Source organism: Symphodus melops, assembly GCF_947650265.1.
Source record: "Symphodus melops genome assembly, chromosome: 1".
Taxonomy (NCBI): Eukaryota; Metazoa; Chordata; class Actinopteri; order Labriformes; family Labridae; genus Symphodus; species Symphodus melops.
In genome coordinates, this window is record NC_136691.1 from 7738708 (window position 1) to 7879551 (window position 140844).

Here is a 140844-nt window from a genome sequence, read left to right on the forward strand (position 1 = left end):
CCCTGAGCAACAGGGACACTAATAGGGCTCCATTAGAAACACAGCTACATGGACACAGTAAAATAGGTTAGGCGATAGTGGAGACGATGAAGACATTACAGGGAAGAGCGGTTTAAGGGAGGGAGAAGAGGGCAAAATGCTGGATCAATGTCACTAAATGTCTGGAAGAAGAATGAAAAAGATTGATGTTTCTCCTTCGGGGAGGCCAAGGTTAAATTAGTTGTTAAGCAAAAGTGTACATTAGGATTATTTATGTTCATTCAGCTATAAAACTTTAAACTGTTTCTGGTCTTGACCTGTGAGGCTGCAGGTCAACGTCATTCCTGCAGTAAGTACACTGAAAGTTCCATGTTCTTAAAAACAATTCAACATGAGAAGACAGTTTGGGTTATTATTGCTGAATTTAAGATCTGGAGTGTTTAAAATTCATGCTTGGGTATTGATCAATTTTCAGCACTGTTACATTAAAACATTTAAAAAAATTCAGGACATAAGCAACCCACAGTGAGCCACAAATTGAGGAACAAAGAAGTGTTTTAAAATCATGAGGGAAAGTTGTTAATAAAAGTATCTGCAGAAGCAAAAGACATGACTGAACTTTTTTTTTTGCTATTTGCACACCAACTTGTGAAAAAGGTTCATAATGTGTCGTTACTATAATTATTAGATTAGATTTATTGATCTTCATATTTCTTTAGGGTATGGTATTTATTATCCGTTTATATTAAACTCAAATGTTTAACCTTATAATGCCTTTTTTAAACTGGAGCCAAATAAAGTGAATCAAATGTAGCTATATATATGCAATTGAATTGGCTGTGGAGTCCTGCACAAAACTGTGGTGTAGCCAACATACATTGACGTCTTATCTCTTAGCACTAGAACTGTAACAGCACATAGGGTGAATGCAAACAGTCAGGGACAGTTGGTCAAAACAAAAAAACTTAATAGGCTTTTTGTATTTCTGAAAATCCTTAAAATCTCCCAAGTTCTGTTTTTGAACTGGAAAAGCTTCTTTTTCACTGTATTCTGGAATAAAACGATTTCTCTGAAACATCTTAAGAAGACATCCTGCTGTATGTAACTCACACGCTCCTTGCAGTATTGCTTACATCCAGCTGTCCTTGGTGCTGAAGCTAAATTGTGTCATGTAATGACTATGGCGGCCATATAACTGACAAACCACTCAGCTCCATCTCAATGTGTGGCCATCGGCCTTGAGGGATTTAATTTGCCGCCTCTGACCTCTTGACCTGTGACACTTTTTGCTTCGATTGGTCCGTCATTTTTATCTACAGCTCTCCTGCGTTTTACAGTCAGGACGACAAAAAGAGCCCTCTGCTACTGCAGCCGTTCACAGTCACTCACATAATGGAATTAAATCCTGCCAGTATTTCAGCTGCAGTCAGCAGGATGGCTCTATCAAAGTTATGCAAATGGAACTCGACGGCGGTCCATTCATCTCCAGTGCAGCAAGGTTTTCATGCCTTAGAGACACGTGAGCTGCTGCCGCTGCTGACTGACACTGCCATGCTCCGTGAGATCTGCATCACAGCTACTCTTAATGGAACATATAGATCTTAGCCTCAATCTGCAGCTTGAAGTGTTGTCTCCTTTTTCTGTCATCCAAAGCAAGAAAAAATGATCACCTGTCCAGGCAGTCAATGAATTCCTCACCAAGGGACGATTTTGAATTCCAGCACTTAATGGAACTGGCAGGTATCATCAGACTTATGCTTTTCTATTGCGTGTTAGCAGAATGAGTGGATCAATGTCGCTTCAATACCTCGACTGTAAGTAACGCCAGCAGCCAATGACAATTCACTTAAGATTAAGACTGGTAACAGTGAATTAGATCACTCACAAGCTGTCCTAATGTACAACAAAAGGCCTATCAGCATCTCTAAATCAGTTATTCACTTCTTTAATGAAGCATTTTGTTTCCTGATTATAACACTCACAGCACAGAGAATGTTACTGTTTGTGTTTCGAAGAAAATGTAAAAAAAAAAAAATATATCGGATTCTTTCTTTGGTAAATATGTGACCAAAAGCTCCTTGAGAAACTTACAGATTGGTTCAATTTTGGTGCCACCTGTGGACAAAAAGGTACCTCTTCTCTTTTTGGAGATATTTTCCTGTATTGGTGTTTTTCAAACAACAAAACTCTCCTCCTGCTTGTTGAACATGAAAGGTTCAACTCTTTGTCAAAAAAAAGTATTTGTTGTGGGAAATGGAAAAGAAGGCATTGATTATGAACTTAGTAATGAAACTACCAGGTGTGGAGGCATGAGAGCCTTATCTACTGTGAAAGCTGACACAGAGACAGAAGTATTTAAATCACTGCAGCAGCTACGCATATCCATGAGAAACTCACTCGTGTGCCAATTTCTCCTCCCATCCAATGAAGTCACTTTTTGTTTATTAGATGACTCCATCCATTGTTATGACTCAGCAAAAAGCAGTTGGTGGAGGCACCTTGCTGATATCTGTAATGGTCTGATTGTGAAAGAGACAGTAGCTAAGAGCTGCCAAATGCTTTTGTACACTGTAAGTGCTCTCAATTCTGTCTTCATTTCCTGACTCCTGCCAATCTTCCCATGAGAGAACAGAGAAGTTGGCCAATCCTAACGGCTCACTGAGTCACCACTCTATCGAAGACAGTCAACATGCAAGGACATTATAGTGCTTACACTGCAATAAAACAAGCCGGCTTCGCCACAAATTGGAAGGCCATAACAAATATTTTACTTTTTTTATAACTATTAAATATCCCATATTATCCCATATCCCATACTAATTTTCACATTTGAAACCATAGGCCGCCCTTCTTCTGATAGGACAGCCTTTACGAAAGCCTTCCAAGAGGGCAGGGCTGTCAGGAAGGACTGTTTGTGTACTGGTAGAAGAGCCAATGAAAACAGCCCCACCTGCCTACAAAGAGACTTGAAGCCGTCTTGTAAAAAGTTGTGAATATCATGAAAGTATGATATTCACATGATTTATCAGGCGAGTGTGTCATGTTGTGGTTAAATATGTTTAATCTGGATTGCTTTGTTCATTTTTGGGCTATTAAGACTCTCTTGTTAAGAAGCAGCCAGAGTATATGCTTCTGCTCACATTGATAATTAAAGAGGACATTAAAATGCCTTTACACCCAAATACATCTTTTTAACAGCACTTTAAATATATTCTAAAACAAACATTTGACAATCATCCTAACAACAACAGGCAAGGTTTAGGAAAGCATAAATGTGTCTCTTTAAAGCCTAACAGGACTTTTTTAGTTTCACGTGTAAATGTGTTGAATAAGGAGTAAATCTTAGCAAATTTAAGTGTTGGTTTAGCAGACGACTTCACCTTCTTTGACTGGTTGTGATATGTAAAGCAGCTGGTTAAACTGGTGGTTAAACAACTCTCACCATCCACCTCGCCTCATTTTAAAGATATTAGTTGACAAGAAAACAAACGCTCCACTGAGCCTTTATATATGTATGATCAGCATGTTTCTTTAAGCATGCCCATGGGGACGTTTTCCTCAAATCCCTGAGCAAACAGTTTTTAGCATAGCCAATGTCCTGTTCCATCTCGCTATGGTCCAACAGCACATCTTATGGATCCTGAATCAGTCATCCATCATAAAGTCATCAACATGCAGCCTTCTCCTCTCAGAGGGGATGAAATGGAGTACGGGAGACTTTGATTTATCTCTGTGATTCACTGTTTCCTGTCTTTGCCCTGCATTCAGCCTCCTCTGTTAGTCTCACCTGCACCACCTCCACCAGTGTGATTAAGCACTCCCTCGTGCAACCCAACGTGATGGACTGTCAGCCTACATCAGCCTTGGCCTAAACTGCATGATGGCTGTTATTTGTTGAAATAAGGAGATTCTGCAACGTTAGTGGCCCAGTGATCGATCCAGGCACACATCCAGAGCTCCATTAGTGAATAAGCTGGGAGCAGCATGATGAGGGACTAGAGCTGCTTACAGGGGCTTTCCTCAATTTTTAACATTATACATTACAGTATAAGCACAGTTTCCAGCATTAGGTTAGACATTTATGAGTTCATATATAGTGTATATATATATAGGGGCCATTCTATCTTATTTATTATAGAGGAACATTACTTGTTAAGGAGCATGTCTTTCTATTTTAATCTTAGCCATATGTTTCAGGATTCATTATCAACCCATTTCAAAGCTCCTGTGAGAAGCTTGTAGATGGTTATGAAACAGACTAATACTGATACCTTATTATCTCCTAAAAAAAAGCAAACAAGACTGTCAGCAACAAGATAGACTAATTCTCTATGTATTTTATAATTCTCTATCCTTGTTAAGTGTTAAATGAATTGAGGAGGAAACATCCTTGTCCACATTTTCCACTGCAAGTATTAAGAATGAGTTATACATTTGACAGCAGCAATACACAGCTTATGTGTACAAGACACAATCAGGAAAAAGATAAGTAATGCCGCTTTTGTCCACTAGGGCATAAAAAAAAGACCATTGGTGAGGGTTGGAATAAAGATAGACACGTGTATTGAAAGCTTTGCTTTCAGGCTCAGCTCCCGCTTCTTTCCTCTCTTCCTCTGCCGACACTTCACCAATCCACCTGTCAATCTCATGGCCCATTTCACCCTTACTTGTGAACAAGACATATTCCTTCACTCAGGGCAAAGACTCTCTCCCCACCAAGAGGAAACCATCGACCGTACTGGCTAGAAAGCTTTTAGTCAGCAATTTGGAGTAAATTGCCTTAAACAAGCAGATAAACAAGTTTAGTCCTTCAAATCATCCAATGAATTCAACAGAGTCTGGCCTCTTTTTCTTATCTGGATTTCTAAATCTTGTTCACCAGTGAGACATCCTTCCTGCTTGTCTTAGGGTTTTATGTTTCACACTACATCTTTGTTTTGACTGGAGTGCCTCGATACATCAAGGATTACACACCTCCAACAGAGCATCAAGACATGCAGAATGGACCTCTCTCTTCCTTTTCAACACAAACAGCATCAGTATTTCAAGGCAAACTCAAACATAATTGGGATTCATGAAGTTAACAACTTCTGAGCAAATGTTTGTTTATTTGCACCGCAGTTTGTGTTTTTATTGTACTTCCCGAGAATCAATTAATTGTACTTTCTCGTAAATTGCAGTTTTAAAAGCAGACCGCCTTTTGAAAGCAGTGATTCACTGATAAACAAAGCTCCTCACGGCACTTGCTCGTTTCTCTGTTTTGACACATTTACACGCAGAATCAAAGAGGACACCTCATAAATCTTCTTTTAGTTGCACATTGTTATACCTTTAATCAATAAAAAGCATTTTCTCTGGTAGCTGGGAATGATCTGAATCAGACTTATTGTTATCTAATGACTGCACAGAAAGTTTTTTTTTTATTTTTTTTATCTCAGACTGTATTTTGCAACTGGTGTGATATAAGACAAGACAATTTCTCAGTCCACGAGTGCCTTCTCCGTTTACATGTTCAGATTAATATACTGTAGCAGTTCTTTATTTACCACTCCAGTTCAACTCTTATTTAAATCAAACAGACTTTTTTATTTACACATCTGGGCTCCAACATTAGTGCTCATTCTTTATAGCTACAAAGATTTTGTGTAAGGAGAAGTGTATGGATTTTTGATTTTCTTCAGAATAAGCAGCTGCATCTTAAAGCCTCTGCCAACACAACCCACATTACCCTTCCTGCTATATAATATTATGTACATGATGGTTAGCATTAGAAAAGGATCAGTTTCAGAAAACTTCCCTGATCTTTGCTTTGTATTTAATTGGTATGTGAGTTTTATAATATAATCCACCTTGCAAAACAAAAGAAGGTGAAAATAACAAATTCTTGAGAAATGGTCCTTACAGCACAATAAGCAGTTTAAGAATGGGATCTTCTTTTAATCTATAGTTTTCATGTAGTTTCTTTTTGATTGCACCAAACCCTAACTGAGTTGTCTTGTTGATTAAATGCATGATAAAGCGAACTAAATGAAAACATTGTACAGTCGGTTGGTACAAGCAAAGAAACAAGAAAAGTATTCTCAAAGCAAATGCCTGAGATTCTGGGTTATACAGGGTCACATGTGTACTTGGGCATTTTCTGGTTTTCATTGACTTTGTTAAACAACATTTTATTAGCCGCTTACAAAAATTGATCACATTAATCAAGAAAATGTAAATCAATAGTCCTGTGACTGCAGTGCAGGAGATCATAGATTCAGGCTATATCTAAAGAAAATGCCGTATTCCCCAAATTACCTGATAAATCATTTTGGCAAGATCTCCCCGAAATAATTTAATGGCTCATCAGACCTGAACAGCAGTTCAGGGAGGCTGTACTTTACGACATAGTTTTTAAAAAACTTGTATCAAAAGACAAAATTAACTCAAATGAGAGCAAGAACAAGTACTTTTAAAAGTGCTCAAATATGAGCCGAATTACAGTAATAAAGAAAAAATAAGAAATTAGCGGTACTAATGATCAGAGTCCTACAGTACTGGATGAAAGAGATATAAAAAAAAATTAATTATCCTAAAGGTTATCTCAGGTTAATAACTCTAATGCGGTGAATTACTCACTAAAATGTCTGTGGAGCTTTGTTGAGTGCTTCATTGATTTCCATTTTATGCAAAATCCGCAGTGCAAAGCCACACTGATACAGACACGCTGAAATCTGATATGGGTGATGTGCCTTTCTGAGCAACTTTGTCATAGAAGTCAGAGAAGAAGATAAAGACAAAAGTGAATTCATGGAGACAGTATTACTCAATTAGACATTAAAACTGCAGTAGTGGCACCAGATGTACCTGATAGTTTGTCACCATTAAAGTCGTCGGGTTCACTCATTTTCATATTGAACTCTGTGATTTGTAGATTCTCTTAATAGGGTCACATTTATCACGTTTAATATCAGCTTTTCATCAGAGAATTTATATTTTTCTGTAGTGGTTGGTTAACATGGATGGATGGATGGATGGACATGTATTGATGCCCTGAGAGGCTGAGTGGACACAGTTATGCAGCCCATGCGTTACACGGCTGAGGCGGTCAACATCAGAAGAAATCTGCAGTCATGCTAACAAAAAAAAAATCTGCCGATGGGTTTTATGGATGCATGGTTGGACTTCATTCTGTGCTGGAAGTGAAAAATCATACACCTAAGCATCTGCTGACAATGTACAGGCAGATTCTTGACTCATGCATGTACTCTTCCATGAAGAGTTGCCACAATGATCACTGCGGTGGCTTAAAGTTCTCTTGGTTGAACTATCTGAGTTGATTTAGTAATGTTAGTAATGTTAACCAAATAAACATCCTAAACAGGATTAACCAACTGAGGGGTGCTGGAAAGATTAGCAGTTATGTTGTGCACCTCATTTACAGAGGATGTCGTCCTCATCACAGTGGTCAAAGGGCTCAAATCTGACCTCATCCCACTTCCTCTCCTCCCAACATTTTCTATCTTCAACTGACCTATCAAATAAAGGCCATCAAAACAAAACAAAAAGCCAACCAATGGATGAATCTAAAACATTTACAGATGGTTAGAAGTGTTTGCTTCATCAATAAAAATAATATTTATACCATGAGAAAAAGGGACAACTCCAGGCTGTGTTCTTCATCTACACATTAAAAGATGCTGCTCGATACAGAACAACACAATAATGGGAACTACTTATAGATAGTAATTGCTACTCAACTGGCAAAAGACATACTGCTTCATGGGTCATTGCTGAAAGTTTGATGGTCTTAATCCAATACTATCTAGAACATTGCAAACTCTGCCCTCAGTCTTTATTAAGTCATATCGTGCCGAAATATGGAAGAACATCAGATTTGTGAGTCCCTATCAGGTGGGAGCTTTGCAGAACGTGCAATATTTCTTTTGCTTCATCCCCTCCTTTGCTCAGTCCCCTTCTCCCTCTCTCCTCCTCTTTCCTTCCTTTGATTCATTAGCAGCCCTCCTGCCCTCTTTTACTGCCTCCATTAAATCCTTGCTCTGTATTGCAACTCTCCATGGATAGCGTCCGTTCATCATTCGGGCAAAGAGCTCCAGTCATGTACTCCACATTTCTCATCCTCTATCTTTACAATGGCCCAGCCAAGCCCTCAGCTCTTTGTCCTTTTCAAGCTCATTAATGACATGTACATTTAATTGATTTAATTCATCTAGATTTAGATTGATTTAATAGATAGATTTAATTGATATAATGCTGATGAGCCCCTGATTGACAGTAGAAGAGATCAAGTATGTTTGAAGCTGTTATAAGAAGTGTGTCGTTCCTTTGACCTGCTGCAGAGACACATAGAACTGAGAATATAAACAATGCACTTTTATCGAGCAACTCGTCAGCTCTTTTGAATCTATTACGAACCAGAATAAGACCCAAATGCACAACCAGGGAACAACAATAATTTATTATAACAGGGGGTAGTGACACTAGTGAGAACAATGAGCGAGAGTCCAAGCTCCGTGGCGAGTAGTACAGACAACAATCCAGGTGACGATCCAAAAACCCAAATCCAGCACGCGTGAGGTGAATCCAAAGTGACAACGAGGAGACGACAGGGCACGAGAGGGCAGGTAAGTCTGGACGGGGAGCTGACGAGGAGAGAACACGGAGAGGGTAAGTACGAGGAAATCACAAGGAACATCAAAATACTAGGGAGCCTGATTTAGAGGTACGATACAATGGTGAGTTGACAATAATCTGGCGCCGGCTGCATGTAGAGAGCCGGCTTAAGAGCAGGAGTTGATTAGCAGTTGAGATGAGCCACACCTGGGTGCGCAGCTGAAACCAATAACAATCAAGGGGGAAGGGAGCACACAGGAGGAGAAGACAGACAGGGAAACTAACAACACAAGTGGACAACTCTAAAACAACCCAAATCATAACAGAATCTATTTCAAGGAAAGATGCATTTTATAATTTTGAATGAGTTCCCTTTTACCTTTGAATAAAGAATGAAAATACAATCATTTCTATATAATATCTCAAAGTTTCCAAACAGATTCAAACATGTCAGTCTGAATTTGGCTGAACAGCTCCTATGAGGAGTTTTAATCTGAATTAATTAAAGAAACAAATACCTATTATTACTGCAAAAACATGCTCATCAGGAGTTATTGACTATTTATGATATATTTTTGATGTTATTGCCTTTCTGCTACTGGCTTGAAACTTGGAATTACCAAACAACAAAAACCTTAATAATATGAAATAAAATGGAAAACACTGAGGACCAGTTAAGAGCCACTATAGCAGTATTTGCATAATGCGTGATGTTTATAGATCTGAAACAACCTTGCACTGTTTAGGTTGTAACCTCACGTAACCTGTCCAATCTCAGGATTTCAATTCATCTGTGGGGGTAAATCGTAAATACCCAGAAGAGCTTGTGTAGCTGTGAGATGTTAACTGGACTGCAGAGGCTCCACGGGGGGCCTGAACCCTCCTCTGAGTCCGATACCAGAATCCACACATGGGACCCTGGATTATCTGCTTATCTCTGCCTTCATGATTGCTGAGGGTTCCCTCAGCACGACTTTCAATGGACAATAGGCATGTCCAAAGAGGTTAATTGAAATTCTGCAGTCTGCTCTTGCTCTTAATGGGATACGTCACACTGCAGTGTCCAAGGTGAGGTGAAGGGGAGTTTGGTGCAAGGTGATTATTTTTTGTCAGACTGGGAAATTTTTTTTTTTTTTTTTGCTGAGACTGATAATGCTTTCCTTTATCTGTCTTTGTATAGCACTTTACATTAAGATAATAAGTGGGTTAATATGCTTTCCATCCGGGGGGCTGCCCCAGCTTTGAAGCCATTAAATTGAAGGTGAATGGACAATGATTTAAACTGTTCTCAAGTGGGGGAACAGTTGTTTGACTCATGAATGTGAAGGTAGAAGGTTTTTTTTAAGACTGAAACATGGCAGATTTATTTTTTTTCCGCAGCAAACTATACTGTCAGAGTAATAAATGATTATGGACACAAACAATAAACATGTCCTTTCAGCTTCTACTGTAATAAACCTGCATGAAAAAAAGAAGGCTACTTTGTTATTTCTGATCCTGAGCTGAAACCACACAGCTGCTGGTAATGGCTGAGTGAAAGTGAGCTGACTGTAAGCTGCTCTGTGGTGAGCTATACGATGTAAGGACTGTGAAGAGAACATTTCTCATTAGCAACACAGCTGAAATATATTAAAAAAAACATGTTCCAAGGCAGTATATCTACACATCAAATCAGACCCCAATTTATTTTCTGCATCTCCTTACCACATCCAAGATCTACAGCATGTTACAGGTCATTTACACTTTCAAAAAAGTAAACGCGTTTGATTTGTTGACAAAGTTGATGATCAGTTAGCCAGCTCTTAGTGTTGAACACTATCTCATCTTGAGACGCCAGTAATGTAGTGGTTAGTGCGCTCACCTCATGTACAGAGGACAGAGTCCTTCAAATGGACGGCCAGAGTTTGGATCTGATCTGGGGCTCCTTTCCCGCATGTCATTCCCCACTCTCTCTTTTCCCAATTTCTCACCCAACCCCCCATTCTATTTCTAAATAAGGGCATAAAAAACACTATCTCTTCATTATGAAACATAATGTGGATATTTGTTTTTCTTTATGTCAATAGAACTTAAATGATAAAAGGTTAGTTACCAAACTAACAAACTATAGATGTACCGATGATATATGTATTTTGGCCGTTAAAATGTTGATGATTACGTTTTAGCAGGTTGCATTTGACCTTTCTTTTTCCAAAAAAAAGGGTTTATGCACCCATTTTTTATAAACTTAATCTGTTTAAATTAAACTTAATTCAGACTAAGTTTTATGAATGTATTGAGTTAGTTCCATTACACTCACATACACTTAAAAAAAACCACTCCTTTACCCTGTACACATTAATCACTGCATTGACCTTTTCCTTTGTGTGAGGTACATGGACAAATGCCTCTATGGACCCTGAGGCTTAATGTAATACAGCCAGGTTCATACGCCATACCTGAAAACAAATGTCAGCGTTTCAAAGAAAGATTTATGTTCTGTCTTCAGGAACTTGAAGTAGGCTCTACCAGAACAGTACGTATGGATTAGTGTAAAGCCCACCATGTTTGAGCTCCCTCCATTGTCTGCTACGGTGACTTTGAGTTATAGCCATCAAACGCCAGAAGTAGCTTTTCACTTTCTGACAACACTAAACTGAGAAACATCACAGTCTTTATTCTGAACCCAAACCACTTATTTCATCCTAAAAACATATGGACAGGCAGCAATGACGTAGTAAATCCGAAAGAGACTAAAAATCTATAGATTTTTTTCTTAAACTTACCACAGTGTTTCTGACAGAAACTCGATTGTTCAGTGACACCTTTTATCTTTGTGGTTTCACGCTCCACTACATCCAATCAGCTTGGATTAAGACTTTTTTGACCAGCAGTAGAAGTATCGTAGCAAGCAAGTTCACCTCAGCCGTAATGCAATGAAGGTTGTTCCTTAATCAAAGGGAAAAATTGCCTACGGGGGGAGTTTGAAGAACAACTCTCACTATTTCTGCCAACACGTCCACCTTGACCTTTACAGGTAATTGGCTTTTTTTTCTCTCGATACAATAAAAACCACCTGACCAATGTCATTTATTTCATGTATAATGGCCACTTTATGATCGGCTATATCAATGTTGTTGCTTTTAAGGAAAAGGTTAGATTTTGTTTCTAAAACCCTCTCTTCTGAGATAGACATGCAGCAATATATTGCTAACTCAGTAGCAGTTGCTAACTCAACTGAAGCGACTAAACGTACTTTTTTAAAACACTTAACTTTTCACAAGTCATATGAGAGACACCGGCTGTGGCAGTTTATGTTGAAAATAAAACATCCTGACAAAAGGTCAATCATGTCGATGTCTTCTTGCTGGCAGCAAGTGATAAATATTGATATCAAAATACTTCAGTGGAACTCAGGCCTGAACCCGTAAGGCTCAAAGTAATGTTCAGGAACGTAAAACTATCTCTATCTGTTGCTGACAGAAAGCTGTTCACAAACATCGAATAAAGATGCAAGATTTGCCCCAAGCAAATCAATTGAAGTTTTAAACCAATCATACCTCACACATTGTAAAAAAAAATATTTTTGACAGCATTTATTAAATGATGTTTTTATTGGTTTAAAGTTATTTAGATGTCCTATTACAACAGCATAAATCAAAGTGTCAGTACAGCAGCACTTACGATCATCATGAACATCTAGTATTATTTCATGGCACATAGACATCACTTTTTCCTGTTTTTTTTTTCCACTCATATTTCAGCTCAGCCTCACCTTCCCTTAAAAAACGTTTTGTCTCTTTAGCCCTTAAAGAGTGAACAAACTCTTGACCCCTTATTAGCAATTAAACAAATGAGTGATTTTTCCCTTTTTAGGTGACCTCACTTGATTAATGTCCCAATGAATTATGCAGTATTTTTGGGACAGGCATTGGGCCAAATAGACATTGACCTTTGAGATGCACTTCTCAAATGCACTTCTTCTGCAAACCCACCCTAACATATCTATGCATGGTTTGCATTTTTATACATTATCGATTTCATTATTTATTGAAAATCATTGCATGCCAATACTGAGAATTTGTCATGACATTAAATAGCAGCTGACAAAAACAAAAAAATAAAGTGTGGACTAAGCACTATGTTAATATATCCTGAGTGATTCAAACCTCAAACAAGAAGCCAAGAAATTGAAACTCATTTCGAACAATTAGCTAATTATCAGGAAGCAATGCTCTTATCTGTTAACATTAGGTAGAAATTCAACCAGTTGAAAACCTAAACTACAAATCCAATGTGAGAAAAATTGTCTTCAAGTAACATTTTGGAGGGCTTATTGTGATTGTAGATGTTTCTAGTCAACTGCTTTTGGTCAACACCTTTGAGTCCCCTGCAGAGAAAAGATCTTTTACATCTCTTGCTCCGGTAGAGAACAGCAGCTAATCCAAGCGCATGTTATAATAGCTGACAGGAAATCAATACTTTCTGGAACAGACAAGAGTGAGGAAAGTTACTGCCACAATTTCACAACGTTAGATTTTTTGAAGTCACATTAGGGGGGGAAGTGTTGAAAATTTGCATTGCCACGGCACGAGACAACGAAATAAAAGGAATGAACCTCAACTGGATGGTTCTTTGAATGAGCTGTTAAAACAACCTTCCGTATGCCTTGTCACAAATGGGAGGCATGTTTCTTCTGATTCGCTGAGTTTTATTTCATGTCCACATGAATTACCCCACAGGAGTCCCCCAGCATGCCAAAACAACCGTCTGAACGAACAACAATAACCTGGCAAACCAGCGATTTCAAAAGTGTTCTGAGAGAGTTTGTCGTCTCTCTCCATCAACATCAATAAAACTGCATAATTTTACAGAACAATTGCATCCATTTTTGTTCATGCAGCCTGTGTGAAATCAACCAGCTCAGAGATATATAATGCAATATTTCAGTATCAAACTGTCGATAACTGTTGTTATCATTGAAGACATTTGCATCTGTCGAACTGTTGGTCTGAACTTTCAGCAAGCAGGCAAATCAATAGAGGACATTACTTTGAAAAACATTAACATTATGGCCTACATGCATCATCGCTGTTTGCTCAAGCAGAAAATGGGCTTTCGAAACCTCTAAGCAAGGTTCAGATAAATCTTGTAATTTTTCCAGGTTTAAGCGATGGGGGTATGTTTCGCAAGCTATTCCCAAATAGATTAAAAAAAAGAAATTCATAGCCATGGTTTCTCTGTCATGTTACAGGAGGAAGACAGTGCAGGGAGGCAGAGTCAGTTATGGAGCACTCTGCCCTGAGAGGCACCAAGTGACCTACAGTCATAAAGGGGTAGCTCATTTTGCAGCCCCATTTTCACAAGTGTCATTATCATACACTTCTACGTCCTGGAGACTGGAGGCATCTGTGTCGTCTCCTGCGCTGCTCTCACTGTTCCTGAAGGCGATTCCTCCAATGAACGGGTACACGCTTCCTGTGAACAGTTCTCTGATGTTATAATAAGGGAGTTCAGGGTCTTTTCTCTCAGGTTTAGCAATACACTTTTCCTCCATAGCTTTATTCCTTTGATAATACTTTGAGAACTTATTGAAAATGATAGAAATGGGTAGAGCTACCACTAATAGTCCACAGACGATACACAAAGTGGCCACAATCTTCCCCGCTAGCGTCACCGGGCATGTGTCACCATAGCCGACTGTGGTCATGGTTATTGTCGCCCACCACCAGCCTGAAGGGATGGTCCCCAAATCTGTGCTTTCCTCTTCCTTCTCAGCAAAGTAGATCAGGGCAGAAAAGATTGAAATCCCCACCGAGAGGAAAAGCAGGAGCAGACCCACCTCCTGGTAACTGTGGCGCACAGTTGCACCCAGTGCTCGCAGTCCAATGGAGTGGCGAGCCAGTTTGAGGATTCGAAGAACCCTCATAAGGCGCAGAACCTGTACCACCTTCCCCACATTTTGTAAGTCCTCGTTCTCTTCAGCGGCCTCCTCGTCGGCTGTTTCTAGAGCTAAAGTGACGTAAAATGGCAAAATGGAAGCCACATCAATGACGTTTAAGGGGTTTCCCAGGAACTTTCTCCGAGAGGGAGCAACAATTAGCCTGATGATGAACTCTGCAGAGAAACAAGCGATACAGATTTCCTCAAGAATGACAAGGACTGGATCCTCGATGGGTCTCTCGTTTTCATCCAAGCGTTGGAACTCAGGCATGCTGTGGACACACATAGCAATGATAGAGGTCAACACCACGCTGAGGGAGGCCACAGCAATGATCTTTGAAGATGTCGAGTGGCCTGGATCCTCCAGTCGGAGCCAAATGTAGCTCCTCACGTCAGCACACCAGGCACCTTTGAACTTAACCAGGTCTTTATCTAGAGCAGAGAGCTCCTCAAATGAAGAGCCCAAACTCGGTGGCTGCTGGTCGTCACTTTGGATCTCCCAGTCTTTGTCCTCGATGTACTCTTTCCTTTCGTGGTACCAGTTGCTACAGCAGGAGCTCAAGTGCAGCTCATGGATACCCCAGTACTCAATCTCTTGGCTGAAGGAGAAGACGCACAGCTCCTCCATCATGTGGATTTGACCCGTGTAGTAGAAGTTGAGCACACAGAGGAAAACTCGTGGATTGCGGTCAAAGTAGTACTCCTTCTCTGCCGGGCTGTAGTCGTCACACAGCTCGAGGATCGCCGCCTCGCTTCGACAGTGCAGCAGACGAGCCAAGCGTGTGTGGGGGAAACGGAGCAGCATGTCTTGATCCACTTCATGTCGTACCCCTCCCACATTTAGGTGGACCTGGTCTTCCTCGTTGCCCCGCCGGTGGAGGAATTGCCCATACCCCATGGTCCTAATGATACAGAGACATCACAACTACAAATGAAGGCCGACAATTTTATCGACTTTATGACAAAAAAAATTAATCACACATTTTTATCGAGGACTATAATTGGTATATTTATTCCCAGAGATAAAGACACATTTGACTGCATTGTTTGTAGAACACATTAGTCCTCTGAAGGAAAGCAAAATCAATAAAGCACACACAGGAAATGGCTTGAGCTGGAGTGAGTGAAGAAGCGTGAGATACTGTCACTTCTTTGAGGGCTCCAGTGCAGGATTATTAGCAGAGGAATCAAATTACAGAAGGGACTACACAAACACTAAAGGAAATCAAAGGCAACAAGTTGAAACTGAACCCTTACATCATTTCAAGCAATCTTTAGAAATTGTTTTCCATCATGTGCAGATTTCAGTTTTGTTTTTGTTGTTACTCACACTCCTAGAAATACAATACAATGTGCTGTTTTGCAAGCACTCTGACTGACTTTTCTTGATTTCATCTGATTACTTCTTAAACCAAACCATATTTAAAAACTAGTCATTTACTTTTAAGTCATGTCACTTACCTTTACTTGGAGCTTTTCTTCCCATTAAACTAACTTTTATCCGGCTGGTTTATTTCTAACATTGTGAGTAAACCTCTCACAGAGCAGGTCGGTGGTGGAGGGAGGGAGAGCAGTGCTGCAGCCTCACAGATGGGACAAGAGGAGCTAGAGGAGGGAGCGCGGAGCTCTGGCAGTTTGTTTCCTTTTACAGGGGAAGGGAGGGGCGAGTGAGGAGGGTGGAGAGCAGAGGGAGGGGAGAGACTGTTGGAAAAACCTGCAAGGATTTACTGTTTAATTATTATCAAGAGGTTTTATAATGGTAATATCCTGAGAGAAAGCTGTATTTATTTTGTTTAACTTAAGTTCAGCGAATTATTTACAGGCAGCCTACTTTACTTAAGTAAGAAGTGCACCTGCAATAATGTAATTCCTTTTAAATATTTAAAGCAAAATTGCACCAGGTTTTTATATACATTTAAGTGGTGCAACGAAAGCAGTGAACCACAGCGCGTCTGCACGCCGGAAGGAAGTAAGTAAAAATCACACTCCGACATTTCAATCTGTTAAAGAGAGAGAGCACTGCTGGAAGGCTGACTGCCAAGTCAGGCATTAACACTGTATTTAGCAGCAGAGGGAAATGTACATCATACCTTTATAGTGGGAATCTAAGAGACTGTTATAGGTCTCAGTTCGTAGTGCATCAAACATGTCCTTTTGTACCATCCATTGTTTTATTTTTCCAATAGAAACATTTTCAGTATCTTCCAGATGTGTGGTTTACAGCATTTAGCTCTCTAACAGTGCGGAGGATTTGTATTCCCCCTTTGATGTAGGTGTCTTCTTTTCTTTTATGTGGCAGCATAAACACACCTTGATGCTTCCTTTCAACACAGAATATAAATGTAATAAATTACAATGAAATGTTTTGCACTTCAGCATGCAAGGTTCACAGACAAAGTTAACAACTGACTCAAGGAAGGACCTTTAACTTCACAGCTTGTTGACATGGTTTTCGTCATTTTGTGAATTACAAATTTGTGTTAAATTTGCACTTACTGCATAAACTACAAGCTGGTCATGATCGTGTGTCATTGTAATGCAGTAAAGCTTTGTAAAAACATTTTGATGTTAAATTGCTCCACACTAAAAGTCATTATCAAGAAAAATAATCAAAAACAGGGTGTCATTTTTCACACAAGGAATTTGAACTGGTATCGATGGGAGCAATAAGAGACAGATATCATGTAAAGAGTTATGAATTTTGTTCAACAAATTGAATAGAATTAGCAAAATATTATCCAAAGAGTGTGCACTTATTTCCAGGTTTTCATTTGACAAGAATTGCTGATTTTCTTTAAATGGTGTGAAAAATACCTGCAGTATCTTAAATCCAAACAGGCTCACATAGCCACAGTTCAGAGACTTACAATCTTCATAATAGGTGAAGGTGGTGATGTCATTTGATGGCAGGGCAGGAGGATTATTTGTATTGATCTACATATATTTTGTATCACGCTCTCAACTCTCCAGATATACACCTTTCTGTTTTTTTAGCTCTTCCATGTGACATTATCAATTTTGTTTTTCAGTTTTGACCATTTTAGGGATTTTCAGGAACAAAACAAAAACCCCATGTTGAAAATGATTGATTTTTATTTAAACATGTTTTATTCCACCACCTATTTCAAGAGATTATTATCCGCTCAGAATGTTTCAGGTCTGATTACAAGACACAAGTCTGCACAATGATCCTGATCAGGCTCTAATGTGATCCACCTGTGTGTGCTCCCTCAGCCTGCCTGAAGGGTTGGCCTACAGAGTTAATTGCCACTTCAAACTACAAATAAAAGTGAAAAAGCAAAGGACTTTGAGGCGGAAGTGTTCCACCTTGTGAGCCATGGGTCGATTTGTTGGATTGGGGTTTGTAGTTGTTGTCCTTTGCTTACACTGAAATTATTTATTTAATGTTTTATGCTATCTCTAAACTGATTCTTTTTCAGGTTGTTTGTTCTCCTGATTGCAGTGGTAATTGTCAATGCTCAAAAAGGGCTGTCGAGAAGTAAGGTTTTGACCAATTGATTACAGAGTTGTATAGATTGTTAGCCACCTCTAAACTACTATAAACTTTTAATCCCAGATGTCCGCTCACAATGCTTGGGAAATGTCATGCGTGTGGATATTGGTCCACTTCAAGGAAATGCTCTCGACGTTGCAGCTGTCATTAGTAAGCTAACAATTCTAAATTCAATGTTTCCTTCACGTTTACATTTTCTTAACTTTCCTCTTCTGTTCTTCAGATGACACTGTCACCTTTCTTGACCCAAGTTTAGCCACTGTGTGTGGCTTCAGTATGACAGTAAACCGGCTCGGAACCACCAGGATTTATGCCTCCCTTCTGAACTGTTTTGCTGAAAAATCGGTAACAAAAACTAGATATTTCATAGTGGTGGAAGTGATTTTTATTTTATATTTTTTTAAATGTAGTAGTAATTTCTCTACTCTTGTGTGCTTGTAGGAAGACAGAACTTACACAATAAAATTACTCCTTCATGTACATGGGAACCAGATGGCTGAAGATGAGGTGTACCATGTGTCTGAAACCTGTGTCTATACTACCTGGGCCTCCAGGGAAATTTTCTGTGACTCTAACTATATGCAGGCAAGTGAAGACAGCAGGCCTCTCAAGGGTCATGTTCTAGTCTATATGATAAGTTGTTTTATGTCCCTTTTGAGCGTCAAGGCTGGTGTATTTGCTGTCAGTGCAGAGAAGATGGTGGGAGATTGACTATTACTTACAGTGCGGCCTCCTTTCTAGGTGTCTGTGAAAAGGGCAGCTCCAAATGATTATGTCCTACCTAAACATCCCGCCAACAAGGACAAGTCAAAGTTTGGTGATCCTCGACAAGCTACTGAGGTTGGATGACTCATTTTAGCCTCTTTATATTTTTGAGTCATTTTATTTTCTGTATATGATAGCATACTCTACTTTCCCAGAAGACGAGACCAAATGTCGTGTCAGTTATGTTCTTCACTCCTGAGGAGAGGATCATGAAAGTGGGTGATGCACAAAGACAGGGTTACTGGGCAGAAAACACCCCTACAAGGTTGTTCTTCAGAAGTCCAAAGACTACCCCTGAAACGTATACCCAGAATGTAAGTGCACTGTGGTAACATTTCAAACTTCCTCTTAGGCTGACTCTGGGGGAACTATTTATTTTTTATCAACTTTTATTTGTAAAGGGACAATGTACAATATTAAACATAAATGTTGCCATTTGATGTAGTGCACCAGAGTTAGCTCAGAGCTAGTTTACATCTGCAGTCCATTACATAACTCACTACTTGCTTACGCTTGCAGCCAGTAAAATATTTGATTTAGATCAAACTAACTTTTTTTAGATTGAATTATTTGTCTGAAATCCAGTTGGATGCGTTGCATACATCGGGAGGCAACCCTTAAATATTTGATCAAACCTACGAACGTATTGTTCCCACAGTATGCTACTTTTTTTTTTCTTTAACTTAAAAACAGACGTGTAACTTTTGCCACACAGGTTGCAGGCGTGCCCATGACTGTTCTCAAAGCGTCAACCACGTCTAAAAATAAGGGGCTGCTGACTCAACTCCCCGTCACGGCTGCTTGTCCAATACTGGAGGGTAATGAGCATTTTTAGCAACACTGAATATGCTATTGCGTTTGCTGTCCCTAAATCTACTCATTTTAATATGCTGACTCAAGTATCTTTGAACTGTTATTTGCCTCAAAAGAGGAAGATTCACATTGCGTCTTTGCAAGAAATGTACCTTGAAATGGTAGCTTGTTGTATTTACTCAGAAGACTCATGTGGTGGCCCAAGCGGGTTGATGGCTAAGCAAAAAAAAATGCTAACTTGGTAGTAGCCCAGATCCAGGGTAGGGCAACCCTACACTTGCTCAAAAAAAATGATGCTAACTTTATAGCAAATAGTTTGTTGCTCACTGCTGACAGTCATAGCTCCTATTAAATGCCTGTAAGCAAGAACGAAAACTAACATGAATCATTTGTGTGTAGGAAGTGTGTCCTATTCCCCAAACACGATCAGCTGGTTCCTGCCGAAGCACATTGACCCTTTGCTTTCCTCGAGTCCGTTTCTGTTGGAGGTCCACATGGGTGTTAATGGTCAACGGCTGGACGCTGCTGAGATGGCTGCCAGACATTACACTCTGACAGTCAATGACATTTACGTCATTGTTGAAATCCCAATTGGTGCTGTAGGTGGCTACTTTCAGGTTGGTGGCACAAAGAAATACTTGTTGAATTACCCGACTGTCAAAGGTTAAAAATAAATTAAAATTGTCTTTAAAGCTTTAGTAGACTAACAGTTGAGAACAAATCTGCACCGCGACTGCTTCAGGACGCTTAATTATATTTACAATACAAAATCGGTAGTTTACTAAATATGAATAAAAAAACTATAGTGAAGAATTAAAAGGAAATTAGCCCTGACCGTTGGTTTGTAAATGTGTTTTTAACATGAGATCCTTCAGTTAAACCCACTTACATAGGCTCTTTAATTTTGCAGAGTCGTGTTGAGGATGACCGGTGCCTCACATCCTACACGATTGAGCCGATGATAGAGATGCTTTGGACCGAAGGCTCCACTCATGAGGACACTCGTTACAAAGTCCTTCTTCCCATAACAACACAACTACCGTATCGCCCTCCACAAGTCATCGACAGTGAGTCTTAATTTCTTTTGTTTCTGATATTTAAACGCAAGCTGCCTTAATTTCTCTTGTCCTTCTTCCCCACAGACACTGTCCCTGAGGAGCGGCTTTTTAAAGTGGTGCTCGGGCCCTTTTCCCCTGATGTGGCTTTAATGAACATTACCTTCCCCTCTGAGGTTCTCTCTGTGGCCGACTGCCATGCCAGAAGCATTAAGGTGTTGGAGATGTCTCCCAACAGCAGCTCCAAGGTCTTTATTCTAGAGGTGCCTTTCACAGACCGTGTTGTGCTTCAAAAGGTAGGTATCATTCCAAATCTTGAAAATGAAATTAATTTATTTTTTAACTTGAATCTAAACCTGTCCATTTCCACCAGAGAGAAATGGGGACAACTTTGTACAATCTACACATGACCTTAGGCCTGGTGTGCCTGCCACAGTATACACCCTTTTCTCACACTGCTCATCTGGAGGCCAAATTAGTGGACAACGGTTTGTGCTTTTGCTGTTTTATTCATGACCAAATGGTCCCCAGCAGGTCAAGGAATAATATTTGCAACAATAGACTTGAATTTAGGCTTCTTCACAATCCTGACTGTCCATAAATTGTATGTATTCCTCTGCAGTTGCTCCTTCCATTTCTGGTGCCTGTGACTATCAGAGCTTCTACATCTTGGTTAAATATGGGACCTCCAGCTTTCAGACCATTGTGGGAAACCAGATTTTAACCCCTCAACTGGCTCAGCAGTATAACTTCACACGGAATGAGACTCACTTCAGCTTTGCTGTGCCCTTCTTCTCCCCTAATGTTGTGTTTGAGGTGCTCGCATTCTGTCTTGATGGGCAAGCATTTCTTTAGTTTTAATTTTGTAGATGAATGTAATTCCCTTATCTTGTGTTTTCCGTACCCCTTTAGTCTCTTCAGTCATCGACCCTCGGGAACAGACTTGATGTGGTTTTGAGTAACCCAGAAACCGGCCAAAACATCGGAGAATTCTCAATGGCTTGCAATAGCATTTCCCCGCTAACAGGTTTGTTAGTCAGTAGAGAACGCTTATTCTGGGTTAACAAACGCTTGATAATGACACTTGTCTTGTTGTCTTTCAGAGTGTTTTCCTAATGGAACAATTGCAGCCTGGGCTGTCAAACTGGAGTCTGTTCCCAGTCTGAACCCTAGTCTGCTCACACTCAACGACCCCACCTGTGGTCCTGTCTTCAGCGACGACCGCTACGCTTATTTTGTCTTCACTGCAAACTCTTGTGGGACAACCAGAAAGGTAAAGTGTATTTATAAATGTTTTTGATGCCGCTTGATCTCACGAGACTTTCACATTTAACTAGTTTTTGGGTTTTTTTGGTAGTTTTTGCCCAATAAGATGCTGTATGAGAATGAAATCTCTCTGCCAGATGAACTTTCGAAGACTGAAGACCTGGAGTTTCTGTATGTATTCTTTAATTCTAAGATGAACTGTTTTCAGAAGGTTTTTTTTTTTTTTTTTAAAGATTCTCTTTTTGTCCTTTCATGGATAGCAAAGCTGGAGATGGACTAACTTTTCAGTTTGTAAGGTTTTGCTAGATTCTTTAGGATCTTGGGAGGGTACACTCATAGAACAAAAGTGATCTTTAAAAACTTGCACTCGCTTTAAAACGCAACGCTGTTTAAGTTGCAAAAGCAACTCCAAATTTAAACCAGATGAATGTAATTAACAAAGTTGGAGTACATTGGGTTCAACAAAATAAGTAATTCTGCCCTGATTGTCTGATCCTTGTGAAACGGGTCTGTGTTCAATGTTGCTGCTACATCACATGGAATCTAAGTCAAATATGTTTCTCAGATTGAAGGTTTCTTGTTACTATGACATCAACAAAACCCACGCTGTGGCCTTGAATCCCAGACCTCGCAGGAGTGAGCAGTTCACTGAAAATGCAAAAGGAGAGCTAAAGCTGGAAATGAGACTTGCTTCGGGTAAGGGAAGGTTTTATTTGATAAAATGTTTCTTACTCCACCTAAACTTTGAAGACGTAAACAAAAACTTGGACATTATTGAAAATGGGCATAGATAAGCATCTATTATTTATCTCATGGTGACTGTTTTTGGAGGGCTCCATGTGTCAAAAGCAAGCCACCATTAAAAATGGTGACCATATTCTTAAAAGTGAGGAGGCAATTCCACAAATTTGATCGTAATATGACTTGTAAAAATCGGTGTCACTTGTTACTTAAGAGAATTGAATGTACTTCTGATTATTTTACAGGTCTGTCCAAACCCTTGACAGTTATTCAGATTAACATGCACTTTTTACTCAGACAACTCATACAGCAGGTTTCACAGCATGGAGGATTATCCTGTAGCAAAGTATCTGCAGCAACCGCTGTATTTTGAGGTGCAACTAATGAGGTCAACAAACTCCAAAGTATCTGTGGAGCTTGAGAACTGCTGGGCTACGCTAGATGAAGACAGGATGTCCCAACCAAGATGGAACCTCATCATAAACGGGTAACTATGACAGGATGTTGCACCTTGACAAAATACTTTATATTTAATCTAAGATTAGGACGAGGTTACGTTTCACACTTGCAGAAGCTGGAGTGCAATGAATTCTGGTGCAGGTGTGCACGACTGTGGGCACAAGAGACTGTAGCTTTATTTAAAGAATACTTCTAGAGAATAACTTACTTTAAAAAGTACATTTTCTGTCAGTTTGGTTAATAAAATTATACATCGTCATAAAGCAAAAAGGCAGGATGTTTACTTTTTTTTTTTTTTTTTTTTTTTTTTATCAAAGTGCCTAACGTTGACTTTTATGTCCCCCTTCAGCTGTCCAAACCCAGCAGATCCATACCAGTTTATCTTCCATCCTGTTTTCCCTGATGACAGAGTTCAGTATCCCTCTCACTTTAAGCGGTTTGAGGTCAGCATGTTTGCGTTCTCTGAAGACACAGAAACTCTGAGCCCCCTGGTAATTTGATATAAACTGTTCAATGCTGCAGAAATGGGACACATGGCTCTAAAACGGTTAACGGTTTGAATATCTCTTACTTGCCCTTTAAGGTTTTTGTCCACTGTGACGTGGTGATCTGTGATGCCACAAATCCTCAGGGTGGAGTTTGTGCTGGACTGTGTTCAAACCAGGAAAACAAAATTAAAGGTAGGAAATGGTGTTCTGTGATTGAAGTGGGGGAAAAACTTATTTGGCAAGTGGCTAAAAATGTTTTGTTTTTCTTTTGCTTCACAGGCCAAAGGCGTTCAGTTTCTGAAGACGTGCACCATGTGTCATCAGGACCCATAACTCTGACTTAACAAATGCCAATAAATGATTTTTAACAGAATTCAATCTTGCATTGTTTACTTGAAAATACCATGGGAAGTCTTTAATTAATAAATGCAATAGATGTATGTAATTGTTTATTTTAGAGCTGGGACAATGGATTGCCAGAAACAAGAGTGGGGAAGGGTCAGATTTAGAGGGTGACATCTTACAGTATCTACATGGGGCTTAGTCAATGAAAATGTTATAAATGCAGAACAAAGCCAAGTCTACTGATGCTGTAAGAAGTTCAAAATGCTATACTTCACCTTGAACCTTAAATGTTGATACTGAAGCATCGGGTCAATGAGTAGCTTTTCTAAGGAGAGAAACTTTACGTCTGAGATGGTCCTGCTGGGTGGTGCAGGGAGGTTGGGGAGGCAAGCTCCTGAAACATTAAACCAAAATACTTGACCTACATGAAGATGTGTGCAAAGACTTCAAATCTGACAAGTACTTTGTTAAAAAAAAAAGTCAGTTTTTTTGCCACTTTTTAAATTAACGGTTGCACTTAAACAGTAATCTTGATGTTGGGATTCTTTTGACATGTTGACAGAAAAGACAACCCCTCACAGGGGAGAACACAGATTTACCAGCAATACCTTGGTACCAACTTGCACTAACATTAAACATGTGCTTCTCACACACAGGCTTGAATCATGCACAAACGGGACCTGTGGACATGCATCAGTGGGGCTGCGTAGTAGGGCGGTTGGGGGTTCACTGCCTTGGCAGTGCTCGCATGGGGTTATAAAAAGCTGATAGTCAGTAAATCATTCCCAGTTCATCATTCAAGCAGCCATGAACACATGACGTCACTTAACAGACCTGGCCTGCAGGTCAGTAGCAGGCAGTCAGATGTTGCTCAGGAACTTGGTGTCATCAGCAGACTTGCAGTAAGACACCGAAGTACTGTCAGTGTTTGTGACAGACCCAGGAGTGGAGCCCCACGAGTGATGGATCGTAATGATGACCAGTACTATGCACTCAGACACTGTTATCCTACTGCCACACAGCTGCAGGCTTGTTTACGAGAAGTGAGGGGTACAAGGGCTTCCAGACCAAACCATTCACAACTGACTCCACCACTTTGGCTTAACTGCCAGACGACCGTTGCAGGTGACTCCACTGACACCAAGACACCGCTGTCATTGTGGAAACACCCACTACTGACTTTGTCAATTGTGGTTATTTGGGGCTATCTTTGTTGTCTAAACTGGTGGGGTAATAAATATTGCACTGATGAAAATAGTGCTTCTTCTCATTCATTCATAGTAATATCAAAAGGAACTATTACTTATTTCAATAAAATTAGATCCCATGACTGAATTATCCAGTTTTCTTAAGTTATTCTTTTCAAAGATTGCAGGGAGACGAGGTTGGGGGATGAGATGCCGAAAACTAAGGGTTAGACTCAAACTTTTGAATAAAGCCTCTACACATGGGGATGAATCCTCTCACAAAGAGGCCAAACCTGCACCCTATTGGAGACTACTTTGGTCAAACTCCAAGGTGGAGAGTATCCTGGACAGTCTTAATGCTACAGAAAACAGCAGATACAGCATCAGCCTGAATCAATGAAATTCCCTTAAATTGGTTTTCAGTTAGGGGCAGATATTTCACATGGCAATAAATTTTCACTTAACCGACCACAATGTATCATTTGAGCGCTTTGAGCTCATGAAACTGATGCACATTAAGTAAAGGCTCTTTTAAGGAACTCAAGTTACAAGCCCAATATTGTCAAGGTTTAAAAGCACATACTCTATACACTATATAGTCAAGCTTCTTAAGGAGGGAAATGTTACTCTGACCTATTCTTTTTAGATTTGTTGTCTGTTTAGAAACTGCTCTCAAAAGAGCGGAACAGAATAATTCAAAATCTCAGATCATATAAAGACATTCACTACAGCTACTCACCTTCAACCTTTGTACATATTGTAAATGACTTAACCATTGATCTTGCATGCATGTAGAGCCGATCCCTTAAAGGTAATCAATCATTACTGACAGACCCAATGCAATTACTTATCAATAAGTAAAAATACCCATTTTCCTGAAAATGTCAAGCAAATGTAATTTTTACAAATTAATTTATTCCAGTTTAAAAGGACTCTGGATGCAGATGTGTGCCAGTTCTCATGAATGATAAATTACTTTTCTTTGAATGTCATTTGGAACCATATAAACATCTCATATAGGTATCTCTCTAAATATTAGAATATAGTGAAAAAGTTCAAGTTTTTTTGTCTATCATTTCAGAAAGTAAAAACCATACATTTACAGTAGATTCATTACACATACCTGTTGAGTGAATAATTCAATCATTTTATTTCTTTCAATTTGATGATTGTGGATAATGAAAACCCCAAATTCAGTGTCTAGGAAAATTAGAATATTGCATATCAATAAATAAAAGTATATTTTAAACAGAAATTACAGATTTCTGAAAAGTATGTTAATTTCTATGCACTAAATATTTTTTTTTGGGCTTCTATTTGCATGACTTACTGCATTAATGCAGCGTGGCAATGCTCAGGTGTTATGGAAGCCCAGGTTAATTTGATAGCAGCCTTCAGGTCATCTGCAGGGTCTGGTGTTGAGACCCTCCGCTCTGCTAAGAGACTGCGGTCTATCAGGACCAAAACCACTCGCCACTAGAGCAGGTTCTTCCCCTCAGCTGATCAGCCTCATGAACAATGTCCCAGCCCTCCCCCTCTTCCTACATGACAGACTCATGAGCCCCCCAGTCTGAAAACATCACAATAATTTGAAGGCTGATTGGCTGATTAACATTCACTGGACTTTACATTTATTTTCTCTCATGCAGCCTTTGTACATTTAGTGTTTTTTCTTTATAATTTATTTCTTGTTGTATATATTGCCAATTGCTTCTCATATTGATATTTAAGAACTTTAGCCTCATTTTCTTTGGAACCAAGACAAATTCCTTATGTAGATTAACTTGCCAATAAATGATTCATCCCAGTGGCTCAGGTCAAGCACATTTGCTGGCCAATGAATCACCGTAACACCATGGTCATTGAACTAGCTTTTGGTACATTTGGCAAGTCTTGCTTGAAAAATTAAATAAGCATCTCCACAGTACTTGTCAAGCAGAAGGAAGCACAAAGTGCTCTAATATTTCCTGGTAGATTGCCGTGTTGACTCTGGACTTCAGAAAACACAGTAGACCAACAGATGTTGCTGAATGGTTCAAAGTCCTCTTTCCATATGAAAGTACATTTTGGCATGTCATTTGGAAATAAAAGGTCCCAGAGTCTGGAGGACAAGTGGAGAGGCACAGAATCCACGTTGCTTGAAGTTTAGTGTCAAGTTCCCACATTCAGTGACGCTTTGGGTAGATATATCTGGTGTTGGTCCATCGTGTCTCCTGAAGTCCACAGTCAATGCAGCCATCTACCAAGATGCTAGTTCAATGACCATGGTGTCATGCCTTTGATTGGCCAGCAAACATGCCTCACTCATGAGAAAGAATCTTTAGGGAATTTTCAAGAAGAGACACGAGACTAAACAATGCAAATGACTTAAAGCAGCCAGCAAAGGAACCCAAGCTTCCACAACACAGGCTGATTACCTCCATGCTGCAGTGATGGGCCTAACAAAGTGTTTAGTGCATTGAAGGGAGCATTTTGCAAGATGACCATTTAAATATCCTTTACTCATCTTAAGCAGTGCTCCAATTTTCTGAGAGGCTGACTTTAAAGGTTTACTCTGTAATGAAGTTACAGAATTGGTTTTCACCTTCTGAAATGTTTGCTCTAGTTTGAGTTGTACCTGTATTAACTTCAATATTTGTTTTCCACCAGGTCAGCGTGTAGACAATTTGCATGTTGCCGTTCATGACCCTGATGAAGGCCACAAGCAGACAGTCTTATTTGATAAAGTTGTAAGTTCGAGCTACCCCAGAAAACTCTTGCTTCTTCAGTTGCTGAAATGTGCTAGAAGTCCGTCCTTTTATGCAGGGATCATAAGGAATGAAAAGTAGACAGAAGTTAAGAAAACCGTTTATTTTCAGAGTATTGAGCCATTATCCAATAGCAGAATAGGTCCAGAGGAAAGCTGGTGACGTTTGGAGTCAGTACTTCTTCGTGCTGTGGTGGTGGTGGGGGGGAGAGGGAGTGAGCGTCAGCCTCTGCACATTGACTTTAAAAACATGTCAAAAGCTATGTATGATTGAAACTCACCTCTTCTCAGTCCTTTAATCCCCTGATGCCTGGAAGTACTCGCGCTTCCAGTTTGTACACACTGTCCTCCGCAGACACCGTCAGCTTGGCTGTTTAAGTCACAAATCACTGCATCACAGTGGACATAAATCTGTGGGCCGAGATGGGTTTATTAAGCAGGGCTACATGCAGGTGACCAAAAGCTGTCTCATTTTCACTCCATTTATACCTCGTCTTTCAGAACCTCGTCATCTTGAGTGAAGGTGAACATCTTAATGGAGAAGCGTTTGACATGGGACGGGATTGTAATCCTGGAGTTGCTCACAACAGCGTGGAAGACTGTCGCATAGCTGTCATCACGATTCTCACAGCTAGAAATAGAATTAGGGGGTTTAATTTGCCAACACTGCAATGTTTGGTTAATGAGAATAAAATGAGTTGAGATGGCTCAAAGAGTTTAGACAGGAGCGCTGTAATAAATACTATACTTAAATTGTTCAAGTCTAGGTACTGACATGGAACATTAACAATGTGACATTGTAAATTAGTGTGCCAATTTTGTAAGGCTACTTTGTTTTACCGGCTGCCACATTGCGTCTTTTTATGCCCGCGGTATACAAAACACCCCTGGAGCATAACTTGGGAAGACAATATAAGGTGTTGTGCAGTACATTACCCGTTCACAATGATGTCCCAGCTAGGCAGAGACATCCGGTCTTCATGCAGAGTTGCCCAGCAGTTCTCCAGGGTCAGCTCCAACTGTGGGTCAGTTGAGTGCATCAGCGCCACCTCAAAATACAGAGGCTGTCTCAGATAGCCGACCACAGGAAAATCTTCTGCTTGGTAGAAGAGCTCGTATGAAGAATCTGGAGGGGAAGGCATCGACAAGACATTGAGGGTTAAGGCATCTAGTAGAACATGATAGATTTAAATCTGTTTAATTCCACATTACCATGAGCAAGTGTCATTTGCACCATCAGCTGTCCTGAACCGATCTCTGCTGCAGGCTCATTGCTTCTGGGTTCGTAGGTGAATGCAACGCTCCGAGTGTCATTGACAACATAGTAGCAGGAAATTGTTTGCCTAGAGAATCAGTTAAAGTGTGATTAAGCTCAAGAAACAGGTACATGAGGATAAAAGATAAGAGTAAAACTACTTGTAATCAGGATCAATCGGTGATGTGCGGGCTGCTCGTTTGTTGTAGTTTTGCTTCGTGTTGTAGTGGAGGCTAATCTCATTTTCATACAGCATGTAGTTGTCAAAGAACTGAAAAGAGAGTTTTTATCAACACATGTCTGAAAAAAAAAAAAAAGTCCTCAAAGGTCTAGATATACTTTTTTTTTTTAAATATTGAATTTACTGTTCTGGTGGTCCCACAGGAATCTACGCTGAATGAGAAATAAGCAAAGCGATCGTCGCTAAACTCCGGTGTGCATGACGGATCCCTGAGAGATAGCCTACTGGGGATTAGATTGGGAACCGATTCCACCTTCACAGCCAGAGCAGCCATGGTTCCATTTGAGTAGCATGCTAGAGAAAAACAAAAAAATAGATAAGAGGTTCTTTAATCCATTGGGGAGCAGAAGCAAAGAAGTTTAAACATCTTACCGGTAGTCGTCAAGGGGAAGTTGCAGGCCATGTAGAGATCGGCAAGAACCCAGTTGTTGATTGGATCGAAAAGCAGCACATCAAGTCTGACTCTGACCGAGTCGGATTTCAGTAGCTGGGAGACAAAATAAGTTAGCCAAAGTAGAGGTTTATTAGACACATTTTCCAGTTTGTAGTCATACCTCAAATGCCGTGACCTTGGCGGTGTATGGCACCACGAGGCTGAAGTGTGTGCTGTTCTCGTCGAATCTGTAGCCCTCAGCCAGATCAGGAGTAAGCTGTTGAGCTCCAACCATGGTCTCAAAGTTGCCTCCTTGATTTCCATATTTCACACTGACGTAAAACAAGTTGTCGTTGCAGTTGGCACTGATTGTTGGTAGCACTAAAAATGGATGCAAATTTATTTTTCTCTCAGATTGCTTCAGTTTGGTAAAAGCCTCAATGAGCAATATTTAAAAAAAAAAAAAACATCTCACCAACATCCTGTAGAGAAGCCTGGAGGTCCACTTGATAGGCAAAGGGAGTGTCTTCAGGCAGAATGATAAATCCAAAGGCCAGAGGGAGGAAGTAGGTAGTTACCAGGGGCTCAGGATTCTGCAGCAAGCAAGAAAAAAAAGCTCAGCTATGCCACTGAAAGAAGGCCAAAAAAAATAGACCAAAGACATGCTTAAGAGTTAGCATACATGTTTGAGGACAACAGCAGCATCAAAGGGCACTGTGAGGGAGTAGCTCTTTGTTCCATTGGGGAAGCTGTGCTCCTGGACAGTACATCCTATTGCAATGCTTTCTTCAACAGTCAGAACCCCAGTGGAGAATGTGATGTTCCTCAACGCCACGTCATAAAAGAAGGTTCCTATTTGTACACTGAACATGCGGCTCTCTGGGACAGTACCTGCACGAGAAAAGGGATGGTCAACTACTTCTTAGAGCTTTAAATTAAAGTAGAAGCCAAAAAAAAAAAAAAAAAAAACTCACTGTCTTGGTAATGTGGCTGTTGGGGCATCAAAGGGGTGGTAATGGGGAACAAAACCTTGTATCTGGTGTCATCTTGGGTGTTGTCGGCCCTCCACAGCACCTCCAGCATGGGCTCCACAGAGTATGTGATGTGGTACTGGTAATCTGGGGCATGGCTCTGCAATTATTCATGGCATTTCAATAAAACATGCAAATGGACAAGACTGAAGCCTCACATCAGATCTAGAGACTTCCTCAAACCTTGTAGTAACCGTCAGGCGAGCCCACTGGGATCTCAATGATGATGTGGAAGTCTGTGGCACTTAGGCTGTACCCCATTGTTGCCATCCGAGATTTATCCAGTCGCTTTCCATTGATGCCCATGTGCATTTCTATGATTTTAAAGGCCCCATCTATCAGAGGAGTCACTCGGCGAGGCACGTGCCAAGAGATTGTAGACTCAGTGAAAAGGACGCCACCTGTTAACGATGGGAAAACTAGAAGGTAAGTTGACTGTCCAACAAGCAATTCGTTACATTTATGTTAAGACTCACCTGTGGGACAAGCAGCTGCCAAGTTCATCACGTTCAGACCATGGGGTGCTTTGTAGTATGCGCTCACCCTGAAGACTTCCATTGGGACTCCGGCCACCTTGGTGGAGAGAACAAAACTGCATTTACAAGGAGGAAATGTATATAAACAAAAAAAGTCAAGTTGGTTTGCTTACATCCTCTGAATAAGTCTCAGCTGTGTTGTATGGGCTTCGCATAACCAGGCGAGTTGAAGTCATCATGGCACCATAGCCAGCTTGCTCAGCCTCCTTCAGCACCATTGACACTGGCTCTGTTGTGTAAAAAGTCATCTTCCAGATACCATGAGTTGCACCAGAGGCCTGTCATGGGGAGGGGGGAGGTTAATTCTCATTTCAAGTGACGCAGTGCAAGAAGGGGAATGTATCGAATGTTTTTACTTCAGGGATGGAGTTCATCTTGGAGTTGTCTTCTTGAGTTTGCCCCTTAGCTTCAGCATCAGGTGCAGCGATGTAGTTCGACACCTTTAAAATAAAAAAGGAAATTTAATTGTCGCCACAGTTGAGAGGGTTGCAAGTTTTAATTTGAAGTGACATACTTCCATGTAGTTCCTGTCGCAGAGAATCTCTCTAGAGGCCCAGCGAGTGTAGCTGCAGGTCTGGGTCACGTCATGACTGATCACATTTGAAGAACTCCGGCTGTACATTTTGAGTCTCGCGCCAATGGTAAATGTTTCATCGTCCTTAGAAGTACACAGAAATGAGTGATATGAGAAATTAAACCAGCACATTTTTAGAGCAATTTGTTACAGTCCAGCTACTTCTCTCTAGTCTATACAAATAATTTTAACATGCCGATAGTTTCTAGATTTAATAAGGAACTGGACAACTACGAGATGCAAACATCTTTTAACTGGTCTCTGCACAAGGAAATCTGAAATGAAGACCGCTCACTGAAGATTTGTCTTCAAGTGGCAACTTTTCAGCAATAAACGAAGATATGAACCAAATAAGCATTTATTACAGAGAAACGCTCAGTGAAAGACTTCAACAGGGCATACTTTGTTGTCCATGTAGCAGGCCATCAGAGAGGCATAGAGTCTGGTGTTACCCCATGGGTCAGACTCCATGCTGTAGCCACACTGAGCAGCCAAACTGGGTGTCAACACGATTTGCTTGGTGCCATCTGGAAAAGAAAGAAAGCAGCCTGGCAGATATCGTTTTCAAGTGATTAACCAATCAGCTCATCGTCAGCTGATTTTACACTCACTGAAAACTTCCACCTCAAGCTGGTTTCCCACTGCGAGAGCTTGATCCAACGACAGAATCATGAGATTCCCCGCACAGTCATACTGTAATCCACTGTCTGTTAGAAAGAAACGCTTGTGAAGAGATTACAAACAAATTGTGATTTATACAAATTTACTTCATGAATGAAGCCTTACTTGACTGCAATTGTTGCTTCGCATCCGGCCTTGCTTGCCCCAGGATGGTAACAGCAGCCAGCAAGTTCCATAACAAACTTCAACAAATAACTTTTAGTAACACTAAACATTCAAACAAGTCAACAAGAACCATTTAGATAAACTCACATGTTCTCAAGCCTCCTCATGTTGCAGTCTCTACGCAGCCAAAGAAAACAGCGACAGGAATTCAGTCACTATCAGAAATTGGCACTGAACCTCCAGCACACCCAACCAAACCAACTCTGAAGTGACTGCTTAACTCAAAGTTCCCCAGGTGTCTTTTATGTCCCACTAACAACACTGCACAGGTGAAGCTCATCAGTGATGTTGCACCCGCCTCACATGCAGTTTAATGAGACTGAAGGATCTGTGTAAGTGTAGAAAAAAAAGCACACTCACCACTATTACACAAATAATCTATTGCTTGCGACAAATATACATACATAAACTTTAGATTTTTCTAAAAGAAAAAAACGTGCAGGGGTCAAGTACACCGTTTCAGAAGCTGTCATAAAAAAAACTACTATAATATTTTATGTATTTATGCAAATCAAACTCAAAAAATGGTACAAAAACACACACGTCATGAGGATGAGGATGATTAAGTCAGAGAGGGTTTTGAGGGGAAAATTATTAAGTCAAGCATTGTGTTGATCTAAGCAGGTACGGCCACATTTCAAACTAAAATAAAATATTCTGTTATCTTGATAAATTACTGGACATTTGTGTAGTTTATAAGGACAAAATAAGGATGTGAATAATGTAATGTGTTCAACAAATATTTCAATGATGAATCGTTCACTGTTCTATCATACATCTATCATCTTAAAAGAGGATTAGAGATTTATTGAGCCAGATTTTTCAGTAGCTGTTCGCCGTCCTGTTTACAGAAAAACCTTTTGATGAAACGAAGGCTTAAATTAAACAATGTCTGAAATGATTATGGCAGACTGTATAAGGTGTAGTGTTTGAAAGACACTCTTCAGTAAACTGAACAAAGGACAAAGGAGATAGGTTTAATAGGTTTCACAGATGGATTGAAAATAACAGTGATTGTCTCTGCAGTTTCCTCCAGCTCAAATCTACGCGGTGTTTCCGCTCAATCAGACAAAGAGGTACCTCTTACATTTTCCTGATCGTATACTGCCCTTATGTACAGTGTTTACTGATGAAAAAATCTCTCTAATCAGATTTGAGTCACTCACTGTGAATCTTTGTCAACAAAGGCTGTTTCTGAAGTGTGCTGTAACTCACCTGTCTGACAAGATATATATATATATATATAAACTCCTCACAGGAGCTTTAATATGAGACAGAAAAGATGTTCCACTGCAGCTGATAGTCTCCTGTATCATCGCTGTGTGAACACATAATGAGGGTTTGTTTTATATCCACAAACCTACTCCAGTGTTTTTATTGCACACAGTAAAACACAAGCTCATCATTTTTCCTGCTAAACTGGGGTCTCTCAGTCTGCGCCGTGTAGTCGCAGACCTATAAAATCACAACACTCCAGATAAATGTCTCACCTGTTTCAGTTAGATGTCTATTTTCTGCGTTGCTTTTGTTTTTCCACATTATGCAAACTATCACATGGTTTTAAAAGTCGTGATTGCACACCCCTTTAATTTAGTTTACGCCTCACTTTAGAGGATTTTCCATGATGATATCGTTATATTTTAAAAAAATAATAATGACAAATAACATCATACTTATGTGACACAACTGGACAGTCATCAACGTTAACTGACAATTAGCATCTTCTCACATTTCAGGATATATAAACAAGCCCTCTGCAGTGTATGCGTTTCTCAGTATCCTCTGTTTATCTTGTGCTGCTGGTCCAGACGTGTCTGTTGCAGGCTCACTTTCGCATCTTCAAAATCTGGATTCAGCTTTAGTGCTTGCTGGAAGTCACTCTTAGCATCATCAAAGAAACCTGTAAGATTAAAATAGAGAGTAAAAAACATAGTAAGCGTTATTGTGATGTGCAATAGTGTGCCAAAACAGTTTGACTTGAGTCAGCAGTTCTGTTCTCACAGGCTGCGTAAGTGCAAGTGAACACACAGCTCCATCTAGTGTAGTCAGAAGGAACACGCAGAGGATCGTCACACATAATCTCATGACAGTCCCAGAGGAGAGGAACAAGATTTCAAAATTGAGCATAATCGCAAATACACTGAAATCAGGATTCATTTTAACTAGATGCACCTTGATTGTGTTGTGCCATCATATTACTAGAGGGATTTTTTTGAGGAACTTTTTCTTGCTGACATATATTTCTGTGTTTTTGCTCTGTGGTAATGGAACTTTGAACCGTCCAAATTTGTATTTCATAGCCATGACTTGACAAAACGGTACCAACATGAAACAAATTTACAGCTTGGGGACATTTTATAAAGGTGTCCATGAAGTGCCAATAAGGTCTTGGGCAGTAATGGGGGCAATAAAAAGCTACAATGCATCGACCAGAGGATTTGCTTAATCTATAATCACTCTACTGTAGAGATGAGGGGCTCTTTTGAAGTACAATAAAAACATACTCCCTCATTGATGTGATAGTGGCTGGCCTGTCTGATACAGGTCTGCTGTCTTTTCCCCAGAGTCAGAAGCAATCATGGAGAAGCAGCCTTCAGCGTCTATGCTCCATATATCTGGAACAAACTCCCAGAAAACTGCATTTCTGCTGAAACTCTCAGCTCTTTTAAATCCAAGTTAAAGACAAATCTGTTTACAGCTGCCTTTAACTAAACTACTTTAATAAAGATTTTAATCTTTCACTCTGCACTGTAACTTTTAATTCTTTTATATATTCTTACTTCAATTCATTTTATTCAAATTATTTTTACTTGAACATATTTGAAGGTTCAATAATTTCAGTGATTTCTGAATTTTCTATTTTAATGTTTCTTGTCATGATGCTTTTGATGTCTCCTGTAAAGCACTTTGAATTACCTTGTTGTTGAAATGTTATTTATAAATAAACTTGCCTTGCCTAGAGTTCACCTCAATTTGTCTTTCAGACTAACACTTGATGACTAAAAGGTCATTAAAAATGTAAACAATGATGTTCGACTGTGTGTGTGTTTCATGTTGAAATTGAATAAACAATGAGAAAAAATATCGCAACAGAGCTTGAGTTTAGAATTTATTTTAACAAGTGTCCTGTGAGAAAGTCAATCATTTCGCCCATCTTACCGACTGTGAAAGACAGATGTCTCAGTTGTGTTTTTGCAGGATCCTTACCTAATCTATAGTGGATGAGCCCTCTGTTGTAGAAAGGCGTTTCAAACCCGCTGTCAACTTTTATTGCAGAAGTGTAGTCCTCTACTGCTTCATGAAAATCCACACGGAAATACTTTATTTGTCCGCGATTGTTAAAGGCAGTGGACAGATTACTAGCTTTACATTCCCTGTGGAGACATGACAACATTGAATTAAACAAATTGGTAAAGGTTGGTGACGCGAAAAAAGAAGAAAGGTGTGCTACGTTTAGGACGAGGCGAGTCACGGGTATTTGACAGGTTACAATAAAATGTTTTGTAACACAAGTTTTACTCCTCCAGAGAGGAAACACGGTACCTGTCCTGCAGGCAAGAAGAGATAAACTTCGTGTACAGTTCCTCCGCATGTTTGTAGTTTTGTTGTTTGAACTCGGACTGAGCATGTTCAAATATTTCGGTGAAACTGTCCTCCATGGTTCAAATTCTGTTAGGTTTGTTGTTGTTTTCCTACCTGCGGATGTGACGTCAGTGACGTGACGCCCAATCATGTTTGAGTGCGTCACTAGTGGGCATGGCTTATCAGCGTTACAATAGATTAATGCTTGATTTTTAAAATATTATGAAGTGAATATTTTTCACGTTGCACATCAAATAACGAAAAACTTTATAAAAATAATAATAAAAAAAAGTAGGCAGTATTACAATCTGCCTACTGTTCAGTAATTGGGAGTGTAACAATAGTTGTTTAATATTGTTGATTTTAGTTTTTAATCCTTGTCATTTCTCTTTATGTGTTGAATTGTAACGCAAATACAAATTTCTGTTTGTTATTCAAGTTATTCAAATATTTAAAGATTATTCGTTATTATTTCAACTGCAGATGGTAGACATGAAACTGATATTAAAACAAGGTAGACATTAATGCAAATAATGATTAAAAATAGTTTGAGTTACACACATTTGATTAGCATAAAGCTTTTTTAAGTGAACAATGGCTTTGCATTCTGTGTATTTTAGTGAAAGTATGTGCCCATTTACAAAATAAAACATACTGCAGTTCAAGGACAATATTGACACTTGCTGCAGTAAATGCATAACAAGAAGGAAACTCGTAACCAAACTGGTGAGACATTCTCAAACAGTCTCCAAGGTGAAATCATCAACAGCCATGGTAAAAAAAAAAAAAAAACACTTTGAGGAAGTAGAGGTCACGAAAGCTATGCACAACCTTCCCTTTTGTGGCCCATTTACCTCCAGACTGTGTGGACCAGTGGAAATAGATCAAACAGAAACCAGTTTGACCCCGAGAAAGAGTATTTAGAACACTGGCTTTTGACACTGCTGAGAAAATGGCAATAACATACGACCTAAGGATATATTTACAATACATTGATCAAGCAGTGGCTTAATTCCAAAACTTCAGTGAGTTGTATCTAGGTTAAGGACACAGTCAGCTTAAAAACTCCAAAGTTTAAAAAGATTTATTTAGGCATGTCAACATCTAACCCCAAAACAATGAATCCTACCTTCAGCAGCTCCAGCAGAGCAAACAAAAGGCATTGGTCCACGTCGGCTGAACAGAACCAGGCTAGACATCCACCACAGACCCGAATCCAAAGGCATCCTGTCCTCTACCTGGAATGTTTTTTTTCTTCTGTTTTTTGGCCTTTAAATCAAACGTAATCAGTCTAACATCCAACCTTTCTCATCTTATGGCACAACTTTTCAAGTAATATACTAAACCACCTCTTTCTCTAATCAGAAATGTTGATGTGTTTTGTGAAAAGTTGTGTAGTTTTCCCTGAATGTATTGTTTTTTTATGTAATGCAATTTACCAAATGTTGTTCTTCAGTGTTGTTTATGGCCACATTTGGGCAACCACATATGTTTACGTTAACCTTCCTTTGCAAGGAAAAAGTATGTAGTGAGTTTTATGGGGGGGGGGGGGGGGGGGGGGGGGGGGGGGACGTCTGCCCCATGTACAAAAATAAATTTATGAATGACACACTAGACTGTGACACTGTTCTGACATATTGTTGAAAGTTTGCAGACTGTGTGCATTAAAGTTTATCTGTCTTTTTTCACTTCTCAGAGGAGTGCCAGTCTCGTTCATCTTTGCTTGAAACACTGGTGGGCTCACCTTTCTGACCGGCTGTGTGTGTGGTAACCATGAAAGCCCATGAAATAGTAAACAAACATAAAACAGCTGTCTGGGTAAAGGAAGAAGGACCAGACTCGGGGTAAACGTTGGCGTGTTGACTCTCTGCCTCACACAGACGGAGCAGACAGTGGAGCTCTGTTGTCGCTGCTGCTTCGGGCAAATATGCCAGAGAGGTTACACCGTGACCCCGTCTATAGATTCCTTTTTCCACATTGGAGTAATGAAAGTGTCAAATAGACATGAAGGTGATAACAGCGTTAAGACGCACATAGTGGTGTTGTTGGGTTTTTTCTATTTGACATTAATCCAGCTCTAACCCTGAATGATATCAGAAGGATTTGATTTTTTTTTTCAGAAGCAGGAGTAAATCATAGCACACTGTTAATAGAAATGTCAGAGCCCGACTATCATATTTACCTTTCTATATTGACACAGAAATACATACCCGACAACTTACAGTTACATAAGAAAGATGGACATAATGCCTCTTTGTATCTACGGAAAGACATTTTAGAAGGTATGTTGAACCTCCCATCTTCATGCCAGTGCCCACCAATACTCACTGTTCTCTCAGTGGAACCTCTCAATGCTACTTGCTTCAAATTATTTCATAAGAATAACCTGGGAAAATGTATTTGACTTTTTAAGGGGTCTACTTGAATGATCAGAAATAGTAGGCGTATCAAAAGTAGGTTTACTTCTTCACATGTAAATACATTTGAACATCATTTATTCATGTGTTTCTGTTAGCAGTAAAAAGCTATTAAGATTAGATTGAACCTTTATCGTTGGCTTTTCTAAAGCGATAGACTGCCAGTGAATTCACTTAACTATCAAAGTGCTCATCCTGTAAGTAGCTGGTTCTAATTGTTTTTCACAATTAATTCACAGAGCATGACATGCATGTTTCATACAGAGTGATGTATTTCTACTGATGTTAGCTACTCTTTGTCCAGGTTGTGGCCTGGGTGGTTCTCCCTCCCTCCTCTAATCCCGGCCCCGGCAAAAACCCTCAACTGTAATAGGTAGAAGGGGGGAAATAAATTCAAATTCATCCATGTACGACTGTGTTCCAACAGACAGCTAGTCATCTTCTGATGAATTTTTAATTAACTCTTCTTTTTTTTTAGAGATTTGAATGAATAACATGTTGAAGAATGATTTATTGCACTTCTGTTGTGTTACTTTGTTTAATCAAAACAACTTTACAAAGGAATGTAAAAGTATATAATACTGTTCCGTTGGTAGTTCAACATATGGTTATTTAAGACAGACATATTTGGTCTGTACACATATGATCAGTTTACCCTGGTAGAATAAAACAATGAAAAACAAATATTTTCTTTGTTTTATTGTTCAATTTCTGTGGCAATATGTTCTTAACAAGGATGTATAGACAGAAGTTTGACAGTCATCATCCACTACAACTTGTAACAATATAAATCTTGATAGTTAAAACTACAACAGAGATTATATGATAAAGAACAGGTGCAAAAAGATGATATACAGTTAATTGGTTAAATGCTCAGAGCAAAAGGTCATTTTTTCAATGATATGGTTACTGGCTATAGCTTATATGACGTTTGCACAAAAACGACTATCTACAAAATAGAACAAATAGTACAAAACATATACATACAGTGGTACAAAAGAAATATAAAAATGTAATATGCTCACTGTTTTGGTTTTATTACATTACACTGTACTCAAATAGTGTAGGTTGCTTTTACAGCAATTAATCAACAGTCAAAAAGTCGAGGCTGGCTGTTAATCACAGCTTCACACCATCTGAGATTGATATCTATCCAGTCGTGATGGGAGAGTTGATAACAGGAAGCGAACCATCTTAGCTGTCCCTGCAGAGAGTAAACAAACAAAAGGTCAAAGTGCAAGGTTGATAGAAGGTTGTTTATCTACAAAACATGTCAGAGAGAAAGCTGTCGACACCCACCGTCATGTCCAGCTTTAAGCACGGCCCACCATGTTCTCCAGACGCTCAATTCTACCAGACACATCGGCCAGTGAGATGAGTCAAGGAAACACAATTTACAGGAACACTGGAATGACAAATGGGTGGTATATGTCTTTCCTTAAACATATACACGACATGCTGGTAATTCATAGTACAAAAACAAAACCAACAGGTTGGAATAAGTGACCTCAGTAAAATGTGCTACAGAAAATGTCTGCAATAAAACGTCTTCCATCTGAAACAACAGGAAGGATATGCTTGGCTGTGAGCTGCTCAATGGCAGCCTGCGTCTTCTTCTGGAAAACCAGCCTGGCTTCACATTTACAGGGATCCTCCACCACCTCCACCTTCACCTCTTTCCCCCAGGAGAAAGACATTTCACATCAGAGTGGCAGATCATGTAGAGAGTACACACAGAAAAACACCCACTTTTTCCAACTAGGATGTAAAATATGCAATTTCATCTGTGCTGTATGTTTAACATGTGGCATATTTGACAAATAAAGAACCTTGAACCTTGAAAAAAAAAAAAAAGAAGTAAAGCTGGGAAAAAAGTAATGCATTTGAAAACACATTTTTTTCAAATGTATTTCAAAATTTTAACTCAACAAAAAAGCAGATGTAGAGAATCAATTCTACAATAATACCTGATAATTGTCCCCAAAAATTCTACGTTCTTCAGTGAATATTAACACATTCATGCATCAAGTAGTTGTGATGTTGTGAGGCCAAACACACACTGTTCATTTCATTTTGAGCATTCAAACAAATGATTAAAGCATCAATTTCACACACAAAAAAACCATCCATACAGTACTTACGTTTCGGGGAACATGTTTTCTTGTCCGCATTCAAGATAAAACCCTCCCGGCACTGGCAGTAATAGGAGGCATTGCTGTTGATACAAATGTGTTGGCAGTCGTTTCCCATGGCACAGGGGTCCACACCTGCAATAAGGCGGGGATTAAGGGATGTTGATGTCAAGATGCTGGTATTTAAACAGTTTCATGTGCTATACAGTAAAGGTAGCTAGTTGAAGGTAAGGTATGCTCTACAAATTGCAAACATCTACTAAACTTGTACTTCTTCTGGAGGATAAATGCTTAAATTCAATCCGCTTTTCAATGCTTCAGCCAGTTTTGATTCCAATTCTAATACATTTGATGCCTGTGCAAGTTCTATAAATGATACTTGCGAGCTTTTCTTCTGCGTTTGTACTTGACCACACGTTATTTGCAGTGGAAAACTTCATCCTTCACCACATCTCAGCCAGGGTCATTTTGCAAACTGCTGAGGTTCACCGTGTGTTGGACGACACAAATAGAATCTTTAGAAGCCTGAAGTACAACAGCAATCACAGTAACATGGACAAATTGGTTTTCACGTACAAGATGGACAAGACAAACAGACAGATTCTGAAACATTGGAGGCATGTTACAAATATGGTATGATGCATTAGAACTGATTGCATAACAAATGAACAGTCATCAAAAGGCCTTTAAATCTTTGCTTTAAAAAGTAAAGGTGAAAGTTCAGGGCTGTGTGGCCCCAAGACTTTACCCTAGTTTAGTTTGGCAAATATACAAGCAGGTTCTAGTGCCGACATCTGCAGTCCATGTGGGGGTTGAGAACATCTGCTATTTCCCTCATGTTTCAAAGTTTATAATCACCAATAGCATAGTAACTGATCCGAACTCTGCAGCAAAACCCCCTGTAGACTGTAGGTGCCCCTTACTGAGGAACTAGAACCAGGGTTAATGGTGAGAAAAAGGTCTCATGGGTGTCTTTGTCCTACCGCACAGCGTCTCCCTGAACTTGGAGGTGAGTTTCTCGATAACGCCGTAGGTCTCCACGTAGAAGACATGGTCGTCCAGAGGGATGCTCGCCATCAACTTTAGGGAGCGCATGTCAGCACGGTCAACACCCACAGCATAGATCTCGATGCTTGAAGCCCGAGCTGCTGCAGACACTTCCTCCACCTGGTCCTGTGGTCTCCCGTCTGTCACGATGATTGCCACCTTGGAGATGTTCCTGGAGCGAGGCCGGGCTCCGGACTGCTCTGTGAAGGCTTCATTCACTGCAGTCTTAATGGCGAGGCCGGTCATGGTGCCGGCTGACAGGGGCTCAATGCGGGAGATGGCTTTCTTCATGTCGGGTTTATTGGCATAGTCTTTGAGCAGGAACTCGATCTTGACCGTGCTGGCATAGTTGATCACAGCCACCCTGGTGGCTTCTGCGCCCACGTCCAAGGTATCAACCATGTCAGCCAGAAATATCTTCACCTTCTCAAACTCAACAGGGCGCACACTGCGAGAGCTGTCTATGATGAAGACGAGGTCCAGGGGACGGCTCCTGCACTGAGAATCTGTCTCTGATGATCAACCAAACCATGGCAGAGTAAGTCCATTTGATACTGAAAATCCAGTTAATTATTCAAGCTTGTTAAACAGTCACAGTCAAAAGGGCAAAGTTAACATTCGGGAACAAAACACAGGACACTTAGGGATGCACAATATATGCTCCAATGGTGACTCAAGGACAGTATGGTGCATCACTGCAGTGGTAAAATGAAAGTTTGTAATTCTACTGAAATTATACAGTAGGCCATGATTTGTACTGTATTGTTTCAGTGTCATTACATGTTTTCCATTTTTATCACTTATATCCTTTTTTCCCATTATCTCGAAAGAAAAGGATGCTCGAGGGCCACACATAAAGAGTGACATCACACCTGAAGTTGGAGACAGTGGTAGGACCCCACCCCACAAATCACAAAAACATGCTACACTACTAAACTACATTTCTGCAGTTTAGTTAAAAATGGAGACTCAAATGTTGTACAAATAGATCAGTTGAAGCTTGAAACTCACACTTCAAAGTTATTTCAAGTTTTTTTTTTCTCAAGTTCTTGAGACATAGACAGACTTTTGGATGGATTCAAAAAAGCACCTAACACCTCACAGTTTTACCAAGCCGCCATACAACCACTATGTGGCCTATTTACACTTCAGCTGGTGTGGGCCAAAACACAAACCTGACAGGTTTTATTGTTTTGTTTCATCAAAATGTCTCTTGATAACAGCTGTTTCACATAACCCCACACAGCTACATATACTCATCTAAATCTGTCACTTATTACCAAGTACAATAGACAATAGAGTTGCAAGAAACTTAAATTTCCACTATTTCCATTACTCAAACACTATTTAAAATAATTTAATTGTTCATTAAAAAATCATTGAAGTGAGGCTTGGCTTTTATATATGAATACATCCACATTTAATTTCTCTAAAAGAAATCTAACATGTGGAGTTGGATGTTAAAGTGGCTCTATCTGGATGAAAGGCTAGCTGTTTCCCCTTGCAAATATAGAGCATTTGCTTATTTCATGAAATGGTTGACTTATTTCTCATAAAACAATGATAGGATTTGGTGGTGTTTCCTCTTTTGATCATCTTGTTGATGCTAAAACAAACAGATCTACTGTGGTAAGCATTGAGGAGCAGTGTTTGGGTTGGAAAGCAAACCTAACTGGTGGTATTTTCTACCTGTCTCCACAGGACTGATGGTGGTGATGAAGCCGCTTTGGGTACTGACCGGTTGCGTCACAGGAGCGGTGGTCTCCACAGTAGTCACCAACACCGGCATGACGGTTGTCAGCGGTGCCTCTGTAGTTTCTGGCTGAGTTGGCAGCACAGTTGGCTCTGGTAGAGTTGGAGGGACTGTGGGGGGGAGTAGCACAGGTGGTGCTGGGACTGTTGGGTCTGACTTTTCTGGGCAGGGACCCTTTACTTTGTAGGGGAAATGGCCTTTGAGCCATTGATGAGGATGGTGTGATACAGGTGGAGATAAACCTTTGTATATGTGGTGCATGTGTGGTAACACTGGCCCTTTAAATCTGTGATGATAGGGGAGTATGGGGACTGAAGGTCTGTGGTAAGTCACTGGAGGAGATAGAGGAAGGGGTTGGAACAATACCGGTGGAGGGATCCTGGGTGGCTGGTAGTGGTAGTGATACCCTCCTCTATACGTGTAGTCACTTCTGTGAACTACAGAAGTGATAGAGAACATTAGTACGATGAAAGCAGGTAAACTGGAAAGTTGTGTTGCAATAAACAACTTTTGCTTTCTTGAGACACAGACACATTATTAGTTGAAGCATGAGTGTAAGTTCAGCCACCTGGTGTGTTTGCAACAAGCTGGATTATCCTGTTTAGTGCTTGTGAAACATCCAGTAAAGATTGACATTTTTCATGAATTTTTTTTTCTCTCACAGAGCTGACTAACATTCTGGCATTACACTGCTGGATAAATAACAATTAATAAATCAACTATTTTCAAACAGCAATTTCGTTTTAAATTCTATCTTTGAATTGTTGGAGCTTGTTGAAGCTGAATTGTCTGAAATATATTCTGCAAATCCTTGTTGTAGAAAACGATCTCGACTGTCTTAACGGAAAGCAGCTTTGTCAAGTCAAATGTCAAATTTGTATAGCACATTTTAAACAATATTCTGTTATGAAATGACATACAATCAATCACACGATTGAAATTATTCAAGTTTAACACTTGATTCCATCCCTTTAACCTCACTTTAATCTTAAACTTGGTTACATTTCACAGGGACAGGTTCTACTTTCTTCTTGAGTGCACAAATGCACAATGGCAAGCTCAGATGATTCCCCCTATATCGAATAAACTTATGACTATGCTTATGCTGAACCTAAATTTGAAAAGTCACCAGAGACCATGGCGGTCATGTGAAATAAGTAAGTAATTTCTCGGTAGTGACGCATAAATATAAATTGACTTCTTCTTGAGAAAATGTTTTCTTTCATATCTAAATTAAAAATATAGTTGTTTTCATTGACACTTACTTGCTGGATTGAGGGTCCTGAATGGTGGTCGACCATTAACTCTGCTCTGTGCGTGGCTCTGTGCGGCCAACAGGTGAGGGTCTCCCGCACTCAGGTGGTACGTGGCCCGCACGTCACCAAGCAACAGTGAAGCGCAGTACAAGAGGCTCCATAGGAAAGACTTCATCATATCTGCTCTCAGGGTCTTCCTGGTGGGTCTGCTCTCCGAGGCTATAGGCTACTGTCAGTCTCACAGGGTCCTTTACAACTCAGCGGGGGTCTTACCACATCCACATATGAGGGGCTCCCAGTCAAACACGTCAAAAGGTCCGTCCAATCCAGAGCCGGGACATGACCTGCAGGAGGACGATATAGAAAACCATACCGCGAAGTGCAAAGGACACTATAGAATTTATTAGTCAGTTATGTTTCTTTCTACGTCCTGTTTTGATATCTCTCAGGCTACTTACACAGCTGTACACTATAATGGTCCCACAAACGCACCACTAATGGCAAAAAAAAAAATCGGCTAAATTAGGCGTTTAAATGTTAATACAAATCGTCATCATCTGTTACCTTCGATCGTTCAAAAAGACCAGCAATCAGTCAGTTCTACTTCTATTTACATGTAATACACCCTCATTGGCTAATTATTCATAGTTTGAGAATAACTGTTCTGAATTCAGAATTTTACTTTACATGTTTTTCCAATACAACACCCAAAAAACAGTTCAGGCGAAGATTAAGTCTTTAAGTTGAGAAGAATTTAATTATGTTTAACATTCCAATGATCTTCATCTGCAGCTAAGTAACAATCTGTCAAAGTGACAGGCCTTTGCTGATCTTTGAATTTGATTTAAATCAACTTGAAAAAAAGAGTCATGATGGTGTCCATTTTTTTAAACGTTTATTGAAGTCAAATGTTTTTTCCACTACAGTAAGATCAAATCATATAACCAGTAAAATAATGTTGAGGGAGAGTGATGATCGGCATGCAACTACTAATGTTCACAAGACCAGCCGTTTGCTCCAGATGTGGCATGAGAAAGAAGCAGAGACTATGATCCATCATCAGCTCCCTCTGCTGCCAGTGTCTCCTTTTCAGCTGGGAAACTCGTCACGAGCTTTGCTAATGCATCGGGGCAGTAGAAAGTGGTGAACCCGTCAGGGGCTGGTGAAAGTGAACTGGACCACATCAAAACTAAATAAATAACAGACAAAAAAGTGCTACAGACTCCATTCAGTACTGAGATGGAATAGCCTAGATCTCCATAATATGTGGGGTAAAGTAACACAACTCAACAGTAAGATCTATAATAAGTGGATTGTCATAATAGATTCTTTTTACACTTCATATATCAATCTATAGATAGGGTGGTGCTGGATCTATGAAAGCATTTCAAGCTAGTTAGTTTCACATGAATCCCTTTTACTAAGACATAAAAAAGGCCAAAGAGTGGAAGGGGTAGCAGCTTCTGTTGCTTTTCAAACATCACATTCATTCATTTATTTCACACAGACTTCAGTCTCTCCCACCTTTTCGCCTCTCACACCTCCAGAAGGCTCTTTAAAAATACACATGGAGGGGTTGAACTAAATGCTTAAGTGGCTCTACACATACACAGAGGGGAGTTTGGCTGGGGTGGGGGTGGTGGTGGTGGTGGGGGGGGGGTGGGGGTGTAAGGGCTTAGTGGTGCTCAGAAAGGGTTAGTGAGGGAAAGTAGGAATGCATATGATTGTGTGTGCATGTGTGTGTGTTTTGGCAACAGGGCTGGTGCTTAAGCAGGCATGTAAGGAGGAGGTGGCTCCTTCTCTGGCATCTTCATCGCCATCTCATAAGTGGGCAGGATGTACTGAAGGAGAGCAAAAAAAAGAAAAAAAAAAAAGAAAGATTGTTTTTACTGCAAAAGGCAAATGCCAACAAGATCATTTACAGAAAATAAGTAATCATTTGCAGCTGCACATCTGAAATAGAATAAATGTAGCATCATCATTTTGAACGGTTCAAATCTGAAACTGCCTGACCAGCAGTGGCAACCCAAATGACTGAGTTTATCATGATAGAGAGGACTCAAAGATAGCAGAGTATCAGAAAATATTCACATTTTAGGAGCTGGACATAGTCACTCTATTTTCTTTAGTTAAAATACCACTAAAGGCTTCATGTAAAATGTCACATATTGAGCTTATAAATATTAATTACTCTTGATTTTCACAGCACATGCTTACAGAGCTAAACGAATAGGTTGATTAATAAATCTACTCAATGATAATCTTTTTTCGGCGTTATCTTGCAAATACATAGAAATATGTCAACCAGAGTTTACAGGAATTAAGAAAGACGTTTTACACAACATGCATTCAATGATTATTCGACACGATAAAGTGCAGCTCATTTGAAGTGTAGTTTTCTCTGCTGCTTCGGTTAAACTATCCTTTTTAGATATGAAAATATTAACTTATCCTAGTGGTTTAATGGTTGAGGGTTTTTTTATGGAAACTGTTCATCATAAATATATCTAAATGTTAATGCTAATAAACAGTTATCATGGTAGAATCCTGTTAACAGATGCATTTTGTAGGGACCTTTTTGACAATTTCTGACTGTCTATGTGTGAATGTGGCGCCATCTGTTGGTGAATCTTCAGCACCACAAAACCTTTGTTTTTTTTTTGTTGTTTTTTAAGACTGTAGATAATACTAAATCAAAGAAATCATACAGATGATTCAGACAGAATCTGGGGCATCTTAAACAAAGTTCTCTCTTTTCTTATACCTGGGGAGGGGTCTCGAAGGCAGGGTACACAGCGATCTCTGGCATGTTCCTGTTGTTGATGTACTTGTAACAGTTCCACACGCAGTTGATCAAGTAGGCCTGGGAAACAAAGACAAGACAGAGTTCAGACTTCTATACTTTCATGAGGTTAACGACACTATCTTACCTGGAGCTCTCCTCTTCCACTTCAGAACACCAGGAGCTATTTAAGTAGTACAGTACAAACAGCAGCTCTGCTCGCTCGATCATGACATTAAGTCTACTTAAGATGGATGTAAATAAAAGGTGTAAGCATAATGTCAGCTATTTCAGGCTTTACACCAATATTTATAGACACAATCTAAAGCTAGATGAGCCTGGCTTTAGACTGTGAGCAGGGAGAGGGATTATCAAACTCATGTTCTTGTATAATACAAATGACATAAAATATCCCTTCGATACACTTCTTCATGTAGCTACAGGTAAGGACTTTAAAATCACAGCAACAGTCCCCTTGCTGAGTAAAAGAGTGTTACTCTCTATTCAGTTCAGGCTAGCGCTGAGACGCCAACAGGTTTCGATTAGTTTTAAAGTCTCTCCAACTATTTAACCAAGGAAAAAACTGACATACACCACGAAGCCAAAGCAATGTCACTCAACATAACTGCTACATAAGAATCACACAAGATGTCTTTTTCTCCTTTTTCCCCCTTCATGTTCTTATTTGATTCATGTTGTTCCTTGGTTGTGTCTTTGTTTTGTTTTTTTTTCTTTTATGTGAGCACCTTGTATAAAAATCAAAGTGATCAAATGAAACAAAGAAAGACAATGACAACGAGACAAAAGAGAAAGCAGGTTCAGGTTCAGTGAATGACGGATCGTTTCACCTTCAGGATGATGAGAAAGGCAAAGAAGACGAGCACAAAGAGCAGCAGGCAGCTGGAGTCCATAGAGAGGAGGTTGTCCTTATACGGGAAGTCCGGCTGAGGAAGAAAAGAACCGGGTCAGATAAGCAAAAAAAAAAAAACATTAATAGAACACTAAAACATTGCTCGATGATCGAAGGATTGTTCTTTATTTCCATTTGAGGCAGTTTTCAGAATTTTAGCTTAAACCTCAATTTAGAACACAAAGGAGCTGCGATCCCCCACTGTCTATACGATCACGTGTTTAACAACAGTTAAGGGGCGGCTCGGGCCCAGTTGGTAGAGTGCATCGTCTACCAACTGGAAGGTCGAGGGTTCGATCCCCAGCTCCTGCAGCAACATGTCCGATGTGTCCTTGTGCATGAATGGTGTAGTTATTTCTTTACAGAGCAGCCTCTACCATCAGTGTGTGAACGTGTAGATGTGACCTGCCAGGTAAACGTGTTTTGAGCAGTCAGAAGACTAGAGAATACAGCACTAACACAGCAGCTATAAACAGAATAAGAACACATTGAACACGAAAGTGAAGTTTTGTTGGAATCGTAAAAATACATTAAACTCTAATGAATACCATGAGTCAGTTTGTGTAAGGCTTTGGCTCTAGCAGTTCCAGGTGTCAATTAAATTTTGGCCACTAGATGTCCCTGTTTTTTTTTTTTTTTCTGAGTGTAAAGCAGAAGAGCTTCAAATCCTTTTTCAGCACGAACAGATAAAAGCTCCATAAAGCTTCCTCTGCTCAGAGCTACTTCACTGCTGCAATAATTTGTTTGAGGGGCTCTGACACGAAAGCAGCCTCGTCAGCCGTTTATTTGCTTAGCCGCCATTCTGGCCCCAGTCCCTCTGAATGTGGAATCATATTATTCAAATGCAAACGGTGTCCTCTAATAGGAGGAAATAATGTAATAATGTGTGCTGATGTAAGACTGACATATTCTCCTCTACTCCTTGTCTTTGGGACACACTGGGTTTAAAAGGCGTATTTGTAAATGCTGCATTGTGTGGTTTGTGTTGGCAGGCCTCTGTGGTAAAGCAAACACGGGAGAGGTGAAGTGACAGATTCACAGGATCAGGATTCTTGAGCCACATCAGACGGTTGGGCACTGACCAGCTGGTCCAGGTAGTCCTTGATCCTGGGCAGGTAGGTGAGAGAGCTAATGGCCACCAGGCAGCTCAGCGCAAAGTCAAAGAGCTGGTAGCAGAAGAACGGGATGAGCCAGCCGTCACGATGCTGAGGGAAAGGACCACAGAGCTCATGTTAAAAGCAAACTCTGGTTCAGAGGACCATGTTTTATTTACTTTAACCTCATCTCCACACATCTACTATATCTTTATCTAATGGGCTGATTCTACTGCCTACAATCTGAACACTGGAGGAGAGATTTTACAATCTGAGATAGAGCGGCCTGAAACACTTCAGCTTTCATGTTTTTGTGCTCTAAGAATCAAACTGTTGAGAAGGCATTTTCTTTTTGTCGAGTTTTTGGATTCAAAACATCTGTAGCCCTCAGACTGCGACTGAATCATCACATGTGGTTTGGGGTAAGACGCTGCATACAGAAACAGGAAGTGTGTCATAACTTTGTTGGGGTTTTTTTTTGCACTGTTACAAACCTCAGTCCAGGTTTACAGATCGACCTTTTAACTTGGAAACTTAAAGATATCTACAGGCATTCTGGTCTTTCTACCAAACACAGAGTCTACTACGGTCCTGGTATAGAAAACAGAAAATCCATTTCACGGACTACATTCCAACATTATCATACAACAAAATATGCCAAATCTAGTTTGTATACTACGATCGGGATCAACATGTTCAGGGTGGGTTTTCCTGGGAGACTACAGCAGCAGTGACTCTGAACCAGCACACTGTAAAGGAAAAAGGGGAGCCTACTGAAGTAGCCTGGGAGGATGTACTTCCACAGCTAAAGCAATAAGTCTCACTCAGACAGCCACGGTGGGGCAGCCGGTAGTCAACTGAGCAGTCATCTACACTTGCAGCCTACAGCTGGGGCTATCGAACCTGTCAGTCCTGATGCCATCAGGCAGGCCTGTGAGGTGAAGATGACAAACACACGTCAGTGTTTGCTACACTCCCACCGCCTCACAAGTCTTTGGAACAGCCGACTTCCCCTCGTCTTCTTGCCTCTTCACTCCGCGTGCGCTCATTAAACCACTTTGAAGCAATGCACATTCTGGGATTACATATTTGCATAAGGGCCATGACACAGGCCTTTAATACAGTGCTTCCTGTCAACACAGAAACGGAAATAGACACATCCCCTGTGTGGACTTACTGTGATCGCTCCATACACCATCATGGCACTGATAGTTAGCATCAGCAGAGAGATGGCAAATCCAACACAGGCATTCTCTGTGGGAGAATAAAGAAGAGAGGGATTAATTTGTGTTCATCTGTAGTGTGAATGGATCATGTCTTGCTGATGTGTATGGATGCATACGTCTGACTGCTCTCTTTGAAGCAGGCTGCAGTGATTTGCATACAGTGAGAGTTAATCGTCTCCAGGGCTTCTCTCTTTAGAGCCAACTCTTGTTTTGAAAGGCCGACTCTGGGGAGCAGTAAGCCTCTCCCTCTCAGCTATGTAGCGTCTGCAAAGATGCAATGAAACTTGGTATGGGATAATTAATAGGTCTGCCTTTCATATACTCTTTCCGCCCCCATCGCTCACTCTCTCGTTCTTTTCACTTCCTGGAAGCGTCTCGCCTGTTGCACTGGAAAGAGGGTGCTGGTGAGAGCGGCTGTGCTATGTGGCTTCTCTTCGGTTTGTCCGTCGCTCGAGCAGAACAACTTCGATGGAACTGTGAGAGGACCGTCTGGAGCCGAACTCTCAATAGTTTAAAACAAACCAAAGCTTGAAAATATTGAACGTTTAGAACAAACAAATAGCCCCACAATACAGTCCTCATACATCCTCCTATTCTTATGTGTAATGTGTTCTTTAACAACGTTATGTTTGACTTATTATATGCAACTAAATTGTGTGCGTGTGTGGGGGGACGGGACAGCCTTGCAACTTTTGTTGTACGCCCCATGTACAGAGAGGGAGAGAGGGACAGAGAGCAAAAGAGAGAGAGAGATCAAGAGACGGAGAAGAGAGAGAGAGAGAGAGAGAGAGAGATCGAGAGAGAGGGAAGGAAGAAAGAGAGATCGAGAGAGAGGGAAGAAAGAGAGGGAAGAGAGAGAGATCGAGAGAGAGAGAGAGAGAAAGAGAGAGAGAGATCAAGAGAGGGAAGAGAGAGAGAGATCGAGAGAGAGAGAGAGAGATCAAGAGAGGGAAGAGAGAGAGAGATCGAGAGAGAGAGAGATCAAGAGAGGGAAGAGAGAGAGAGATCAAGAGAAAGAGAGAAAGACCTCATCGCAGCAGATGTTGGTTTGAATCCAGCCCTTTTCTGCATGTCATCCCCCGTTAACTCTTTTCCCTTTTTTTTTACAGGATCCAAATCCCACAAGAATACACAATTACTAAACAACTATAAGAGACCGACGTTGACTGAGGCTGATCCTTTAAACTCTGTAGTGCTCTACAAATAAAATGTATTATTATTATTCATTATTATTAAATGTTTCCTCAATCAGTCGATTAGCTTTTATGCTTTTAGTTCATGCCCCTCATATGTGGAACAAACGAGTTCAGCCTGATGAAGCTTCACTAATACACAAACATCGGCTCTGTGGGCTGTGGACAACCTCCGCTGCACTGTGTGCTGGCATTAGCATGCTGCGGGAAGGTCAACCCACCCCAGTCGGTTCCCTTCCTCTCCTGCTGAGTCACTGTTTCTGTGAATGATCAAGTGGCCACAAAACTACCAACAGCTCGAAAGAAAAAGGCGCTCAGCTCGTCTTGCCAACCCTGCCATGCAAATAAAAACAGCTAGCCAGCATTGACACACAAGGAAGTACAAAAGGGAAACAGCACCAGTGAGAGCGCACTGATAACATGTACACAGGCCAGCAGGCTCCTGTTGACTTCATGAGTTGGTTTGTTGTCAGGGGGGAATTGTGCTCCCTGTGGAAAGTCAGTCACATGACAACTTCAGCACAAGAGACCAGTTCTCCACACTTCTAAATGTTTCTAACTGTGACGTGTGGTGCCTGACCTTCTTCATCTGGACACAGCTGAATTAACAACCCCCGCTAACAAAATGAGTAAAGGTGAGTCCAGCCTGTTAGACCATATAATAACTCTCTCTACTTACCAGACATCCTGTCTGAGGCAAAGTAGTGGTCGATGACCTCATACTGCAGGTCAATAGTGGGCACGTTCTCTGGGTGAGTCACAGCTACAGTCAGCAGGATGCCCATCAACAGGTTGACTACCTGCAGAGCGGAAGAATGAGTTTTAAAAAGAAGTTAAAAAATATATAAATCTTTCACATAAAAAACATGAATAGGGTTCTGAAGTCCCACAAACGGAGAGACAGAGGTTTGTCCTGTGAATAATGTGGGAAATCCACTTGCTAAGACAACGTTGAAACAGGAAAGATGACAGTAAACTTTTTTTTTAACGTTATGTTATCATCATGTGAGAGAACGCAGCCATGAGGAGAAAAATACGATCGAAGAAGTCAAAGTCTCTCCGATGGCACAAACGCTGCATTGACAAGCTGTTGAGAAATTAACTCGACATGACAAACAAGCTACTGCAGCAATTCTGCAGAGAATGATGCTACACGCACTGTCTCTGGAATGAACTGACACTAATGTTCAACGGTGAGGAAGGAAATGGAAGATCATTCATGATTTGGAATAAAAGAGTCTGGAGTTTGTATCAAAGCTGAAGTTAAAGTGAAAAAGGAGAAATCACAGGGACTTTTGTTTTGAAGAGAAATGTGAGTATAAAAAGGGAACTGAAAGTGAACAGAGTCATCAAACAGACAAAACACTATTAATGCCAGGACTTTTAAACAAACAATTTTTAAAAATACTTTATTTATCAACAGGATTTGACTTTACGTGTACTCAGACAACTTCAAGAAGAGCCTTTATAACCTTAAGTACAGGCCGGCTTACTGGGAGTGAGCGTCACCAATCAATCACATCAACACTTTCTGTCAATAAGAAAGACTTACTGTTCAAAGAAAAATAAGTCCCGCAAAGCAGCATGTGGGAGGGACACTTTGTGAACTCAGTGAATGTCATCGAGTGATGACCCATTGTTAGTTTTTCAGCTCTATTTTGTGTTCAGTTTACAGAAGTCAACAAAGCTGAGCGGCTCAAGATCACACTGGACTTGTAGTAAATCAAGTTCATAAAAAAGATGTAAACTTCTGGTAGTAATGCCACAATTTCAGGTGAGTTTTTACCTTGCTCTACGAAATGTAAAGATCTGTGGCTTTAAACAAGTTTAAAAAGCAAATGAAAATGATTTTCTTTTCTTTTTTCCCCAAATGATGACTAAAAAGACCCCTAGCAAGATATACAAAATGAACTGGCCTCTCATACTCCTTATTTAAAGATAATAAAACAAAAACAAACATAAACAAATCCCTCACCTGCACAGCCTTTACCAGCAAACTAGAAATTAAAATGAGTGAGTTTAGTATCAGATTTGGATAGCCACCCTTTATTTAATAATTGTAAACTTTCTCATAGCCGTTTTTTAAAAACTTTTTTTTTGCTATTGATGCTGTTTATATTTCTTGTTTTTTTAGCTGCTGTAAAAACCAAATTTCCCCACTGAGAGATCAATAAATTGTATCCTTAACCTTAAAGACTCCTCTGTCGGCGAGGCAGTAAAAAAACAAACACATGAACGTGGCTCACGTGTTTAGTGAGTCAAATATTGTCCAGCTGGCAAAATCTTCACAGAGGATTTTCTGAGGAAACGCAGCCAAAAACAGGATCATCTGTTATGTGATGTGAAACGAAAAAGGATTAACTCAGCTGTGAGCTGCAGAAGCGAGCTTAAACAGGCAGAGGGCAGCTAACGTTAGCAAAGATTTCAAAACTACTTCGGCATACCTGTGGAAATCAAGCCACAGTTCTGTGATGGAAACAGGATCATCACATCAGGATACATGTTTTAACTGGACGTAAATGAAGCGTGTTGTGATTCGACAGTTACCTTAGCAACTCGTTAGCGACGTGTCGGCTAAGCTAACTCGAGCTAACGTCCTACACAGCGTCTTTCATTTTAAACATTAACATTTCCCTCCTAGTTCTTTTTTTTATTACATGAAGTCTTTCTTTATGCGTTTTAGTAAGCATCTTCGAGGATACGCGAGTTTCGACGCTTGGCTGAAAACGAAGCTACGTGTTAGCAGCTCGTCTGTTCAAAAGGAGGAGACGGTTAATCGACACAGGAGTAAAATCACAATGTGTCAGCTTTTATTCTGTCCTCTGGTTGTAAACACAGTAGGGTTGGTGTGTATTATATAATTCGATACTTGGGCTGACTTCGTGCAGTTGATGGACAGCTCTCGCCAACATTATTAGCTGTGCACGCTGACTCCCATATCAACCATTTTACGTACCATGTACCACGTCCCCAGGATGATGGTCCCTGTCCGGACATGGCAACATCCACAACACCTGGTGATGTACAGTCTGTCTCGACTGGGTTTAAAATGATGCATGTCCTCCACGAGCGTCGGAAGAAACATCGGTAGGACTGTTCGTGAAGGTGAAAATATATCGCCTCACCATCGACAGTCAGCGAACGATCACGGAGACACGCCCACCACTTCCTTCACGACCTGCGCGCATGAAAACAAACGCTTTGACGGGCCGGAAGAGGCGGGGACTAGACGAACAGGGATTTGACTGACAGGGATTTGTTCCAATGGTAGTGAATACATTTTGATAACAGGTTTTTAAACCGCTTTCAAGAATGTTGATGAAGTTTGATCAACACATGGATTAGCATAATATAATATGACTACAAAGTGGGATCAGGTCCACTCGGGCAAAATAAAAACATTTTTAAAAAATTGTTATATCCCATTCCGCAGAACATCTTTTGCTCAAACTACTTTTTCAATAAAAGGAACACAATTATGAAACCCACTGCCAGACTACTTGAAATTCATCCCTTCATTCGTCACATAAAAAAAGCACACAATTATGGCTAATTCAGCAACAATCTTGCTTGCATATTTACCTTTTACACTGTGCTCTCTTTGTATTTTATATTGTGCTCGTTTCTTACTTCAATTTTATAAGTGTTAATATGTATTATTATTTTAAACTATTTTTAAATAATCTTAATGTGTATTGTGTTTCTTAACGAAAAGCCCATACTAGGGACAAGTGTCGTAAACCAGCCGTGGCTAAAAAGCTTTTTTGGTATACTAATTTGAATTTTGCAGATTCATAATCGTGTATCTTTATTGCTGTACATCCATTACTGACGCACTTTTGTAAAATACAAGTCAATACTTGTAAATGATCTTGAGGTGCCATTTTATAGATTACCCCACTTATATATCCTATGTGTTAATATATTGTGCATTATTATGGCATTTTTTCAGATAACTTTGTACTAACTCAAGTTTCAATTTATTATCACTTCCATAATACTCTCAGCATACGTAGAAGCGAAATGCCACTCAGCACAAATAAGGCAGACTAAAAACAAAGATACATAGGACTACATAAATGAAAAGAGAAGATGCATTACTGGGATCTAATTCTAGATGATTAAAGACAGCAAGATAAACACAAACATGTTAACACATTACTTCAAACTGTTCACTAATAAATGCGGTGTGAATATAGAAATCACTGCAATTTCTATATCACTTTACAATACTGATCTTTTATTGGATATCAGGTGTATTAATATGTACATAATAATCTGTCACTTTCATAAATTTAATCAGACAATATTTATAAAATATACCCAGAATGCCCCTTCAAAATAACAATAGCTTGAGGATTTAAATAGTACTTTGAATCTTGTATTAACAATTAAAGAATATAAAAATAGGGAACATTTCATGACACATATAGATGAAATAACATGTTACATTGTAGCAGCCCTTTTTTTCCTTAAATCTTCATATATATTTAATTTACAATTTGATTTCTTCATTCATATATCACATGGGTCACTAAGCCACACATTTAGGGGTAAACACTGAGGTTTTCTGAACACAATGGATCCAACACATTCAAATGTACAGGAGCTGTTGGTAGTTAAGGTGTGGTGTCACTACTAACATTAACAGTTCTCTGTTCCATTTAATTGTCTTATTATCTGTGACGTGTGACAGTGCCTACAGCAGCTCAATGGAATGCAGCCATCCTTCATTTGATTATCTGAACCTGTGTTTACAGGACAATGATGTACTTTTTTTGTACACTTCCATATTGTCTGTAAGAGGTCTCACAAGGTAGAGGCTTCACATGTAAGCTTTGTAAAAGAAAAGTTATATCAAATAATCTTTAACAGTCTGTAAATACAAATAAATTATTAAAGAGCAGCAGCATATACATTGAATTAAGTGCTACAACAACTGCTATTCCCAAGGCAACCAACTCCCACAGTAGCTTCCGGTGTACGAGATGATGGCAGCATCACAGAGGCATCAGAAAATTGATGGGAATGTTTTTTAAACATTTAAACAACAACTCCATCAATGTGCTGTTTGTGGTAATCTTCATCTCAAGCTTTCTGCTGGCCAAGAAAGTATCCTTCATCATTTTTCTTCTGCCATTTGTAGATCAATATGGCGGCCACTGAAGCTGCAAGTATCGCTCCTGCTACTCCTCCTGCAATTATTCCTGTAAACATATATTAAAGAGTTAGATATACAGTGCATATAGTTTTACTCAGATCATGTTTAATTCAGATCATCATAATGGATGTACCAGCAAGGACATCTTTGTTCTCCAAATAACTCTTTCTGTTGGCCAAAATAACATAGCCGTCTTTTATGGGCCACTGTCCTTTGTCAAAGGTCATGAAAGAAGAACCCTGAAGACAAAAGATGGAACAGACACATGGCATTACAGTACATCCTGTTGTGTCATCAGTTTGAGATAAACAATAGGTAAAATAAGTCACGTAGCTTACATGTGAAGGATCCTTGAGTGCATCGTCCGTGTTTTCTGTTAAAGTTTGGACTTCGTTTTTTTCATCTTCCCCTGATGAGATTGCAAACGGAGAGAATTAATAAATAAAAATACTCTATTAGCAAAAATGGATACAATGTAAATTGGATGATGAATCATTTCTTATGGTACTCAGCATTACAATTTTTTGACCAATCCCCTGAACCAGACGCAGAACTTTCCAGGTCATATCCTGATCCCTCCAGGTCTTCAGGAGTGCCAGAGACCTAATGTCATGGAAGAAAAAGGGGATGAGGATCACTGCCGACTAAGAGCCCAAAAATGTTATTTCCTGTATTATTATTAGCAATGTGAAAACACACAAGAGGTTAAGGGAGCGTTTGAGGTACTTTCCAGAAGAAGGCAATAACAACATGAATCACAGCCCTGAATACAAAGTCCCACAACCCGAATAGAACACTGTGGCTGCCAAACCCACAGTGGTGCAAATGTCATCACAAATAAAGTTAATGAGATGAGAATATAGCTTGAATTTAAGTAGAATTACCACACCCTTTGGTTAAAGCAGTAATGGGAAACTAACACAGTCTGTTAAATTTGTGTTTGCTCAGCATCAAGTTAAAAAGCTCTTAAAAGTAAATGGTTCTCAGTTTTCTCATCAGTTTGAATTTTAAGTCTCATGCTCTTGTAATACTGTAATAATACATCCTAATGACACACTTAAATGGAGCATTATACTGGGCCAAATAACTCAGACTTCATAGGCTGTGTTCATTGTAACCATTGCATAGTACTTCAGACTGATTTTGGTCCTCAAAGAAAAACTGAAGGTTTTCTAAGCCTGCAGAGAATGAAGATATAATGCTCCAAAGACTGGGTGTGGATAGGTGGAGGACATTTTTTATTTCGGAATATCCCAACTGTCATTGGGCAAGAGGCGGGATACACCTTGGATGTTTCACAGGACTGACACATATACCTTGTTCACATTGCACCCTCAAATATGATTTTTAGCATGTATGTATGTATGTATGTATGTAGTTTGTTTTTTTGCCAGTCTGGACACAAAAAGCCACATAAGGTCTGATTTTTCCAAATCTGATTCAAACCACATACACAAGTGGTTTCGCGATTCAAATCTGAATCCTACAGATCCGTTCTGAACGTCTCGGTCATAGATCAATATGTCTTCTGTTCACTTGCAACGCGACACCATCGACAATAACAACAACAACGTAGACTCGGCAAGCCGGAAGTTAACTTTGGTCAGTGGAAGAAAACTGACAAGAATAAAATCAAACATGGAGCAAAACAACATACTGCTCTCCAAGATTTTTTTTTGTCAGAAATAGACACACCTCTCTGTCATTTATTTTGCTGTTGTATTTCCTGGGCGTAACCTGCTAACAGATTAATCAATGTGGGTCAGACCACGTCAATACGGACAGGCAGATCAGATCTGGTCACTTGCAATTTGTAATGTGGACAGTCAGTCAGTTAGGTCGGATTCTGATCAGATTTGGGTGGCAGTCTGAACAAAGCGATAGAGACAGACAGCCAGTCACTCTTACATTCACTCTACAGGCAATTTTAGAGTCACCAATCGACCTTACAAGCATGCCTTTAGACAGACGCTGGAAGCTGGAGTACCCTGAGAGAATCCATGCAAACTCCACACAGAGAGACTACTATTTGTCAGGGATTTGAACCAGGCACTTCCTCGCTGTGAGGCAACAGTTTTTATGTATGTAAATCTTTGGCGTTTATGTAACAGTTACATTCATGTTGGTACAAAAAGGTATGTAACTAAATTGTGGTTGCATGGAACCTACAGTTGGCCAAATTACAGGAGCTTTACGTCAATGTTTACATTTATCCATTATGCTAAAGGATTACAAAGTTTAGTTTCACATACTACTTTGTTTACTTAGTATTTGAACGCATTTGATTTGTATAGCTTATTTATTAGTGTTGATTAATACTAACACACAATACGTCTGCTTGTATGCCTACATACATAAAAGCTTCAGGAATGTTTAAACAATGGAATAAAATAATATCTCTCACAGTTACAGGGCCGTTCAACATCACTGGAAATTCAACATCAAACCTTTGAGCACTTTAATGATTAATGTACTTCTGAAAGGGTCAACAACAGGCATCAGGCAAATAGGACTATGTTAAAACATTTTATGGCGGAACTTTTAAATATTTTTTTAGTATACATAAAAAAATAATGTATAGTTTTCAACACTAATAATGAAAACAACTTCAGTGGAATTACAAAGCTATATGTAATTTTAGTCCACACAATGAGAAGTGAGATGTCCTGTGGTTAAAAACACTGCCTTTGATTGTTAACATCGAGACTTCGAACACTTGATTTTTCCTGACATTTTATTCCGAAGACGGAAATAATCACAATGACACCAACTAATGAGTGCGTAATGACTTTACATTTAACCATTCCGGAATTTAAATACACACGAGAATTAACTAATTAAAGTGCTGTAAATAAATTAAACTTTAAAAAAACAAAACAAAAAAACAGGGGCTTCGAACATTTACCACAACTAAAACTAAACCTGCCCTCAAGCCCGTGAAGATAAACACACCTTGATATTGTTTTCAGGAACAAGCCATGGTAACTTCAGGAAGTAAGAAAGGTAAGCACGAGATTGAAGCAGCTGATAAAAATGTTTGTTTAACTTAAATAGGATGTAAATGACTTACCGACGTATGAGCTGGGTATATATACACTAAAGCTATACACAAACAGGCAGTTAGAGGTGTCATGTTTCAGTTGATTCGGCGTCAGGTTTGTCTTGTTCTCCGTCTCATCTCAAGACCTCGGCAGGTGACCCTCGAGCGCAGCGTCGGCAGGGCTGATAAACCACGCCCACCAATAAACCACACGCGCCATATGCCCTTTAGTTATAGTGCTCACAGAGAACTACAAAAAATAAATATGTTTAGTTGTTTTTAATACTTAACTTAATCGGGAAACCACTTAAATCGATTTCATTCGCACTGTAAATCCTGAAATAAAAATAGTTGCATTGATGGAGAAAGTGCTCCAACCATTAAATTCCATGAAAAATCATGAACAAATACAAACATTAAAAATATCAGGAGAAATTTGCAATGAAATAAAGCTTCAGTATCAAAATAAAAGTTAAGTTTTTGATTTGAATGCGGTAAAAAAAATGAAATTGAGGTAAAAAAGTATGCCTTTGAGTTGGAGTAGAACAAACGTATAAAGTACCAGAAAATGTATACACTCAAGTACACACACTGTACCTACCTTGTGACTTGACGATTTACAAACTACATTTAGACGATGGTTAACTATTTTCAATCCAGTTTATACTTCTCTTAATTTTAAAAACAATTTTATAATAGATTATGCAAAACCTTACTGAAAGTAGTATGATAAATTCAATATTTTGGGCCAACTAAATATGCTATTTTTTTAACAAGCGTACTAAGCACACTATGCTCACTTTACCATTAAAATCATTCTCAGAACAAAAAATGACACATTTTTTCACAAAAAAAAAACAATTTAAGATTGGAATAGTTCTACTTAGAAAGAAACAACTTAAAATCAATCTAAACATGTCGAGTTCCCTTTCTTTTAGGTTGACAAGAGTTATTCAGATTAGCTCAGGCTTAAAAAAAATAAACCAGAACCATGCGGGTCAAATGTTAGAAGAACAGTTTAATCATACATAGTCACAATTCTGCTTCCAAAAATGAGTTTGTTTTCTTCATCTAACATCTGGAAATGTACATAAGGCCACCTGAAAATGTACATGACTTTGACAGTGTGACAAAACTCATATGTTCATATTTATATAATTGACAATATTTTACATTGCTTTTGCTTACAAGGTAGTAGCTGTTCCAAAATACAGCACTCTTCTGTACAAAAATAATTCTTGTCATATCCTGTGAAGTTTCCATGGTAGCAGAGAGGACTAAATGCAGCCTCCATTTTGAGTGCAGAGTGTTTTTGTTTTCTTCTTTTTAAACTGTCACACATCAGAAAGACTATCAACAGTGGATGTTACAGCTCCAGTACAAATAGAGGCTGGCCTTTCCCAAAGCGGATTAAAAACAAAAACTATGCCAGATTGTGAAGCCATAGAGTCTTCTTTTCTTTAAAATAACACTTGATCAAATAAAACTGTATACATTATATTCAAGGGGGAAAGGAGTGATGAATATACACACATCAAAATGCACAATTTTGCCTTTTTCTCCCCAAAAAAGTGTAAAAGACATCCCATTTACAGCATCAACGTTTACAAATGTACAACTGTACAGACAAAATAAAAGCATCACTACAAATTTAGAGCAAGGCCTGTCAAACACCACGACTAGACATTTTTTTTTTCTCAATGTAACTAATAATCTTACACTTATTAACTGCACATATACTACATGTATTCTACAATTATTCATATGAAGCAAAGAAGCCATCACTACGAGCATTACAGGTGATGTGTATCGCTTGAAAAGGCCCCACCAGCCTCCACCTATGCACTTGCATACCCATCCAATAAAAAAAAAAAAAAAAAAACGTTTATAAAAAGAAAAACAGAGCCATTAAAAAGGTTCCTCCAGCATCCCTTTCTCAAAGTTATCCCACTAGCTCTCACGTCACCTCACATGTACAAAGCTGGGATATGCTCCATGTCACAACATCGTGTTTCCTTACTCTGGCCTTGAGGCGGTGGGGGTCTCCATCACTGCTGCAAGCCCCCCTACCCAAAAAGCAACAATTTACTCATACGTAAAAATGCTATACATCGCTAAACTACTTCTATGCAAGAGATGATTATTCAGTACATAAAGATACCGTTTTCTTGGGCAGTGTTCATCTCAAACTACAAGACATAAGATGTTACACAAAACATGATAAAGAAAAAAATCATTCCAAGGATTAAAACCTGTCACAGCATGCCAACACATAGCCCACTCCCACCCAACTATCCCCACGTAAAAGCCCCCCGCACTACTCATTTTATGTTAATATTAAACCAGGTTACACGCCCGCTTGTACAACCAAACCTCATGCGCCGCTTCTATAATTTAACTGTAGATTTTTTTTCCCCGTCTTGCATAAACCCCCCCAATGATCCTCTGCATGAGGGAAAAGACGGCTCAAAGTGAGGGCTCATTGAAAGCAGCAGCTCAGGTTGGTCAGTCTGTAATATATAGTACCGAATCATCAAGCTGCTGAGTAAACAGGGGCCCAAACGAAAGCCTGGAAAAAGAGGTGAGAAAAAAGCCACCACGTGAAAAAACATGAGCCTAGAGTAGAGCACCAACCCCCAAAGCCCAGCTCGCAAACCGGTCTCAAGAGACCTTTGAGTGACGGTGGCGCCGACAAGTAGCAGTCCCCTGTGGATAGAGGGCTTTCAATCCTTCTAGATCACTAAGGCCGATATGAAAAACTAATCCATCAGCTGCTTTGGCATGGGAGAAATTTTACTGTGCACGGGATAATATACAAATATAAGATTTAATTGCTTGGAATTCTATTAGAACAGCTGACTTAATAAGTCTAGTTACAAAAAACAAGTGAAATTGTTTGTTTTTTTTCTCTTAAAAGGTTCACTCAGTTCAGCCTTATAAAATCACTTGCTGGTGTTAATTGTAGGAATTGTAAATTTGAGCAAATGTGTAATAACTTTTGTTTTTCTACAGAGAATTTACAAGGTAAAAAACTAAATGTACAAGATAATATGAAAACCAGTCAAATACATCAATTACATCATTAACAATGGGCTTGTGCTTTACCCAAGAGAGAGAGAAAAAAAAAAGAAAAAGGAGGGAAAAAATACCCTGGACTTTGTGTCCCCTGAGGACCACAATGGGCTGCACCAGGGGGCGCCAGAGCGGCAGGGGTCAGTTGTCACAGCGTTCTTAGGTGAGTTGACTTGTCTTCTTTTTGTTTGTTTTTTTGGTAATTCCCCTCTCTGAAAAAAAAAAGGGGGGGGGGGGGGGGGGGGGGGGCGACAGAGGGTGTCGAAGGCTAACCCCTATGGCTAAGGAGCATCTCTCACAGAACGGGGGTATGGGGCTCCTTATTTTCTTCAGGAGACCCAAAGTGTCGACGCGACTACATGAGGCCGTTTGTGGGGCCGCCGATGGGACCCAGCTCCGAGCCGCTCTTCATGTAATACTTTTCTAGTTTGGCCAGAATGTGCTTCCCGTAGGTGTACTTGCGTAAAGTGGCGATGTGAGGCCGGATCTGAGAAGACAGAAAAAACAGAGTCGAATGAATATCATCAACCAAGCAGTAAGATAGTCAAAGTTAGAGGTTTTGTTTACAGCTACTGTAAAGAGTTGTCTTTTTTATGAAACAGACTGACATTCCTTCTGATGCCTCTTTTTGAGCTACATAAGAAAAAAGTGATGTGTACTATGAAGTGGTACAGCGTGAGCCTCCATTCATACGGTGAACGCCGGGTTTAAAGGTTACCATCATACACACGGTGTACTTCATAATCTGTTATGTTTGGTAGTTAACCCACCTTGTGCATAATGATTTTGCGTTGAGCAGGTTCCGCCATGTCGATCATTCTTTGGACGACGTAGTTGGCGTACTGGTCCTTCATCATGGTGTAGAGAGCACTGTGGGGCCCGTCTTTCTGGCAGCACACTTCGTCTATGAGCAGGGCTCTCTCTGCACGTGAAGAGTGGATCACACACTTCTCCACGACGTTACTGAGGAGGAGACAAACAAAGAAACGAGCACATCCTTAAGTGAGCTGAAGGAGATGCAGCACTAGTTACTGCTCCGTTTGGCATCAACAGGCGATGCATTAAAAAGACTAACAACTCAATTATTTAGATGCTAGTGTGGCTGGAGTCCAGCCACAGGGAGGGCAGAGGAGAGGCACTTCTTTATCTTTAGTTAGCTTTTGTGGCTCAACATAAACAAGGATAAGCAGCCTGTAGGTGCTCGGAAGAAAAAAACCCTCAACTTTAGGGCACAACCACTTGCACACAAAATTTAACATTCGAGTACATTTCCCTCCCACAAACCTCCAATCCTATAACAAAGAAAAAATACATTATTTTAAGGTGTAAAAAGAAGTCTGAATCTTTGCTGTGGATGGAGTTCAAGTTTTATCTCCTTTGAGTGGTTCGTGTACGTGACGCCCATGTGAATGAAAACAAGACGCATAAAGTCACCCATCGCGCCTTTCAGGGCACATTGTTAAACCATTCTACTCCTAGCATTTTTAGCCCGTTCAATCAGGTAACAAACAACAAATCAATAACAAATCAATTAAAAAGAATATTAAAAAAGCATTGTCGAGTTTTGAAGACTAAATAATGAGATCTGAATTCAACGTTACTCTGATTACTTTGTCAAAAGACTTTTCCAACGCTCAGCTTTTCTTCTGCTGGCTGTTGCACGACTCTCCAACGTTTTAATAAAACTCTGCTTGGTTCATGGAGTATCTGAGGTGATCACAACACAAAGAAAACTCACCTCGCGAATTTGTGTTGGCTGAGGACGAGAACTTTACCGCGGACCTCTGCCACTATCTTGCTCTTGTCTTCTGGTCTGCCGTGCTCCAGGACGTGCTGAATGACGTAGTTACCGTACTGATCCTGTAGGGGGCAGTGTAGGCGTGAGCTCGATGGTGAGTGACCCTTTCAGACAATGACTGATCATCACAAAGAATCTGTGCGACACCCGTTTTAGTCAGATTGAAAGTCATGCATTAGAGAATCATGCATCTCTGAGGTGACTGATGAATGAGTGACACCCCCATTTCAAGTCTTTCAATTAACCCCTTACGTCATCACTGCTGAAGGTCAGACAAAAGAGATGCTGCTGGTAACACGACCAGGAGAATCTTTGCCCCCTTCAGAAATGGGTGACAGACAGTTATGGGTGTAATTTCAGAGTGACAAGATGGAGAAACAAATAACGCCACTCTGGCAGGATGCTGTCGGGTAGGTAACCTTTCGTGTGAAAGTGTTTTGCCTTTAAATGCATTTCTCGTCAATCTGTTTTAACAAGATCCTCTGCGCTAGTTAGCCTTGATGTCAGGCTCAAGATCAAGGAACAAGAACTTCTTAAGCGCTACTCATGATCCCTTTATTACTAAACCGTACGAATCGGTTTTGTTGAACTCAGGATGCAAACAGAAAAACAGATTGAACAGGAGATGCTGTCGGCTAAAGATAGAATCATCAGACGGTGGGGAAGCATGTGCCTGGTGAATCCCTTGTGGCGTAAAGCAAGAGGGGAGGAAAAGAAGAGAAAGAGGCGGCTCAGTGGGTTAGGAAAGGGCTCAGAGTTGGGAGACGGAGAGCTAGCTAAATGTTAAATTAAGACTCTTTTACAAAAGAGAAAGTAAAAAAAAGAAAAAAGAAAGAGAGGAGCACGGGGGACATCCGCGAGAGAGAGGCAAATTGCTCTGACCTTGAACAGTGCATCACGGGACACTGTATAATATGTTTTGGGTGTCATCTCCAATGAAACGCCTTGATATTTCTAGATGGAATAAGTGAAGGGGGGGTAGGGTGGATGTTTAAATAATCACAACATGTCAGATGTATAGACAGCTAACAGTATATTTCTCTTAGACTTTACGATTAGCAGATCACAGCTACAATGACAGGCTGACAATATGAAATGCTCAAACATGAAGGAGACATGCGTATATACCAGACAAACATCTCAACAATGATCCGTCACATTTAGCAAACACAGAACAACAACAAAAAAAAAAAAAGATCTGAGACAGATGTGCTCACCTGGCCCAGCTGTTCAGAGTGCTGATGCAGCTCTTCCAGGATGGGCAGAGTCTGCTCCTGGGTGCAGTGCTCCAAAATCCTTTGAATAACTCTGCAGCCGTAGGGATGTGTGGAAAGCACAAAAACCTGCAAAAACAACAAAGAAAGTAAAAACAAAACAAAAAGTGAGCTTCCATGTGCGCCACTTTTTTTTTTTTTTGCAGCCGTTCTCAGCGCCCAAGTTGAAAATCTTTCTAATCTTCAGAAAGATGCTGTTGACATCACAAGCCCCCCCCCCCCCCCTTACAGATCGTATCTTGTGCCCACATCCTCTTCACCCAGCGTCTGATCGGGAAGTAAACTATCTCAAATAAAAAAAGGAACGAAGCAATGTAGGTCACTTAAAGTGCTGCACGTCATGTCTTTCTCTGCGGTATAACGTTTGGTGGAATAGTTCCCGAGCGCACAGCCGGCACTTTTATTCTCGGAAAAGATGCTAGGACGATATTCTGCTTATATGTGTGGGTTCATTCTGTCATTTATGTGGTGATGCTGTGATAAATCTTTCGGATTTCCCTTGACCATTGAAGCATTTTTAGATTTCCATCTCCACAATCTCAAAATGCAGAACTGAAAATGTATTGCTTATGAAAATGACAACAAACCCACCTGTCCCTGGAAGGCATCAATAATGAATTGGAGGGCCTGGGGCTGGACACACTCGATACACTTCTGAACCACGTGGTTACCGTTCTGGTCCTTGACGCACTTCAGCACGTGGCCATCGAGCTCGCGGACGATGTCACTCTGGAGGAGAGAAAGTAGGCACTGATTGTTACAGATGGTATTGTGTTCACATTAAAAAGATAGAAATATACTGAAAGGGGGACACAGGACGTCAGGAATATACTGGAATGACAATGGAAAAGATCTCCATGAGAAATGTCAGCAGAAACATTCAAAAGAAGTGAAGTCTCACTTACAATTACCTGCTGGTCTGAGGAAATGGACTCCAGAGCTTTCTGAATGACCCTGCAGCCGTACATCTGCAAGGCCAGGGGGAGAACGTGCCCACGGATACGCGTCGCCAAGGCCAGCTTCTGGTCTGCACTTCCAAACTTGAAAAAACAAACAAAACACAAAATCTGTTGCCCAGATGCTCCAATATCAAGAGTCTCACGTTGATGTGAAGTGGTTAGTAGAGATAAACCTTAAAAGAGTCCCAACCTCAAAGAACTTTTGGATGACATAGTTCCCGAACACGTCTGTCATCAGTTGGTATGCCGCTTGCAGAATCTCTCCAAACACCATCTGTCTCTCAGCTGGAGTTGCCCTCTCGAGCTTCTGCTGGATAAATCTAGACAGACCAGATCGTGGCAAAGAGCAGAGAAGGAAAAAAAAAAAGAAAAAGAAATGAGTCAGACTGGCAAAACATTGCAAGGCACTCACTTTGTCAAGGTTTACAGTAAAAAAAAAAAAAACATTTTAAAAAGGCAAAAGACTTTCACAGCCACCTTGATCCATGCTGGTCTTGAGAGAACTCCACCATGTGACCCGGCAGGTCACGGAGTTGCAAGTTTGGGAAGCGGTTGTTCCTGAAGTCTTCGAGAAGGCGGCTGCGCCCGGATGGCATTACATCGGAGCGACTGTAGCGGGGCCGAGCCGGGGGAAAGAGCTGGCTGCTGGAATTGAAGAGACTGGATGTCCCGCCGGCGCTCCGGTACTTCGCCTCAGCTCCAGGTGCTGCTGAAATGTAACGCCCGCTCCCATTCGTCAAGCCACCTAGGAAAAGGGAGTGAGGAAGACCCTGATGAAGCGGTGCAGCAGTTGGCCATTATCGTCATGAATGCAACCGTGTACAACGGTTTAGTCCAAACAAAATGAATTACAAACCAACATTTATTTATCTCTCATGATGTGCAGAGAAAGTTAATTTTGTTAATCACCATCACGTGTCATGTTTCCACATAACCAAAGCTACTCTATTACCATGATGCTTACCTAGGTGAAGGCTAGAAGAGGATCCATGAGAGGAGGGCAGAGAGGGTGGAGGAGTGAGCGGGGAGTGACCTGGTGTGAGGCCGATGGGGCTGGGTGAGGAGGAGTAACCCAGGCTGTTGTAAAAAGGTTGGCCGATGGGAGTTAAACTGCTGCCGCCACGTTTGTAGAGGTCAGAACTTGCCAACAGGGAATCCCGGCGAGATACACTGCTACTGGTAGAGCTGGATACTGCAAGAAAGAAAAGATACGTGTTGGAGGAAAAAAAGACAAAAACTGTTTCATCGTTTATCGATGAATCACTTACCGGAGGAGCCGAAGCCACCCAGAGCAGAGCCCAGGCCAACACCAAGGGATCCACCAGGGCTGCTGAAACCCAGCGAGGAGCTTTGCTGTTGTTGAGCAGCCGAGGTGTGAGAGAAGAGGGAGCTGCTCTGAGAAGTGTTGGGGACCGATCCGGAGCCGTAGAATGAGCTGGAGGGCAGGCCGCTGCTGGGTGGGGGAGCGTGCTGCTGCTGCTGTTGCTGCTGCTGCTGCTGGGGCTGAGGCATGGAGCGGTACAAGCCGTTAGCTGGGCCGGACATGTTGTTGCCGGAGCCAGATGCTGACACCGCAGCTGCTGGTGGAAGGGGGAGAGAGAGAGAGAGTGTGGAGGGTTTTAGGAGAGCTGAGGTTGGAGTGTAAAAAAAACAAACAAAAAAAAACAAACAAAGAAGACCCACAGATTCAAATCCATCGAGACGGGTACATACCAGCTTGTGCTGCTGCGGGGTTGATGAGGAGAGGGGTCTGGACTAGACGAACTGGACCACTTAGACCAGTTCTGGCACCAGGGCCCATCACCAGGGCCCCGGTCTGGTCATAGTAGGCTGCAGGGGCCAACACCTGATAACCTGCATGTTGAAAAATCAAAGACAGTCAGGTATCACATATTACAGACACTATTTTAAAAGTCAGACTAAAGACGAGAGTAGATCGTTAAAAGAGCGCTCCAAATGAAAATCTAAGCTGAGCAGATGAATGACAGGGTATATATGATGGCTACTAACCAGGCATTCCTGCGTATGCCAGTGCAGGGTTTGCTGCAGCCAGAGACTCCTGTTGACTCTGCTGGCCTTGCCCAGGTGTGAGAGGTCTCTGATTGGCTCCTGTGCGCATCACCTGAAGGAGAAAGGAAGCAGGCTTTCTAAAACAAATGCTGCTTAAACATTTAACATAGTTTAAAGTAAACCGCTTGTTTACAACCGGAACTATGTTGGGTTCCAGTTTGATCAAATTTGAAAGACTGTTGCCTAGTAACGTCAACAAAAGGACTCCACCTCAATTTAAGGTAGTGTTGCAAAACAGTTCCCATTGTAATGGCGTATTATACAATTTCAACACCCCCATTAACTGTTTGTAGAATTATAATGACCACCAAAAAAAAGGGCAATTATCAACACTACCTGAAAATGAATTCTAAAACCAAAGAACAAAACAACAAATTCAGGCCTCCCTGATTAGAAATAAACATGGTGTTTTCACAGAATGTTACGAAGTGATTTCTTTAGGGAACAAAATGCTCTTTGCAAAAATAGGCGGAGAGGAAAAATGGCCGAGGCCCTTCAGTGCACAGACGTTAGAGAAAAGTAACCATGAAACACAGAGCCTTGTACGTTGCTTATCAAATCAAATGAAAGCGTTTTTTTTTGGTTCAGGATCTTAAAGTTAAGAAGCGTGATGTTTTCGCTCTTTACGTGAGTCTAAGAATTAGACGGAGTGAAAAGAAAGGTGAGAGATCGTATATAAAGATGGACAGAGTATTGGTTGCCTCGGAGTAAAGCTAAACTATTAACTGCACCCACAGCTCTAGTAAAGGACCACAAACCTGCCTGATTCAGACTAGAAAGAAAAAAACAAAAAAACGTTAATAGTTCCGACATATGAATCAGTATGATAATAACTAAGTGTTTTTCGTGTAGATTATTATTATTATGTTATTAGATTAAAATACATTTTTAAAAAAAGGAGTGGATGTAAAATAAAGATCTACACCTCTGTTGACAGATGCAGCTCTTTAGCCCTGTGTCCACCGAGCGGTCCAGTATGGATCAGTACAAAGCCTGTTCCCATTTCCACAGCCAACCGTGCCATATTTGGTAGGCGGCATCTACGGCTATCGGCATCTACGTAATAGCGTCACATGATAGCAGCTAATGACTAACAGCTAACCAGCTAAAAAATTCAACAAAGAAAAAAGTGGCGATTCTTTCGACCAATCGAAAGGACTGCATGGTTTAGCTCCACCTTTTACGTGTTGATCGATTCTTGGCACCCCAACAGAAGGGTACCAAAAAGGAGCACGTACGGGTCGGTAATTTAGAAATCTTTCCCGGCTTTATTCTAAGGAACCGTACTGAGACTAACCGAACTGAACTGCTCGCTGGAAAATGATTATCGGAGCAGAATTCCTCTTTGGCTCCAAAACCACTTGGGCCAAATCTGACATTTTCTCAATAACATTTAACAGCTGTTCAACCAGCCAGCAACTTCTGTGCATGGCTAATGCCCGGTTCACACGGTAGGATTTTAAATTGTCAGCCGATTTCACAAACTTTAGAGACCACACACACACACTGCGATAAATAAATCTTAGGTTTTACAGTTTTGGTCGTACAGTGTGTGGTGTGTGGCCACACGGCAACATCAACACACCACACACGAAGCGATTTCACTCATGAACATCCCCTGATCAGACGGGAAATCTCGCAAAACCTCTCGTGATCAAACCTGATTCCAGAGTCAACAACCGGACGAAGAGGATGCAAAACAGGTTTGAAAAAAGAGGCGTCGGTCAAAGGAGTGGAGACAACGGGAGCGTAACTTGTACTTCCTACATGATGAAGTGGAGGCGAGTAGTTGTTAGTCCTGCTCGTTTTCCCCTCGTGGGGGGTGGGGGGGTGGGGGGGGGGGGGCACCACACACGATGAGAAATTGGGCCAAAACAATCCAACATGTTGAATCTCCGATTTGTGATCCGAGCGGTCCCGACGTCCTTCCGATCAGACGAGAGCGGTCTGACCACACCACACACGGCAGGATGATCTTATCAGAATATCTTGTGATGATCGGGCCGTCTTTAAGATTATCAGAAGGGGAGAATTGGGGCCAAAATCGGTGTAATTATCCTGCCGTGTGAACCAGCCTTTAGTTCCAAGTCAAGTCACCAGCCAAATAGGTCAGCAACTTTTGTACAATGAAAGGAGACAGAGAAATGCCTTTCATAACATCCAGCCTACGAGGAACAGCAACAACTGGTCTGACTTTACTTGAAGATTCCTAATGTGATCAATGCCCACAGTTTGAATGCTAAAGTCCCTTTGATGGAGCCCTCCCCCCGTTCACAACAGGCCCTGCTTGACCAAGCACAGCCCTCACCTGTTGTTGGCCGGGCCCTGGTCCCTGATTGGATGCTTGCTGATTAGCTGAGTGATTGGCATTTGATGCAGCCTGTTGCTGGAAAAGATTGGCTGGGTACACTCCCCAGGGAACTCCGTAGTACTGCGGTGGAACCACTGTGGGGCCTGTGGGGACAAAATGTAGACATTACAAACGCTCTTCTACAACTGTCCTTTAGCTAAAGCAAGCAGACCAGTATTCTACGGAAACTGTCCTCTGCTATGGTGAACTAATGTGCAGCGTGGTCACCTGCGAGTGTGGCCGCTGCTGCCAGGCCCGCAGCAGTGTAGGGGTCAGTTCCAGGGGGGCCAGCATTAATGATGTAAGGGTTTGGCACAAATGCAGGAGCAAGGCCAGCTGGGTAAAGGAACAACAAGGGTATTCATATTTCTTATCCTTTCACATTCAAATCACTATGCAAGTGTAATAACATATCGAGATGAAAAGGGACTTTTCAAAGTATTACACAACACGCTGAGGCCGACTTACCAAGATGCTGCTGCTGGGCTGCAGCCAGAGCATATTGTTGTTGCTGAGCTGCAGTGAGCTGCTGCACAGTCAGGGGATTAGATCTCTGGAACAGCTAGAAACAAAACAAACAAGCAAAGATCACAGTCTGTTGAGCAAACTTGCAGAAAGACCGCTTCATAGGTAGGTTGTTTGTGGGTTTTTTTTCCCAAACAGACCTGCTGCTGAGAGTTGTAGTCAAACAATCCAACCGGAGTCCCGGACGAGTCCACCTGAATCTGGTTCCCGGCGTAGTCAAACTGGAGGGACTCCACGCCGGCTTGCTGCTCCATACCTCCCATGTTCTGGGCCTCTTGACTCTGGAAGTCCTCTGTTGGGCCCTTGTTCATGGCGGGGTTGTGTTGTTGGAGGGCATGGGGGTGGTGGTGCTGTCCCATCATCTCCAAACCGGTCTGACTGGGACCCATCCTCTCCACGGCCTCAGTGGGGGAGGCTTGACGGCTTCCAGGGGTGGGACTGTGAACGTTTATTAAGACAAACATTGGGGCCCGTGTGTTGTTAGTACAAAACTCTCGTGTCTCAGACAGAAACCAAGCAAAGAAGCATCGAGTCTTTCACTATGTATTTAAACATTTTCATTATTTTATGCTTTCTAAACAAGAAATTATTTAACTTCGAAAGATTAGAAGTTAAGTTATATCACATTACTGATGTTGAAAATGGAGATTATTATTAGTTAGCTAACTTTCAGAGTGATGCATCACTTTATATGCAAAAATTACAGAACGAAAACAAAAATAAACAAAACAGAAGAATGAGAAAATGGACTATGAGTGTTTATCAATTCATAAAAAAAAATAAAAAAAAAGTCAATGATTTATTTCTTTACATTCAAGAAATGAAGAAACCTACTTGAAATCTTTGCAGTCTCTGTCCATGCCGTTCAGCAGTCCTCTTCCGTTGGCTTTCGAGGGATCGTTCTCTTCTCCGACCATCTCTGGACTTTTGTCCTCTTCAAAGGGGGACACTTTTTCTTGGGCATCATTCTTCTCTCTCCCGTCTTGGTCGACATCTCCAGCACCCTGTATACATTAAAAACATAAAAGTAAGACCGTGCGCCACCTTTTAGGCGAAGGTTGATGTGGCTGGAAAGCCCATGTCACTTACGTAGCCGCCGTTCCTGTAGCGACCGTCCATCTTGTCCCCGGGAGAGGAGCTCAGGACGTACTCCACCATGCTCACCCCGAGGCCTCCACCTTCTGAGCGAGGTGAAAGTACAGAATTGGCATCACCATTCCCATGGAAACTCTGGCCTGGTCGCCGCTGCACCATGATTGGCTGAGACACTGAATGATCTGAATGAAAAGCCAATATCTAAATATTTGTGTATTTGATCTAAAGCTGGGTAACAAATTCACCAAAGAAAGTTCTAGGTAAGGGCGTGGCCAACGAGTAAGGGATGTTTTTGAAAACCTTGTAACTGAACAGAATACTTGCTGCAGCATCAACTTAAAAAGCAGGACAGGGAATGTATTCAATGAAAGTATAGACGAATAGAAGGGGAGGAACTTACGAGATGATCCCCAGGCATTGTCCCTCCACTCCTCTCCAAGAAGCATCCCTTTCCTTCCATCTTTTGCCAACTCATCAGAGTCCCAGAGCTTTTTGGCTGGCAGAAGCTGAAAATAAATGTGGCACATTTTCTAAGCATCTGCATGATCACTTTAAGTGGAGCAAAGTGTGACATTTTAAAAAAAGAAAAATCAACAACCACAGGTGAACCTGAATGTGATGAAACGTGACGAATGAAATATTCATTTTCACTCTAGTGTTGTCAGCTGAACATTCGTCCGTTCCAAACATGAAACAGTCGTTAGAGTTTTAGTTTGCTTCTTTGGTGATTACTCGAGTGTATTTTTCACAGCTCATGATTTATTACCGGTCTCTGACATGACATATGTTATGATGAAAAACCACTTACCTCTCCCATGCCCCTCGACTCCAAAGCAAGAGCTTGGAAGTCGTAGTTCATTTCATCAACAGCACGGACCTAAGACAAAGGAAAAGGACAGCGGAGCGTTAAACGGAAAGCGTGTCACCCTAATTAAAGGCCACGAACTGGAGACGTCAAAACAGAGCAAAACAAAGCAGCCTGTTTCTTATTTATTTTTGTCTCGACTCAAAATAGTTTGCTTTGTTGAACTGAAAAGATACGCTGCACAGGCTCATCTGCAAACAATGTATTCTTGCTCAATAAATAAAGTGTTTCTTTGACACTTTATAACCACAGACAAACAAAAGCCAACAACTATTTTAGATGGGGAATCAAGTTTACTTGTAAAACTATTAAACACGGCCTGGTGACTGAATCCTGACGGTGTAAAAACTCAGTAGGGCTGGAACGGTTGAGATCATAGTTTGGTTTGACAGACAAAAGGCAACAGAACCCCTGTTTCCACCGAGCGGTCCGGCTCGGTTCATCTCGGTACGGCACGCATTTTGCGGCACTTTCCATAGACTAATCCCGGGAAAGATTCCCAAATAACCAATCCGTACCGTCCCACTTTTTGGGACCCTTCCGTTGGGGTGCCAAGAATGTCGAGCCAACCCGAAAAGGTGGAGCTAAACACTGCAGCCCGCTGATTGGTCGAACGAATAGTCACTTTCCGTGTTACGTCGGCGAACCAGACTCCGCCATCTTTAAACCATACACAGCTTATTGTTTACGTCTGTATTTCTCCTCGCGGCACACAGCCTTGTCTGAAACAAAGCTGGATTGAGTTTTTGTAATAAAGAGTCACATGCCAGAGACAGAGTAGATGAACTGCTCGATGTCTTCCATTGTTGGTTTTGCTTGTCTCGTGTTTTTGTCCTTTGTTGAATTTATTAGTTAGCAGTTAGCTGCTATCGCGTGATGCTATTACATAGCGGCTATCGGCATCTGGCGTACATGCCGCCTACCAAATAGAGCACGGGTGACTGTGGAAACACAAACGGGATCGGGCTTAATCAAACCAAACCGTACCAAACTGTTCTGATCCGTACCGGACTGCTGTGTGGAAACGGGGCTATAAAGTCCTGAATGAACATTTGTAGGTTTCTCTAATTTATTTAGTAACGGACCACAGACTGGCTTGTGTGTGTACAGGATGGGATGCTGTCACGGGGGCTTTGAGATGGGGGTCCACTACTTATGCACATTGAGACACAGCCTTAACCCCTTCTGCTTTTACACTTAAGAGGCTTTAAAAAAAAAAAAAAAAAAAAACACACCAGGGAACAGTTATTTAGCAAAACAAAAATGGAAAATTTTATCTTTATGACGAAATTTAGATGCATATGTACGCATGCAATAAAGTCCCTGATTCCTGCCTTTACTAGAAGCTTCGTGAAATGTGGCTCACAGTGACGCTCGCACTTCGTCCGCTCCATCAGACGTGCACGATAACGTCCCACACTTAGACTGCCACCGCAAAAAGAAAACATTACTCCTGAATACCGCCTTCTATTTTACATTGTATTTATTTCATATTATCCAATCAAGAGAAGCTATTTATTTTGCATCATTTTTGTGTTATTTCCTCTTTTTGTTGTCAATGTTTAATAAACTACAGGCTGTTCAAAAACATATAGAACTAAGCATTCAGGACTTTTTGTTGATTTTTTCCCCCCCAGTTGTAACAAACATACTGAACTGTGACCCTAAAACTGAGGTACAAACTTGAGACCATGGCTTCTATGTAACACTTCCAACAAGTAGCAGTACTTTACCTGCATATTTATGTTGGAAACATTCATGCATGTTAAATGTGGCGTGTGTTGCATTGGGTTAACTTTAGGTCTTGGACAATGAGTTTTAGTCTAAAGGATTTCTAGATACCAAAAAAGACACGGCTGCCGTAAACTGTAAGACAACATTCTTCATGTCTGGCCAGTTATCACAGCTACAATGGCACTCCTGCTGTGCTAAAGAACTGGTCTAACACATTTTTCCCACAGTAAATACTGAGGCTGTCGTTTTGTAAATGGAATGCTATTACCATCTTATCACACCTGCATTAGTTGTGGTTTGCACTCTGAAGAACTGGGGATCTGTCTACAGTGAAACCCACCTGTCCTGTAAACCAGTGTGAGCTGGGATAAGCAACATATTAGTGTGTGCACCGAAACAAGTCTGCCATCAGGAAGGACCCCCACCATTCTCTTACTTCTCAAAAGTATGCCCAACAGTAATCTCCCTATTTACTGTTCTATGTACAGAATATAAAAATGGATATTTGAGGACATTGTCGGTATAATCTTTTTTACTGCCAAACACATCAACAATGCCTCTGAGGTGATTTGGAGTCAAGGGTTTTCCTTTACCTTGTGTAAATCACAGATTAACTTTACATGTGAAATATAGTGCTTTCACACTTGCAGAAATCTCCTGAAAAATTCCTTACATTTCCAGGAGGAGTGTGTACATGTGAATACAAACAGACACATTTTTCACTCTGACTTTACCCAAACCTTCTCCTGCCAGACCCCTTATATTTTTTCCTGCAGCAAGTCCTACTGAGCTGATGCGTGAATGCAGCAGCATATGATCTGTTGAGCGACATGTACTGTGACTTCCACATTGTATAAAATGTATGCATGCGACCGCTACGATTTTTGTACATGTAAATCAAACTGCTGCAAACTGCGGCAGTATGAAGTTCTCCACACTTTTGATGATAGTGTGATTTAGCAAAACTATACGTAGCATTGATATAAAGGCAAATATTCTCATTAAAAGGATGGTATGGTGCTTCACCAGCTACGTCCGTCTTTTTTTTTTTCCACTTCATGTCTCACTTCGGGAGACACCCCCCCATCTAATAGGGGTGGTCTCCCGCCGTGAGTAACATGGAGACCTAGACTTGTCACTGACTTCAGGTTCTTTACCTGATCAACATGGTTTGCATCTCCAGTTGGCCAACGATGCTTGCTGGGTTGACAGCCTCCAAGCTGCTCCCCTGGCTGCCTCTGAAAGAAGTATCCAACAGTGGCGTCATCCTGAGATCGTCCACTCAGCGGGGGCTGTGGGGTGCCTGGAGTAGGGTTAACCACCCTGTCCATGCCTTGTAAATGTGGTACTACTCCAGGAACCTGTCCCGCAACCCCAACTGAGGCTAAGGGCCCTCCACCGTGAACTCTGACACCGCCGGTCTCAGGAGCGCCATTTGCATGCAGCATCCCACCTCTTGTCTCCTGCCAGGCCACGTCATTCATACCTAGGATGCTGCATGGAACGCTCATTCCACGGGAAAGCCTGGATGAAAACACAAGATTGGGATTTGGTCAATCGATGATGGTTGTTGTAACAAAACAAAAAAAGGCTGACATGTATAACATTTGGAGAAACCATGTGATTTATTTTAAACAACATTAGCCATATGTACTGCCCCTGCATAATAAACCATAACAGATGTATTCAAACAAAAAGGTCTAATTTCTTTCCAGTCAATGCAGCACTTACGTAAAGGTGGATATATGATTGATCTATACAAATGGTCATGAAGGTAAAACTGGTAGATTGACTTTATATTAGCCGTGATAACAATCTAAATTGGAAGTCTATTTGATCATAATGATGCTTTCCACACTACTTTACATACACTTGTTTATGACAAGGATATATCTAATTCCTGAAATGCTAACTAGATGCCATTATATACGGTTTTTATAGTTGCCATGAAAACTTCTAAATACGACAGCTCACCCACCGACTACCAGACCACGTGGTGTTGAATAAAGCAGTTTGCACAAATATGTAAAGGTCGAAGTCTGAACACGATAACTTACTTTGTAAAATGATGTGCGGCTAGCGGTGTCGACAATAAGCAACATTAGCCTCAGTTAGCATTAGCCAACCCAGAGCTAGCACTGATGTAACATTACACATTAACATCGCGTAGGATAGAAGAGCGTAATCTTATGTGTGTTTTACGCATGTAAGTTTAGCAGGAATGATTTGTTAAAAAGCCACATAGACAACTACAGAAATACTGCTCAGTGGAGCTAACCGATATGAAAACCCTTCCAGCAAGACGGCTAGCTGACATAGCGTCAAGTCCGATGCTAATTAGCGAGCTAGTTTAGCGGCTTCGGCTAAGATTTTGAATAAACTGGTGTTTTGATAGGAACGCAGCCAACACACAGGTGCACATTAATGTTTGAACGTCAATGGATTGATCGGCATGTGCGGAAATCATAGATGTTTCTTGGTCGATGCCATTACTTCATTAGAGCGAGAATTAGCAGCACTGTAGCCGTCGAGCTAACGCTAACCTCAGCGGGCCTGCTCTGTTTATTATCGGTTTGGGGGGACGCTCGACATCAAAGTTAAAATCATCAGTGTTACATGTTTTTTACAGTACGCTGGAAAGTTCGGTAGAGAGGCCCCTACATAACGCACTAGGTTGTAACACAACACGTCAAATAAACCAAGAAAAAAGGCTAACGAAAGAGCTAATAGCTAAGTTGGTGTTGTATGAGCTAAAACATCAAGCAAAGCAAACATGGCCCCCCTTCAAGTCCCAAACAGAGGGGCCTTAACCGCTAAACAAAAGGGGGAAATACTCACAACCATGGCAGGCACCTTTCACGGAGCTCTTCCTCACGATGTGGGGGAAATAAATACAATCGAAACAAAGATAAATACTCACGCGTTGTCGTGTCGAGAGAGGATCTACTCTGCTTGTTGCACGCCGTCAACCCAATTCTGTATTGTTTTGTTTCCTTGGAGAGAGAGGCAGAGAGAGCGGTGATTTAGCTTTTAGGCTTGATAGTCAATGCTAAGAGTTTAGCCAACGATAGTGCCCCCTCCCTGTAAATAATGTGAACTACGTAGACATGCGTATAAGCATGTCAATGTGAATCAGCCTTTACAGCGTACCTTTTGTACAACATGTGAAGGTATCAACTGCTTCATTGAAGCCTATATATAAATATCCCATCATAAAATAGCTTACACAACTTAACTATTGTTAAAACATTGTTTTGCTGCAGATTAACCTCTGCACACGTGTCTTAGTTCACAGGTTTAATTGGTAATTTCTTTACTCTTAGTCATATGGGGGATTTATAAGTCTTGTTTTGGATTTAATATATACTGAAGAGGGGGGGGGCGCAGTGGTTCTTTATTGTAATGTCTGTCTATCTATCTATCTATCTATCTATCTATCTATCTATCTGTCTATCTATCTATCTATCTTTTGAATGAATGATAATTTAATAATAATTCAATTATCTGGACAATAGTGACACAGTATGGGAGTAGACAAAGACAGAAAATAATAAATCGAGTAGACCCATGGGTTGTGTTTGAATGATCGGATACATCATGTTGCAGTACATTTGGGTTGATTTCAGTTGATCCTGGGTCGGGTGGGTCCTCGTGGTCTATGACCCTCCTCTACATAAGAAAAAACCATGAGATCCAATCATCTCTTCCTTTACAGACTGTGATCTCACCTCCCTATTTCCGATTGGGTTGCTATATTTAGGAAACCACCCTTTGCTTTATAAAGAGATCGCACTTCTTACCAGTAAATGTTCTGGAGTTGGAATAAGAGGTCGGCTTTACCGCACCACTTCGTCGGGTTTTATTTAGAGTAGTTGGAGTGAGCGCAGGGAGAACATTTTGTTTTTTTAGATGCCACATTCTAGAGCGAGCTAGGAAAACGACAGGAATGGCAGACATACGCAAGAAACTCGTCGTGGTGGGGGACGGCGCATGTGGAAAGACATGTCTACTGATAGTGTTCAGCAAAGACGAATTCCCCGAGGTGTATGTTCCCACTGTGTTTGAGACATATGTGGCAGATATTGAAGTGGACAACAAGCAAGTCCAGCTGGCTTTGTGGGACACAGCTGGACAGGAGGACTACGACCGGCTGCGCCCTCTTTCCTATCCCGACACCGATGTCATTCTGATGTGTTTCTCCGTGGATAGCCCGGACTCGTTGGAAAACATCCCTGAAAAGTGGGTGCCTGAAGTGAAACATTTTTGTCCCAATGTGCCGATCATATTAGTGGCCAACAAAAAAGATCTGCGCAACGACGAGAACGTAAAGAACGAGTTGTCCCGGTTGAAGCTGGAGCCTGTGAAGGCAGAGGATGGCCGGGGCATGGCCATGCGCATTGGCGCATATGACTATTTGGAGTGTTCTGCCAAAACCAAAGAGGGGATCTGGGAGGTATTTGAGACTGCAACACGAGCAGCCTTACAAAAACGAACAACACCCTCCCAGAGTTGTCTCAAATGCTGTGTTTTGATGTGAATCGACCATCTCTGGAGAGCCGTAACACGCAGACGAGACGTTTCTCCCACTGCGGGAGCGGTGAACATGTATTCGCAGTGATCATGGTTTGGACACTCCCTTGTAAACAGACGACCCAGACTGAACCAAAACCAATGACTGCAAACGAGCTGTTTTGAGCACATTTGATCATCATCTGATCTATGTGTGTGTGTTTGGTGTGTGTGAGTGTGAAATGCACTGGTTACAGCATGTTCTTTGTGGGTCACATGGTGCCAGTCTGACAGGTGGAGGGGTAAAAAAAGGACAAAGGTTTCATTTCAGTGGAAGTCATACGTGCCCACTTCTAATGTGGACATGGCCTTTGTAAAGGATTGCTTTCAAGCCAAGATTTAATATACTAATTTTTTGTGTTTGTAAGTGTTTGCAGAGGCCACTGCCTCACTGCCAAGGCAAGGTTATGCTTCTTTGATAAGCAAAGCAGTACAAAAAATTGCACTCATTATTTATGTCCACTTTTATAGTAAAGTGAGAACGTTTGGAATTGCACAGCACCGAGCACGAGTTACTCAGACACAGTAATATACGATTTTGAAACAAAGCCAGGTTGAAATCAAAGTTATTTAATCCGCTTTGTTCATTTGAACCACATCAAGAAGTATGTTTTTGACTCCACATTAGTTGTGTATTTGTTAATGTGCAACAGGACACAGGTCCAAGAAACTAAACATTTAGTCAGATTTGTAAAGGGCTTACCATATTGTTGTGTGCTGTTTTGCAAGTTCATAGGGTGATGCTTAGTCACAGTTAATTGCAAAAACAAGGAATTTAAAAAAAAATGTTTTTAAGCATGCTGTCACCCTAAACTGTATGCTTGCTGGCTGTAGTGGGAGAAAATAAATGCTTCTTGACTAATTACCCTTACTGGTAATTAAAGAACATTTAGCGTGTGAATGGTGTATCCAGTAAAGGACAAGAAAATATATAATATAATTTTTTGTTTAAATAAACAAATTCCCAAATCTCATTTTAACAAAATCATTTAAAGCACACATGGTATCTTAATAACCTCTGAAATCCAGGAATGCTTGACATTTTTGGTGCATCTTATTTCAGTAATATGGTTCATTTTTAAGAGAAGGCTGAGCTTGTGAAAGGACCAAGCATGTGAGTGTTTTCTCAGTGTGACACATTTTCTAAGAAAGTGTTGTGAAAAGAAGAGTGGGTTCTTGTCAGAGCTCTGTGAGCCAACATGCACTCATGGGATAAAGCCATCTGATGGCAAGGTAGATTTCAATGAAAGAGTATCATGTGATTATTTTAACACCCCCCCCCCCCCCCCCCACACACACACACACACACACACACACACAAAACATCCCACAAAAAGCTTTGAAACACTGAACAAAATCAAAATGAAATAGGGATTTTTGTTGAAAATGTAAAAACTTTGTTTACTGTTGTAAAAGTGAATTGGGATTTGTTAAGAGACAAAAGTTCACCCAATGTCTTCCATTATGACTGTGAATGTACCTCAAATGTTGTCTTTTTTTAAGCTTTCAAGTTTGCTACCGCAATCAATGTATTTGAGCATATTTTTTCATACTTGTGTAATAAATTCTGCTCTTGTTTGATTTGTTTCTCCTTTTAAAGTGTTATTTGTGTCCTTTACTCAATGGTGGAGATCATCACTTTAATGACAGCTATGAACATTGGTTTCAGTGATTGTTGCTACACTGGGACTCAAGGGTAAGACCCTAGTACATTCACTATGCATGTTTTTCTTTGGGCAAAAACAGGAAGATCAAGACATTCCCTTCAAACACAATTTTAATTTGTCTAGTAAGGTACTATAGTAAAGATACATCTGTGTTTAAAGGTGTATCCTGTATAAATCCAGTGAGAGTTACATCAGCGTAAAAGTCACATTCCTTCCTGACTGCTGTTGCTGGGCTTTTTGCAAAGGAATGCATTGTGCTGGACTGGTTAACTTTCCCACACTGGCCCCACTAATGTGCCTCTGATTTTCAATGTAATGGTTCACTGATCAGGAAGCACTGTTTTTATCTAAGTCTTATTTCACTAAAAAAGGAAATAACTGGAAAAAGAAAAGAAAAACGATAGCCAGTGTGTCAAATCTATTTGACTGTATCAAATTAAGACAACATTAATGCAATGACATAATCTGAACTTTAAAGGGTAGACTGGGAACAGTGGGAATTTTTGTGAGTAAAATGAATGCAGAATGTATGTGAACAAGCTGTACTGATTTTTATTTTATTTATGTATTTATTTATTTTTTTTTGGGGGGGGGGTGTAAGTCAATAAAGAATACAAGTGCGCCACCACCTCAAATGTGTCATTCTTTTGCCTCATTTTCCCACAGTAAAGGAAAAAAAACATGTCCTCTCATGCTGTTTTTTAAGGATACATTTGAGCCATAGTCAGCCAACTACATGAGGTTTTCATGGTATTTCCATTGTTTTATAATTTATACTAAATACATATTGTACCCTTTTATCCTTCTAAGTGCTAGGGTTAGAAAATACTTTGTTGATTACTACTTTACATATGATACAGAACACATGATGGGCTTATATAAAGGGCACATTATGAAGGAGTACCAAGTACGTCTTAATATGCTCCACCCACAGCCTCTGATTAAACATAGCCATGACCTACACCTGGAGAGATACATTCATGTATTTTGAAGGGTGCACGTGTACTCAAGAGTATTTTGCTATTTTTCATAAAATCATACCAGCTCGATTTCTGTCTAACTTTCTTTGTTTAATGATAAAAGGGTGCCTAAGAGTCTCAGCTATTTGTGTACCTGCTAAATTTAGACCTGAGAATGAGTATAAAAGGATACATGGGCATTTGACAACTGGTTACTTTAGATTTTGTGTTTGTTTTAATATTCTATTTTTTAAATTGATTCAGTATGCAGTTTTTCACATGATTAATACTTATTGTGATTTAAATGTTACCTTCATCAAAGCAGTTTAATAATTATATTTTCTTATGCTTTAAATAAAAATACCAATAAACCATTATTTCAAATAATAAATTAAAGATGCACAGAGCTGTAGGCAGTATTAACTGTCTTTATTGAATGGACACACATTGTTTTTTAAATAGTACAAGACACAAAGGGTCACAGAAGGATCAGAACAACTGGGAGTCCACTGTGAAGTAAACAATTACAAATTTGAAAGACAGAGTAGAGAGACATATAATGTTTTGTATTGCAGATGGAATAGTTTAACAGCCAGGGTCACTTAGTTGAATTTAGCAACAAATGGTATAGGAATGTCGACCTCCATCTGTCTATCACCTACTCTGACAAATGGCTGAACATTTTTGGTTTTTTCCTTAAGAGCTCTGATAACATTGTTTTGGAATGCATTAATACGTTTTACCATTAAGTCAATCCAGGATTGGATATCAGCCTGAAGCTGTTCAGTAGACATGTCAGCCAAAATACTCTTGAGTTTAGCTTTCACAGCATCAACATATTCCATCACAATTCTGTGGGCCTCTTCTACCTGCTTTGCAACATCAGCCAGAACTTGAGAGTTGATGGCGTCAGTGTATACATCAGTCACAAAGGTGGAGAGCTTCTCTACATTGTGAGATTTAAGGTTCAGGAGAAACTTCTCACTTTGCTCAATAGTGAACTGAATGAATTCTGTGTATTTGTTAATGATATCTTCCAGCTGGATATTTCCCAGTTTCCTAATAGTGACAATGACTTGGTCCTGAATCTTCCTCAAAAATACAGAAAGGTCATCAACAATCTCCCCTCCGCTGACAATGTAGTTAGAGCCAGGCAAGGTGAATTCAATGGCTTTGAAATAGTCAAGGACTGTGGTAAACATGGTGACAAAGTACCCTGGAATCTTTTCAACAGCCTCCTCAGATACATCAGCAACAAAGGCACTAAGTTTCTGGTATATGTCAAGCCCAGACTGCCTCTCTTCATACCCAGGGAATGAGAACTGTGTATCTCTCAGGAATTTAACAACAGCATCAAGAACCATTTGAACTCTCTTTTGGTACTTTTTCAGGATCATAATGGTTTTATCTGTGACAGTTGTCATAACACTGGAAGTATCTACAGCTGCAAGTTTCTCAACAGCACTGTTGAACATAACTCTACCCTGCTCTTTAGCCTCTTCAAAAGAACCCCCAAGGCTTCTAACATGCCTGTTAATTGTTTTGTATGTCCTGACAGCAGGATCGGATACCATTTCCATGACTGTGGGCACCTGTTTTTTCATTCTTAGCATCATCTCATATGGCATCTCCATATTCCAGGTGGTCTGAAGGTTCAGCTTCTCAGCGTTTACCACAGACATCTTCAGACCCAAGATATCAATGTCTGTTGTTGGCTCGGACTGTGGGGAACATGAAACAAAACATAAATTACTAAATACTTAATACTATTAACATTATGATAACATTAAATGGTTATTTGTAACCAGTCAAGTTCACAAAAGTTTCTTACCGGGTAGCGACCATAGAGCCTTGCTTTCACTTGGGCAGGACGCTTGGTCTGCATCTGGAGTGCAATGAGTCCTGCAGCTGGAGTAGACATAGACACAACAAGGCCTTCATCTGGATTTCCAGTTACCTCTTGGTAGATTTCCATAGTCAGGGCAGGTAGATTAACCTTTGCTGAGTTGGTGATGGAGGTATCCACAGTCACAGAACTTAAGATGATGGTGCTCTCATGTTTTCCCTCTAGCATTGAATGTTTTGCAGAAAGGACAGAGGCCATTCTAAGTCCACCAACCACATTAATGTTGGTGTTGCCCTCAATCTGTCCAGTCAGGAACTCAAATTCAGAAGATGAAGAAGCATCAAGTTTGATGATTAGGCTGTCCTGGTTAAGAACACTGGCATCTGTTTTGAGTGTGATCATTGCTGTTTTAATGGCAAACTCATAAGTCAGATCACCCATCACAGGGATCCTGATGTTCTGGATTTTGGGCAGAGTGATCTTTGGAAGTGTGAGCTTGCTGAGGGCAGATGGAACATGGAGAGCGGGCATTGTGATGAGAGTAAAGTCCGGCAGAGGAATGGTGAAAGTGGAGACCTCGACATTCATTACTGGGACTTTGTAGGCAGGGACTGTGATGGTTTTTGGCAACTCAATGCTATATTTTTCATATTCTGATCTTGCTTTATCATAAGATGTAGCCAGCATGTCAGCAGCCTTGTCCTTGCCAATTAGCATGTTCTTGTGCAGACGCTTGACATTGGTATTAATGGCATTGATGATTGGAGCCATATTAATATCAATGGTGATCATCTCAGGGCTCTTCATGTACTTCAGCTTGGAGTTCATGTCAAATGACTGCTGAGTTGTGATCAGGAGATTGCTCAGGCCAGAGTCTTCCCACAGTGAGAAGTCTTCCACTCTTGGTGTCTTGATACCAAAAATTGGTACAGTTATTTCAGGAATGTTGATTGGCTCCTTCAATACATCAAGATTTGCTTCTCCAGTAAGCTGGGAGATGATGTTAATTTCTCTATCACCATTATCCAAGCTGAAGAAATGGGAGTACTTGTACTGGTTGAATCTAGCCAGACCTGTCCAGCTAGATTGTTGCACTTCAGAGTTCAGGGTAAAAGAGACGTCATTCTGGAGATCCACCTTTCCAGACAGTTTAAATGGAAGGGTAACCTTGGCATTTCCCTTATTCTTAGTATCAAACATAAGCTCATTGGGTGTGAGCAAAGCAAGCATAGAGCTTGAGAGAGTTCCCTCAACCAGTCCAGTGAGCTCTGCATTGTGAGAGGCAGTGAAATCTATTTTCATGTCTTCAACCTTAGCTTGGAACTTGACCTCTGCAATGCTTCCCTTCATGGCAGGTGTTTCTGTCTCAAACTTGGCATCAATAATGACGTGGCGGAAAATGCAAATATCCGCCATCACATTCTGACTCAATTTGAAGTTGTTACTGCCTGTTGCTCCTGTGAAGGTCACTTTAGCTGTGTGAAGATCCATGACCACTTCTAGATCACTCTTGTGAGTTGCCTCATCTGAGAAGTCCAGAACTGCAAATTGTTCATTGGCCAGATTGTTAATAGTGAGGGTTGCAGTCCCTGCCTCTACCACAAAGACAGCTTTTTGATTCATTGATATTTTACCAATGCGGTTGATGTCATGTGTGTAGCTTGTCTCCATGTTGGCAGACACTCCATTTTCCATGGCAAAGAATGCATTATTTACAAGCTGTGCAACATAGATCTCAGTGTTTACCTTTGCAGTAGTTTCAGCAGAAGTTTGAGCTGACAGGCCATAGAGAGTCATTGTTGCTTTGTGGTCAAGAGCAAAACAAGACTGGTCAACTTTGATGTTCTCAGAAATAGAGAGGCGACTCATCTTGGGTGCAGCTAAATGAGCACCTGCATCCACGGTGAAGTCAAGGACTGTTAAGGTAGAAGAAGCCTGTGAGTTGAGGTTCATTTTGAACTCTGGTGTGACTGATGTAGTTGTGGTGTTTTCCAGGGCAGCAGCAGTCCTAAGTGTGTAATGAGGTGAAGTCACTCTGAACTCTCCAGAGAGTTTTCCAAAACAGGGGATCTTGCTCATATCTAACACCTTCTCTTTCAACTCCATTGTGAATGTGTCATAATCAAAGGATTGGATTTTCTGGATCATTCTCACAAAATAGTCACTCATATCATCGATCAGCTGTTTGAAGTCAATGGAATACAGTTCATTGACAAACTCCTGAAGTGGTACCATAACTCTTTGGAGCAAAGGCTGGATGTCAATGGATCTGACAGCAGCAAATACAGACTGGATCTTCTCCCTCACCTGATACTGCTTCATCATTTTGACAACCTCATCCATGATGGCCCCAATCATCTTCTCAACCTCATAGCTGGACAGGATCTCTTCAATCTTGGCATATATCAAATTAAACTTGTTAGCAATGTTATACTTGTTGTTCCAGGCCATGATAGTGTCCTTTACTGTTTTCAAAACATTCAGAACTGGTTCAGTTGGCAACTTGGTCGTCAGGTTGGTCAAAAAGTTTTCAATTGAGCTGAGAAACTTTTTCAGGTCTTGGACAAAGAGGTCGAAGTCAAAGTTGTCAATGACATCCTTCAGTTCTGAGATTTTGTTCTGGAACTTTGTGCTGATTTTGTACTTCATGTTTAAGTCTTGTAGCATCTCAATGCTTTGGTCCATCAGGTTAATCATGGTGGTCTTCATGTTTTCAATAAAGGCAGGCAGATGCGCAATGAATGGGATCTGGAGGAAGTGACTTTCGCTGTTTTTGTCATATTTCACAAATCCAGAGATTGCATAATTTTCACTTGCCTCACTGAAGAGGGGGGTTGACACTCCTCCTGTCATCTCAATACCCAATCTCTCTGCGTTGTTATAGGCACTCATTTCCTGATCAAAAGCGTGCTCATTCACTTTAGATGAAACCTTCAGTGTGACACTTTGCTCCTGGAAGCTTAGCATGCTGTTGAACTTGTTGTCCATGTTCGTCTTAATAGTTGGTCTGCCTTCCAGTTCATGGGTTGTTGAGGCTCTGCATTCAAATGATTGTGTGAACAGCATGGGTTCTGCTTTCAGGAGGAATTTGCTGTACAGGTCGCCACTTTGCTGTCCATACAGATGCACTGCACCATCTGAGTTGAAAATGGCATCAATGTTCAGAGTGAAAGGTTCAGCAACAGCTTTGACTGTGCTGTCCAGGCGAAGAGATGGTGAGTTGAAGTTGGCCACGTTGTTAAATTTCATGCTCAGACCAGCAACCTCCATATCAGTGGTATGTGTCATGTGAGTGCCCAGGAGTTTACCATTGGTGTTGCTCTTGGCAGAGAGGACCGCATCAACAAACATCACTTCATACATGTGTTTGAGTTCTTCCTCTGAAAAGACTCCCATCATTGTTCCAGACAGCTCAAAGGTGTAAGGTTGTGCCTTGAACTGGGCTTCATTCACAAAGTTAACCTCCATGATCTTCAGGTCATTTTTCACCATGACTGTGGCAGTAAAACGCTCCATGTTAACTGTGATGTCATGCATGTAGGTGTTTCTGTTGTCAAGGACGTTGTCAGTTTTGGAGTTGAGGGTGAAGGATCTCAAAGACAGAGACAGTGAGTTGGTATTTTCGGTCCTCATCTCATTGAGAGATCCAACGATGTTGTTGGAGAGAATCAGGCCATCTTCATTCAGTCTGAGGTTCACTCTGTTTCTGGTGTTAACGTCGAAGAGGTTACCCTTGAAGATGCCGTTAACATACACTTCTGTACTCGCCATCTTTCCCTCAACACTGAGCTCAGCTGTGTTATCTTTAATAGCTGCCTTAGTGGTAAGAGACATTGTGGCACCATTAGGGTCAACTCCTCCATGGAAAACATTCTCGAAGGTCATTGGGCTGTGCTGAGCAGTAGTTGTACAGCTGGTGGTCAGGCCATTCATGTTCAGGGCCAGGGTGGCCTTGTGGGAGGCAAGGCTTGAAAAGATGTTCAAGGAGGCATCAGCATTGATCTCCACACCAGAGGGGTTCATGGTACCAGTGAGTAAAGAGTAGGCACGGTTCTCTGTGTCATCAGCTTGATTTTCTATCCTGAGGACGACCTGTTCTTCAGAAGCAGAGAATTCAATCTGGCTACGAAGCATTCGCTCATCAGCCTTAGTCACAGAGTCAGCCTGGGCAGTCAGTTTGATGTCCTTGTAGCTTAGGCTCATCTTGGTGGTGTGCTTGATGGGGTCACTGTTGATGTTGGCGTTGGACTCAATCAAAAGTTCCTCATTTGCATATGATGCCTTCACTTTGTTCACAACCTTCAGGATTCCAGAGTTCACACGCAGTGTACTCTCCAATCTTGCTTCTTTCTTTACTGGCTCAACAGAGAAGGTGTGGAGATAGGTGGTGCTGGCAGTCATGGGTCCAATGGTCACACTTCCATCTGTGTTGATATCTCCAGAGAGCATGTCCTTGGCTAGGATGACCTGGGTGGTGATAGTCAGAGAAGTGTCCAGACCTACAGGGGATACAGCTAACACATTGTACCTTCCTGTTGTCAACACATTGTCTGTGACAGCAATGGTTTCCAGCACACTAAGACCAGTGTTGATGAGCATGTGGTTTAGGGAACCATCAAAGGTCATTTTCATAGTTTTCTCTGCAGTGTCAGTGATTGATGTAGAGCCTTTAAAGAAAAAGACAAAACATTAACATATTAATTAGTTACAAATTTCTAATGTTTATCTTAAGTTAAATTACATTTTAATGAAAAGAACAGAGATTAAATAAATTACCCTCTGTTGAAAAGCTGAGAAGTTTGATCGGACTGTCAGCCATGATGCTGAATTTGGCCAAATAGCTAGGAGACTCAATAGTGTTGTTTCCAGCAGACACAGTTGCCTCCCAGTTGTAATAGTTGGTGTTGACTTTGGAGGTCACTTCCACCATCCCCATCAGAGGCAGGGTGAGATCAAATTCAGAAGGGATGGTGAAAGTGGGAATCCTGATCTCCTTTGATGCAACATCCATGCCCAATTGAGGCATAGAAATTTCTGGGGAGGTGACCACTGGAGGAATCATTAGCTCCTCAGATGATTTGCCACCAAGAGGCAGAGGGAAAGTGATGGTCAGACGGTCCTTGTTGAACTTGTATTTGAATGTGCTTTCACTGGTTGGAGAAAAGTTGTTCAATTTAACTGGTTAGTAAATATTATTGTACTTTTCTTAAACTTTAATCAGGATCAGTTGCAATTTTAGCACAGTCCATATAACTATATGGGGGTTAACTTACAGGTTCATGAATATGTTTTCAGGCATGGAAGGCATTTCCACATTTTCAATTTTGTTCCTCAGGGACTCAACATAGGGGACATCGGTTGTGATCTTGTCCATCCAGATATTGCTGGCCTGATGATCAAATATCACATTTGTCATGTTTCAGGCTGGAAGAACTCAAACTTTGCTAAAATAGTCTAAATTATATTATCCTTACCTCAACTGCCTTGTTGAAGATATGACGAACTTTCATGTCAGTCTTTACCACCTGCTGGTCCATTACATCCGCCACAAACTGCACGAGCCAGGCCTGGATGGCTTCAGTGTAAGGCACCAGCATCTTAGTTTCAGCATTCATGTTAGACATCAGCTGTACCTCAGCCTGCTCCTCACCTGAAATGAAAATAATTCAGAATTTGAATTGAGAATGCACCAATGAGAAATCATGAGTTTTTGAAATGTTTAATCTTTGAAATCTGTTATCAACATGTTTTATAGACTTACCATATTTGAATGTGACTGCCTGGATGGAGAAGGTCTCTGGGAGTTTTACCTCACTTTTGATCTCCATAGTGAGTACGTCAGAATTGCTCATGGTAGCAGTGAGAGCAGCATCGGTATTGAGAGAGGGGACCAAGAGCTGAACCTGCAGCATGCCATCAGTCATGGTCTGAAGGCTTTAAATAAATAAAAAAGAAACAAATAAAAAAACAGAGAATGTCATTGGCTGAAGAAAATTCAGAAACAAATGTATGCATGAGTACCTCCTTTTAGGTAAGATATTACATTTATTTCAGTGTTTGAATAAAGTGTATGGCCTGGCTAACTTACTTGGCACGGCCAGTCAGAGAGATCTGTGGCACATTCTTGTTGGAGATTTCAAGTGTAATGGATTTGCCTTTGGCACTGCTGTCAGTCATGCCAACCTTAACACCAGCCTCAACATCAAAGTCAGGGATCTGGACTTCGGTGGTGAAGACATTCCTGTTATAGTTGTATTTCATGGTAGCTGTAGCCTCTGTAGGCTGAGCACCTACAAGGACAACAAGTAAAAACATCATCAACAAGGAAACAAGCATTTTGGAACTCCCAAAAATTAATAAAGGAGGTTGTTTTATTAATTAATAATAACTAACTAACTAATAACTAAATAGTTGTTTTTGATCTTTTTTCTCCAAATATGAAGCTCATACCCTCAGCTCTCAAGGCCAACTTCAAAGAGTCAACATTGGGGACGCCATCTTCTCCTTCACTGAGACGTTCATAGGTGATGGTGGCTGTGTATTCAGAAACCTCTTCAGAGGGCTTGATCAGCAGAGCAAACCTTTGGAGAAAAGGTAAACTCAGATAAGTTTTCAAATTAATCTTTAGTGGTATAGCACTATGAATACAGAAAACCACAAAAAAACCCAATCTTTAACTACCTTTGGCAAATTCTATATCCATTCTAGAGCCAATAACTTGATGGGATGTTTACCAATGTTTACACAAACAATCAAGATACTTTTTCCAAATTTAACTATGCAATCTGATGTAACTATACAGAGATGAAACAAATAAAAAAACAACACTTTTTTCTGAGTTTAAAAACATGATAATCATTCATTACGTTGCCATCAGTGACACAAAATTGTACAAGAGAATGACTTACTTGGTCTCTCCATTCAGGGGGAAGTAAGGAATGTCAGTCTTGCCACGAGTGTCAGCACGGCTTGCCTCTGTGCAGTATTTAACTCCAAAGAGAGTGTCACAGCTGACTTCAGCTTCGTTGTGTGGGATCACTGGAGCAAAACCACCGCCCACAATCTGCACCTTATTGCTATAACAGCAAAAAACAGCAACATTGGTTTTCTATATCTCAAAACTAAACATACACATTTTCTTGTCTTCTGTATGTAATTATCACTCACTCTTATCTACCATTTCTTTACAAAGGCACAACACAAAACTAGACAATACATGTGCGTATTTTACAACAACAGACAATTATTATATTGACTAAATGTAAAAAAATTATTTCTTTTTTGTTTTGTTTTTTTACCTGATGGTGAAGAGCTTTGTAGTGCCCTGTGGGGCGGGGATTGTAAGCTTGACCTGGCTCCCCTTCATGGCGATCTTGGCATTGAATGCACTCTCATGGTACATGTTGGTGTGCATCTCAACAGCGGACACAACAAATTCAGGCACATGGACTCCCATCTTTGTCACAAACTCAATTCCAATAGATGGCATGAAGACCAGCTCATTCTATAAAGCCAAGACAAATAAAATACGTTAAAGTGTGCAGAATCATGAAAACTATACTAGCACTTCTTCTCCATTTAACAAAATACCTGTCGTACTATTTATATAGAACTTTTATAATGATCATAGACTTCAATAAAACATCATGATTTTTTAAAGGAAGTACATTCACAACAGAGCTGTCACACAATTAAAACACTAGAGTAGCATAATTTGTATTTTACATTTACCATTTTACGAGCCACATTAAGGCCTCCCTTTGCACCAGGAGTGAAGGTACCAGACATAGCAAATGTCAGAGGCAAGCCAGATGCTGTTGGCATCATGAACCTGTTGTCCATGAAGATGTAATGGGCAAGCAACTCATTGTCAGTGCTGGACATCAGCATAGACATCACCTGATAAAAAGAGTCAAAAGTCACTTTAAAAGTTCCATCACTGTTTTAAAGAATAGAGTTGTTATTTGTTGGACAGACTTTTTCATAAATGTACAACATGCAAACAGAACAGTACCTTGGTAGGCATGAGCCTCATGAAGATATCTGCATACATAATTGCATTATCAGCAATATACTTCAGTTCATTGCCCCTGATGTAGCCAAGCTCAGCTCCCATGATCCTCAGGTAGGCCATAGCCTCTGGGGACTCTTGACTCTGCAGATCCTTAACCAGCTTGTTGAAGTTTCTTGCAACCTCTCTCATGAGATTCTCAGGAACCTTTTGGAAAAAAAGTTGTATTTTTGGGAATGGTATCAGTGGAAGTAACATAACTCAGATGAATATGTTTAACAGAAGTAATTACACATAAAATATACCTTATTTCCCTCTGTTTCCATGGGAGCAACCCATTTCCTCAGAACTTCTCTGACTTGTGGTGGCATCTTGTCATCAGCCCAGTACAAAGCCTTGGACAGGGTGTCAGGGAAGAACCCATTCTTTCCAAACAAAGCATCAATGGTAGGCTCAAAGCCCTTTCCTTCCATGCCAATCTGTTGGTAAAACAGGTTTAGTTTAATGTTTTTGAGTTTGAATCGAGGCCAAACACATATTCACTTTCCTGTTGTTATGAATAGAATATCTTTGCTTGAGTATTTAGTATGTGTAAACAAGACAAAAAAGAGTATTGCATACCTCCCAAACATCCATGTTAAAACCAAAAGCTTTCAGTGTAGTCTCAAGCATCATCTCCCTTGGGATCTGGCTGCTGGGATCAAAGACGATGTTTCCCTGAATGCCGCTCAGCTTGTAGTTGCGAGACTTTGTGCTGTATTCACCGTGAGCAATGACCTCAGTGTCCTCCAGGGCATCCACTATCTTCCTACCAAGTCTGGAGCAACAATGGAATTTGATCAGCTATATATTCATACAGTTAGATTGTTAAATCAGCAGAATTGGATTAACAATTTAATCCAGACTTAAATTGGCTGTCAGTTGAAAGGGGCTCTGTTCTTACTTCTGGGTCTCTGGGTCGGTGGAGGTGATGATGTTGTAGATGTGGGAGGTCACAAAGGACTTGATCTGAACGTTTTGCTCCTGCCGAAGCAGCTTCTTGACCATCTCAATGTCGCTGTCCTGAGGATTTCTCATCACAGTCAGGTAAGCTGCCAGGCGTTTCTGCACAGCACCTTTGGGATACTGGCTGACTCTCTGGAGGTTAGCGCGAACCTGAATAAAAAAAAAGATACAGGTAGTTGTTTGTCATCGTTTTAAGTAAAACCAAAAAACTGGGACACTTATAATTAGTTAAAGGGGATGTTGGTTACCTCATCTGTCACAGTCATACGTCTGAAAGCCTGGATGGCAGCCAGCTGCACAGACAGGGTGGTTGCAGGCTGTCTCATGCACTTCAGCAGGGTGGCTTTAATGGCTGGGTCAGCAGCCTCCATTGCATCGCCCATGTTTCCAACAACCTGGATGGAAAGAAAGACAGTTTTATAAGTAAGGAGTTGCTATAAAGATCTTACCTTTTTTTGTTCAAGTAGTTGAATTTCAGAACTGGTAACATACTCTCAAGGACAGGAAGGTCAGATCTTTCTCTCCAGGGCAGTCAGGGCCCAGAATGGTAGTCATGTACTCAGAGACAGCAGTGATCTCAGGGGTGAGACCCTCAGCCTGATACAGTCTAAGAAATAAATAGGTGATAAGTTGTCTATATGAAAAAAAAACTTACAGCTCCCAAAAATGAAGGTAGGTGTACTTACTTCCTCACTGCATTGCTCAGGGCATACATGATGGGTTTGCTCTGCTTGTACTCAGCCATAGCCAGCATGTCCTTAACCATCAGTCGGGAGGGGTTGGGCAGCAGACCAAGGGCATAGACGGCAGCATCAACCTCAAGAGCAGCTTGGTCAAAGGTCCTGAGAACCTTCAGCAGCGCACTGGTGCACTCTGGAGTGCCGCACTGAGCCAGAGCCTGAAACGTCACCGCCTCGGAGGCATCCATCATCTTGACGGCAGCAGATCCAACAACGTCAAGATTCAGGCCGCGCATTTCAGACACCAACTTGTTAAAGAGGCTGGCTCGCTCCTCGCCTTGGTTGCTCCTAGACAAGGCCATCAGCTTCTGCATGGTGATCAGGGCAGCCTCAGTTGTCTGCACAGGGAGCTTGTCATCAACAACATCCATGGACAGGTATTTAAGGTTGTCCTCATCTGCACAGAACGTGAATCGCAAACCATTAAAAAAAAACACAGAACACAATGACAGATTTGGATATTTTACAGGCTTTTTTTTTTAACACTCACTGTGGTCAAAGATTCTGTCATTGATCTTGGAGGTCTCCCTCAGAGTCACAGTCTGCTTCACCAGAGTGGAAATTCCATATTCATTCCTGTTTGCAAATAAATATAGATCAACTGGTCATGATTGGAAAAATAACAACTACGTTTTGATTTGAAGACCAGTTTGAAGAATGTGATGTGCAAAACTAAATCTAAATTGTTTACAAATATAGGAACAAACCTATATTACAAGTTGTCATGTATGATGAAGTTTTGCCCTCTGCTCATCGCAAAGACGAGTTTATTTGAACGTTTAGAGACATGGAAAATGGGTTTCTATTTCATGGTAAATGTGTTTTCTGTTTTCAACCTACTGGGAGGACATGGGCAGGAAGATGTGTTTCTCTGTGCAGATTCCGCTGGTCATGGTCTTCTTCTGGTTGTCAAACTTGTAGTTGCAAGTCTGGGTGCTGTCAATCAGCTTGGACAGAGGGAAGTTCTGTGCGAAGACCAACAAAAAACACATTTTCATTGGATTCTGCTTGAAACTGATTTCCTGGATGTCAGCCAGAGAAAGTACAGCTCTTTATAAATAATAATATGCTATCAATTTAGGTGTTTTAAACAATGTGTTTAAATGCATTATCCTTTCATTAAAATGAGTGCTGTTCACTTTCATTTGTTTCAAACCCTACACCCAATCTAACAACCCTTAGCTTGAGCTTGTGACGCTGCCAGTATTAGTCTCTCACCATGCCGGTGATGAGGGCCAAGGGGCTGGTGTGCTGCCTGCGAGCAAAGAACATGTCACATTTGGAAAGATCCCTGGTGACAGTCACATCGGTGGCAATGTCCTCTCTGGCGTTGACGCTGAAGTCGGTGGGGCAGACTCCATGCACGGTGGCCTGGAAACAATAGAAGGCACCATCAACAATGAGGATGTTGGACACAATTTATCTCACAGAGTTCGAAGAGGGTGACGAGTAAACATGTTTTTCTCCGTTAGAAGCCTCCCTAAATTATCAATTGATCTGAAAGATTGCCTCCCTGTTATGAGAGCAGGTGAGGTCATCAACAAGATAAAGTTATCTGGGACTTTGCCCTACAGCTCACAGTCCCTCTGAGAACATGATGTTACAGGAACATTTATCACCTGTGTCTGGGGCAGCTTATCAGCTCATTGTGCAACTTATTAATCTTTGCATGAGAATCAGATTCCACAGTGTGACTCTAGTCTGAATTGATAGCTAACAGCTGGAAATACTGAATAAACAAAAGGGGCAATAAAAAACAGTCAGGGTAGCTACCATTTTCTTGTTCTTCTCCTCTTCCATAACCGGCACAATGAGGGAGGAGACGATTCCCCTCTTGATGTTCAGGATGTTGACAGGCTCATCGTCCTCAGGGTAGAGTTTGACCTGAAGCTCTCCCTCAATGGTGATCTTCAAGGGGTTCCTGGTAAAAGATAATATTTTTTTATCAAGCAATGTATGCCTTCTTTATTTGCGAACATTTGAGCTACATCTATTTAAGATTAAATAGGAAGAAAAATGTTGAATCTCTCCTGAAAATAAAACAAGGGGATTTACTTGGCCATGGCATCTCGGAAAGCTTCAGCTCCAGTAGCGGGACGGTACATGGAGTTTCCGTCTTCATCCACATCAAAGATCTCGCTCAGAGAGCACTCTGTGGTGCGCAGGATGAAGCTACAGGTCTGGGGCACTTCAACTTCAACCTGTGCAGCAAATCAAGCAGTTTTTTTATACTTTTGTTTCAATTCAGGGCCATGGGAGTGGTTTTGTTTGCAGTAAGTTTTAGGGTAAAAAAAAAATCATACTTTGCAGGAGACTTTGGGGCCACTCTTGTTGTCGCTGGCTCCGTTCACGCCGTTAAAGGTTTCAGCTTCATAGTCGTACACAAACCGCCTGAAGTTCTTGAATCTTTTGGACACTAAAAATGTGTTTGAAACATCAGTTAAAACATTGCTATGCTCATTTTAAATACACTGGATACCTTTTTAACAAAATCTCAACAAAAATGCAATCCATTTTTTATCATCTGTTCGACACTATTTACAATACCACCAGTAAGTGCAGTTTAGACAATTTATACAGAAAAACATAAATTGGGTTCAAGCACCCAGACTAGCTCAATCATGAGTCTGTTTAAAACAGGTACAACCTTTGACATAAACCTTTAATTATTTTAAATGACCAAATATACTAAAATCCATCCAACGATCATCTCTAAAGAAGGAATTCAAATGTGTTTTTCTGACATGTATACCAAATTAAATCACACTTTATACATTTCATAAAACGTTTTAAGTTTGAAGAAGTTACTCACAAGGGCAAGCTGGGGATTGTTCCTCAACACTTCCCACATCTTGCTCTGGAGAAGGAAAAAGAACAGTTTGCTTGACATTTTTAAAAGACGAACAGTGTTCCAAAAACACACCAGACAATATGTAAAGACTTAATAACGTAATACACAACTACAATATAATTAAATTGTTTATCTTTTATAGCCGCATTTTCAGTTTTCAAAACAAAGATGAACCTTTCTATTTAAATGTCCAAGTGCTAAGATAACTCTTAAACATAATTTGTGACATAAAAACAGTAACGACTTAAAGGAAAAAGTCCTTATTATAAATGTCAAGCAACAGACAACCACTAACTTTTCTCGTACATTCTTCAAATATTACCAATGTTTAAAATCTAAAAGTTGAGTTAAAAAACAACAACAGTGTAATAATACTCACGGGCCAGTGCGTATGTGCCGAGCAGCAGCAAAAGACAGACTTTAGTACCCCCCATGATGGGTTTTAGTAAAGCTCCTTGAAGCTTTCAGGTAGGGAGTCTTCCTCTTTCAGTGAAGACTAATTCTTGTGGTCCGCTCCTTTGGTTTTTATAGGCCCCCAATCTTACTGTATGTTATTACTTGCAAATGTGTTGCCCTGGTTCCAAAGTCTGAGATGTCCTTGTGGCAGGCCAAAGGTTCAAACATTTCACAAACTAAGACATGTCTGTCAGCACGGGGTGGGGAGGATGATGTCTTCCTATCTTGTATTCTTGTTTAAGTGTTTGGGGTTGGATTTTTTAAACAGCAGGAACATTTATGACACAGAAATAAATACAACGAGGTACGAATTTGTCAGTAAATCATAAAAATGTAATACATCTAAAAAGAATAATCACTTCAATGTCACAGAAAAGCTCATATTGTGACTCACCAGCATCAATTGCGTGTTTGCAGTGCTCAAAGTGCAGTAAACAAATGCAGGTTTAAATATTGAATTGATTTAGCAAAGTCAGAGGCTTCATTTTAACATTTAACTGTGTTATCTTATTTGTCTTTTTTAATGTTTTAAAATATACAGTGTTAAAATCAAGAATATTCAGAGGATTGATTTCATGTATGAAGACAATCAACATGTTCAAAAGGATCCTGGATATCTCAGTTCCTACCTAAATATTTTGAAGAACAAAGGTTACACTAGAATATCTCTTTGAATACCTCACACAATCTTAATGCCTTTTTAGGAGAGACAGAAAACCTTTGCCCCATGACTTCTAAACAATATGAATCATAATGACAGAATTGAAACCCAGGTCAGCTGGTGCTTTTGAAACACTACTTAAGAGTGCTATCATCACATAAAGCATGCCTTAAAGTGTTTTACTGTTTTATGACATTATCTCATTAGTGTAATATATCCCCAAAACTTGGATTTCAATTTTTGTGCTTCAGACTTTTATGTAATCATAGCATTTGTGGAAGGATTTATGGATAAAATTGATAAAAGCTGCATTTTAATTTGGAGTTCAGATGCTTGTTTTATGGAATATGTTCTGTATGTAATGTAAGGTAAGGTAAGGTAAGGTAAAGTAAGGCTTGCATTTGCAGCCGGACTCAAGTCGGCACTTGAGAATTTTGTTTTGTTATGCACTTTCATGTTGGCTTTTTTTTTTTTTTTTAACCAGAAGTTGCCCCTTTAAAAAAAAAAAAATCCTTCATACCTAAATGGCACACAATAAACAGAGGCAAGTAAACCATTCAAATTATTATCCTATGTTGTTTATAGGGAGGCCAGGTATATCCAAAAAGGATAAAGAAAGGATATGTCAGGTTAGCATTTGTGGGGAGTAACTACTAGGCTACAATGGAGAACATTAGCTTGATGCTAGCAGGACAATGCTCTGTTTGTGATTTAGCCATAACATTAGCAAAAGAGAGTTACTGAAATTCAAAAATGTGTGTTTTAAAAGTATTACAGGATCTCAACGTGCTTATGAAATTGACCTTTATAATTGGTAAAGTCCGATTGTTGTCTTTAAGTTAGTGTGCCTGGTGAAATAGCACTGTAAATAAAAGATCCAAGCGTATAACAATACAGGACAAAAGCCCCAAAAGGATCCAATTTGGACTATTGGTTTGACCAAACAATACCTATGTATCCATCACTAATGATAGGGATCTTTCTGTATTTACTATTTAGTTATTGACCACAATACCAAGTGTCAAGTGTTTCTTAAACATTATACCAATGATGCAACAACAGCTAATAGTAAAAAAAAAAACATTTATATTTGCACATCATCAAACAGCTTAATTATAAGAGCAATTATTGAGTTTTTTTTTGTAATGGGCTATATTCACAGTGTGGTGTAAGTGCTTTTCAATCATCAGTTTTTATCCTTGTTTTATATTGTTAGAATCATATGAAGCAAAGGTAGACATCTGGTATGCTCTATTAATCAATTGACTGCCCTGTAGTGTTATGTTAATAATGTTATTGTATTAAAAATGTAAAGTAAGCCATTTGAGCTGTAATTAAGGCTGAGCATTTAAAGTAAAGTTAGTGGTACTCCAGTGGCTCTTCATATTTATTTTGAATACAAAAGCTCTGTTAAATTTTATTACAAAAATGGGTCTCTCAACACTAGCATACCTACCTCACCTTTCACCTGGTTGTTCATGTGATGGCGGTTTGATCAGGTATATAACAGAAGTGAACCTGAGATAAGTTAATCAGGCCTTTAAAGGTCTGTCTGACATTACATAAGAGTCACAGCAGCGGCCTTGGGTGTGTGTGAACAAATTGAGCGTTATATAATAATAAAAAGGAAACTGTGGACGATTTTGGGAGCAATTGTATTCATGTTAGGACGCCTTTCTGCTGGGTATCTTGTGATGGTTAACGTTTCTAAAGTCAAAGTACCTCGAAAAAGTTTTCACAATCAACAAACTAAAACACATCTAGTGACTACTGATAACTAAGCATGCATTTAAGCAAATACAAAACAAGACAACTTATGGACTTCTATGGTATCCTGACATTCAGCTTGCTTATACTGAGATTTGGTAGAGAAATGTGAGAGTTGGAGAAATGTACACATTTAATGGTATATGTTCATAAGTATACACAAACTTTTTTTTTCACTCCTCTAACTTTCACTACCTAATCTACATGGTGCACCTTTAAGTTGTATTTATAGCTCTTCAGCGCTAACTGTGGTTAGCTTGTCTACACAAAGCTTTGTGTCTGAACGGCAAGCTTTTTTTCAGTTGTTTCCAATAAACAGAGTCCATGACAACTATCATGCATTATCATAGCATTTTTGTGCTTATGTTACCGCTGACTAGTCAGGAAACCGTCATGTCAGACAGTAGGCCTAAAGGACTCTTCCTGGAATTATTCCCTTTCCATGTTCAAAATTTGAATAGTTCATGCCTTTGTGCCTCACTGAAGTACAATCAGCCCCCCCCCCTTTTCCAGGTTTGGTAAGTTAGCAGTTACATCATTCTCATAACAGAAGTAATGTAGATCGTTGCTTGTAGGGTAGGCTATGTTTTATGCTAGCTAGCTAGCTAAATTACGCCTTTACACCTGTTACACAATTTAGCTTCAAATTCGATAACACCAGCTGTTAATGGTCACTGACGCAAGTTTACAGCGTAAAGCTGGATCATGGCATGAGGTCCAATGTTTGCCATCTGTTATATTAAAACCAGATTAAAGGTGCTAAAAAAATAAATAAATAATAAAGCTTTTCTAAAGTTGCCCCATGGGGACCAATAAAGTTTTTTGATTTGAATTGAATTGACACAAATACTATAAAACTCTATAATGCATGGGTAGGCTTTTTTTTTTTTTATCATCGGTACCTTATATTAATATGGAGGTTAAAACCCAGAACAATTATAAATACAATATGTACTGCTTCCAGATTTGTTCCCCCTAAAGACACAGTGCGTTTCCTTAATTGCACTGTATAAAACACTTAGGCTCTGAATGAAACAGATACTGCCCAACAAATATTTGTCACTGCTGACATTTTCTTCTCCTTCATAACAGTAAATTCTCAGGTTTGAGTGAGGCCTCCATTTCATTTAAGTAAAAGGCCTGCCAGTGATCAAGCATGTCTATTAGGGGAACCTGGGACTGCTGAAACAGTATTAATGTAAGTGATTCTGCCCTGTACTTCACTGTTCGACACACCAATAAAAGACATTTTCTTTCAGTTAATGAGGTTTATGGACTGTTATATAAAACCATCAACTTCAAGTGCTATAGATTAGGGCTTGGCAATATGGACCAACACTCATATCTTGATATTGTTTAGCTGAATGGTGACACTTGATATATTGATCAATATATTTTTGATATGTAAGAAATAATAACAAGTCATTTCTAATTCAAATCCACTTTGGCCAAATGCGAAATATTTTTTATGAACAGTCATCTCCACAGTGTGAGCATGTACAGTACATGAACAGAGACATGAAGATAAACTAAAATAGATGAACTGGCAGCTCTACAGAATACACATATAACATTATGTTAATGCAACATAAATATAATGATATGAAATTTATTGTCTTTCCCTTTATCTTGTATAAAAATATATTGATACATCTTAAAAGCTTGATATATTGCACAGCCCTTGAAGAGATGTGTCTCAACAGGAAAGGAAATAACAACAGAATTAACTGCTGAAAAGCTTTATCCTGTGGGCGTCACCAGCACCCTTTATTGCAAAACTTACAATCCGGATGTTGGACAGACCTTTTTGTGACAGTGTTAATGCAGGGAGTTGACCTGTTTTTTTTCCAGTTGTGGAGTTGTGGGTGATTTACCCAATGTGCTAGAAAACACAACGGGCAGTCTTAAATGTAAACAATGCTTTCTATGTGTGGAACAGTCCTTGCTTAAGAGTGGAATCTATAACATCTGGTGCACAAGGAAAAACTTGTGTAGCATCTTTATATTCTTTCTTCAGTTGAAGCCAAGCATTTGAGCTCTCTAATGCTCAACACCAACCCATGGTGTCAACAAGTAGAGCAACAGAGGCATTTTATTTAGTTCACATTTGTTACCTATGTGTCAATAGATGATTTTACTCATCAACCATATGCGTGTGGATGTTTGTAAATTTCATCACTGGTAATGAAATACTATTAGTTTGCCTAGCCCTCAGTTTGCGCTTTTAGAATTTATCAAACATGTTGAGGCTGGCTGAGGTTTACATGACACAATTGTGCTGGCATGCAGAAGGGGTGTTTATTAAAGAGCTGCTGCAATCCAAAACAAGGGCTTTGAGCTGCAGAATAAATTATATGCCTGTGCTTTAATGAATTACATCAGTGTTGTTGTTCTTTAACATCTTTGACCAAATGTATAAATATGTATTGTTTAATTGGTTGACATTGGTTAAACAATGCCATCTGCTGTTTTAAATCAGGCAAAATCTTGCAGGTCTGTTCTTATGGTGGAGAGGTTCATACTTTTCTTAAAATTAAACAGAAAAAAGAATACAAACATTACCACCCCCCCCCCCCCCACCACCACCACCACCACCACCACCACCACCACCCTTTGTTTAGCTTTTCAGCATTTAAAAGTTGGCAGAAATGTCTTTGTTGTTTGTATGTACTCTTGGTGTAATCTGTTTTCCAATAGCACATGTTATCACATTGAACCTGTTGTAGGGCAGTGAACAGCACCCTGACAGCATTGTCCTAGTTGCCACTGATTGGTATCTTCATGAACTTCTTGATAACATGTTATTTTACTGTCAGGGATCAAAGGTTACCATTTCTGACACTTTTCCTCGAAGGAAAATCCTAGGAATTGAGTGTTCAGCTGAACTATGCTTGGCAAGACTTGCTTTGACTTAATTTACAAGTCTTTTTAAAAACTTGATATCACTAAACCTGACAAAACTAAGCACTACATACTTTATTTGAGGTACGTATTCTCATTTGACTGTTTGAGTAGCCCTAAACAAATTTCATAGTTCTGCAAAAATCGATTAAATCACCTGGTGTGTGTACAGGCAGTCCAATTAGGTGCAAACAGTGATTCAGCACACAAGTCTTTTGATAGCAGAATGTATGTTGAATATACAGTGTGCAGGTGTTCGTGTGCAGAATAATGGTCAAATAATGGTTAAAATGGTTGAGCTTAATTGTATAATGCAGATGATAAACCAACCAGAGGGCCATAACATATCTGCCGTTCAGGTACACAATGCAAATGAGAGATGAACCCGAAACATTTGTTTGTTTGTTAACACAGGACCCGAAGGCAGGTAATCACATTGACAGAAGCCTGAATCCCATATTTATTTTGGCATTTGGCATACAGTCACATTAGAGTTTAAGAAAAACATGTTGCAGTGACCCCATCTGGCTTTGTATGCACATTACATTCCGGGCATTACAGTTTGCGTGGATGTCAATTTAATTACATAACTGTTTATTTTGTTAGAATGATATCTTTACCATGTGTTAAATATCTTTATCTTTAAGAAAAGTTTAATATTCTGCAGACACACAGATTGAAGCAGACATAATATAAGCAGTGACATAGGTGCATAAAAAAACAGTAAAGGACACAGTTTGATGATAATGATTAAGAAGAATAACAATATAACTGAAATAATAACTATGAACAAACAAAAAGAAGTAAAATATACTTACTATAGTAAAGCATGTGATTTAGTGTTCACATATTTGCTTTTGTTTATGCCATTGTTTCACCTTGTTATTAAAAGCTTTGGAGTCAGTAATATTTGTGATGGGAAGGTATTCCCAATTTGCTGGCCTCTAACTAAGAAGGAGACTCGCCAAATACTGTCTTGTGCTTTGCTGGTCTACAGTCTCCCCCAACTGCACCTCTTGTCATTGCTCCAATACTGGATTATTACTGGAATAACAATTCTACGGTAATACCATTCACACACTTAAACATTAGCTTAATAAATGACATCTAATGTTTTTAAGGTCTGTTTGTATAAAATTAAAATCTAATTTAATTAAAAAAACAAATATTTGACATGCCATCTTTAGTCGACTGAGCACTAATAAGTCATATAAACTTTAGGTTTATTGATGCAAAATTAAGGAAGAGTACACGGGAAAATTAAAAGAATCACTGAACAATATTCTTCAGTCAATGTTTTTTATTTAAGGTAACTCTAAAACACAGACACACCCACACACACAATAAAATTACAAACATTGTTTTTACAAGTTAACATCTTTAGCACATGTTGTACCATTTATTTTATTTTTAATTAAAAATGACACTTTGTATGTACAGATTTTTCACAACATAACTTACATCTATGTTTAAATAATAAAGAAGCAAATTAATCTGTTATTTCAATCTGCAGTTTACTTATGCTGTTGGAATTATATGTTAATCTCAAGCTTTCCACCCTTTACTTTTACATAAAATTTCCACGGAGAAGGAGCTTGATTCAGATAGTCAGAAAAGGTTTTGTTGGAATGATTCACTGCAGATCTGAAAACTGTGAGAATGTAGTCAATGGTGCCCTTTAAAAACTCTATGTCCAAATTTGTGTTTGCAATTGTTTTAATTAATCTTGTGAGTTCCTCGTGGAAAGCATTAATGTAGACAGCAATAGCATCAAGGACTTCAGACTTCAAGGTGTTGTCAACAAAGTGTTGAACTTTGTCAACAAAGAATTTAAGAGTGCCACCAACGTTCACCAGGAAAATATCTAGGCTATCTGAGTTTGTCAAAAGATCCACAAGATAGTTAGTAATGGTCCTTACCCTTTCCCTAAACTCATCTATTACCTTGGCACTAGCCGTAACATCAACACTGGGCATTTTGACCTGTGTCTTATTGAAAATGCGAGTTGCAACACTAAAAGTGTATTCTACATTATCAGCCACCACGTTCAATGCCTTCTCTAACCAAGAGGTAATGCTCGCTGTCAACTTTTTGAGCACCTCAATTAGAGGGGTCATCTCTTCAGAGCCAGGCAACTTAACCTGGATCTCCTTCAGGACATTGATGGTAGCATCCAGTAATAACAGAACAGTCTTCTGATACTGAACAATAGTGTTCCTAAAGAGGATGGAAATATGGCTCAGATCTGGGGCATGGTTGTTTGCAATGTTGTGGGCCTCCTCAGTGTAGTAGATAATGAAGTTCTTCAGCTGATCAGTATGTCTTGACAGGTGGTATTTCTCAACAAAGCTGTACATACTAGCGGTAATAGCTGGAACCCTTTCCTGAAATCCATTGAGCATAATGTCTGTGGCCTCTATGTTTATGACCATCTTCAGATTTATTTTACCAGCATCTTTGACAGAAGCTCGAACAGTGATGATTTCAACATCACTTCCAGGATCAGACTGTTTGACAGGACAGTGAAAAAATCAGATATACAAGTCTTTGTTATTGTAATAATTGTGAAAATGTCAAAATTAGTATAAGATACTTACAGCATAACGACCATAAAGCCTGGCATTCATCAGAGATGGGACCCTGCCATAGAGATGAAGACCCAGAAAGCCAGTAGAAGGTATTGAAAGTGTGGAACTGATTCCATCTTTGCGGACAGCATAACGCAAGTTCATGTCAGTGAAGGAGGGGCTTGTTATGTCCACATTAAGGGTGAGACGGGAGTCACTGTAGAGCAGAAGAAACAACAAACTATTTTAAGGAAAATAATTACAGGAAAGAGACCAAATCTTTACTTAGAATACATGCAATAAAGTGGATTCTGGAGTTACTAGTCAAGTCACAAAAAAAAAAATACTCAAAATATCACACTCTGCTTATTTAAATCTTACCTTAGTGTATGGGAAATAATGTGTTGAATATCCATGGTTAGATCGCTGTGGGTGAAAACCCCTTTACCAGTCAATCTTACTCCAGCATCCTCCAGGTTTAGGGTAATGGAAGCTGTTAAAGCACATGGATTTCAATTAAAACCCATGTCTATGCGTCTTTATGGAATATCTATACTGTATTATGTTAAGAAAAAACACTTACAGTCTATGTCATGTTCCAAGAAGATAATGGCAGATGTGGCAGATGACCTAAAGTCAACCTTGAATACAGAAGCACTGCCATCCAATTCAGCAGCAAAGTTTGAGGTGTAAACTGGGTTTACAAACTTGGCATTCATTATAATCTTCTGCTTGTCAGCTGTTACTTCAGTAATTGTTTTCCCAAAGATGGAGAGTTCTCCCAGGTTGCTTGTCTGAGATATTTCAGTCTCCATACTTGCAGTCAATGAAGATGTGGGTGCAAAGTCAATGGTTGTCTGAACAATATGCTTCCCATTGTTGTATGAATTAAACAAGTGTGCCTCATTGTTGCTGATATACTTCAGCACAGTATACACACGGCTTAGGGTGGCTTCAACTTCAAGACTCTCATTTACATCCATGCCAATGACTTTGGTTGTGCCATGGTTAAGTTTTGCATCTGCAATAACTTTAGAAACTGAGCGTAATCCATCAGTATTCAGATGCAGATCGATTTCATTATCCAGTAATCCAAAAACTAGAAAATCTTCAAGCACTGTACCATCCACATTTGCTTTTGTGGATGACTCCATAGACAAGTATTCAAAGGTTCCCTCCAGTTTAATCCTATGGTCTACCTCAGCCTTTCCAACAGCCTTTATCACAGGGATTTTGAAATCAGACATTATCCTAAAGGTGGACACAGCGTTTGGTTTGGCTTTGGTGTCTGCAATCAGATTTTGGTTTGCTTCCAGGTTGAGTATGGGCAGAGCAATCTTTGCAACTGTAGCCATAGACAGAGCAGTCTCAAGGGTCTCAGTGTTCACGCTGACGGTGCTGTCATGAGTTCCTTCAATGTGCTGATTTTCAAGGGACAGTGAATTGGCCAGCTTGATTCCTCTCTTTGTGGTGAGACTGGTGGTGCCATCAAGTTTGGCTTTTAGACTCTCAAACACAGATGCTGTGGTAGCTCCCAGACGGAACACAAGATCATCCTCAGCAAACAGTCCAGCATTGGCATTCAAATTAATGATAGCAGACTTGAAAGACAGATCTGTGATCAGGTTACCCACAGGGGGGATCTGGATAAGACCCATCATATCAAAAAGTGGGGCAGCTTGGCTCTTCTTATAAACAACCTTTGCAGTTACAGCTACAGTTTGTTCAGGGGTTGTCAAAATTTCCTTCAATCCAGTTTCCTCATACAAATTCAGATTACTGATAGCTGCGGTATTTACATCAACTAATGGAATATTAATCTCAGGAATGCTGATGGGGGATGTCAGGAAATCAAGGTTTGCTTCCCCTTCTATAGCGGTAAGAATGGCAGCCTCCCTCTCATTGTTATCTACAGTCAAGTTCCAGAAAACCTTGTACTGATTAAGACGTGCCAGAGCTACAGTGTTCATATGTTGATTGTCAGGCTTGAAGGTTGCTGAGTAATCATTCTGCAGATCTATTTTGACAGCAAGAGCATCAACCTTTGTGTTTCCTTTATTCTGCAGGCTAAACAAAAACTCCCTGGGACTGAGAGCTACATCAATCACATTGTATAGGGCTCCATTGACCAGACCATTCAAATCTGTGCTATGGGTTGCTTTCACCTCAAGCTTCATGTCATGCAGATTAGCAATTCCAGCTCCTACCAAAAGGTGTTTTTTGATTGAAGAGCCTTCTGCTTCAGAGTGAATATCAAACTTGAAGTAGCTGAAGATGACCAATTCAGCACTCAGTGTCTGTCTTGTCTTAAATAAAAATGCATCGGTATCACTGTGCAGAATGAATTTGACTGTACTTGGATTGACTGTAAATTGAAGGTCACTCTTGTGGGAATTCTCTTGAGAGTTGAGAGAGGCAGTACCCTCATTACCTACAGTTACTGTAATAGAGGTACCTTCCTGCTGAACAACTGCCTTTTGAGTTACAGATGTCTCACCAGTGAGGCCAATGATGGGTAGGTTGACCACATGTTTATAGGAAGTGTCCATAGTTGCAGATAAACCACCATTCGTAGCTAAGAAAGCTTCGTTTAAAAGCTCAGCATTGTAAGGGCCAGTGGTGGACTTAAGTATGTTCTTTACTGAGACCCGGGCTGAGAGGTCAGAAAATGTCATTGAGACATCATGGTCTACAATCAGAAATTTGTGAGTGACCTTAAGGGTCTCAGCAGCAATCAAGCGTCCCTCGGGAAGGGCAATGCGTGCAGTGGAATCCAGGTTAAAGTTAAGGATTTCAAAGTCATTAGATGTACCTTGAGAAGTCAGAAAAGCTGTCAGTTGAGGATTCATATCGACATCAAGAGACCTCTGGACTTCAGCAGCATTCCTAATAGTGTAGATGGGTGAGTTGACTTTCATTTCATAACTCAGTTTACCAAATCCAGCAATCATGATCTCACAAGGAATTTCCGGCAGCTTGAATGGTGGAAGTTGAAGAGTCTCAACAAGTTTTTCTGCTTGAACATGAGGCAGGGTAGGAAAGGAGAACTCAGGAACTGAAATCTCCGGAAGTGAAAATTTAGGCAGGACAGGAATATAGCTGATGATCAGGTCTGCAAATGAAGCACCTATATCAAACATCTTCATCTGGCAGTTGAGAAGATAATCAATTAATTCAATGACTATCTGTTTAATATCATTCATTGAGATGCTGGTGGCTTGCACAGTGTGTAAGCCCATGATGGTGAACTTAGGGATAACCAGTTCTTGTGGGAATTCAAACTGGGAGAAGTTGTCTAAACTGAACTTCATAGAAGGCACAGAAAGATCAGTGAGAGGAAAGGTAAAGGGTGGCGTGTTAAATTCAGCATTCCTCAGACCAATAATAAGGCCTTTGATGATTTGTAATATCTCTTGGACAATTTTTTGCTGAGGTGCTGCCTTCTTAATCTTCTCAAACAAGTTAGTGAACATATCAGTAATAGTGGTCATAAAGTCAGTATAGGGCTTCATTGCCATCTGCAGATAAGAAGTTATTTTAGCAGTTAGATCAAGGTTTTCAATTTCCCACTTCATCATTTCAGCAAATTCCTTTAGATTGGTTAAAATAGCTTGGTCCTTGAAATTGTTCATTAATTCTATAACGTTAATTCCTCTCAGTTGCTCAACAGCACCCTGAATAGAGTGTAAGACAAAGTTGGCAAAGTCCCTTAATGCATCAAGTTTCTTTTGGATTTCAAGAGCTTCTACAAGGTCCTTAACAAAAGCTGTGTATTCAGATATCATTTGATTAGCCTCAGCCACAAAATCATTATAAACAAACAAATTTAATTTCTGCTCAATAATGTGTATATATAAATTTAACTCAGCAATTATATCTTCAACCTTAGTTGCTTTCATGCAGTCTAATGCACCCTTGAATACTTTAATGAATTTGGTGAGAATGTCTGCATCATTCACCATCTTGGCTAAAGCCCTGATGCTCTCATCAACTTTTAACTGCTTGATGAGATCTGTAACATGTTCAAAAAGGACATCAACCTTTCTGTCAAACTCATACTTTTCAATCAGGTCTCTCATATTAGCATATAATGTGTTTATCTTATCTGGGATGTTGAGGTCCTGAATTACATCACTAATATAATTGTTTATGTCAATGAACATCTTTGTGGGAAGTTGATTTAATAGTTCATCAATGTGAGCTTTAAAGTCAGTAACTGAAATGTAACTCTTCAACTCAGCAACAAATTCTTCCATGTCAAAGGCCTCAATTCTTTCTTTCAAAAACCTCATTATCTCCTGCAGTTTAGCCTTGATTTCATACTGGGCTTCAAAATCATTCAAAAAACCAATACTGTTGTCTTTCAGTTTTTCCAGATCAATTTGCTGGATCATCTCCTTCACCGAATCAATCACATACAAAACCATGGCTTTGATGTCATATTCCTCGTTCAAGTCAATCCACTGCTGCTGGATTGTCTGAAGGAGTGTTTCACTAAAGGTGCCATCAACAACAATCTCCTTAATCACTAAAGAAATTTGTTGGAGGTAAACACTAAGATCTGACAGCAATTTCTCAAAAGATGCCTTGAGATTTCTCAATAAGGCTTCCACATCCTCCATGGAGAACACATATTCTTTTGAAAAATCACTTAAATACTGTTTCATCTGAATAACACTGTCTTCTATATTCAGTTGAGAAACAAATTCATCTAAATTTTGTGACAGAGCCTCAAGTTTTGCTCTTACCTCCTCATTGTTGATGAAACCTTGCAGTGTCTCCCCAGCATACACAGTCAAACCTTTGATGCTTTCCAACAAGACAGGCAGACTTTCAAAATTCGGAAACTGAATTAAATGACTTTCTGTGCTCTTATCATACTTGAGGAAGCCTGAGATAGCAAATTCCTGGTTCTCTGTGGATTCACTGTTGAGGATGTTTGAGAGGATGACACTGGAAACCTCAATTCCTGTTCTTTCAGCCGTGTTGTAAATACTCAGATCCTGGTTAAAAACATGCTCATTCACCTTTGATTTCATTCTGAAACTGGTCTTCTGCTCTTGGAGTGACAGAACATTATCCATCTTGTTATCAAAGGTTGTCTCAAGAGAAAAGCCATTTTCTAGCTGCTGGGTCAAGGATGCTCTGCTTTCATGTGAGCTAGCAAATGCCAGAGGTTGTGCTTTAAGGAGGAACTTGCCATAGAGCTGGCCACTGTGCTTTCCATACACGGTCATGTCTCCATCAGCGTTAAAGATGGCATCAAGGTTGAAATCAAAAGGTACAATGCTGCAACGGATGGTGTGGTCAAAGCGCATTGGCTGGGAGTTGAAGCGGGCATCATTGGTAATCCTGGCAGCAAGACCAATAACTTCAAGCTCAGTGTTTTGGTTCATGTGTGTTCCAAGGAATTTTCCAGTAGTGCTGCATTTTGCAATTGCAGCCATATCAGCATAATTTACCTGATAGATGTGCTTGATCTCTTCCTCACCATAGATAGCTTTCAGGCTTCCAGTAAGATCCATTTTGTAAAGTTCTGCCTTTAGCTGGGCTTCATTGATAAAGTTGGCTGCCAGAAGTCTCAGGTTGTTGTTTACATTTGCAGAGGCTGTGTAGGGTTTCAGGTCAATGGTGACATCGTGAGTGTATGCAGCATACTCACTTGCATCAGCTTCAGCCTTCGAGTTGAAGTCAAGGCTAGAGAGAGTAATTGTCAGACTGTTGGAATTATCAAACTTAATGTCACGCATAACAGCCTTGTTGGTTATAGACAGAGAAGCCTTTGAAGCATCTAGCCCAGCACTGAAGGTGTTTTCCAATGCAAGGGGGCTCTGAAGGGTGGTGGTTCCACTTGTTGTCAAACCATCCTTGTTCATTGTCAGAGTAGCCTTGTGAGTTGCCTCATTCTCAAGGAGCTTCATGGTGGCATCACTGTTCAGGGTAAGACCATTGGTATTCAGGGAAGCAGTCATTAGAGAGTAAACGCGATTATCAGTGTAGTCTGTATTTGTCTCAATTCTCAAAATGACTTCGCCTGCTCCAGCAGCGGCCTCAGCCTGATTGCGGATCTTCATGCCAAGAGGCATGGCATTTGTATCACATTTAAGTGACAGCTTGCTATCTTTGAAGGAAAGCTCAGCAACATTGGTCAGAATGTCTTCGAAGGCATTGGTGTTGGAAACCACTGACAGTTCACCATTGGCAAGGTTTGCTGCAATGGTGTTCTGGGCCTTGACAAATGTGGATTCAATCTGAACAGTGGAATCAATCTTGGCCTCTGGCCTGAATGGGAAGATTGTGAAGGACTGGGTTGAAATGGTCTTGCCATACATGGGTCCAACCTTCAACATTCCCTCAAGGTTGCTGTCAGTAGAGATTTCTTCAGTGTTGACTCCTGTCATACCAGTGTGCCCCAGCACAATATTGAGACCAAGGGGGCTTGTGACTTCAATCTTGCTGCTGGTTTTCAAATTAATTTTGTCTGTGATGGTGGCATCTTCGATAATATTAACACTAGCCTCAATGAATTTATGAGCTAAAGTGCTTCTCAGTTCAGCCTTGATGGAATCAGAAGTGGCCAACATCCCAGAGCCTAAACAACAAGACAGGAAATAAGACGTTGTTAACTATTAATTGCATTTTGTGAGGTTTTTTTGTGAGTTATTTTCTAATTATCATTTTTGAGATGGATTTAATACAGTAACTCTCGAATTAATATACAAAATAAAGTAGTTTAGTGTTATCAGAGAACACTGTATATTTGAAGTTGAATTAAAGCCCTATATTCAAGTCCAACTTACATGTATGTTTACATCTGTATTCTTAGCGGATAACGACTTGACATATTACAAACAAATGAATAGCATCAACTACATACCGTCAATCTTTACTGAGAGAATGTCCAGTGGGGAAGTTCCTCTCACATCAAACTTAGCTGAGTAGCTTGGTGTCTCTACAACATCTTTTCCGGCAGCGATTGAGGCTTCCATGTTGTAAAGGTTGCTCTTCATCAGAGCTGAAACCTCAGCTTTTCCAAAAAGAGGAATAGCCAGAGTAAGGCTCTTGGGAACAACAAGCTCTGGGATAGGAATTTGCATGGAGACAATCTCCAGTCCAAACTGGGGCAAAGAGAAAGTTGGTGTGGTCAAGGCTGGTGGGAAGTTAAGCTCTTCTGTCGACTTTCCACCAAGAGGAAGAGGGACAGAAATGATGAAGCGCTCAGTGTTGAAGTAGTAGACAGCCTTTGCCTCGCTGTTAAAAAAATATATAAAATGCATAAATGTTTTAGAAAACCTTTCCATGTGTTTCAAACATAATCATTGAGTTCTTTACACTTACGTATTTAGGTATAGTTTCTCTGGCAGGGAAATCTCAGGCATATCAGGCACTCTGAAGTTCTGAATGTAAGGGAAATCAGCACCATACTGTTCCATGTAGTTGTTTGCCGCCTAAGAAAAAAATGTCATCGTTTTATGCACATTTCAACATGCTAGCAAAATTACATGAATGACTGTTAAATCCATGATTCATACCTCCACAAACTTGACCAAGATGTGGCGGACCTTCATGTCAGTCTGCCCCACCTGCATGTCAAGGAGCTGGTTGCCATACATGTCAATGATATCTGCTTTTGGCAGGATGGTTGTCTCAGTGTTCACATCAGACTTGACTTCAACCTCGATCTTGGTGCCATCTACAAAAACAGAACAATTACACTTACTGGAAGACATGACAAAACATCTTTTAAGTCTTTTAACAAAATAAAAGTCAATATTTTCGAGAAGGCAGGTTATTCAACAAGAATGTTCATATTTCATAACAGCGGCATTTGGAGAATGTTAAGCATAATTCATGAAATATCTACATTCAATTAAGCCATCATTAAGCCATTTCTCATCATTCCATTTGAGCCCTTTTTTGCGCCTTTATTACAGAGGAAGGACAGTGGATAGAGATGGAATCAGTGAAAGAGAGTTGGGATAGACATGCAAGAAAGGAGTCACAGGCCAGACTTGAACCCGGGCCGCTCGCGTGAGGACTATAACCTCGATGCTTGGGGATGCATGCACTGACTACTGCGCCACCAGCGCCCCCACCCCATTTTTTATATATCCCCTTTTTCACAAATGCCTGTCCATGGTTATATATTTAAGTGATGATCCAAGGGTATATAAACCTTTCCAAGAGCAAGAAAGTAAATTGCAGAAATATAATATAAAAACCAGGGTGACAATAAATTACCATATTTCATTGCGATTTCCTGCTCAGATGTGGCACCCATGACCTTGATTTCACTCTTGAGCCCCAATTCCATTTCCTCCTCACGTTTCAGGTTTGCTGTGATGGTGGCGTCAGCATTGATGGAGGGAACAAGAAGCTGGACTTGAAGCATACCTTCTTTCATGGCCATAAGTCTGAAACACATAACAAGCAGTTAGTGTGCTCTCAGTTATCATCGACACATTCATTTTAAATTTAGAGAGTTTGTGGTCGGTTTCTTACTTGGCACGGCCAACCAGGGACAGCTGAGGGATGTTCTTGTTTATTAAGTCAAGAGAGATTGAGTGGGTTCCTTTGCCCTTGGTGCTTCCATCAACAACACCCAGCCTGAGTCCAGCCTCAACATCGTAGTCAGGGATCTGGATGTCAGCTGTGATTACATTCTTCCTTCTGTTATATTTCATCATTGCTGTGGCTTCAGTTGGCTCTGCACCTGTTGTTGACCAGCCAATAGAATACAATAAAACAATTTAACAAACTGATCCAAATGAAGTTTGTAATGAACAAGACTCATTTTAAATGTTGTCCATTACCTTCAGCTCTCAGAACAAACTTCAGAGAGTCAACTTTCTGCCGACCCTCTTCTCCCTCCCTGAGGAGCTCGTAGGCAACGGTAGCTGTATACTCAGTGATTTCACCAGTTGGGTGGAGTTCAATGACAAATCTATGGAATGATTAAATGAATTTTTCAATCTTCAAATGTATTTCATTTGAATAACTGAAATGATTTTTCTTTGGTTTACAAAGTTTTCTTACTTGCTGTCTCCAGTAAAGGGGAAGTAAGGGGTTGTCTCTTGAGAGAAAGCATCTGTGTACTGTAGAGCAGTGCAGTATTTCATTCCAGCGAAGAAGGGAGTGCACTCACTGACGTCAACCTTGTCCGTCACTGTAGGAGGGATGGTCACCTCTGCTGATCCAGTCACTGCCACCAAGTTGTTTCTGTAGTTCATTTGTGAAGACATTGATTGTTTACCATTGAAGTTAGGTAAACAGGATCCCCTGAATTATTTTTTTGAGGCTATGGTTACTCTGATCAAATCATTTTCGATTCTTTTTTTCCTTCTTTCCTTCTTCAGGCTATATTTCTTATTAGTTGCATCATTAACCATTTGTCAATCCCCAACTGTAGGTTTATTTCTTCTTTTAAAGTTTTTGTCTTCCCCATCATAGCGATGTGGAACCAGAATAACTCAAAGTTGTACCCAAACGTACGTTATTTTGATGAGCTTCATTGGATGCACTGGAGCAGGGATTGTCAGCTTGACATTGTCACGGGCCAGGGAGATCTTGGCACTGAGACCACTCTCGTGGAATATGCTGGTGTGCATCTCCAATCCAGAATTGACATATTCAGGGATGTATGAACCAATCCTGGTGTCAAACTCAATGCCAGCAGAGGGCATGAAGGTAACTTCACTCTGTGGAAATACAGCAGACATAGGTCAATTGTTTTTATTTGTTTCCCTGAAGTCTTTATCATTAGCTGTCTGTTTAACCTAGAGTTTTATTTAATGCCTACCATGTCAGGAGAAATCTTAAGTCCACCCTTGATGCCAGGGGTAAAAGTACCAGACAGTGCAATCCTCAGAGGCACACCAGTGGTAGTAGGCAAGAAGAACTCATTGTCCATGAAGATGTAGTGGGCAAAGATTGTGTTGTCAGCCTTGGTCATCAATGCCTTCAGAAGCTGTGGTAGAATATATATAATATATATGAATACCAATGTAACATGTTTTAAAAAGAATGATAAATGTTCTAGATAAGATTTTTTTTTTTACATCTGTAGGGAACATCTTTATCATATTGTCAATCATCAAAGCAGCAGAGTAGGCCATCTCTGGGATTTCATTTGTCTTCAGGTATCCCAGCTCATTTCCCAAAAGTCTCAGATAAACCATTGCTTCAGGGGACTTTGTTGTTCTCAGTTCGCTCACAAGTTTGTTGATGTTTCGACTCATTTCCCTCATGAGGTTTTGGGACGTCTGTAAAAATAAATGCCCACATTATATTTACTGTGTAGTTTTGTATGTTAAAATATTAATATTTAATATTTAATATGTAATGCACACTTTCTTTTATTGTTATACCTGTCTCTTCATCCTGTCCCTTTTAAAGGCAGGCACCATGTTCTTCAGGATCTTATTAACTTTGAGTGGCATGTTGTCAGAGACGAAGTACATTGTCTTCAAGGCAATGTCGGGGAAGAATCCGTCCTCTCCAAACAGCATATCAACGGTTGGCTCAAATCCTTTGCCCTCCAAACCAATCTGCAAAGGATGTAGATTTTTAAAGATTTAATCTAACAATTCGATTATGTCAAGTCAAATTTGTTTAATAGTTCAAAATAGTTTACCTCCATCATGTCAATGTCATAGCCAAAAGCTTTAAGAGTCATTTCAAGCATGACCTCCTTTGGTAGGTAGCTGGTACCCTCAAAGATCATGTTGCCCTCCACAGATCCGATCTTATAGTTGCTTGAAAACTTACTAGGGTCCATAATTGGCCCAATGTCATTACCCTGTAGGGCATTAAGAATTCTCTGCCTCCGACTGAAGGAAAAAATGTTATAGTCAAAGCATTAAACTACTAACAATTTTTTTACAAAACTTAATATTTAAATGAAATAAATAAATGTAGGTTTTCAGTGATGATTGCATACTCTTGGGTCTCCTGCTCAGTTGAGGACAAAATGTTGGTCACATGGGAGATCACAAAGCTCTTGACTTGTTGGTCCTGCTCATTTGGAATGGAAATAGCGAGCTGGGCCAGTTCAGAGGGCTGGGGGTCCTTCATAAGTACCAGATATGCAGCAATACGCTTTTGCATGGGGCTTGCATTGTCCAAGAACACCTGCATTAGAACCTCTCTGCCCTGTGACCAGTGATGGTGCACACAATTAGATAACATAAAAACGTATTTATGTAATGTGTCAAATTTTGAAGGAATTTAACTTGCCTCTTCAGGGACAGGAGTGAGCCTGTATGCTTGAATTGCAGCCTGCTGCACAGACAGGGACGTTTCAGGTTGGTTCACGCACTGGATCACAGCAGCTCTAAGTGCAGGACTGGCAGGTCCCACAGCTGCAGCCATATTTCCGATAACCTAGGGGGAAAGAACAATCATATTCTTTTTAATGTTTTTTTTCTTGGACTTTTTGCTTTGGAAGTGAATTGAGAAAGTGAAGATTGACATGTGAGAAAGGACCCGCAGGCCAGATCTGGACCATTGCATGTAAGATTATCGCCTTTGTATATGGGGCGCGACCTAGCTGCTCGGTCTTTATCACCCCCCTGCCGCTCTCTGTTGCTGACAGTGAGAAGGTTACCTACCCTCAGCGTCATGAAAGTTGCGTCTTTGTCACCAGAGCAGTCGCCCAACTTTGTAGCCATGAACTCAGCAACTGATTGTATTTCTGGGATCAGTTTTCCTTCAGCTTTATAAAACCTTTTAGAAAACAAATGAAACAAAATGAATTAGAATTGATAGACTTTTAGTGTATTTAAGCTTATTTAATAAATGGGAAATTATATTTAAGAATGCTATACTGTTATTTTTCTCATAGGATTAAAGGATGAAAGTGTGGTTGAATTCACTCACCTCTTGACAACATTACTCAGAGCATACATGATTGGCTTGCTAGCCTTGTATTTGGCCATCTCGAGCATGTCATTGATTAGCAAGGCAGAGGGATTGGACAAGAGTCCCAATGCAAAAACACCAGCATCAACCTCGAGTGAAGAGGTGTCAAGAGTCCTGAAGATCTGCATGATGGCACTGCTGCACTCAGGTGTTCCACACTGAGCGAGAACCTGGTAGGTCAGGACACGGGACACAGCAAGGGCTTCAGGAATGGCGGGACTCAGGGTCTCGGTCTTCATTCCACGGACGATGGCGACAAGTTTTTGGAAAAGGTCGCCCCTTCTGTCACTCTCAGACTCAGAAAGAGTTGCCAGTTCTCCGAGGAGTTTCAGACCTGCATCTTTATCCTGGATAACACTCTTATCCTCAACAGTCTCCATGTGAAGACCCTTGACAATGTTACCTTTAATACACAGTTTGAGATTCAGATTTACTTCAGATATGTTGTTTTCCTTTTGATTATCATATGCTTAAGTAAAAGAACAAAAATAAAAAGCTTACTGTGATCAAAGCCTTCATCATTGCAAGGAGATACTTGAACGAGAGTCAGGTCTTGCTTTCCAACATTGGTAACTCCATATTCTCCCCTGTGTAGAGCCAAGACAATGTTAAAAAGTACAGTACAATACTCTTACAAAAAAAGAGTATAATATCAGGGCTCAATTACTTGTGCGAGAAGGGAATGAGGATGTGTCTCTCAGTGCAGGAGCCAGAGGTCATGTGCTCCTTTTCATTGTCAAACTTGTAGTTGCAGCTCTGTTTGCTTCTGATTAGCTTGGACAGAGGGAAGTGCTGAAATACAAAAAGAATGTTCGAAATGAGTTGTGGTTTGTTTTATTTTAGTAGACTACAAATCTACCAGTCAAAATTGGTGTTATGATGGGATTTTTGTTGGGCTTGAAGTCACAGAAATAAGAAATCAGAACTGCAGTGAAATACTCAACTTGTCATTAAATGTTTGAGGAATTTAGAACAAGACCATCTTATTTGTTGTTTGAGTACCCTTACCATTCCTGAGATGAGTGCCAGTGGGCTTGTGTGATCTCTTATTGGGACAAATTTGTCACATTCAGACAGATCCCTAGTGAGGCTGATGTCCTCTCTTGTATTGATTGAGAAATGGGTCTTGCAATTGCCATGGATTGTGGGCTGAAATAAGTGTTAACAGATATATGGATCAAGCATCTATTCTGTTATATGTATTTCATAGCGTCTGTACATAACGATCTACACAAGGAAGTCAGAAACGTCATTTTCAAGTTGTACACTTACCATATTTCTTTGCTTCACTTCTTCCTGCAGAGGCACAACCAGAGCAGAGATGATACCCCTCTTCATGTTAAGGATGGTTGTTGTTTCACCAGCTTCAGGGTACAGTTTCACATCATGTTCACCTTCAACCACAACCTTTAGAGAGTATCTACAGAACACATGAGATTATTATGTATTCACTCAATGGAAATTGTGTTCTAGATAGATAGATAGATAGATACTTTATTGGTTTATGGAAACCAATTGACAGAACGTACCTCTCCATTTCAGCAGAAAAGGCCTCTGAGCTGGAAGGTGGACTAAACACAGAGTTGCCCTCTGTGTCCATGTCGACCACCTCATTAAGGCTACAGCCAGTGGTGCGGACGATGAAACTACAAGTCTGAGGTACTTCAATTTCAACCTGTTTTAAAAGGTAATTTTAGATTTTTCAAAGAAGAAAGTGCCCTAAATTGTGATAATGGAGAAAGAAAGAAGAAATGTATCTAATCAAGTACCTTGCAAGTGACCTTAGGTCCATTCCTGAGATTTGAAGCACCATTGACGGCATTCAAAGACTCAGCATTGTACTCATATTCATACTTGTGGTTGACTTTGTATCTTTGGTTCACTGTAACAGAAGATTTGAATTTAACATTAGAGTCTGGTATCATAACATGTTGTGTGATGTAATCCAGGAATTTGAGTGATTGTGACCAAATGATTGTGCTCGCCCTAAAGTTGAATTATTTCTTGCAGTTGCTCAAATATACAATTGTTTTTCCATCAGATTAGGTTATTAAAATATGAAGCACTGGGACTTACGCAGGCAAGGTGAACGCTCCTCTTGGGCATCTATAATGATATACACATGAAACTTTAACACCATTACATTGTAGTTTTAATACCATAAACCAAAACTCTCAAGTTATAAAAAATATATTCAAAAATGAATAATTTAGTAAAATTATTTTTTTAATAATAATACTTACTCGTCAAGGTTAGCGTGGTAAGTAGTAGAGAAAGGAAAAGCTTTGAGTCCCCCATCATGGACTCTCTGCCACTCTCTCCTTGGGGCTCCTTTGGCTGAGACCTCCACCTCATCCTGCTTGTATGCCTTTTATACCGGAGGTGTTCTCAAAGCAAGGTAGGTGGGAATTACATACTGTTCTGTCTCAGCTCCAAAGTCCATTATATACGTATGTGTGGAGGGACAAAGGCAACTAGTCTCATGAAGTTTCCCTGAATGTGATGCTTTAAAATCTGTGTTTTTGTGTTGAAACATTTGATTTAATGCATGCAGCTTTATTAAAATTACAAACAAGCACAAGTACTCTATGATGAAAAAAGAAGATAAAAAACACATTATAGAAAAATGTACAAATTTGACATCACTACTATTGGATATCATTTCAAAGTTAAGATCATTTTATTTATTATAGTTTATCCATTGACAGATCATGACTTATAGTCCAATATATATTCAGTTTAATAATAATCAGGCAACTTGTTTGTACAAGATTGTGTCAATTTATCTGCATCAACACTTTACCAGACTCATTTCTTTAAAAAAATCTTTCCATGGAGTCACTTATTCTTATAGTAATATGCTTTATTTAAAATTATTATGTGTCAGTGATTAATATTGCTAATCAACAGTTAATTTAAAATAAATCCTGTAAATTCGTTATTGTAAGTTTTTCAATTCTGCATGATTTAGAAAGTTTAAAGCTATACATGCATTACATCAGCTGAAACGCTTACTTAAAAGCACAAGCTAGAAAACGTGGAGTTGTCCTATGGCCTTTGATAAGGACCTCTAACACTGAACTTGTACTGTTTGTTATCAAGGAGCATTGGACTACAGTCTATGTCTGCTGTGTAGAGATTTTATGAAAAATGTTGTGCTTTCTGTGTGTTGGTTTTTCTCTTTTAGGGAAAATACTTGATCGTTAAACACTGATGTTTTCATCGTGGTACTAAGTGTATCGACACATGTTGGTACTTTTCAAGGGTACACATTGTCAATTGCAATATGAAGAAGAAAAGAAGACAATTCAAGGCCTTGTAACCATATTAACGACAATTTCTTAAACCTTAGTGAAGTAGCTGCTGTCATTTACTTCTTTACACCAATTGAGTACCAATTAAACAATATGGGCCAGCAGTTGTTGTTGGTTGTTTGCTTATGTTGCCAGGCCACTCATTGCCTACACTTATATAGGACATTTCCCCCAACTTTTACTTCCATTGTTTAATTATTGGTTGACGTACTTTTTCTTTTTACTCTTGTCTTTTGGTCTATTTTATTATTAGGTTTGTATTTATTTCAAATGTCTAATATTAATGTTAGCAATTTTAATGATGATGAAACAGGGATGATTGAAGTATTTATTTCAAATATTTTCTTTAAAATAAAATTCACCCCAAAGACAAGAAAGGAACAAACCCACCTGTGCATAACACAACAGGAAATTTTAAATGAAGAAGTGTGAGTTTACTTAGGTTAAAGTTAAGCGGTTAAGATTCACTTTCATATATATTTATGACTATGGATGTAAGGCCAGGAAGATATCCAGTATAGTACCAAGCTGTCTAGTAAAGGCAAAACAACTAAGCATCGATTTTCATTTAAATAAGTGACCGAGCGTTTGATCCTTACTGGCCACCGTAAAAAAAAAACATCTCTTCTGAACATGCCAGACTCAATGTTCTGATTTGACCACTTACAGGAAATCATTGTTTCTCACTAAGCTTTTTCCTTCAATTAAAGCTGTTGAAAATTTCACAGCTAACACCACTAGATGGCAATGAAAACGTTCATCAGCAATCTACATGTGCTTGCTTTGTCCTTGTAGCAACAAGCTACTGCAGGTTGTCCTTCATGTGTAGGTGTTAGTTATCAAGTAACACACACAGACTTAACACTGTTAGTGTTTACTGTGTGTATTTTATTAGACATAATAGTGTGCATTTGTACTGACATAAACAGCTAAAGTTGACTGACAGATAAGCGATGATCGGTTGATGTCTTCATCTCAAACGGATGCCACGTCATGCAACACTACGGAGGAATGGACGTCTAACAGAAAGGTCCTTCCTCATACAATGTAAAAGACAAGATTTCAAGTTGCTCAGTGACCTCTAAATATGAAGAATTATCCTATAAGAATTTGACATGGTATTGATGACCAATATATCTCAGTTTGTCTCGTGCTTGGCCTTAATATTTTCTTATTTATTGAGGTCATTGAGTTCTGCTGATCAGTCACTTCTGGTCAGCAGAACTAGACATGGTATCTATCTATCTATCTATCTATCTATCTATCTATCTATCTATCTATCTATCTATCTATCTATCTATCTATCTATCTATCTATCTATCTATCTATCTATCTATCTATCTATCTATCTATCTATCTATCTATCTATCTATCTATCTATCTATCTGTCCATCCGTCCATCCATCCATCCATCCAAGCACGTTGGTCAACTCCGTTGTATTTAAATGTGCTCTATAAAATAAGTGGGATTGGATCGCTTGTCATACAAATCCAAATTCAACCCACAAAGAATGATCTGACAATGCTTACCTGAATATAGATGTTATGACTGCGAGTTGTAATTTGTTCTATATGCTGTGTTGCGGGCTGTAAATTGGTGTGCAAGATCCAGGAGCAAATTTGCAGATCATTTGCCTGCTTCACCTAGTGCTACGCAGCATATACAGGTCTCTCCCCATGTATAAAAGCCAGAACGTTACTGTGGTGCAGCGGGAAACCCACCTTTCTGTTTTCCCAACCGGCCGAGCCACATTGGTTTTTTCGTTCTTAGTTCAATCTGTGTTAGAGGCGTGTGAATCACTTGTTGCTTTAACATTGTTTTTCATGTTATGGTTAGTTAGGGAGGTAAGTTGGCTGTCTTTTCTTTTACTTGATATATCAGGTTAGTTCGTTTTACCCATTTAGCCTCCAATTTGTCTGTTATGCTTGGAAAGCGATTCATCCTTGTCTTTAGTTCAGTCAGTAAGACTCTTGTGATGGATTTAACCATTTAATAGCACTTATTTACACTTGTATTTGGCGGTAATGGTTCTGCTCTTAGCTCTCAGCAGTATACAGTAGGTGCAGCATGCCACAGATTTTGCTGATCATGCAAACCTTTAATTCCCTCCATGGGGACATGCAGAAAAGAACCTGAATGTAAATGTAATATGTATATCTTGCAGACATACTAAGCAAACAATTCATACAGTATAAAATGTGCTGATTGAAACTGGTGGAGGGAAATTGCACAGTAGTGTCTAGCAGCAGAGTGGATGTGATGCAACAGGAGTGAGAGGCCCAATGGTTTAAATAGACCGCTATGGATTGGTTGGCATTGGGGCGGTTCTCAGATCAGCTGATGGCCGCTTGCATGCAGGACAACCACATTCAGCCTAATCTAATGCAGAGCTCCATTTAATTCATTTTGTCAATGTTATATTGTTGTTCATGATTTAAGTAATCGAAATAAATAATATTTTGATTTAAGGCTCTAAAATGTTCTTCATGGCTGCTTGGGAAGTGGGTTATTTGGGGATTCTTCATGTTGTGCTGACTTTTTCAAGATGGAACATAACAATAGATCTTAATCTTTTAATATTTTAAAATTACCATGAACCTTTAAACATGTCATTGTGTAGCCTATATGTTGACTTTTAATGACTTTGAAAAATTTACTCAAATGTTGCTGCACCATACAGAATGCTTTGAAAAACATTTTTCTGCTGTTCTTAAACTGCATACATGCTCTGAGTGGGAGGGGTGTCCTGATTTTATTTTTATTAAACTTAGTATATTTTATAGATTCACTGCTAAAGTAATAAAGATGTATTTTGTTAGAAAAGTTTGTGGAAGTGTATTCACTGTTTTATGTTTGGAATAATTGGATTTTTTTATGGTCCTGGAAACCTATACTTACCTGTGTTTGTTTTGGTATAGCCCAATGAGGACCAGCTGTTATAAAATCAGCCCACTCACTCTGCCAAAGGAGGAGGCTACGGAGAGGTGCAGCGTGACATGCTGCCCGGCATGTTTTTTTTTTTAAATCACTTGTTTTTTTGTTGTTATTTTGTAAATAAATTTCACCTGGGTTGCACATGAAGAAGCCTCAGCTCTACTTTGTCCTCCAGAATGCAGTCTAGGCTATCCGTGATTTCATATGTGGCGATGTAACATTCCAAACATGAGGACTCTCTGAATGAGTATAATGTTGAACCAAACACACTTAACAAACATATCTTTCCATCGTGTTTGAATTCTATTTGAAGTTTCTCTGATGTGTATGTCAATTTTTCATTACACTGATGCTTCTAATCACCATACAGCAGGAAAAACAGACAAGTATATAATACATTGTATTAGTTGTTTTATTGAGGCTTTCCACCATTTACATGAAGTTGCATTTCAGGAGAACATTACATTTCAGTGTTTGCACACAATAAACCATCTTGATTAAAATTTGGGGGTTGTTATAAATATGGCTAAAGAGCTAATTGTCCATAATTTCAAGCATGTGTTTTGAACAGATGGTAGTGTTTCCTATGGACTTGGGCTTCAATCTGTAAGGGTTCCTCACTGTTTGAAGGGAATTGGAAGTACAATTTCAAGCCTACCATCACTAACTTTCATGTAGGTTTGAGCCTCCTCTGAAGCTTGCTGCATTAAACCATAAAAAGTGCTATTGATCTGGTCCACAAAATAAATGACCATGTCTATTATGTATTCATATGAATTATTGAGCTGCTCAAAAGTTAGGGCAGAGATCTGGTCAACAACACTCTTCAGGACAGTGACAATGTTGCGATAGAAGATATTGATGTTAATGAACACTGCATCTAAATAGTCAGACTTGACAGAGTCAACAAACTCCTGCGATTTTTCAACAACAGCCTTCAGGGTCTCACCTATCTTTATAAGCATGGTGTCTAGACTTTCCATATTTTTGACAAAATCTACCAGTTCATCAAAGATTTGCTTGCCTGCTGATTTGACCTGATCCAAGACCTGGCCTACAGTAACTGCATCACCAACTGGCATGCGTACTTTGACATTACTGATCATCTCAACAAAGGAGTTAAGGTATACCTCTACATTCTCATAGATACTCTGGATGGTCACATCTAGCATAGCAGCAATGCTGCTGGTAAACTTCTTAAGGGCTTCAGGGAGAGTGGTCATCTCATCAGTACCAGGCAGTTTGAACTGAGTCTCTCTAAGGACTTTGATGACAGCATCCAGGAAGGTCTGGACAGTAAGTTGGTACTGGACAATGATGTTCCTGAAGAAGATTGATAGCTGGCTCATTTGAGCATCATAGTTGACTGCAGCATTGTAGGCCTCGGTAATTCGGTTAACAACTGTATTCCAAATTTTCTCAATGTTGCTTGTGATTTGGTATTTGTCTGCAAACATTGTGAATGTAGCGATGATGGAAGGGAGTCTCGTCTTCATTTCAGAGAGCATTATTTTGGGTGCCTCCATGTTGTAGGCAATCTGCAGGTTCATCTTATCAGCATCTTGAGGAGTTGATGTAATGACCAAGATGTCAATATCAACCTCTGGGGCAGACTGTTGAACAGAAAGAAAAAATGTAATATTATAGATTTACTTTGATTATTATAATTGGCCTTACATTATATCAAAACAGTAAATATTAATAATACTCACAGGATAACGCCCAAAGACTTTAGCACTCATCTGAGATGGTACTCTGCCACTGAACTGAAGGCCAAGGAAGCCAGATGATGGGATAGAAACTGAAGCACTAATACCATCTCTGAGAGCAGCATAACGGATGTTCATATCAGTGAAGGTAGGACTGGTGATGTCCACATTCAGGGTGTGGCTGGAAAAGAAAGCATTTCAAATGATGATTACCGTCATTTAATGACCTGATATTTCTTAGGAAGGAATGTGGTACATAGTTTACACATTGAAATACATGGGTAAAGGTGAGCCTTTGACAAAAAAATTCTAGATTAGTATTTACTAGTCATAATTTAACATATTTTTGAACAAATAGAGTTTTACCTCAAAGCTTGGCTTATAACATGGTTTACATTCATGGTCAAGTCGGTGTGTGTCAGGACGAGCTTGCTGATCCAGCTCAGAACTTCATTCTCAAAGCTTGTTGTGGTTGAAGCTGTTGAATGAAATAATTTCTCATAGATTAAGTGCTCAACAATGCTTGCGTTGGAAAAAAATAAATTTGTTGAGGGAATTAGATCAACTCACCATCCATGTCATATTCCAAGAGCACAAGCACTGAGGTGGCAGATGACTTCATGGTGACTTTGAAGATAGGAGCAATGCCTTCTACATCAGCTGCCATGTTGATAGTGTAAACTGGGCTGGCAAACCTGGCATTTGTTGAAATCTTCTGCTTGGCAGGTGTTACTGCAGCAAGAGTTTTCCCAAAGATGACGAATTCACCAAAGTTTGTTGGCTGAGACAAAACAATCTCGATATCCGCAGCCAGTGAAGAGATTGGTGCAAGATCAACTGTAGCCTGGACCGTGTGCTTTCCATTGGTGCTGAAGTCAAACACATTTGCCTCGTTGTTGCTGATATACTTCAGCACTGCATACACACGGCTAAGGGAGGCTTCAACTTCAAGACTCTCATTTACATCCATGCCAAATATTTTGGTGGTGCCATGGTTAAATTTGGAGTCAGCGATAACCTTGAAGGTGGATCGTAGGCCATCGGTATTAAGATACAAAGTAGCCTCATTATCAAGGACTCCCAAAACTAGATAGTCTTCAAGCACTGTACCATCCATATTTGCCTTTGTGGATGACTCCACAGAAACATACTCAAAGGTTCCCTCCATCTTCAGATTGTGGTCTGCCACTGCCATTCCAACAGCCTTTATCACTGGAACATTGTAATTGCCCTTCATTGTCAAGGTGGACACAGCATTTAATTTGGTTTTGGTGTCTGCAATCAGATTTTGGTTTGCTTCCAGGTTGAGTATGGGCAGAGCAATCTTTGCAACTGTAGCCACAGACACAGCAGCCTCAAGGGTCTCAGTGTTAACACTGATTGTGCTGTCATGAGTTCCTTCAATGTGCTGATTTTCAAGGGACAGTGAATTGGCCAGCTTAATTCCTCTCTTTGTGGTGAGACTGGTGGTGCCATCAAGTTTGGCTTTTAGACTCTCAAACACAGATGCTGTGGTAGCTCCCAGACGGAACACAAGATCATCCTCAGCAAACAGTCCAGCATTGGCATTCAAATTAATGATAGCAGACTTGAAAGACATATCTGCGATCAGGTTACCCACAGAGGGGATCTGGATAAGACCCATTTCAACAAGTGGGGCAGCATGACTCTTCTTGTATACAACTTTGGCATCTACATCTACAGTCTGCTCAGTGGTAGTCAAAATGTTCTTCAATCCAGTTTCCTCATACAAGTTCAGATCACTGATAGCTGGGGTATGGAAATTGACAAAAGGCAGGTCAAGCTCAGGAATGCTGATGGGGGATGTCAGGAAATCAAGATTTGCCTCACTTTCACAGGCAACAAAGATGCCAGCCTCATTTTCATTATTATCAACTGTGAAATTGTAGGACATCTTGTACTGATTTAGACGAGCCAAAGCGACTGTGTTAATCTGTTGGCTTTCAGGTTTTAAGATGGCAGTGTAATCATTCTGCAGATCTATCTTAGCAGTAAGAGCTTCGAAAATGTTGACTCTGGCATTTCCTTTGTTTTGGAATTCAAAGACAAACTCCACAGGACGGGCTACAATGTTGATTCCATTGGATAGGACTCCACTGACTGCCCCATATAGTTCTGTATCATGATTTGCTTTCAGCTCAACTTTAAGGTCATAAAGGTTTGCATGTCCAGATGCAACCAAAAGGCTGTTCTTGATAACTGGGGCCTCTGCCTCATTGCGCACATTAAACTTAAAGTAGGTAAAGGTGCCTAACTCAGCTGTAATTTGCTGTTTCATCTTTAAGATAGAAGAGTCTGTGTCTCCAGAGAAGGTAAGAGTGACAATGCTGGGGGTAATGGACATATGCAAGTTGCTCTTGTGGGTGCCTTCTTCAGCATTTAACTTGCCAGTGCCGGAATTTTCTGCTGTAAGACTCAGGGTGTAGCCATCGAGACGCGCAACTGCCTTCTGGTTTATAGAGGCCTCATTTCTGACATTAAAAACTGGGAGGTCCACTAAATGATTGTAGGTTGTATCAATAGAGGCAGACACTCCTCCTTCCATAGCAATAAAGGCTGTGTTCATAAATTCAGCTGAGTAAGGTGAAGTCGTAACCTTTACAGTGGTCTTTTCTTGGGCCTGGGCTGATAGGCCATAAAGAGTTACAGATGCTTGATGATCAACTCCAAAAACGACATGGTTCATCTTAAATGTCTCTGCCAAAACAACACGACTCATTTTTGGGATTGCGATACGAGCAGTGGAGTCAACATTGTAATTAAGAATTTCAAAATTTGGTGATGTGCCCTGAGATGAGAAGAATCCAGTGAAGGTAGGTGTCATTTCACTTTCAGTTGAGTTCTGGAACTCACCAGATGTCCTTAGTGTGTAGATGGGAGTGCTGAATTTGATTTCACCATAGAGTTTACCAAAGCATGGTACCATAAGCTCACTTGGAATGGTTGGCAGTTTGATCTCAGGAACCTGAAGAGACTTGACAAGTTTTTCTAGAGGAACTTGTGGGATGGTAGGGAATGAAATCTCAGGAAGAATCACTTCTGGGAAGGCTATCTCTGGCATTGATGGAAGGTAGTTCATAGTCAGGTCTCCAAAGAAAGCATCCATGTCCAGCATTTTGAGGTCAAAGTTTACAATGAAATCAAGAAGATCAATTATTCTCTGCTTGATGTCATCAATTGAAATTGTGGTGGCATGTACTGTATAGGAGCCCAGGATGGTGAACTCAGGAATGTCAAGCTGTGTTGGGATTTCAAACTCTTGAAGTTTATCCATGCTGAACTTCATTGAAGGCACATCAAGATTTGTGAAAGGAATGCTGAAAGATGGCGTGTTCAACTCAAGCTTCTTTAGCTCAGTAAAGAGCCCATCAATGATTTGTTGAATCTCACTGATGATTTTTTGATTGGGTGTCACTGTCTTTATCATCTCAATGGTGTTTGTGAACATGTTAGAGATGATGGTAAAGACCTTTGTATAGTATTTGCTGACAAGGTCCAGATAAGTTGTGATCTCAGCTTTGACGTCGAAATTTGTTATTGCCTGCTTTACAAATTCAGCAAATCCCTGAAGGTTAACAAGCACAACCTGGTCAATGAAGTCCTTAAAAGATTTAAGTACCTCTGCAACTCTGATTTCTCTTAAACTTTCCATAAAGCCTTGAACAGAGGACAGGAAAAGGTTGACTAGATCCTTTGTTGCCTCAAGTTTCTGGGGTATTTCAAGAGTTCGGATCACTTCGTTCACTTTATCTGTGTATGATTTGATCCAATCATTGGCAGTTATCACAAAATCATTATACTCCAGTGAATTCAGATATTTCACAATGTTATCGATAATTGTGTTCAGTTTTTGAATCACATTCTCAACATTAGCTGTCTTCAAGTAGTTGATGGTGTTCTGGAGGACTTGCATAAATAGTCCAGGAATGTCTGCATCCTTTACCATTGTTGTAACAGTCTTGATGGTTTCCTCAATTTTGAATTGCTTGATGAGCTCCACCACCTTTTCCAAGATAGCTTGAATCTTTTTGTCTGCCTCAAACTTGACGATCAGCTCCCTCATCTTGGCATAGAATGTGTTGATCTTTCCTAGGATGTCAAGGTCCTGAATGGCTTCTGTGATCATCTCTGTGACTTCACTGAAAATCTCTGTGGGAATCTGACTCACTAGTTTATCAATGCAAGCTTTAAGATCAAAAGATGCAATGTTACTCAGCTCAGCAACAAATACTTCCATGTCAAAGGCCTCAATGCGTTCTTTAATATAACTCATTACTGTCTGCAATTTAGCCTTGATTTCAAACTGGGCTTCAAAATCATTCAGGAAGGCAATGCTGCTGTCCTTCAGTTTTTCCAGGTCAATCTGCTGGATCGTCGCAGAGACGGTATCAATGAAGTGCACAACCATGGCCCTTATGTCATATTCCTCATTAAAGGCAATCAACTGCTGTTGGATTGTCTGAATAAGGTTTTCAGGAAGGATGCCGTTGACAATAATGTCCTTTATCATAAATGCAAAGTGTTGGATGTAAACACTGAGATCTGACAGCAATTTCTCAAAAGTTGCTTTGAAATTTCTCAATAAGGCTTCCACATCCTCCATGGAGACAACTTTCTGTGAAAAGTCACTTAAATACTCCTTCAGCTGATAAACCTTGTCTTCTATATTCAATTGAGTAAGAAATTCATCTACATATTGTGGAAGAGCCTCAAGTTTTGCTCTTACCTCCTGATTGTTGACGAAACCTTGCAGTGCTTCTCCAGCATACACGACAAAGCGCTTGATGCTTTCCAACAAGACAGGCAGATTCTCCATGAGAGGGAGCTGAATTATATGACTATCTGTGTTCTTGTCATACTTGAGGAAGGCGGAGATGGCAAATTCCTGGTTCTCTGCGGATTCAGTGTTGAGGATGTTTGAGAGGATGGCACTGGAAACCTCAATTCCTGTTCTTTCAGCCGTGTTGTAAATACTCATATCCTGGTTAAAAACATGCTCATTCACCTTTGATTTCATTCTGAAACTGGTCTTCTGCTCTTGGAGTGATAGAACATTATCCATCTTGTTGTCAAAGGTTGTCTCAAGAGAAAAGCCATTTTCTAGCTGCTGGGTCAAGGATGCTCTGCTTTCATGTGAGCTAGCAAATGCCAGAGGTTGTGCTTTAAGGAGGAACTTGCCATAGAGCTGGCCACTGTGCTTTCCATACACGGTCATGTCTCCATCAGCGTTAAAGATGGCATCAAGGTTGAAATCAAAAGGTACAATGCTGCAACGGATGGTGTGGTCAAAGCGCATTGGCTGGGAGTTGAAGCGGGCATCATTGGTAATCCTGGCAGCAAGACCAATAACTTCAAGCTCAGTGTTTTGGTTCATGTGTGTTCCAAGGAATTTTCCAGTAGTGCTGCATTTTGCAATTGCAGCCATATCAGCATAATTTACCTGATAGATGTGCTTGATCTCTTCCTCGCCATAAATAGCTTTCAGGCGTCCAGTAAGATCCATTTTGTAAAGTTCTGCCTTTAGCTGGGCTTCATTGATGAAGTTGGCTGCCAGAAGTCTCAGGTTGTTGTTTACATTTGCAGAGGCTGTGTAGGGTTTCAGGTCGACGATGACATCATGAGTGTAAGCAGCATACTCACTTGCAGTAGCTTCAGCCTTTGAGTTGAAGTCAAGGCTAGAGAGTGTAATTGTCAGAGTGTTGGCATTATCAAACTTAATGTCACGCATAACAGCCTTGTTGGTTATAGACAGAGAAGCCTTTGAAGCATCTAGCCCAGCACTGAAGGTGTTTTCCAATGTAAGGGGGCTCTGAAGGGTGGTGGTTCCACTTGTTGTCAAACCATCCTTGTTCATTGTCAGAGTAGCCTTGTGAGTTGCCTCATTCTCAAGGAGCTTCATGGTGGCATCACTGTTCAGGGTAAGACCATTGGTATTCAGGGAAGCAGTCATTAGAGAGTAAACTCGGTTTTCAGTGTAGTCTGTATTTGTCTCAATTCTCAAAATGACTTCGCCTGCTCCAGCAGCGGCCTCAGCCTGATTGCGGATCTTCATGCCAAGAGGCATGGCATTTGTATCACATTTAAGTGACAGCTTGCTATCTTTGAAGGAAAGCTCAGCAACATTGGTCAGAATGTCTTCGAAGGCATTGGTGTTGGAAACCACTGACAGTTCACCATTGGCAAGGTTTGCTGCAATGGTGTTCTGGGCCTTGACAAATGTGGATTCAATCTGAACAGTGGAATCAATTTTGGCCTCTGGCCTGAATGGGAAGATTGTGAAGGACTGGGTTGAAATGGTCTTGCCATACATGGGTCCAACCTTCAACATTCCCTCAAGGTTGCTGTCAGTAGAGATTTCTTCAGTGTTGACTCCTGCCATACCAGTGTGCCCCAGCACAATATTGAGACCAAGGGGGCTTGTGACTTCAATCTTGCTGCTGGTTTTCAAATTAATTTTGTCTGTGATGGTGGCATCTTCGATAATATTAACACTAGCCTCAATGAATTTATGAGCTAAAGTGGTTTTCAATTCAGCCTTGATGGAATCAGAAGTGGCCAACATTCCAGAGCCTAAATAACAGGAAAGACAGGAAATAATACGTTAACTATTAATTGCTCAGTATTTTCTAATTATCATTTTTGAAATATACAAATACAGTAATATACAAAATAAAGTAGTTTAGTGTTATCAGAGAACACTGTATATTTGAAACTGAAATAAAGCCCTCTATTCAAGTCCAACTTACGTTTACATCTGTATTCTTAGAGGATAACAACTTGACATATTACAAACAAATGAATAGCATCAACTACATACCGTCAATCTTTACTGAGAGAATGTCCAGTGGGGAAGTTCCTCTCACATCAAACTTAGCTGAGTAGCTTGGTGTCTCTACAACATCTTTTCCGGCAGCGATTGAGGCTTCCAGGTTGTAAAGGTTGCTCTTCATCAGAGCTGAAACCTCAGCTTTTCCAAAAAGAGGAATAGCCAGAGTAAGGCTCTCGGGAACAACAAGCTCTGGGATAGGAATTTGCATGGAGACAATCTCCAGTCCAAACTGGGGCAAAGAGAAAGTTGGTGTGGTCAAGGCTGGTGGGAAGTTAAGCTCTTCTGTTGACTTTCCACCAAGAGGAAGAGGGACAGAAATGATGAAGCGCTCAGTGTTGAAGTAGTAGACAGCCTTTGCCTCGCTGTTAAAAAAATATATAAAATGCATAAATGTTTTAGAAAACCTTTCCATGTGTTTCAAACATAATCATTGAGTTCTTTACACTTACGTATTTAGGTATAGTTTCTCTGGCAGGGAAATCTCAGGCATATCAGGCACTCTGAAGTTCTGAATGTAAGGGAAATCAGCACCATACTGTTCCATGTAGTTGTTTGCCGCCTAAGAAAAAAATGTCATCGTTTTATGCATATTTCAACATGCTAGCAAAATTACATGAATGACTGTTAAATCCATGATTCATACCTCCACAAACTTGACCAAGATGTGGCGGACCTTCATGTCAGTCTGCCCCACCTGCATGTCAAGGAGCTGGTTGCCATACATGTCAATGATATCTGCTTTTGGCAGGATGGTTGTCTCAGTGTTCACATCAGACTTGACTTCAACCTCGATCTTGGTACCATCTACAAAAACAGGAAGGTTATTCAACAGGAATGTTCATATTTCATACCAGCGGCATTTTGAGAATGTTAAGCATAATTCATGAAAAATCTATATTAATTTCAGCCAAATTGTATTTTATGTTTGTGCTGAGATATTGCCAACTTTCTCATCATTCTATTGATTAAAGCATTTTTGCACCTTTATTACAGAGGAAGGACAGTAGATAGAGACGGAATCAAGGAGAAAGAGTTGGGATAGACATATGGGAAAGGAGCCACAGGCCAGGCGTGAACCCGGGCCGCTCGCGTGAGGACTATAGCTTCGATGGTTGGGGATGCATGCACTATCCACTGCGCCACCAGCGCCCCCACCCCTTTTTATCATACATCCCTTTTTTCACCAATGCCTGTCCATGGTTATATATTTAAGTGATGATCCAAGGGTATATAAACCTTTCCAAGAGCAGGAAAGTAAATTGTAATAGTATATTATAAAAAAAAGGGTGACAATAAATTACCATATTTCATTGCGATTTCCTGCTCAGATGTGGCACCCATGACCTTGATTTCACTCTTGAGGCCCAATTCCATCTCCTCCTCACGTTTCAGGTTTGCTGTGATGGTGGCGTCAGCATTGATGGAGGGAACAAGAAGTTGGACTTGAAGCATACCTTCTTTCATGGCCATAAGTCTGAAACACATAACAAGCAGTTAGTGTGCTCTCAGTTATCATCGACACATTCATTTTAAATTTAGAGAGTTTGTGGTCGGTTTCTTACTTGGCACGTCCAACCAGGGACAGCTGAGGGATGTTCTTGTTTATTAAGTCAAGAGAGATTGAGTGGGTTCCTTTGCCCTTGGTGCTTCCATCAACAACACCCAGCCTGAGTCCAGCCTCAACATCGTAGTCAGGGATCTGGATGTCAGCTGTGATTACATTCTTCCTTCTGTTATATTTCATCATTGCTGTGGCTTCAGTTGGCTCTGCACCTGTTGTTGACCAGCCAATAGAATACAATAAAACAATTTAACAAACTGATCCAAATTAAGTTTGTAATGAACAAGACTCATTATAAAATGTTGTCCATTACCTTCAGCTCTCAGAACAAACTTCAGAGAGTCAACTTTCTGCCGACCCTCTTCTCCCTCCCTGAGGAGCTCGTAGGCAACGGTAGCTGTATACTCAGTGATTTCACCAGTTGGGTGGAGTTCAATGACAAATCTGTGGATTGATTAAATGAATTCAATCTTCAAATGTATTTCATTTGAACAACTGAAATGATTTTTCTTTGGTTTACAAAGTTTTGCTTACTTGCTGTCTCCAGTAAAGGGGAAGTAAGGGGTTGTCTCTTGAGAGAAAGCATCTGTGTACTGTAGAGCAGTGCAGTATTTCATTCCAGCGAAGAAGGGAGTGCACTCACTGACGTCAACCTTGTCCGTCACTGTAGGAGGGATGGTCACCTCTGCTGATCCAGTCACTGCCACCAAGTTGTTTCTGTAGTTCAATTGTGAAGACATTGATTGTTTACCATTGAAGTTAGGTTAACAGGATCCCTTGAATTATTTTTTTGAGGCTATGATTCCTCTGATCAAATCATTTTCGATTCTTTTTTTCCTTCTTTCCTTCTTCAGGCTATATTTCTTATTAGTTGCATCATTAACTATTTTTCAATCACCGGCTGTAGGTTTCTTTCTTCTTTTAAAGTTTTTGTCTGCCCCATCATAGCGATGTGGAACCAGAATAACTCAAAGTTGTACCCAAACTTACGTTATTTTGATGAGCTTCATTGGATGCACTGGAGCAGGGATTGTCAGCTTGACATTGTCACGGGCCAGGGAGATCTTGGCACTGAGACCACTCTCGTGGAATATGCTGGTGTGCATCTCCAATCCAGACGTGACATATTCAGGGATGTATGAACCAATCCTGGTGTCAAACTCAATGCCAGCAGAGGGCATGAAGGTAACTTCACTCTGTGGAAATACAGCAGACATAGGTCAATTGTTTTTATTTGTTTCCCTGAATTCTTTATCATTAGCTGTCTGTTTAACCTAGAGTTTTATTTAATGCCTACCATGTCAGGAGAAATCTTAAGTCCACCCTTGATGCCAGGGGTAAAAGTACCAGACAGTGCAATCCTCAGAGGCACACCAGTGGTAGTAGGCAAGAAGAACTCATTGTCCATGAAGATGTAATGGGCAAAGATTGTGTTGTCAGCCTTGGTCATCAATGCCTTCACAAGCTGTTGCAAAGAAAACATATATATCAATTTTAAATCCTTAATATTGTTGACTTTTTTAATTGAGAGGGTTCCATTATTGATGAAACTAACAAAAACCTTCCTTACATCAGTTGGGAACATCTTGAACATGCTGTCAATCATCATGGCGGCAGAGTAAGCCATCTCCTCCATTTCATTTGTCTTCAGGTATCCCAGCTCATTACCCAGAAGTCTCAGATAAACCATTGCTTCAGGAGACTCTGCTGTCCTGAGTTCCCTCACAAGTTTGTTGAGATTGCGTCCAATGTCTCTCATTAGATTTTGTGTGGCCTAAACATAGAGGTTCACCGTCTATTATGCGATATATCCCTTGTGGAAACAGTCATCGTAATTACAAGTTTATTATATAATGTGAGCCAAACAGATTTATTTGCATACCTGTCTCTTCATCCTGTCCTTCTTCAAGGCAGGCACCATGTTCTTCAGGATCTCATTGACTCTGAGTGGCATGTTATCGGAGACAAAGTACATTGTCTTCAAGGCAATGTCGGGGAAGAATCCATCTTCTCCAAACAGGGCTTCAACAGTTGGCTCAAATCCTTTGCCCTCCATACCAATCTGAAAAGGGTGCAAATTTTTCCGTCTCAACTTAGCTCATGACAGTGTTGTCTTAAAGCAACATTTTGCAGTATATTGTTCAAGTTGTTTACCTCCATCATGTCAATGTCATATCCAAAGGCCTTAAGAGTCATTTCAAGCATGACCTCCTTCGGCAGGTAACTGGTACCCTCAAAGATCATGTTACCCTCAAGAGATCCGATCTTATAGTTGCGAGAAAACTTGGTGGGATCCATTGGGCTTCCAATTTCGTTACCTTGCAGGGCATCGAGAATTCTGCGCCTCAGTCTGGGAGAAAGAAAGAAATGTTACTCTTTATTTTTTGCTGCTGATCATTTCCAGACTGTGCAGTATAACTCAATCAATCTTTTATTGTATAGTGTCAATTTATAGCAAATGTTAATGCAAGACACTTCACAAAAGAGAAGGTCAAATACCATACTCTTTGTTATATGATATTACAAAAGATGAGGTTGAAGACCTTACTCTGTTTTACATTATTCATAAATGTACAAATACCTTGCAATGTAACACATTTGAAAACTACAAATATAAACCTTCAACTCCTTCTTTTACTTACTCAAGGGTCTCTGGTTCAGTTGAGGACAAAATGTTGGTCACATGAGAGATAACAAAGCTCTTGACTTGTTGGTCCTGCTCATTGGGCAAAGCAGCCGCCAGCTGTTCGAGTTCATTGGGCATGGGGTCCTTCATAAGTACCAGATATGCAGCAATACGCTTTTGCATGGGACTTGCACCATCCAGAAGCACCTGCATCAGAACCTCTCTGCCCTGTGAATAAACAAGATTTATCAAATGAATATATAGTCAATTTCATAGCCCGCACATTCTTTGAAAGCCTTTGCATAATTTGACATGCCTCCGCAGGGACTGGGGTGAGTCTGTATGCTTGGATGGCGGCCTCCTGCACGGCCAGGGAAGCTTCAGGTTGGTTAACACACTGGATCACAGCAGCTCTGAGTGCAGGACTGGCAGGTCCCACAGCTGCAGCCATGTTTCCAATAACCTATTATAGAAACCAAAATTGTCATTCCATCAATGGGTGGACATTATTATGGATGTTCCGTTTTTTTTCCTTTGTTGCTCTGCCTTCCAATATGATAAATAAGAATAATAACAGTAATTACAAAACAAATTTGGCCAATTGGTTTAGACTCCTACCCGCAATGTCATGAAAGTGGTGTCCTTGTCACCAGTGCAGTCTCCCAATTGTGCAGCCATGAACTCAGCAACAGAGTGTATCTCAGGGATCATTTTTTCCTCAGCTTTGTAGAATCTGTTTCAAAAAATTAAACATATTTAACACAAATAACCTTTGTAGCTCACTGTAAAAAAAAAAAAAAAGACCAAAATGAAATGTTATTTATTTAATCTGAAATATAACTCGGTTGAATTCACTCACCTCTTGACAACATTGCTCAGGGCATACATGATTGGCTTGCTAGCCTTGTATTTGGCCATCTCAAGCATGTCATTGATCAGCAGGGGAGAAGGATTGGACAAGAGTCCCAATGCAAACACACCAGCATCAACCTCGAGTGAAGAGGTGTCAAGAGTCCTGAAGATCTGCATGATGGCACTGCTGCACTCAGGTGTTCCACACTGAGCGAGAACCTGGTAGGTCAGGACACGGGACACAGCAAGGGCTTCAGGAATGGCGGGACTCAGAGTCTCGGTCTTCATTCCACGGACGATGGCGACAAGTTTTTGGAAAAGGTCGCCCCTTCTGTCACTCTCATTCTCAGGAAGAGTTGCCAATTCTCTGAGGAGTTTCAGACCTGCATCTTTATCCTGGATAACACTCTTATCCTCAACAGTCTCCATGTGAAGACCCTTGACAATGTTACCTTTAATAAAACAAAAAATGAAATATTTTTATACATGTTTCGATATCAATTACCCATAAATAAACCAATAAAGTTTAGACAAACACCATACTTGTTTCAAAGACCCTCTCATTGTAAGGAGTAACCTCAAGAAGAGTCAGTTCTTGCTTTCCAACATTGGTCACTCCATATTCTCCCCTGTAAGGAGACAACATGTTTAGAAATGTATAGATTTCTTGTCATACAAACACAATGGAACAAATAGCATTTTCTTTTAAAAGGTTTTCATATGAAAGCTAAGACTCACTTGTGTGAGAAGGGAATGAGGATGTGTTTCTCAGTGCAGGAGCCGGAGGTCATGTGTTTCTTCTCATTGTCAAACTTGTAGTTGCAAGCCTGAGTGCTTGTGATCAGCTTAGACATAGGGTAGTTCTGAAATGGACAAAAACGTGTTTGATTAGTGTGTTGTAGGGGATTTAGTAACACAAACAATCTAAACATGCATGCTTCCAATTCATTACTTGTCAATCAAAATATTTCACAGTTCAGTAAAGTTATTTAACTTGGATTTTCATGCCATAAAGTTTGAGTTTTCAGAGCTACAGTATGCCACATTAATGATTTTCAACAGCCAAACTGACATTTGACGGATACATTTAATTGAAATAATTTACTTTCCGAACTCTATTTTATAAGATTTAATGCTAACTTAAAAAGTTCATGTTGTTACTGTGGACAATGCAGTTTGAATGTCTTACCATGCTACGGATAAGTGCCAGAGGGCTGGTGTAAGCTCTGAGTGGAACAAATTTGTCGCATCTGGACAGATCCCTGGTGAGGCTGATATCAGTGACAATGTCCTCTCTAGCGTTGACAGTGTAGAGGGTCTTGCACTTGCCGTGGATAGTGGGCTAAAATGAAAGATTAGAGAACACATTTAGAATATAATACAGTTATTTGTATAACTAGAAATAACAGCATGGTTTGCGTTGTGTACGAGTTTCTTAGTTAGTGAATGTACCATGTTCTTGTTCTTGTCCTCTTCCAGCAGAGGCACAGCCAGGGCAGAGATGATACCCCTCTTGATGTTTAGGGTGGTTGTTGTCTCACCATCTTCAGGGTACAGTTTCACATCATACACTCCCTCAACCACAACCTTCAGAGGATATCTAAAACAAAATGGACAACATTTTAATTCAAATTTGCCTGGGCCAAATCAACAAACGTATCAGATTTGAGATGAAAGATTTAAAGAAGATATAAATGGAAATACAAAGTTCTGCTGGTTGTCTAAAGACAAGACTTTTACAATAACCTCCAAAAGCAAATATAGCTTGATTTGTGCTTATGAAATTAGAAGTGTCATAATAGAAAACCGTCAGAGTATCTTACTTTTCCATTTCAGCAGCAAAGGCATCAGAGCTGGGAGCAGGACCGAACACAGGGTTGCCCTCTGCATCCATGTCAACCACCTCACTCAGGCTACAGCCAGTGGTGCGGACAATGAAACTACAGGTCTGAGGTACTTCAATCTCAACCTGTGAGATAAAGAATTGTTTTAACTAATTCATCCTCAATAAAGATGTTATGAGAAAAAATCCTTTTGTCCAAGAGCTTACTCATACCGTGCAAACGCCTTTGGGTCCGTTCTTAAGCTGTGAGGCTCCGGTGATGGCATTCAAAGATTCAGCTTCATACTGGTATACATACTTGTGCAGGGTCTTGTACCGTTTGGCAACTAGATAGGAAAATAAGTGTTAAAAGCCTTCTATTAGCTCCTGGTCCAATATTGTTAGGGTTTAGACTGGATGTAAACACAGTTAACATGAGCATGGTCGTAGAGGATAAACCTTTGTAACTCACGCAGGCAGGTTGGCTGATCTTCATCTTGGGCAACTGTATAAAAAATATGACATTTTACATAACACGTTGTACGATAACAAAAAGGGGTGACATTAAACATTATGTCCTTAGTAAAAATACCATTGGATCATGTTTCACTTGTCAATAATTTTCAATTTTATGACAGATTCCTACATTTTGAATTCAATTTAGCAAATGGTTTAAAGCTTTAAGAAAAATACAATGCCATTTTTGACATGTTCCTTTGATTATTGATGCACAACAGGAGTGATCACATTAAGCAAAAAAAAAAAAAAAAAAGTCCCAAAAAAACCACTCAGCCAGGTACAATTTCAAAGACACATATCCTTAGATTTACTCACAGGCCAAGGCAGATGTGCTGAGGAGCAGCAACAGGCAGAGCTTAGAATCCCCCATGATGGGTTAGTTTAAGCTCTCTCCCTTGAAGTCGGCGAGTACTCAGGCGAGACTGATTTCTTAGCTCCAGCTCTGGGCTTTTATACCCTCAGCTGGGCTCTTTCAGTCGACTAGGAGGCACAGACAGTGCTTTGAACGCTCAAAGTCCACTCCACCCTCCTGTGTGGAAGGACAAAGGCAAAAGGTTTAAAGGGACATACATGTTACAAAGCACAGGCCTACAAAACTGGTCAGCAATGGTAAATCTTGAAGAATTTTTCAGAATACATGATTTTTTTTTAAT

The 140844-nt window shown here is 40.2% G+C and overlaps 13 protein-coding genes across 23 annotated transcripts; 3 read left to right on the plus strand and 10 right to left on the minus strand.

Annotated features, from left to right (window-relative positions):
- Positions 1-13672: 13672 nt before the first annotated feature.
- Positions 13673-16143, minus strand: LOC306824554 (delayed-rectifier potassium channel regulatory subunit KCNS3-like). Its single transcript, XM_079344733.1, has 2 exons — positions 15976-16143; positions 13673-15416 (listed from the first exon to the last, which is right to left on the minus strand). Exon 2 carries the CDS (start codon positions 15410-15412, stop codon positions 13913-13915), a length of 1500 nt encoding a protein of 499 aa, XP_079200859.1. The 5' UTR covers positions 15413-15416; positions 15976-16143; the 3' UTR covers positions 13673-13912.
- Positions 16144-17772: 1629 nt separating this feature from the next.
- LOC306829759 (uncharacterized protein) lies at positions 17773-18739 on the plus strand (the record flags this gene model as incomplete). The annotated part of the gene is made up of 5 exons (XM_079352912.1): positions 17773-17874; positions 17955-18013; positions 18092-18178; positions 18252-18373; positions 18470-18739. Exons 1-5 carry the CDS (start codon positions 17852-17854, stop codon positions 18737-18739), a joined length of 561 nt encoding a protein of 186 aa, XP_079209038.1. The 5' UTR covers positions 17773-17851.
- Positions 18740-18781: 42 nt separating this feature from the next.
- LOC306829742 (uncharacterized protein) lies at positions 18782-23993 on the plus strand. Of its 2 annotated transcripts, none has more exons than XM_079352891.1 (16): positions 18782-18868; positions 18949-19107; positions 19509-19611; positions 20006-20223; positions 20517-20673; positions 20749-20957; positions 21035-21149; positions 21284-21477; positions 21574-21688; positions 21765-21934; positions 22019-22098; positions 22493-22623; positions 22966-23155; positions 23477-23618; positions 23711-23807; positions 23895-23993. In XM_079352891.1, the coding sequence occupies exons 2-16, from the start codon at positions 18976-18978 to the stop codon at positions 23957-23959; spliced, it is 2118 nt and encodes a 705-aa protein (XP_079209017.1). In that variant the 5' UTR covers positions 18782-18868; positions 18949-18975; the 3' UTR covers positions 23960-23993. The 2 variants fall into 2 exon arrangements, with proteins under 2 accessions (XP_079209017.1, XP_079209018.1); XM_079352892.1 differs by having other exon boundaries at positions 18783-18868; positions 18952-19107.
- A 3989-nt stretch (positions 23994-27982) lies between these two features.
- On the minus strand, positions 27983-32989 carry LOC306820967 (uncharacterized protein). 2 transcript variants are annotated; one of them, XM_079339084.1, is made up of 21 exons: positions 32837-32989; positions 32690-32766; positions 32515-32610; positions 32306-32430; positions 31844-31987; positions 31686-31769; positions 31443-31607; positions 31270-31366; positions 30977-31194; positions 30737-30893; positions 30445-30653; positions 30238-30355; positions 29944-30143; positions 29762-29876; positions 29514-29683; positions 29310-29419; positions 29106-29236; positions 28830-29019; positions 28383-28524; positions 28175-28304; positions 27983-28081 (listed from the first exon to the last, which is right to left on the minus strand). In XM_079339084.1, the coding sequence occupies exons 1-21, from the start codon at positions 32854-32856 to the stop codon at positions 28002-28004; spliced, it is 2778 nt and encodes a 925-aa protein (XP_079195210.1). In that variant the 5' UTR covers positions 32857-32989; the 3' UTR covers positions 27983-28001. The 2 variants fall into 2 exon arrangements, with proteins under 2 accessions (XP_079195210.1, XP_079195211.1); XM_079339085.1 differs by having other exon boundaries at positions 27983-28074; positions 28171-28304.
- Positions 32990-33199: 210 nt separating this feature from the next.
- On the minus strand, positions 33200-36464 carry ttc32 (tetratricopeptide repeat domain 32). 2 transcript variants are annotated; one of them, XM_079366453.1, is made up of 4 exons: positions 36293-36464; positions 35957-36123; positions 34479-34649; positions 33200-33215 (listed from the first exon to the last, which is right to left on the minus strand). In XM_079366453.1, the coding sequence occupies exons 1-3, from the start codon at positions 36406-36408 to the stop codon at positions 34522-34524; spliced, it is 411 nt and encodes a 136-aa protein (XP_079222579.1). In that variant the 5' UTR covers positions 36409-36464; the 3' UTR covers positions 33200-33215; positions 34479-34521. The 2 variants fall into 2 exon arrangements, with proteins under 2 accessions (XP_079222579.1, XP_079222578.1); XM_079366452.1 differs by lacking the exon at positions 33200-33215 and having other exon boundaries at positions 33697-34649; positions 36293-36463.
- A 3618-nt stretch (positions 36465-40082) lies between these two features.
- On the minus strand, positions 40083-45208 carry matn3a (matrilin 3a). The gene is made up of 4 exons (XM_079347204.1): positions 44946-45208; positions 41864-42439; positions 40890-41015; positions 40083-40423 (listed from the first exon to the last, which is right to left on the minus strand). Exons 1-4 carry the CDS (start codon positions 45112-45114, stop codon positions 40257-40259), a joined length of 1038 nt encoding a protein of 345 aa, XP_079203330.1. The 5' UTR covers positions 45115-45208; the 3' UTR covers positions 40083-40256.
- Positions 45209-45814: 606 nt separating this feature from the next.
- On the minus strand, positions 45815-55350 carry laptm4a (lysosomal protein transmembrane 4 alpha). Its single transcript, XM_079361852.1, has 7 exons — positions 55098-55350; positions 52821-52941; positions 50900-50976; positions 49711-49833; positions 48567-48662; positions 47701-47799; positions 45815-46777 (listed from the first exon to the last, which is right to left on the minus strand). Exons 1-7 carry the CDS (start codon positions 55224-55226, stop codon positions 46703-46705), a joined length of 720 nt encoding a protein of 239 aa, XP_079217978.1. The 5' UTR covers positions 55227-55350; the 3' UTR covers positions 45815-46702.
- Positions 55351-56604: 1254 nt separating this feature from the next.
- Positions 56605-60539, minus strand: LOC306829925 (uncharacterized protein). Its single transcript, XM_079353143.1, has 5 exons — positions 60373-60539; positions 57821-57905; positions 57641-57711; positions 57436-57541; positions 56605-57348 (listed from the first exon to the last, which is right to left on the minus strand). Exons 1-5 carry the CDS (start codon positions 60433-60435, stop codon positions 57230-57232), a joined length of 444 nt encoding a protein of 147 aa, XP_079209269.1. The 5' UTR covers positions 60436-60539; the 3' UTR covers positions 56605-57229.
- Positions 60540-61340: 801 nt separating this feature from the next.
- On the minus strand, positions 61341-79227 carry pum2 (pumilio RNA-binding family member 2). 8 transcript variants are annotated; one of them, XM_079361500.1, is made up of 23 exons: positions 79005-79227; positions 77242-77608; positions 74294-74362; positions 73886-73991; positions 73480-73571; positions 73225-73394; positions 72531-72828; positions 72334-72427; positions 72094-72201; positions 71824-71969; positions 69456-69567; positions 69159-69299; positions 68714-69025; positions 68410-68637; positions 67923-68190; positions 67636-67765; positions 67392-67526; positions 67078-67215; positions 66430-66555; positions 66095-66166; positions 65153-65274; positions 64185-64377; positions 61341-63901 (listed from the first exon to the last, which is right to left on the minus strand). In XM_079361500.1, the coding sequence occupies exons 2-23, from the start codon at positions 77593-77595 to the stop codon at positions 63770-63772; spliced, it is 3546 nt and encodes a 1181-aa protein (XP_079217626.1). In that variant the 5' UTR covers positions 77596-77608; positions 79005-79227; the 3' UTR covers positions 61341-63769. The 8 variants fall into 8 exon arrangements, with proteins under 8 accessions (XP_079217626.1, XP_079217622.1, XP_079217619.1 ...); XM_079361496.1 differs by having other exon boundaries at positions 67398-67526; positions 73480-73667; positions 79005-79226; XM_079361493.1 differs by having other exon boundaries at positions 73480-73667; positions 79005-79226.
- A 575-nt stretch (positions 79228-79802) lies between these two features.
- Positions 79803-82234, plus strand: LOC306831249 (rho-related GTP-binding protein RhoB). The gene has a single exon (XM_079355217.1). The coding sequence runs from the start codon at positions 80031-80033 to the stop codon at positions 80619-80621; it is 591 nt and encodes a 196-aa protein (XP_079211343.1). The 5' UTR covers positions 79803-80030; the 3' UTR covers positions 80622-82234.
- A 1459-nt stretch (positions 82235-83693) lies between these two features.
- Positions 83694-98203, minus strand: LOC306841216 (apolipoprotein B-100-like). The gene is made up of 26 exons (XM_079370957.1): positions 98112-98203; positions 97694-97738; positions 97185-97297; positions 96937-97082; positions 96655-96802; positions 96100-96252; positions 95722-95846; positions 95372-95457; positions 94828-95278; positions 94634-94748; positions 94390-94536; positions 94080-94291; positions 93758-93953; positions 93442-93615; positions 93140-93343; positions 92857-93024; positions 92424-92629; positions 92034-92201; positions 91576-91706; positions 91214-91415; positions 90887-91059; positions 90600-90775; positions 90399-90514; positions 89902-90275; positions 85111-89792; positions 83694-85000 (listed from the first exon to the last, which is right to left on the minus strand). The coding sequence occupies exons 1-26, from the start codon at positions 98164-98166 to the stop codon at positions 83882-83884; spliced, it is 9885 nt and encodes a 3294-aa protein (XP_079227083.1). The 5' UTR covers positions 98167-98203; the 3' UTR covers positions 83694-83881.
- A 6846-nt stretch (positions 98204-105049) lies between these two features.
- LOC306835996 (apolipoprotein B-100-like) lies at positions 105050-120358 on the minus strand (the record flags this gene model as incomplete). The annotated part of the gene is made up of 29 exons (XM_079362849.1): positions 105050-106024; positions 106115-106301; positions 106466-106577; positions 106668-109602; positions 110044-112676; positions 112962-113335; positions 113423-113532; positions 113617-113777; positions 114326-114498; positions 114587-114797; positions 114898-115028; positions 115121-115303; positions 115577-115782; positions 115884-116051; positions 116143-116346; positions 116452-116631; positions 116718-116913; positions 117024-117235; positions 117320-117466; positions 117694-117808; positions 117962-118406; positions 118505-118590; positions 118671-118795; positions 119012-119152; positions 119276-119423; positions 119533-119678; positions 119773-119885; positions 120080-120109; positions 120247-120358. 29 exons carry the CDS (start codon positions 120356-120358, stop codon positions 105050-105052), a joined length of 10959 nt encoding a protein of 3652 aa, XP_079218975.1.
- A 4511-nt stretch (positions 120359-124869) lies between these two features.
- On the minus strand, positions 124870-140590 carry apobb.1 (apolipoprotein Bb, tandem duplicate 1; the record flags this gene model as incomplete). The annotated part of the gene is made up of 28 exons (XM_079370968.1): positions 140507-140590; positions 140145-140177; positions 139907-140019; positions 139674-139819; positions 139303-139450; positions 139040-139192; positions 138589-138713; positions 138394-138479; positions 137858-138302; positions 137617-137731; positions 137315-137461; positions 137015-137226; positions 136527-136722; positions 136255-136434; positions 135943-136146; positions 135670-135837; positions 135363-135568; positions 134907-135089; positions 134686-134816; positions 134374-134584; positions 134113-134285; positions 133455-133615; positions 133261-133370; positions 132800-133173; positions 126532-132552; positions 126328-126439; positions 125965-126142; positions 124870-125865 (listed from the first exon to the last, which is right to left on the minus strand). Exons 1-28 carry the CDS (start codon positions 140559-140561, stop codon positions 124870-124872), a joined length of 11382 nt encoding a protein of 3793 aa, XP_079227094.1. The 5' UTR covers positions 140562-140590.
- Between the last annotated feature and the right edge of the window lie 254 nt (positions 140591-140844).

What these genes read in the sequence shown, in the direction of transcription:
- LOC306820967 (XM_079339084.1), bottom strand. Translation starts at nt 32,856, where the DNA reads ATGAGGAGGCTTGAGAACAT. An exon ending in AGATGAACTCCATCCCTGAA is followed by an intron (nt 31,608 to 31,685) that starts GTAAAAACATTC and finishes TCCCCATGACAG; the next exon opens with GCCTCTGGTGCAACTCATGG. An exon ending in GCAAATGACACTTGCTCATG is followed by an intron (nt 29,020 to 29,105) that starts GTAATGTGGAAT and finishes CTTCCCCTCCAG; the next exon opens with ATTCTTCATACGAGCTCTTC.
- LOC306841216 (XM_079370957.1), bottom strand. Translation starts at nt 98,166, where the DNA reads ATGGGGGGTACTAAAGTCTGTCTTTTGCTGCTGCTCGGCACATACGCA. An exon ending in CGGCACATACGCACTGGCCC is followed by an intron (nt 97,739 to 98,111) that starts GTGAGTATTATT and finishes TTCCTTCTCCAG; the next exon opens with AGCAAGATGTGGGAAGTGTT. An exon ending in TGACCTTCCTGTCCTTGAGA is followed by an intron (nt 94,537 to 94,633) that starts GTATGTTACCAG and finishes CTTTCCATCCAG; the next exon opens with GTTGTTGGAAACATGGGCGA.
- matn3a (XM_079347204.1), bottom strand. Translation starts at nt 45,114, where the DNA reads ATGATGAAGTCTTTCCTATGGAGCCTCTTGTACTGCGCTTCACTGTTG. An exon ending in CAGGACCCTCAATCCAGCAA is followed by an intron (nt 42,440 to 44,945) that starts GTAAGTGTCAAT and finishes GTTGATCATCAG; the next exon opens with AGACAGATTCTCAGTGCAGG. An exon ending in GAAAACATGTTCCCCGAAAC is followed by an intron (nt 40,424 to 40,889) that starts GTAAGTACTGTA and finishes CCTGGGGGAAAG; the next exon opens with AGGTGAAGGTGGAGGTGGTG.
- laptm4a (XM_079361852.1), bottom strand. Translation starts at nt 55,226, where the DNA reads ATGTTTCTTCCGACGCTCGTGGAGGACATGCATCATTTTAAACCCAGT. An exon ending in TGCCTCAGACAGGATGTCTG is followed by an intron (nt 50,977 to 52,820) that starts GTAAGTAGAGAG and finishes ATTCTCCCACAG; the next exon opens with AGAATGCCTGTGTTGGATTT. An exon ending in TGGTGTATGGAGCGATCACA is followed by an intron (nt 49,834 to 50,899) that starts GTAAGTCCACAC and finishes CCTTTCCCTCAG; the next exon opens with CATCGTGACGGCTGGCTCAT.
- LOC306829742 (XM_079352891.1), top strand. Translation starts at nt 18,976, where the DNA reads ATGTTCTTCACTCCTGAGGAGAGGATCATGAAAGTGGGTGATGCACAA. An exon ending in CCCTCCACAAGTCATCGACA is followed by an intron (nt 20,674 to 20,748) that starts GTGAGTCTTAAT and finishes TCTTCCCCACAG; the next exon opens with ACACTGTCCCTGAGGAGCGG. An exon ending in TAGCATTTCCCCGCTAACAG is followed by an intron (nt 21,689 to 21,764) that starts GTTTGTTAGTCA and finishes GTTGTCTTTCAG; the next exon opens with AGTGTTTTCCTAATGGAACA.
- LOC306829925 (XM_079353143.1), bottom strand. Translation starts at nt 60,435, where the DNA reads ATGACACCTCTAACTGCCTGTTTGTGTATAGCTTTAGTGTATATATAC. An exon ending in AGGGGATTGGTCAAAAAATT is followed by an intron (nt 57,712 to 57,820) that starts GTAATGCTGAGT and finishes CAATCTCATCAG; the next exon opens with GGGAAGATGAAAAAAACGAA. An exon ending in GAACAAAGATGTCCTTGCTG is followed by an intron (nt 57,349 to 57,435) that starts GTACATCCATTA and finishes ATATGTTTACAG; the next exon opens with GAATAATTGCAGGAGGAGTA.
- ttc32 (XM_079366453.1), bottom strand. Translation starts at nt 36,408, where the DNA reads ATGGAGGACAGTTTCACCGAAATATTTGAACATGCTCAGTCCGAGTTC. An exon ending in TCTTCTTGCCTGCAGGACAG is followed by an intron (nt 36,124 to 36,292) that starts GTACCGTGTTTC and finishes ATGTCTCCACAG; the next exon opens with GGAATGTAAAGCTAGTAATC. An exon ending in GCTCATCCACTATAGATTAG is followed by an intron (nt 34,650 to 35,956) that starts GTAAGGATCCTG and finishes TTAATCTTACAG; the next exon opens with GTTTCTTTGATGATGCTAAG.
- LOC306831249 (XM_079355217.1), top strand. Translation starts at nt 80,031, where the DNA reads ATGGCAGACATACGCAAGAAACTCGTCGTGGTGGGGGACGGCGCATGT.
- pum2 (XM_079361493.1), bottom strand. Translation starts at nt 77,595, where the DNA reads ATGAGCGTTCCATGCAGCATCCTAGGTATGAATGACGTGGCCTGGCAG. An exon ending in CAAGACCAGCATGGATCAAG is followed by an intron (nt 67,766 to 67,922) that starts GTGGCTGTGAAA and finishes TGGTCTGTCTAG; the next exon opens with ATTTATCCAGCAGAAGCTCG. An exon ending in AGCCAACACAAATTCGCGAG is followed by an intron (nt 64,378 to 65,152) that starts GTGAGTTTTCTT and finishes TCTCCTCCTCAG; the next exon opens with TAACGTCGTGGAGAAGTGTG.
- LOC306824554 (XM_079344733.1), bottom strand. Translation starts at nt 15,412, where the DNA reads ATGGGGTATGGGCAATTCCTCCACCGGCGGGGCAACGAGGAAGACCAG.